Genomic DNA, 144,179 nt, shown 5'->3' with positions numbered 1-144,179 from the left:
CCGTTTTGAGTTTTATGTGCCCGATGGAGATGTGGGGGGGCTGGTAGTCATGGTGGGGAGCTGGCTGATGGAGGACCTCAGTTTTCTTCAGGCTGACTTTCAGGCCAAACATTTTGGTAGTTTCCGCAAAACAGGATGTCAAGCGCTGAAGAGCTGGCTCTGAACGGGCAACTAAAGCGGCATCATCTGCAAAGAGTAGTTCACGGACAAGTTGCTCTTGTGTCTTGGTGTGAGCTTGCAGGCGCCTCAGATTGAAGAGACTGCCATCCGTGCGGTACCGGATGTAAACAGCGTCTTCATTGTTGAGGTCTTTCATGGCTTGTTTCAGTATCATGCTGAAGAAGATTGAAAAGAGGGTTGGTGCGAGAACGCAGCCTTGCTTCACGCCATTATTAATGGAGAAGGGTTCAGAGAGCTCATTGCTGTATCTGACCCGACCTTGTTGGTTTTCGTGCAGTTGGATTACCATTTTGAGGAACTTTGGGGGGCATCCGAGGCGCTCTAGTATTTGCCAAAGCCCTTTCCTACTCATGGTGTCGAAGGCTTTGGTGAGGTCAACAAAGGTGATGTAGAGTCCTTTGTTTTGATCTCTGCACTTTTCTTGGAGCTGTCTGAGGGCAAAGACCATGTCAGTAGTTCCTCAGTTTGTGCGAAAGCCACACTGTGATTCTGGGAGAACATTTTCGGCGACACTAGGTATTATTCTATTTAGGAGAATCCTAGCAAAGATTTTGCTTGCAATGGAGAGCAGCGTGATTCCCCTGTAGTTTGAGCAGTCTGATTTCTCGCCTTTGTTTTTGTACAGGGTGATGATGATGGCATCACGAAGGTCCTGAGGCAGCTTTCCTTGGTCCCAGCAGAGCTTGAAAAACTCATTCAGTTTGGCATGCAGAGTTTTGCCACTAGCCTTCCAGGCGTCTGGGGGGGGATTCCATCCATACCTGCTGCTTTGCCACTTTTCAGTTGTTCAATTGCTTTATATGTCTCTTCCCGGGTGAGGACCTCATCCAGCTCTAGCCTTAAGGGCTGTTGAGGGAGCTGGAGCAGGGCGGATTCTTGGACTGAGCGGTTGGCACTGAAAAGAGATTGGAAGTGTTCTGACCATCGATTGAGGATGGAGATCTTGTCGCTGAGGAGGACTTTGCCGTCTGAGCTGTGCAGCGGGCTTTGGACTTGGGGTGACTACTGAAAATCTATTTGACTGTCAAGAGAGAAATATACATGTTTTACCCACATATATTTCCACGTAAATTCTAATTGCTGGATTTATTGTCATTTGGAAACTTCACTGAATATGCAGCACATTTTGGTACTTGCTCTTGTGTGGGTGTCAAGCAAGCATTGGTATCGAAGAAAACAACACATAATTAAAGTGCTCCCTGGCCTACTTTCAGAGCTGTCACGACTCACGGCCCCAGTCAGAATTACTAAAATAAAAAGGCTAAATCATGTTAAAGTTGCTCATCTAAAAAAAAACATGTATTTACCCAACATCTACTTTGTTTTATGAAATTAGAAAGCATAATTTATCTCTTTATGCATTAGAATTTTTTTTAGTTATCTCTGCAGAAGATCTGAATTGAAAATGAGCATTAATAAATGTAACATTTCTGACTCATGGTATTTTTGTTCTGTTTACATCTTCTGGGAAATTCCACTGACTCACAGGAATCCCAAGACAGAAGAAATGATTTCAATAACCAGTCATTTCTGGAGCTCCTAATATGATTGTGAAAAAGTGAATGCCTTAAAATTTCAATGTGCTACCATGGGGGCAAGAAAACATCAAGACATTAACCTGCTTTTTCATTATGGGCAGGTCTGGCTGTATTAAATATTTCAGAAGAGGCATCTCCTTCATTCTGGGAATAAAATGGCTGTGGTTCCTTACTGTTACATGTATGGGCCTAGTAGGTCCAAGCAATCCTATTATAATTGCTAAACACTGCATCACGATTGAATGGAATGTTGAAAACAGGCACTAAATAGGTGCAGTGTTATGAAGATAATTCTGAGCAAAAACACATTTTCCAAACACATAATTTTGGTTCTAATTACTGGGAGAAAGTCAATCTAAAGGCCAAATAAAACATCTTTCTGAAGGAAGCACTATCAAATAATTGCTCATATTGCTAAGTTCTACATGCCAAAGCTTTCTCATGCCCGCTTCGAGCACTCCTAAGACCATTTTTCTGGCTACCATATAATTTTCACGAGCCCTTCCTGTTCCCTGCTCCCTAAATCTAAGGTATACTTCCTACTTCATCTTAACTAGCATTTTTGATGGCATACAAGAGCCAGTTTTTCCCCAAAAAAATTGACTCAAGAATATCCCCCGGGTCTTATATGCGAAGTTCAAATTAGAGTGATAATGGTGAGTAACACCGACAGTGATCATCGTCACAGAATGGCTTAGTATCAGGGAAGGAGGGATCCCCTGCTGTCCACCCCGTATTACCGCCTGTCTCCGGTATCAGTGAGAGAGTGATCCCCACTGTCTGCCCGGATTTGCCGCCTGGCCCCGGTATCAGGGAGAGAGAGAGAGAGAGAGATCCCCCGTTATTTACTTGGCATTGCCGCGATGGCCACTGAGGAGATCACCGGCTACTCACCCAGCTTCAAGAAGCCCGCGGCTGTGGTGCAGCTGTCCATGTTCCCTCGGGTGGCCTGTGCTTTCAGGAGCCTCTATTGCTGTTCACTTCCCCTGGTGTGGAGGCCGACCACGGCAGCCCCTGCCAGCAGCAGCTGCCACCATCAGCTGCCACCATGGGACATCTCTACAAACCACGGGTTGCCGGTGGGGACTCCAGGCCCTGAAGTTTGGAGGCTTGCCAAGGAGAAGCTGCTTAGCAAAGTGAGTGAGAACTGAATTAAAAACATTCTTTTTCTTTTTCAATATTTTAATTGAAATTGTTGCACATTGAAAAATACAGAGTACATAAGAATTCATATTAAAAGTAAAAAAAAATACATTACCTTAGATCATACCAGTTCATCTAAAGTATCCCACATTCTCAATGAAATAGATTGTTACTGTAATATTTTATTATAAAAATAAAATCTAAACCCATTATCAAAAATGAAGCTGTTTGGCAAAGAGAAAAAAAAATCCTAGCCAATACTTCTGCATTCACATTGAATCAAAAATTCTGAAAATAATTCATAAATGGTCCCCAGTGTTTGAAAATTTAAATTAATATCAGAAATTGAACATATAATCTTCTCTAAATGTAAACATGACATGACATCACGTAGCTATTGAGCAGGAGTAGGTGGAGCAATGCCCTTCCATCTGAGCAACACTGCCCCCTAGCCGTAAGAGAATTAAAAGCTAATACATGCAAATCAGATGCTGTTAGAGTTATGCCACTCTCTCCAACAATATCAAACAAGGCAGGTAAAGGATTAGGCTTAAAATTAACTTTAAAAAGTACAGAAAAAGTTTTAAAATATTTCATTCCCATATTTCTCAAGGCTCTGGCAAGTCCAAAACATATGAATTAATGAAACATCTCCATTGTCAAATCTATCACATCACACATCCACATAAAAACGAGATAATTTGAGTTTGGACATGCGAGCTCTCTGACTACTTTAAATTATAGGAGGGAGTAACAGGCACATAAAGATGAGTTTTTAACAAATTTGAAAATTGCATTCTAGGTTTCTTCAGAGATGAAAAGTTGTAGGTCCTATTTCCAGGGTTTTTTAATTTTATCTAAAGGAACCTCTTTTATTCCCAACAACATGTCATAAATGTTAGATACTGAACCATTATAAAAAGATTGTAAATTAAAAATTACATCTATTAAATTCTTATCAGTGTTTATAGGGAACGTATGTAATTGAGATCGTAAAAAAATCTCTATAAATAACAAAAAAAATGAGTATTTGGTAATCTATATTTTAAAAAAAACCATTCTGCTTACCCTACACTAAATACACTAAAAAAATTATTACTATTCCCTGTTGAAATGGGGGTTCTTATATGCTCGTGGGTCTTATATGCCATCAAATAAAGTAGCTTTCTCATCTGTTTTTGTCAATCACAGTTATCTTTTCCTACCATATTTTGCCTCTTTCAGTGGGTCAGACCTATCCTGAACCCAGCACAAGTGGTTCCTAAACATCCTCACGTTACTTCTGTGTTTTGTCCCATAAACATCTGTTCCCAATTTATTCTCCCTAGTTTCTGCTCTTCCCATTGTAATTAGCCCTTCTCCAATTGAACATTTTCCCATTGGGACAGTTCCACCATCCCAGAAATCAGTTTGGTTAACATTTGCTGTCATCTATCCCTTTTTTTCGGAGAGTAGACCAAAACTGCACACAATACTCCAAATGTGTACTCTGTCTGATTGCACCAAAATACCCCTATTCCTGTACTTAATTCCTCTTGCTCTGTTATCATTTGCTTTCTAAACTACTTGCTTTACCAACATATTTACTTTCAGTGACAGCTGTATAATCCAATTTTTTTTAGTCAACATTCCATGTCTGCCATTATTTAAATAATGTGCTGTCTGTTTTTCTTACCTACAAGAGTAACTACTTATTTATCCATGTTGGGCTGCTTCTCCCAGGTTCTATCCCACTCACTCAATCTATCCAAAACACACTGATGTTTATTTTTATATCTTCCTCAGAATTCATAATGCTTTCCAGTTTAGTGTCATTGGCAAACTAAGAAATATTACTTTTGGTTCCCTCATCAACACATTGATTTGTTTTATTTTAGATAGTTGAGGCCTAAGCAGTAATATCTGTATTAGCTACACTTATTTTTCTATTTGCCAACTAACTTTCAATCCATAACAATACATTAACTACCCTTTCCCCCATTCCCATATCAAGTGCTTTAATTCTGAACACTAAACATTTATGTGAGACTTTGTCAAAAATATTCTAATACACAGATTACAGGAGCACTGTATAGAAACTAAATCATCTTCTCTCAGAATTGCTCCAGTTCAGTTTTTAAATGTGTTCTTTATACAATAATGTATGCAATTTAAACACATAATGCACTGTTCCCTGATTCGTTCATGTTTATGGATTTTAGACTGCAATGTTGGGAAAATTGCCGTTAAAAATTAACATAATTACTGCCCGTATGGTTATTCACACCGGGCGTCTTTTCAGACTGCAAGTACCTGAGAGCAACAGTCCTAGTGGTTGGACATGCAGTAGAGTGGATGACTGTCAATAAATTTTTCCCATACAAGAAGTTGTAGTGGTCCTGAGGATAAATTGCCATGTAGGAATTGACTCAAAATTCCTGCGCACTCCTTTTTAGACTCCCCGTGTAGTGGCAAAATTCTTTGATTGTGCAGTTACATATCTACAGTCTAAAAACCATAATTAAGTGCCTATTGTGAACTGATCTGTTTGCAATTGATCTTGCACTAACTAAGTAAGGTCTTGGCCACTAAAACATAATAATGCTTATTAAGCTTTGTCCTCAAGTGGTGACACAAATCCTCAGTATCGAGAACAGTTCTGGCCAAAATTCCTTCTGTAACTTCTCAAATTCCAAAAGTAATGTCCATCATGCAACACTCACATTCTTTCTGCAGCATTAATGCAACTCACAGGCCAAAGAAAAACAGACTCACTAACATGAACACATCACAACAGCCATCTGCATATTAAAGATCACTTTCCCTTTTCCAGGATAGGTTGACCATAAATCATCATTTATCACAGCAAGTAAAATACATCTCTTCTGTACTCAATTTGAAGTGATTCAATGACATGACCATTATCATGTCTCTACCATCAATGTCTTTTAATAATTATTGAAACTCATTTAGACTAGCTAATTTAATACTCTGGATGCAAGAATACATAAATAGCTCTATATCCTGCAGTGGGTGACATCTCTGGTCTTTTCACTATCTATAAGGGACATGTCAGAACCATAATGACAAGTGGAGACACTTGTCTAGTTTAGTGTAGATAAGCTACTTCAAGAAACATGATATGATATGATGTATCATCAATAATCACAAAAGGCTGGAGTTGTGAAACTATCAGGCTTTTATTAACTAAAGACTGAAACAACCATCAACCTCATTGACTGATCAAAACAAAGAGAAAGGTGAGCATGCAAGGGACTATGGGTAGGATCGGTCTTGGGAAGCGTGTCTAGCCAGCAGCAGCCAATCATGGCATAACAGTAGTTTACCACATGATACAAGACCTGTTACTTGCATCTATCCTCTTAACATTCTTTCTCTCCGCCATCAGTGCACATGGACTGCAGAGCACAGAGGCAAAGCACATCATAAGATGTAATGAAAGAAAAGTTTTAAAAAAAGAAAAGGAAGCATTTGGCCTTCAACAGAAAATCTAATGCTCAATATATAAAATATAGTGTTGGGGTAGGCAGTAGATGATTAAGGTGGACATGAATGAAGATGTCATAAACTTATTTGGAGATATTCCAGTTTAGCACTGAACTTGAAAGACAATTTTTCCCAGGAGTGAGTGGAGGCACTGAGTTGCTGTAGTCTAAGTTCCTTTCAAACCCTAACATCCCCTGCACCTCTTTCATGGAAATTGTACTAAATCTCCTGAAAGAATTTCCATCATCTACCTTCATTTTTTCCAAATCCATGCTGCCTACATTCTATTCTATATTTCATTCTCATTGAATTAAAATAATTCCCACTTTGACATTTATAGTTCAATCTCTATTAATGTAAAGGATATGCCATGATTGTGGTGAATGACAGATCAGGCTTAGAAGGCCAAATGGCTCTCACCATTTTTTAGTTTTTCAGGATTCATCTACATTTTCAAAATGTACAAATGTATATTTTATGTCTCACTGATCCAATAGTGTTTAGGACGCCATCATTAATTTCTAGTCAGGGACTAATATATCCATCATTTTCTTTGCAACTATATCCAGAGAATCGCATTGCATTTTTTAAAAAAGTGTTGATCTAATTATGTTAATTAGTTTTATATTAAAAATAATATTAAAGGGCAATGAAAGACTTTTAGGACTTTGGTTTAGAAGCAATTATTATTTACTTATTTATTAGAATATATCATTGAGTACAAATAATGTAGTAAATATCTGATAGTGTGATTTTTCTTTAGTTTGTAACCAATTAAAGCAGCAACTGTCAGATTTAAAGTAATATATTTTCTGAAGTCAATTTTAATTAAATCCCACAGACTGACCTCCATCATTATGAAATGCTTTGAGCGTCTGGTGATGGGACCCATCAAAGCACATCTCCCAGGGATGCTGGATCCATTTCAATGAACTTATCGAAGAAATCATTCCACAGATGATGGTATAGCCTTGTCGCTTCACTCGGTCCTGGCCCTCCTGTAGAATGGCGCCTCAGTGAACAACAGTTGTTGTTCATTGATTTCAGCTCAGTATAATATGATCATTCCCCAGAGGCTAGTAGAGAAGCTGTCCTCATTGGGACTCAACAACCCTCCCTGTAAATGGAACCTGGAATGACCACAGTCTGACAGGTCAGTAGCAGGATATCGAGCACCATCACACTGAGCACTGGCGGACCTCAGAGTTGTGTACTCAGCCCACTCCTGTTCACGCTACTGACTCACAACAGCATTGTCAGTTCCAGGCCCAACAGTGTCATCAAGTTTGCAGATGACACAACGGTAGTTGGCCACATCAGCAATAACGAGTTGCACTGCAGAGAAGAGGTGAAAAATCTCATGAAATGGTGCAAGAGTGACAACCTGAATCTCAACATGGACAAGATGAAGAAGATAATCGTGGACTTCAGGAGGAACAGGAATGACACTCTCCACTACACATCAACAACACTGTAGTGGAGAGAGTGGAGAGCACAAAGTTCCTTGGAGTTCACTTAAATAGAGACCTATTGTGGGCACTCAACATCTCCTGATTTGTCAGGAAGGTGCAACAATGATTGCACTTCCTGAGAAGACTGAAGCGGACAAAGCTACTGGCCACCATTATGTCAACCGTCTATAGGAGCTCTATCGAGAGCATCCTGGCCGGCTGCATCACAGTGTGCTCTGGTTGCTGCAGTGAAATGGATCGGAGGTAAATCCACACTACCGTAATAATGGCAGAGAGGATCACTGGAGTCTCACTCCTCCCATTAATGTGATCTACCAGGATCATTGTCTGAAGAGGGCACACAAAATCATTGAGGTCCATTTCCACCCTGCACACAGCATCTTTCAGTTGCTTCCATCAGGAAAGAGATACAGGAGTATCGGAGCCAGCACAACCAGTGCAAGGAACAGCTTCTTCCCACAGGCAGAGAGAATGCTGAACAATCAAAGGAACTGCTCACTCTAATGATCTAAGACTCTCATATTCACAAAACAATATTTGTTTATTTATTTTTTATAGATGTAATACTTGTCCTGCATATGTATTATTTGTCTGTATGTGTGTTGTGTCTGGTTGTGTGTCTGCATGTTTTGCACCAAGGAGCGGAGAACACTGTTTCATCGAGTTGTACTTGTACAATCAGATGACAATAAATTTGACTTGACTTGAAAAACTTGAAATTGAAGGCACACAAGAGGTGTTCATTTACTTTTTCTGTCACTTGATTTTATAAACTTCTGTCATATTCATGACTCAATTCCCTGCCAGAAACTTGCCATAGTATGAGAGGTAGAAACAGAATACGGTTTTTATGATTGTAGCCATCCATGGTTACTCAACCGAGGAAGGAGAGCAGTGTTGTTAGTTTGGTAAGTGTAGTGCCTGTGGGGCATTCAAAGGTTTCATGCAAGATTTAAATACACTTCTTCTTCATTTGGTTCTCCAAGGGACTTGGCCCATACTTACGCCAAGTAGAACTGATTCAAGTTTAGGGATGGCCGCAAAAAACCAGAAGTCTGATGTAAGGAAAGAAATCTACTCTGGAGCATTTGTACCCATTATCCATCAATGATCCTGGGAACAAAATAGGGCTCAGAAACAACAAAGAGATCAATGAAGACAATTTTTGTTTCAGATGCACAAGCACAGTCAGCTTTAGTGGAATAAAAGGATGGACACTATTCATTTGGGATGGTAAAAACTTTCATCAACTTCAGCATATTATTAGCAGTATTGTGTTAAAATATTAATAAACACTGTTATGTTTTTATCTCTGTTAGAGCTAAAGAATAGAAATTTGGTGTTGAATCCCAAAGCTATGTACCCTCTCCACCTCCCCACCCACAACCCAAGAATGCCATAATTTGAAGAAGAGGTCCTATCACTACTGAGATCAGCTATTTGTGAACACTTCCTTGAACAATGGCTCCTTCAAATGAAACAGTGACAAAAATGCTAATACACCTCTTCACAACCAATCATCAAACAAATCTGTCAACTTGCATCATACTGAGCACCTCAATACCAACAGAAACTTAAGGCCATTTCATGCCAGGCCTCCACCTGGAGGCAAGCTATAGGTCCAGAGGGAAAACTTAAAAACTTACCTTTCATAGAGCAGCCCCAAAAGACTGCTCCAGTGTCTCATTCATATCAAGACATGCCCTCCAGATCCAATGGAGGTCGGGTGACTAGTGCCGTAGCACAACCTATCATAAATACGTGGCAGAGTAATGGCTGTCTTCCCTACCCATAATCCCCCACGTAGCTGGAACCACTCTCTTTCCCAGAACAGTTCCAGCTGCGTGGGGGATTATAGGTAAGGAAGACAGCCATTGCTCTGCTGCATTTTGAGAAAGAGTGGCCCTGAAGGCCGATGCGGCCCAGTGAGGTTGTCACAGCCTGCACCAGCCGCCCCCCCTGACATCTCCTGCCAGCCCCCACTGCCCTGACAGCCCCTGCTGCCTTGATGGCCCCTGCTGGCCCATGCTGCCCCAATGGTTCCCGCCAGCCCCCGCTGCCCTGATGGTCCCTGTCCGCCGCCCCTGCTTGGGGGGGGGGGTCATGGAGGGAGAGGGGTGAGTGGTAGATGGGTCATGGGCTGACAGCGTCATCAGCCCGCCCTTAACCAGCCGCTTGCAGCGACTGTATATTCAGGCCAGGCAGCCCACCGATTATCCTTCTCTGAGAAGGGTTGGATTCGGCGCCTTGGAGCCAGCCACAGCGCATTCAGAAAGCTACGTCTCTAGGAGTAAGAGTGGAGAACCTCTGCTTTTACAGACAGGTGTTTTCCTTGCTTGAAAGGGCCTTTGGTGACTTCGTTACAAGGGTACAAAGGGACTATTTTCCACAGATGATTTTATCCCTTATTTCTTCTGGCATAAATAAATTATTTGAATAAAAGATTCACAGTATTTATTCTGAATGTGCCCATGTTGGTAATTTTAGCATTCTAGCATCAGTCAGTGTGATTCATCTCAGAGATATGCTCCACCTCACAGAGCTTTGCGTAGAAGACCTATTTCAGGTCAAAGTCCAAGACCTGTTTTGGTTCGTTGCTTGAATTATTATGACAGAAAAATAATTTTACGAGTGGCTGTTAGAAATGCACAACAGAGAAAATCACCCTTGATGATTCAAAATAATCGAGTTTTCTTCTATGCGGATTTGAGTCAAGAGGTTATGTTCCAACGACGGGAATTCAACCCTGCTAAAGAGTTGTTGTGGAAAAAAACTTATAAGGCAACCTTTAGATATCCAGCTGTTTTGAAGGTTTTTCAAGATGGTTACCAACCAAAGTTCTTTGATTTTCCAAAGGAAGCTATAGCATTTGCTCGAGCTGCCAATCACTCAGTTTCAACAGAAATATAGTCCGCCGCGATCTCCAAGGAGACAAGAGATGGAAGAAAAGAGCCGTGTTCCAAGAAGGAATGGTCATAATGGTGACTCGGCAGTTGGAGCTGATTAAAAGAAGAGTTGTCTTTTTTTTCCTAATGTTTTTTTTCAAAAAAAAGGGATATTAAATATTGATGATGTTAGTTTAAGATGAAGTGAGAGTTGGGGGAGAGAACTGGATAGGCACTATTTTCTGAAAGTCATCTGCTATGTGTGAGTTATCTCACACCCATTTTTTTTGGGAGTTACCGCATTGTGCGGTTTAGACGGGAGGGGGTATTTTTAACCTCCTACCTGTTTTTTTTTCTTTTTTTTTGTATTATTAGATTAAAGAGTGAAGGGTTTTTTTTTGTTTAAATAATAAAAAAAATTTTTTCATTTTTTTTCTCTTCTTTCTTTTTTTTCTTTTTTTTGATCGTATTAAGAGAGGGTAAGGGGGTAAGAGTTGGGTTTTTTTTTCTAACTGTTGTAAGACATGTCGAAATTTAAATTTGCTTCTCTTAATGTTCAGGGTTTGAATAATCCTATAAAGCGTAAGAAAGTACTTGCTTATTTAAAAAAAATTAAAGTAGATGTGGCCTTTTTACAGGAAACTCATTTGACAGATAAAGAACATTTGAAACTTAAGCGGGACTGGGTTGGACAAGTCTTCTATTCTTCATTTAATTCAAAGGCAAAAGGAGTTGCGGTTTTGGTACATAAGAATTTACCGTTTCAATTGCAAGACGAGGAGACAAATGGAGGAAGACTACTTAAGTTGAATTCTATGATCTCTAATGAAGCCTGGACTTTGATTGATGTTTATGCTCCAAATGTTGAAGACACTGCTTTTATTACAGAAATATCTTTATTATTGGGACAAGCTAATTCCAATGTGATGATTGGGGGGGATTTAAATATGGTATTAGAACCGTTATTGGATAAGTATCCAAAGGTAATTAAGAAATCTAAGATGGCGATACATATGGCTAATATGATGAAAGATTTGAATTTAGTTGATATTTGGCGTAGATTTAATCCTACACAGAAAGACTTTTCTTTTTATTCTTCTCAACATAATTCTTTTTCAAGACTTGATTATTTTTTAATTTCGGCACATTTACAGGATAAGGTTATATCTGTGGATTATAAGGCAAGGTTAGTCTCTGACCATTCATTGTTATTACTGGAATGTCAAAGTTCTCAAGTTACACAACATACTTTAAGATGGAGATTTAATACTATGTTACTACAAACGCCAGAATTTATTGTTTATTTGAGAAAACAAATTGAGGATTTCATTGCTAATAATGTTCACTCTGTTTCTGATCAGTTTGTTTTGTGGGACGCAATGAAAGCTTTTTTACGAGGTCAAATTATCAGTTATGCATCCAAACTGAAGAAAGAGAGAGTTAGAGAAACTGAGGATTTGGAGAAGAAAATAACAATCTGTGAAAAAGAATTTCAAAAGAAAGCTACTGAATTCCAAAAGATCCAATTAACTAATTTAAAGTTGAAGTATAATAAGTTACAGTCACATCGATTTGAATGTTTGTTGAATCGTTCAAAAAATAAATTTTATGAATGGGGTGAGAAAGCTCATAAAGTATTAGCTTGGCAATTAAAAAAAGAACAGTTATCTAGGATTATATCAGCTATTAGAAATAAATCGGGTATTACTTTTAGTCAAAAAGAAATTAACGATGAATTTTGTAATTTTTACAAAAAACTTTATTTGACTGAATGTAAAGAGATAAAAGAAGATGCAATAGACTCTTTTTTGAAAAATATTAATTTACCACAGTTATCTCAAGAAGACAGACAAGAGTTAGATAAACCTTTTACGGATAGTGAAATTGAAATGGCTATAAAAGATATGCCAAATGGAAAAGCGCCTGGTGGAGATGGTTTTTCTATTGAGTTTTACAAGACTTTTTATGTTGATATATCTTCCTTATTTAAGAATGTAATACAACAACTTTATGATACTTTTCAATTACCTGAATCCTGTTCTAATGCTATAATTACAGTTATACCAAAAAAAGATAAAGATCCCTTACAGGTAGCTTCTTACCGTCCTATATCTTTGTTAAATGTAGACTATAAAATAGTAGCTAAAGTTATGGCTAATAGGTTGGCTCAGTATTTACCAAAGATAATACATCATGATCAAACAGGTTTTATAAAAAATAGGTATGCTTTGGATAATATTCTACGATTAATTACTTTGATAAATAGATCTAAATCTCAGAAGAATTATCCAATGGTGGTTTCATTGGATGCAGAAAAGGCATTCGATAGAGTAGAGTACTTGAAAAGTTTTTGTTTGGTCTCTCATTTATTGGTATGATTAGGGCTCTGTATAATGATCCGAAAGCTAGAGTTGTTACTAATGGTTTGCTTTCAGAATCCTTTAATTTAACAAGATCTACTAGACAAGGATGTCCATTATCACCCGCCTTGTTTGCTTTAGTTATTGAACCTCTAGCACAATTAATACGTCAGAATGATAGTATCAAAGGTATGAGAGTCTTGAATGAAGATTATAAAATAAATTTATTTGCGGATGACATTTTGCTGTATTTGGTGGATCCTGATGTTTCTCTGCCAGCACTTCAAGATTTCTTAGAGATTTATGGTCAATTATCTGGTTATAAGGTTAATTGGACTAAAAGTGAAATTTTATCAATTAGTAAAGATGATTATTCAATGTTTAGAAATATTACGAATTTGAAGTGGACGAAACAAATTAAATATTTGGGAATTAATGTTAATACTGACTACCAAAATTTATATTCACTTAATTATCTTCCTTTAATGAAGAAGATTAAAGCAGATTTAGTTAAATGGAAAGATTTACCTTTGGGTTTATTAGGAAGAATTAGTACTAGAAAAATGAATATTTTTCCTTGTATACAATATTTATTTCAATCAATTCCTTGTTGTTTACAAAAAAGATTTTTTAAAGATTTATATAAAGTAATTAGGGATTTTTTGTGGAAAGAAAAATTTCCTAGGGTGGCGTTGAAAAAATTGATGTGGGATTTTCAATTTGGAGGGTTACGGCTACCTAACTTTCAATTTTATTATGAAGCAGCTCAATTTAGATTTCTTAGCGCATTAATGGCCACACAAGATACGCCTAGTTGGGCACAGATAGAATTGGCAGTTATTTCTGAAAAATTTTCGAACAAATTTTTATTTCAATGGAATAAAAATTTGTTACGAACTTATGATGTACCAATATTGAAACATTTAATGAATTTATGGACAAGTAAATTACATAAAATAAGTGGTCAGGAAGATTACCATTATATAATAATCAACTTGTTCCTTTCACGGTATCTAATACTATTTTGAAACAATGGGAGGAGAAAGGAATACATAATTTATCTGACTGTTTTTTAGAAGGTCATTTTTGTTCTTTTGTAGAATTGCAAAAGAGATTTGATATAAGTGGTTATTCTATATTTGTGTATTATCAGTTAAGATCTTTTGTAAAACAGGTATGCGGTCGTCAAATGAATTTACTGTCTGAAACTGATTTTGAGAAATATGTGCTCTCATTTCCAAAAAACGGTTATATATCAGGTTTGTATCGTATTTTGTTGGAAAGTGAAAGTAAAATAGATTGGGATAAAGATAAAATGAAATGGGAAAAAGATTTAAGTTTAACAATAACTGAAGAAGATTGGTCTGAAATCTGCCGTAATAGTGTTCAAAAATTGATTAATGCTAGATTGGCGATGATTAATTATAGTTTTATACATCAATTATATTTAACACCCGAAAAATTTAAAAAATTTGGTTTTAGTAAGTCAGATCTTTGTTTTCATTGTGATCAGGTTTCTGGTACTTTTTTACATGCTGTTTGGTTGTGTGATCGGTTACAACAATTTTGGAAAGGTATTCAATCTGTATTTAATAATCTATATAATCTTCATATTGTATTAGACCCTGATATATTTTTATTAGGGAATATGCAACCGTTGATTGATTTAGAATTAGATAATTACCAGATCTCTTTTATTTACTTAACGCTGGCAGTGGCCAAGAAATGTATAGCGATTACTTGGAAGAATAGAAATGTATTGTCTTTAGATAGGTTGTATTCAGAGATGAAGTTTTGTTTGGTTATGGAAAGAATATCTTTTTCTATACAAGATAAGATGTCTTTTTATGAGTTAAAGTGGACCCCATTTATTGATTATATACAATTTAAATAAGTTTGAATTAATCATTTCTTTTTCTTTAAAAAAACTTTTTTTATTATATATTTTTTCTTTCTTTTTTTCTTTTTTTTTTAGTTTTTTTTAATTAGTTGGTTTTTTTCATTTAAGTTCTTTTTGTTTTTGTTTTTTCATATATATTCTTATATAATAAAATTTTTTTGGATTAATAATTAATACTTAATTAATATTTTTTTTGTTTTTTTATATATATCGATCTTTTTTTTAAGATATATATTTTTTATTTTTTAAAATTATACTAATGGCATTAATTCTTCACTCTTTATCGTGGAGGTGGGGAGGGGGGTTTAGGGGTTAAAAATAGTTTTTTTTAGTCTTAGTTTTTAGTTGTTAGGGGGAGATGCCAAGATTGGTATTACTTTGTACTTGTATTACTTTATTTTGTATTTTTTCTGTACGTGAATTACTTACTTTCTTCATATGTTAAAATTAATAAATAAAGTTTCGAAAAAAAAAGAGATATGCTCCATTATCAAAGAACTAACTATTTGTTGCTGACTCACTTGACAACAAGGGAAAAGTCATTGGAGCTGTACTTGGAATTTTCGCCACACAGTATCCTTTAAAATGTCTCAGCAGTTTAAGATAGTGGAAGGTATTGTGATAGACAGCTTCACTGGCATTATTAGGTGGGTGTGGGGGGGGGGGGGGTGGGTGCAAACCGCACCAGGTGACACCATCGGGGATGGGGGGGGTGACACCAAAATGACAGTCTATAAATTTTTTATGCAGAGTTGTAGCAGAAATTTATTATTTTTTCTAAAAATATAAAAATATCCCAGCTTACGTGTATCAATATACATACAAGGATAAAACTCTATGCTAATATACTTCTTGAACCTTCTAATGCACTCCGGTCAGAGGTGTCATCATTACCCAATTACAATGATGCTTCAAATCAGGTGATTTCATCTGCATGTGCTAAAAGTGCCAAAAGTACCGGAGCACCACGGGGCTGTGTTCTTAGCCCACTGCTCTACTCACTTTACACCTACAACTGTGTGGCTCAGTACGACAATAACACCAGGTACAGATTTATCAACTATACCAAGGTAGTAAGTTGTAAAAAGGAAAGAGATAAGTCAGCGTACAGGAGGGAGATTGAAAACTTGGCTGAATGGTGCACCAGCAACAACCTTGTACTCAATGTCACCAAAACTAAGGGGCTGATTGTTGACTTCAGGAAAGGAAAGCCAGAGGTTTACAATCCAGTGATTTGGGGATCAGCGGTGGAGAAGGTGAACAAATTTAAGTGCTTGGGAGTCACTATCTCGGAAGATCTTTCCTAGACCCAACACACCAATGATATCATGAAGAAAGTACGTTAGCACCCCTACTTCCTCAGGAGTTTGTCGAAGTTTGGTATGACATCAGAAACCTTGGCAAATTTTCAACAGAGGTGTGAAGGAAAGTGTGCTGACCAGCTGCATCATGGTCTGGTATAGAAATACCAATACCCCTGAGTATAAAACCCTCCAAAGCATAGTGGACACAGCCAAGGACATCACAGGCTAAACTCTCCTCACTACTGAGTACATCTACAGGGAACACTGCTCACGGAGAGCAGTAGCAATCATCAAAGACCCACACCACCCAGAACACACTCTGTTCTCGCTGCTGGCATCAGAAAAGAGGAATAGGTGCCAAAGGACTTGCACCTCCAGTTCAAGAACAGCTGCTACCCCTCCACCATCAGACTCCACAATGACAAACTCAATCAGAGACTCATTTAAGGACTCTTACTTATACAATTTATTGATTTTCTTTTTGTTCTCTCTGTGGTACACAGTTAGTTTGCTTACATTTGTTATCTGTTTACAATTATTTGTTTGTTTACATGTTTTATGCTGAGTACAGTTTATTTTTTACACTACCAATTAATGGTTATTCTGCTGCATGCATAGGATAAAGGAATCTCAAGGTTGTATGTATGCACTCTGACAGTGTGGTGATATGTAATTACACCACTAGGTCACCTGGGATCATCCCGGTGACCTTGTATATAAAGCAGTCCAGAGCTACAGTCTAGCCTTCCAGGTTAATCTTGCAGAGAGACAAGATCTCTTAGTGTACATATTAGTTTATTAAAGCTATCTTATACTTGCACTGCTGGTGTGGTTATTGTCAGCACAATTTAATAAACTAATATGATAGCTACTAGGATGGAAGCTGCTTCTGCTCCAACATGCATTCCCGACCACCTGGAGACTCTTCCTGACGAATGGAATCCGGGGATGACCAGCACACATGTGCATCCAAGAACAGAGACAGTGAGGGACTGCTGTACTGGAATCATGGTAGAATGCGGGGAAGACCACAGAAGTACAATAGGGCAGGTAAGAAATGGCCAAGAGCCCTGCCTGCCCATGGGTTCGCTGGTACAGGTGCCGCCAACCCTAAACCCTGGTCCAATCAGAAAGGCTCACTACAAGCGCAGGTGGAAGGATCTCCACAAGTCGTAGTCCCGATCGCCACATATGTGTAGAATTCCTGACCATTCCAGAGCCAGGGAAAGCAGACACCACTACCGTCACTCCCCCAGCAGCAGTTTCCCCAGTACCACGGAAACCTGACGCTACCGCTGGGATCCCCCGTAAGCCCATTGCAAACGTCCCAAAGCCAGAGACTCAGCCAACAGCCCCAAGCACCCAGGTTACTCCTCCAGCAGACACAAGCCCCACAGAGGCCCTACCAGCAGCTCTCAGTACCCCAGGGTCCGCCCTTGCTACACCTAAGGGACCAGAGACTGCGGCTTAGCCATGTGCTGCGACCAGACAGGCTGGAGCTCAACCCCAGAAATCCTGGAGCCGGCACGCACTTTGGCCGCTGGCAGAGATGCTTTCTGAATTACGTGGAGGGTGCTGAGGCATCGGATAAAGAGCTATTAATGCTGCTGTTAGCACAGCTGGGAGACCACCCTTATACAGGATGCCAGGTCCTATCAAGAGGCAATGAGCATTTTACAGAGGCATTACAGTGAGGAGCATAGCGAACTCCACTCCTGGTACAGGCTCATGACCAGGTCACAACAAGTAGGGGAGTCCGCCAGAGATTTTATACTCTCTCTGAAAGACCTGGCGAGAGGCTGCAACTTTCAAGCAGTATCAGCTCAGGTGTATGCGGAGGACCTTATTAGGGACAGAATTGTTGCAGCATACGGTCCACTGAGACGAGACATCGATTGCTGGAGAAAGGAATGGTGGGGCTAGATGAGGCAGAGACTATTGCAGAAGCTTTAGAAAGCATCAGGAAAGAATTGGAGGAGTACTCACAGGACCCTGGGGCTGGGAAAGACGTCACACTTATGGACTCTCTAGTCCCACGAAAAGAAAAGTATGCTGCCTCACAGGAATTCACAGAGGCAGCAACACACCTTGAGGGTCCAAAGTGCTTTTTCTGTGGACAAAGAAAGCACCCGAGAGCCCTCTGCCCTGCCAGAGAAAATGTCTGTTCCAACTGTAGAAAATGTGGGTATTATGCAAAAGTCTGCAGAAGTCCCAAGGCCACAGCCAAGGCCCATTCTCATGCTAATGAGAGGCAGGAAAGCTCTTCTTTCTCCACAGACAAACAGAAGAAGAAGAATGCCATGTGCAGCCGGCCATCTTGGACAAATGCTACAGAGCAGAGGACACCGTCTTCAGGAGATAAACATGTTGGCGAGTACTATCGGATGGAAGGACACGAAGGACACACCAGACTTGCTTCCCTACGCATGAATCAGGCGAGTCCATACAATTTATCTGATGCCACTGTGTGCATCAAAATTCATGATGTGAGGGTAAATTGCTTAATAGATAGTGGAAGCACTGAAAATTTTATTGACCAGGGGTTAGTCAACAGCCTTGCCCTCCCCACACGCCCGAATGAGCACCGGAACCTGTTAGCAGCCAGCAGTCTTGTGGCTGAGGTAAAACAGTTTTGCAGGGTTACTCAAGAAATCCAGGGCACAAAATACGAACGGTTCAAATTACTAGTACTCCCTCACCTCTGTGCGCCGGTACTATTGGGGTTAGATTTTCAGTGCCAGTTAGAAAGCATTAAAATAGTGCACAACAGGCCTCACCCCACACTATGCCTTACAAAGAAATAACACTGCAGTCTGTCTGTCCTAAACATAGAGCCCCCTCTGCTGTTCATACACCTGACCCCAGAATGCACACCAATAGCCACAAAGAGCAGGAGGTACAGCCTGAGGGACAGCCTTCATTAGGACAGAGGACGGCAGGCTACTACAGGAGGGCATCATAGAGCAGAGCACCAGCACCTGGAGAGCCCAGGGGGTTGTAGTAAAGTCAGGAGAAAAACTGCGCATGGTAGTGGATTACAGCCAGACAATCAACAAATTTACACAACTAGATGCCTATCCCCTGCCACGCATGCAGACATGGTCAACAACGTTGAGCAGTATAAGGTGTTCTCCATCACAGACCTGAAGGCAGCATACAACCAACTGCCCATTAGAAACAGCGATTGCATTTACACGGCATTTGAGGCCGACGGCAGACTGTATCAATTTCTGCGACTCCTCTTCGGTGTCATCAGTGGAGTGTGTCTGTTTCAGAGAGAAATGGATCGAATAGTAGATGAGTTCCAACTGAAAGTGGTGCTCCCCTATTTAGACAATATGACAATCTGTGGCCACACTCAGGAGGATCATGACAGGAATTTAAAACGCTTCTTCCAGACAGCCAAAGAAAGGAACCTAACATACAACAGGGACAAATGTGTCTTTAGCACCAGGAAGTTGCCAATCCTGGGCTACATAGTGCAGAATGGGGAAATCAGCCCAGACCCAGCCCGTATGTGCCTTCTCCTAGACCTCCCAGTGTCACACACGCTGAAAGCACTAAAAAGGTGTTTGGGACTGTTTGCTTACTACGCCCAATGGGTCCCCAACTATGTCGACAGGGCCCGCCCACTTATGAAAGGCTCAGTTTTCACACTGAGCCCAGCAGCCACTAGAGCATTCAGGGACATTAGGGACCATACCGCTAAAGCTACCACGCGGTCCATAGATGAGTCGATCCCGATTCAAGTAGAAATGGATGCATCCAATGTGGCTCTGGCAGCCACCCTAAACCAAGATGGACGACTGGTGGCCTTTTTCTCGTGAACCCTACAGGGGTCAGAGGTAAGACACTCAGCCGTAGAGAAGGAGGCCCTAGCCATTGTGGAAGCAGTAAGGCACTGGCGACATTATCTGGCGTGCAAACACTTCACCTTCATCACGGACCAACGGTCTGTGGCTTTTATGTTCGATAACCAGAACAGGGGGAGAATTAAGAATGATAAAATCCTGCGCTGGCGGATAGAATTGTCTATATTTAACTACAACATTCTATACCACCCCAGGAGACTCAACAAGCCCCCGGATGCGCTTTCCAGAGGCACTTGTGCCATCCTTAACCACATGTCCCAGTTGCAGATCTTGCACAATGAGCTGGGCCACCCGGGGGTCGCTAGACTGTTTTACTTCATTAAAACCCAAAACCTCCCATTTTCGGTAGAGGAAGTGAGGTCAGTGATCAAGATCTGCCCCATCTGGCGGAAAGTAAACCTCAATTTTACCGGCCAGAGAAAGCCACCCTGATAAAAGCTACCAAACCTTTTGAGCGCCTCAGCCTCAATTTTAAAGGCCTGCTCCCGTCCAATAATAGAAATGTCTATTTTCTAAACGTAATAGATGAATATTCCCATTTCCCCTTCGCAATCCCGTGTTCTGATGTATCAGCAGCCACTGTTATAAAATGCCTCCAACCCATCTTCAGCATATTTGGGTACCCGAACTACATACACACAGACAGGGAAGCTGCATTCATGAGCGCAGAAGTATAGCAGTACCTGCACGAGAGAGGGATTGCTACCAGCCGCACTACAAGTTACAATCCCAGGGGGAATGTACAAGTCGAAAGGGAAAATGCCACTACCTGGAAAACGGTTCTCTTGACTTTAAAAGCAAAAGACCTGCCTGTTACTAGATGGCAAGAAGTGTTGCCAGAGGCCCTACACTCTATACCTTCTTTGTTGTGTACTGCCACTAACATGACCCCACATGACCGTATCTTTTCTTTCACAAGGAAAGCCACGACGGGCACAGTGCTGCCTAAATGGATGATGACACCGGGACCTGTTCTCCTCCGGAAGCACTGCAGACCCCATAAAGCTGACCCGCTGGTGGATCAAGTGGAGTTGAGGCACTCGAACCCTCAGTACGCCTTCGTCACATTCCCAGATGGAAGAGAAGACTTGGTGGCCACCAGGGATCTCGCGCCGGCCAGATGTGTGAACAATGCGGAGGAAACACAGATGTCTACGGATCACAAGGAGCGCAGCAGCAGTCACTAGAATCGTTGTCCATCGAGTCACCCCAGAGGACTATACCACCCACCCCGGAAATCAGGACCCTGGGTACGCCTGCCCCACAAAATATCACCACCCTAGATTTGATGGCAGGACCTAATCCTATACAAGAGGATCCCCAGCCCACACGGCCTCATGGCCATCTAGTACTTCCCACTCCCACAGCTCCACCAAGAAAGGCTGAAAGGCAGACTGTACTCCCTACCCCTAGACCACTACCGAGGAGGTACAGAAAAAAAATTTTGGATTTATGAACTTACAAACAAGGGAAGGAGGATGAGGTGGGGGAGGGCGGGGGAGGGATAACAATTTTTTTAAGGGGGGGTGAATGTGGTGATATGTAATTACACCACTAGGTCACCAGGGGTCATCCCGGTGACCTTGTATATGAAGCAGTCCAGAGCTACAGTCTAGCCTTCCAGGTTCTTCTTGCAGAGAGACAAGACCTCTAAGTGTACATATTAGTTTATTAAAGCTGTCTTATACTCGCTCTGCTGGTGTGGTTATTGTCAGTACAGACAGTAAATCTGAAATCTGGTGTTTTTAGTTGCTGCTTTGTCAAATGTTGTGATATTTTAGTTACAATATTGTGGTAATTAGTATTTGTGAACCTACAGTATATCACTATTGTTTTAGAATGAAATTGTATGATCCTGTCATTTAAAGGTGTAATTATAATTTTGCTAGTTGTTTATCTCACTACTATTGCCGTTACATTCAGTGATATATAGAAATTACAATTTACGAGTAACATTACTACAAACAATACAAAGGATTCTGAATCATCTGGTACAGGAGGAGGTCCATTGGGTGGGGTGACATCATGAATTACCGTAGTGGGTGACACCAACCCTAATGATCCCACTGTACAGCTTTTCTGAATAAAATATCAGTGCAACATTTCCATTTTGGAGGAAGCAAAATCTGCCTCAATTCCAATGTCTGCACTATTGTTTTCTAGACAATAGTCTACTGAAGGATCAAATAAAAGAGTGTAAAATGGATGAAGGATGAAGTTTTAATTTCAATCGGATTTGGAAGACAAGAGAGTTGTGACAGGCTCAGATTAAATGTTGAATGAAATTTTTTTCAAACTTTGGATTTATAGTGCAAGTCAGTGCCATTTTACAATTGCTTAAATTGAATACTAGCAAGAAAATATGAATGTCTTCTGAACAAAAATAATACACAAAATATATTATAGTATCTGCACGTCATAAACTTGTCAGAAAGACCAAAATTTAACTGTTAAAATTCAATTAAGATGAATGATACTTTCATTGAATACAGTATGTAATGAGCTTTACCCAAATATTGTAGCAGATCCAAAATGGGAAAGTCAATGGGAGACAGAAGCAGCGTGAATTGAGGATTTCAAAGTCAATGCTACACAGAGGTCAACATTCAGCAAAATGATCATTTATCTCTATTTGGTCTCCCTTGTGTGGGAGAGAAACTGTGAGCCATTGAAACAAGGTGCAGGTGTTATAGGTCATAGACACATGGAGCCAGGCTCTTTAGTTCAGTGGGTCCATGCTGAACATCAAGCATCCATTTACAATAACCTCATTTTATTCTACCATATTCCCATCAACTGCCCCCAGATTCTGTCACTTACCTACATAATTGGGACAATTTACAATGGTTATTTGATCTACCAACCCAATGCCTTGGGCTGTGGGGGAAATAGCTGTATGCAGATGAAACCAATGGGTTAGAGAGAGAACATGCAAATTCCAAACAGATTGCACCAGACCAAGTTTGAACCTTACGATAAATTGCATTTGATGCCATGCTAAAATGTTGGAAAATATCAAATTCGATGTGCGGTTAGAGCTGGATTCAGGGTTGGGAATGCCAGGAAACAAGAATTTGATTAGGTATGGGCCAGAATCAGGATTACATGTCTGTTTCAACTTACTCGAGCTAAAACTTTAAAAGTTGCTTTATGTGTAATCTTAATGTTGCTGGCTCCTTCATGATATCTGCATTTTTTGTCATCCGTGGTCAGTCCATGCCCTTATTTCTTGTAAACAACTCCTTGTTTGATTGAAAGTTATAATTCACCATCTGTAACTGAATCTCTGACATTAATTAAAATATGTGCACACCTTGATGGTGATATCACACACAGAAAGAGCAATTGAGAAATGAATTCTTTGTTATGGTGAATTGTGAGAAAAAATTCATGTTTAAATTTTTTGATAAATGGGGCTTCAATAGGAAAGGGCCCAGTATTATTTTAATGAATAATAAAAAGACATTCACAGGAATCGATGGAGGAGTGCAGTGGATAGAGGGGAACAGATGAATTTTACATACTGTCCAGAAGGCATTATATAGAGGCCATATAAAACATAACCCTAAGTTAAGGATCCTTGGAGTTGGGATTTGGATCGAGGATTAGTAAATCTACTAATTAGTAGAGAGATGGGATACATGGGTGGCAACCAACAAAATATTTCTTTGGTGGGCTTCAATGCCAAGTGAGTGTCATTGGGGATGATGTAGTTCTGTAACTGTTCCATAAAATACATTAATGATTAAAAGAGGAGACTCTCAAGCTCAACAATGACAGCATCTTTTATTATGCACATTCCAAGTGCAGCTTTTGTAATGGACCTTTTGCTTCTCTCTTTTTAATTGCATCTTGAGATGTGGTAATAATGTCTCTCAGCACCCTCAGGGAATTGAAGTTACAGGTTGTAGCAGCGGCTGAGTGAAGCACAGTTCTCAGCCAGGTCTGGGCTGGGAGTGTAAGTGCAGCCCAGCAACCTGCAATAAACTAGTCTGCTCACTGAGCTCAACCCGTCTGGTTGTGTGTGTTATTGCAGGAGCAGTGTAGCCGCTAAAAGGTCACTGCTGCAGACGTCGCTTGGAAAGGTTGTGGGTAAGGTGCACATTGCACTGAAGCTGAACTGTGGTATTGCTATAGATCAATACTGGCAGTGGAGCCACTGCTCTCAATTGATCAGGGATCCAAGAGTGTTCCCTGCAGGAACAGTGGCACCAGATCCACCTCTCAACTGATCAGGGGTTTGAGAGCATGTGTATACCCGTCTGGGTATAGTGGTGCCAGATCCACCTCCCCTTATTTAGTGGTCCGGGAGGGTGTGTATAACCCATGCTTATAGGGTGAGAATGACTGCATCACCTGTGTGAATTAACAATTGTGTATCATCTAACGTTCTTCCCTGTTTGTTTCCCGTTATGATCTGTTCCCATGCTCCCTTATAAATTCTCTCTCTTATTAACTGTTGAATTAATAAAATTACATTTGATTGCAAACCCTTGTGTCCAGACTTTTCTCTCTTTGAACCCATTGAACCTGACACTTTCTCAACAAAACAATTGGTGCGAGCAGGGTTTAAGAAGTTATGACTGGACACGTGAAGTTTTAATCATGTTAGAGTGGGAGACTGATTTGACTGTGTGAAAGATTGTATTGATTACTGTGTGTGTGGCTGTCCTGTCGGGTGCATGGTTTACTGTATACCTGCTCACTAACAAGGGTAGTGGCAGGTGACTCATAAATAGGAAAGGGACACCCGGGGTCGGAGTATCCCCGGGTGGACTGATGATCATCAGGGATTCAGCAGTTTGACAGCGTGGCTAGCAAACCATGCCAAACCAGTAGATTGCGACGACAGGTTGGACGCCATCTGGAGTTTCTTGGGTTTCCTGAGGCCAGGGAGAGTTGTGGGACAGGTCTATGGTTACTAATATCCTTACTGAGGCACCAGTGGGATATCATATCAGAATTAAGCCAGCAGTGAATCAGCACACTGAACAGTTAGAATCCATCACCATCGAGTGCGGTTCCATGCTGGATGCACTGGTCACTGCTAGGGTGTGAAAAACTGCATGGAAGCGAAATACATCGAAGCTGATCAAAGTCTGGCAGCTTCAGGCAGCCCATCGATGTGGCTGGCAGGTTGACCCAGTTAAGGTCAGGTTGATCATTATGTGCAGGGAGGTGAGCGATGCATGGTCGGGGGAAGGGGATGTATGGTTGGACAATAATTCTTCGCAGAAGCTGAGTCTGATTGCGCACTTCCACACCAGCCCCCCACCCCCACATCCCAGAGACCGGCCGGTGACCACATGGTCACAGCACCATATTAAGGCTCAGCGAAATGTAGAGAGTGGAGAGTGCCAGGAACAGTTAAGGTATTGTTACAAGCCCAGGGGACCCATAAACCCAGCAGCAATTGATATTCACCAAGACAAATAGTTACTTAAACAAAAGTTGCTTTTAATTATCTTTAAACATGAAAATAGAATCAAACTTTAAATTATCTCTACTGACTTACTTAACCTAACTTAACCCCCTTCTAATTATAAGCGCGTGTGTATGTAATGTGTGTGTAAGTTCAGAAAAGATCTTTGGTTCACAGTCCAATCTCACTTCTCATTCTTCAAGTTCACTGGTTGCAGGCAATTCTTGTACTGTGCACAGAATTTAACATTATAAAGTTCACCAGGCTTTGGTGCTTGAAAGGTATATGATTACCGCTCAGGAAGGTTCTTGTTGGTTTTCAAAGAGATATTTGTTGTTCCTTTTTAATCAGCCCCTTCAGGGTTTTTCAAATGATAACCTCTTTCTTTCAGGTCACCACAAAGTTCCTTTTTGTTTCACTTATTCCAAGAGAAACATTAGACAGCTAGTCCTCTCCTCTTGCATGAACCACAAGGGATTTGACCAGGCCATCTTCCAAATGGGCTTGCCAGCTTCTCCTGTTCCAGTCACTGCTACTTCTGCTGGCTGTAACACTGTACAAGTGATCTCTGTCTGTCTGTCTGTCTCTCTTTCTCTCTGTCTGACTCTCTTTGCTTGCAAAACCACATGACCCTCTCAGAACAGCAAGTTCTCTTCCAGACAGTAGCGGCACCAACATGCTCTTCCATCTGTTGCCTTTTGCAAAGAACATTCCATTAGTGAAGTCTCTTGAGCACTCTTCAAAACTCTTGCAAAAGCTCTGGAGCCGATATATCTACCATGGTGCAGAGCTCTAGAATTTCAAACAAGATCTGTTTTAAAGTGGTTATATGTAACCTACTCTAACAAACCTTTCCCAATTTATCTCCCAAAAACATATCTATATATTCTATATACTCTGTGTACTCTGTTACAGTATGAGCAAACAGAAGAGGGGCAGGTGAGAAGCTATAGAGAGAGAGTACTCCTCTAAGGAATTGGCTGCGCTGGCAGACAGATACCACCAGCAGTCAGGTGAGCATCTGGCTACCTGGCTACTCTCCTTGTGAGACAAGGGGGGCCCTCATGTCCGCCTTTCCCACCTAGAGGCTTGCGCTTTGGGTAGCCTGTCCACACAGCACTCCGTCAATAACTCCCTGTGGGAGCATCCTGAAGGGATCGTGGAGGAAAACTTGCTGTGGGATCAGGTAGTAGCTGAGGTGCAGGCCAGGTTTCCCACCTTGTTGGAATGGGGCCTGATGTGCCAAATGCAGTGGCATACTATAAGTGAGGGCATGAGTTTCATCAGGGAATGGACCCTTATCACCAACTTCTAAACCAGGGCTCCCAGGTGCAACATCCCTGCGGACATCAGGTTAACCCTTGCCTTGGTAAGGCACCTAGTCATCGCCATCCGTCTCAACCTCAGAAGGGTAGTCTTACCTTTGATGGGAACAGGAAGCAGCAGGACAGTTCATGAAACCAGTGCCCTGCTCAAAGGGCTAGGGTACTTATAATGGGGAGCACCCACAAAGGGGGTCCCCACACAAGTTCGCCGGACGGAGAAAGAATATGGGGAAAATAGGAATAGTGAGATCCATAAGGATTTATACCATGGCCTTGTACATGCGGGAGTGGATCGTGCCCATCTTTATAACATTCACACTGCCATCACATTCGCTATGTGGCAGGAATACTATGAATATAACCCATGAAAACCCACACTGCCCTCTGTGCCCTCCACCATGCAGCCTTCTGCTCCTCCCCCACCTAAGATGGCCTTTTTCAGCCTCAGAAAAAAGATAATCTCCCTGCTACAAGAGGAGCTGGCCAACAAAGGCACCCCGTCGCACCAGACCACCCTCTTGTCTGAAACACTGCGGACTCTGCTCCCATTGTTGGAGACCTGGGACCCCAGCAGATCCATTCCATGGTCCTGCCCCACCCGGGTGAGCAGAGGCTATTTATTCCAGTGGCCGTCCACTAGGAAAAGGGAAATATCTAGCGCTGGATGGCACGGATTGACACATGGTGGGGGCGTGTGCCTGAGCCTTTACCAGCCTGACCAATGACCACGTGGTCCCATGTCTGTTACGAGAGTACCCTGCCGACCCTCTAAAATGGGGAGGTAGCCCCCATTGACCAGCAGGGAGAGGGGATTGACACATGGTGGGGGTGTGTACCTGAGCCTTTCGCTCGGAGCCCCAGGACAACTCGGGTAAGGGGCTAACTGGGCGAGGGGACCAATGCCACCTGCGGCCAGATGAACACTTAGCCATGCCGCTGCTTCAGCTGGGAGGAGGCTCCCAATTCTCTTCTCCCTCATTGGGAAGCGAACTCCCTGTCTGACCAGAAGATGATTGCCAATGCCTTGCGGGTGCCTCAAAAATGGGTTGATGATAGCACCACCCTGTGAGAATGGGTGGTGATTGAAGTCCAGGCCAAGTTCCCTGCCCTCCTAGAATGGGGCTGACATGGCTGGTCGCAGTGGGACACTGCTGGCATTGGGACACGGATGGTTAGGGAGTGGGCACTGATCTTAAATACCTATGGGGGTGTCCATGAGCACCACCTCCCAGGAAGCACGAAGTTGACTGGTACCTTGCTGGGCTATTCGGTCACTGCCACCCACCTCGACCTTAGAGGGGTGGATGCCCCTCATGGGACTGGTGACCGGGAGGGTGGTCTGGGAGACTATTGCCTTCCTGGAAGGATCAGATGGCATAGAGCAGTAGAGAGATGAAGACATGTGTACTCTCTGGGGAAAGCATTATGGTGGTGAGCCCCGTAGGGTGTGGGGCTTCCCTTGCACTGCCCCCTGACCTGGACCATCCTCCCCTCTGTCCTTCCCAACCAGAGGCAGCCCCTAACTAATCTATCTTTTGAGCTCTCTTCCACCTCCACCCCCACTCTGTCCACAGGAGAAGACTACCCATCAAGTCATTGATCTGAGAGTCCATCAGCTACTGCTGCTTTCAAATCACTGATTTCAGCTACCATCACAACTGATGGCTGTGGCCACCACACCAGCTTATTTAGATAGCAGCATTGGACATTTGATTGACCAGCTCGTTTGGGCAACAACACTGGACAGTTGATTGCATCTTAAGTGGACTTTATTTGACCTTTTTTTGTTTATTTCAGACATTACAGCATAGAAACAGACCAACTTGGACCTTCTAGTCCATGCCAAATACTTTCTCCCACCTAACCCGACTGATCTACCGCATCCCTTTCCCATCCATATACATACCCAACTTCTCCTTAAATGCTAATATCAACCCTGCCTCCACCATTTCGTCTGGAAGCTTGTTCCACAGACCCACCATTCTCTGAATAAAGAAGACTCACCTCATGTTTCCTCTAAACTTTTGCCCCCTAACTCGCAACTCATGTCTTCTCCGTAGCACAATTGAAGACCAAAAGCAGAATTGAACTGAGTGATTAAAGGCTTTAATAACCTGAAACTTCAGGCACATATTTACATGCTTCTGGCCCAGACCAAAGGATGGTATAGAGGGAGGAGACTAGGGCTACTAGCCTTTATTGGGAATCTTATGGGGAGGAGTTACATGGTCGGAGGTGGGCTAGCCTGTACAGTGTGGTGAGGTCATCTCCTGCACAACTGTGTTCCACCACACTTATTTGAACCTCCTGTTTTTTTAAAGGAGAAAGCCTCTCCATGTCAACTTTATCTATACCCATAATCATTTTAAATACCTCAATCAAATCCCCTCTCAACCTTCTACACTCCAAAGAATAAAAACTTAACTTATTTAACCTTTCCCTATAACTTAGACCCTGTATCCCTTGAGAGCACGGCAGCGATCATCTGGGCTGTGCTTTGGGAGTGTCCAAGTGTGGGGCCGGGGGCAGGATGTGCAAGCCAAATGTGGGATCTGGCACGTCATGGATGACCGCATGCTCTATTATGTTGGTGGCAGGTGTGCTCACATTTGCCAGCCAATCCAGAGAAGCCAGGCATATAAGTTGGTGACCAGAGAAATTCATTTTTTTTGCCTTCCCCTCAGACACTGGGAAGCAGCTCCTGCAGCACCCTGCTCCATCATTAACACAGCAACCATATTTGGTTGGGAGTGGGAGAGGGGCTGGTGAGTTGCTGTCATTAGATTTGTTTATGTGCTTTGTCCAGCATAAGGAGTGCATTTGTGTATATATTAACATTGTTGATTTTTTAGTTATAATATGTACATAACATTATTATGATTCCAGAGTGATGTGGCTTCCAAGGGGTGGAACTTGACACTTCCTCAACAAAACACTCCTGATTCCTCCAGGACTCCCACATGGTGCCCTACCTTCTCTCTGTGAGGGTCCAGTCTGTAATTCAGTTGACCAGCATGGCATTGCTTACCAGCTGCGCTGCTGATTGGCTGAACCCCTGATGGTCGTCAGTCCACCCGAGAATTTAATATTCCAAACCCTAGTTGTGGGTTGCCTCCTGCTGCTCTTGTTGGTAAGCAGGTACATAATAACATAAGTACCTGACAGGATAACCCCACACACACTCATTAGTACAATCTCCCACATGGTTAGTACTCCACATGTGTCTAGCCAAAGCTCTTTGAACCATGTTTGCAGAGCCAATTGTGTTTGGAAGAGTATCAAGTTCGGTGGGTTCACCGAGAGACGAGTCTGAAGACAAGTGTTACAATCATAGGTAACTTTAATGAACACACAGGAGACAAACAGGGGAGAATGTCAAATGATACTCAATTACTATATTATTAAACAACCATATAGAGATTAACATTGGACCCAGGTTGGTCTCTGATACCAGTGGCTGCCTATACTCTACAGACAGAGACTTTCACACACACTCATGGTTCCCTATACCAATCGGATTGTGGCTCTCTGCAAGCACTGATCGATCGCAGTACTACGGCTCAGCTTAAGTGTAGGGCACACCTTATCTGCAACATTTCAAGCGATATCCACAGTAGCGACCTGTTGAGGAGCAATGTCTGGGGCTTGGCCCATGAGGCAGAGAGAAAGAATGTGCTATGTGTTGATGATATATACAGATATGATCTGGGCACCTAGCCAATAATGACTGTAGGTAATTTAAATGAGCCAACGGCAAGGTGTGAACTAATGGGTGGCTGGAGTCAAACCTTGATTGACAGGTGATGTGACTTCCAAATAAGTTTCAGACAGGGGGGAACAAGTGACCACCGGTAATCCACAATATTCCAAACAGGCAAGGAGGCCACGTATTTCTCCATAAATCCACATATACAGTCCACGGTTGGCATAGCAGTTAACACAATGCATTTACAGCGACAGTGATTGGGACTGTGCCAGGGTTCGAATCCCGTGCTGTTTGTAAGGAGTTTGTACGTTCTCCCCGTGTCTGCATGGGTTATCTCCGGGGCCTCCAGTTTCCTCCCACTGTTCAAAACATACCGGGGTTGTAGGTGTAAATTGGACAGCACAGAATCTTGGGCCGAAATGGCCTGTTACTGTGCTGTATGTCTAAATTTTTAACAAAATTGAAATTTATAATTATAACAAGGTCATTCACTTTAGATCACACATGTCAAACTCTGGCCCGCGGGCCATATTTGGCCCGCGATATAATTATATTTGGCCCGCAAGATCATTTAAAAAATGTATTAGAGGTGGCCCGCTGGCCGCCGCGCCAGTATAGCGCATGCACAGTAATACAACAAATCCCAGAATGCATTGGCGTCAGCCTGCTAATCGCCCCCACCTCCTCTGTTTACATTGCAGGGTCTCACCGTGGACTCTGGTTTTGGGGCCTGGCCGGTGTCAGGGGAAGCCAAGGCCGCTTCCCAGCGCCCGGAACCGGAGGCCTCGGGCCTGACCTCGCCAGGACCGTTGCCCACTCCCCCTCCCTGCCACAGGCCGATCCGCGACTCACGGTGACGGGGCCACTGATCCGCTGAGATGCCGCCCTGCAGCGAGAGCCGATGCCCCCGCACTGTCGTTGTCCAACCCGATCGCCCGCAAACCCCGCCCTCCCGCACACAGGCCTGAGTAAGGATTATGAACTTTAATCTCAGGATAAAACGATCTTCCAATAGTTTCATGTCACAGTGATAAATATATTCCTGGTTAAAAATGGTCCTGCACCTGGATACAAGCTCATTAGGCATAAAACCTGAAAAGTGTGTAAATCAAAGGATATCTGTACCAATGGAAAAAGGGCATGGCAAATAACCCTGCTAGAGTTCATGCCCACAATCAGTCACCCATTTGATTGTTTCAGGAATCATGTTATTCTCCCACATTCTCAATAGCCCTCAGATTTTACTATTCGACAGCACACTAGCAACATTTGACAAATCCTCTATAGAGAAATATTATTTATTGAATATTTTATTTCTCATTTGTTAATGCTTCTGGAAAGAGTTTATCCAAAACTATTATTAAACATTTATTTTAATAAGAAAAAGTTTAGCATTACATATGTTGAAAGAAGAGAAAACATGCAGATGTTGTTGAAAATTTTCAATAAATATTTAGTTCGGCCCTCGACTTAGTCCAAGTTTTTAATTTTGGCCCTCTGTGAATTTGAGTTTGACACCCCTGCTTTAGATGGTCATCCACTTTGATAAGAAAAATAGTATATCTGATTATTATTTAAATAGTGCAAGTTTGCAGCATGCTGTTTTGCAGGAAAACTTGGGAATGCTCGTGAATGAGTCACAAAAGGTTGTTTTGTAGGTGTCACAGGTAATCAAGAAGACAAATATTGCCCTTCATTGTTGGAATAAATGAATTTAAGAGCAGGGGCATTCTGCTCTTCTACAACTGTACAGGGTAGTGGTGAGGCTGCTCATTGAGTACTGTGTGCAACTCTCATCTCCTTTCTTGAGGAAGAATATACTAGTTTTGGAGGCAATGCAGAGGAGGCATACAGATTAATTCCAGAGATGGGTTTAGCTGGATGAGAAGAGATTAAGTCGAGTGGGACAATATTTGCTGGTGTTCAGAACAATGAGATGGAATCTTATGGAAACATAAAATTATGAAAGGGATAGATAAGACTAACAGGTGAGATTAGAACTAGGGATCATAGGCTCACAATTTGGGGAGTAGATTTAAGATGAAGATGAGGAAGAACTGTTTTTCCAGAGAGAAGTGCATCACTGAAACTTTCCGCCCAAGGAAGCAGAAGAGGCTGTCTCTTTAAATATATTTAAGACATAGATTTTTGTATAGTAGGAAAATAAAGGTTATGGGGAAAAGGCAGGTAGGTGGAGGCGAATCCATGGCCATATCAGCCATGATCCTATTCAATAGTAGATCAGGTTCGACAAGCTAAAAGGCCTCCTCCTAATCTTGCTCCTATTCCTTCAGTGCCATTGAGTCAATTTAAGACTTACAGTAGCTGAATATTTAAAAAAAACAAAGCTGTATTTTGGATGAGTCTGGACTTATTGTTTGACTCTGTATCTAGAGACTGCTGCTCAGACAGGTGTTTACTCATTTGCCTTTTAACATCAACTCAAGATCTCCAATTTTGTTATCAAGGGACTAATTACCACAGTAAATTGAAGCACAGCGATTACACTGAGAAATAACAGTCTTTCAGAGACTAGATGAATTTGGAAGTCATATGTTTGAAAGAAAAGCTCTGAAGTATTCCAATTTCATTTCATACCCCATTAATTTAGAGGAGGTTTGACATAATTCACATTTAGTGTAACAACTTCATATGCATTTGGTTACCCTAATGTCAGTATATATGTTAAAAATATATTAATAAATTTTGTATAATGTTATTTAGAAGTGATGCATTGGAAGACTTCCATTCTTCATAAATAGTACATTCACTTATTAGGTTGGTAAAAACGATTTTAGATGCTAAAGTGTTTAATTTACAGATCAGTATGTTTACAGAGTTTCAGAATATGCCATGCTTCCTTTATGATTAAAATGGTAATTGCACAAAGGAGCATGCTACCATGGCAGGAAAATCCCAGTTTTATCTTTCATTTATGATGTTAGTTAAGTCATGAATTTCAAAATATAATTTTGTGAGATTTGACACTGGCAAGGCCTATCCAATCCTCAATTGCCTTTAAGATGACTGCGGAGAACCACCTTAAACCATTATATAGTCCAATTGGTGAAGGCACTCTGTGCTGGATATGAATAAAAATGGATTTTGGCTCAGTGACGATAAAGGAACAAACATTTTTTAAATTTCAAACTGTGTGGCTTGGAAAGTAATTTGGAGATAACATTATTCCTATACATTTATACCAGGTCTTTCTTGATGGTAGATGTTTCAGATTTAGGAAGTTCTGTCAAAGAAACTTTAGTTAAGTTCATAAACTGCATATTGAAGATAGTACATATTGCAGGCAAATTATTTTTTGGTGGAGATAATTAATGACTTGGGTGTCAATTATGCACCTGTTTTCTAATGTGATTTTAAGTTCTTGTGTATTTGTGGAGATGCATTATTTAGTAAAGTGAAAACTATTCCATTATAGGCCTGATCTGTGCCTAGTAGATCATGAAAATTGTTTGTTGAGACAGAAGTTGAAGCACTCACCAAATATCCAGCCTCTGACCTGCTCCTTTAGCCACACTTTTTTTTGTGGCCAACCTCGTTAAGTTTCTGATCGATGACGATCCCCAGGATGCTCATGTGAGAGACTCTGTAATGATAATGCAATGAAGATCAAGGATATTAACTGTCTCATCTTTATTGAATTGTTCATTGTCACATGTATGGATATACAGTGAAAAGCTTAGTTTTGTATGCCATTCAGGCAGCTTGCAAAAAGTTGACATGCACCTCCACCATCCACAAAAAAGTTAACAGGAAACAGTAACAAGATGAATCATTATAATGTAACATTTAACTTTAACAAATGAATTAACACAACAGGCATATCAAATTTTAAATTTAAATAAAATATAAAAGTTTCCTGATGGGAATCCAGCATGATCATCACTCCAATCAATGCCTCTTAACTGTCTTGGCTCCAATCTAATCCCTGTCATCAGGTTCTCCCTATTTGCACTGGCTTCTGCCAACCAAAGCTGCTCCTCTCGCTCTGGACAACCATCGCCACCTCATCCACACTTCACCAGTGTAGTCCCCTGAATGAACTCTTTTGCCCTCCCCTGGAGTTCACTTCGCATTATGTCCTTTGTTGAAGACAAACATTGTCTGGTACTTTTGTTAAAAAGCCAGAAATGCTGGAGGAAATTAGCAGATCTCACAGCGTCCATCAGAGGTAAAGATAGATGACCAACATTTCAGGCCTGAGCCACTCTTAAATGCAGCTTGCCTCCTCAGCCCCTGGCTGAATGAGGGTCTTACTCCATGTGGGCATGGAATACTGTGTACATTCCAATAAATTGAAAGAAAAATTTCTGAATGATTTTTTTTTCAACAGATTATAGTAATGCAGTTACAGCTTATTGGCCTATAGAGGAGACAATTTCTTGTGAGTTAAGCCAGGGTAGACTGAGTTGGCAAGTCTTCATGGGATTCGCTCATTATTGTGAGTAATCCAGGATTTGGAGGCCTTGGCCTGGATACCTACAGGAGGAATAAACATGGGCTGAAATATCCTCTGTTCTACCTGTCACGTTTGACAGGGATCCTGACAGGGCGAGGTGTGGGACCCAGACTCTGCCATAGCCCGAGTAGGCAAGTAGGAGTAAAACACGAAAGGCTGCAGACACGGTGATTGAAGTCTAAACACAATGTTGGAGAAACTCAGCAGGTCGAGCAGTGTACTTCAAGTAGCAAAGATAAAGATACGTAAGCAACGTTTCGGGCTTGAGCCTTTCATCAAAGTCTTGAGCAGGTAAGTACTCTTAGAACGCTCCTTCCACCAGTTATCATTCTGAAGAATAGACTGGAGATTTCCAAAGGAATTCCTGATGTGCTCTCTCCATTTTGAGCGATCATGTCGGAAAGAGAGACTGCAATCGTCTCCACTGGGTTGTCAGGTTGGTGTTTGGGCCGTCAGACCCCAACGATGACGGCCTGGAACCCTGCCTCAGTCCAAAGGAGCAGCTCCACTCTGCCAGAGCAGCTTCACCTGGTCCAAAACCAGTGCGAATTATAGGGGGCGCTCTCGGCGCCTCCCCTCCCAATCGTCGTTCCATCCCCGGGAGTCCTCCGGAGGAATTCTCAGCTATCCCGGCGGCCCCAGCCAACGGGACGGTGGGCGGCGTTGCGTTGGGAATGACGCGAGAGGTTGGCGGCGGTGTTGAGCTGTGGCTGGAAAGTGGTGAGAGGGAAGAAGAGTGAGAGTGAAGACGGAGACGGCGCAGGAAGTGTCGGAAACGGCCAGCGAGCGTCCCCTGAAAGCAGGGCAGTAAAGGTAGCTTTATATTTTTCAATGATCCTGGGTTAATCGTGTGTTGAAGCGGTTGGATTGGTAACCTCGGGGAGCGCGTCTCCCTGGGAGTCGGAGCAGAGGCTGGGGGTGGAGCAGACAGCGCCTCACTCATAACTTCCTAAATAACTTCGTCCTTTTACTGAAGATGACGCTTAAGCTCAATTAAAATAAGAATGGGATAAATGACTGCTGATGGGTCAATTCTTGGTGTAGTAAACACATCGAAATGTTGGAGGAACTCAGCCTGTCTTTTCACCAGAGGGGGCAAACCTATATTGCCGAGGTTTCGGGCCTGAGCCCTTCCACAGGGAAAAATCAGAAAAGGTAGAAGCAGGATATTAACAGAATTCAAACAATGGGGGAGGAATCCAGACCAACAAAAGGTGTTGATTGGATATGATAAGAGACTACGTGAGAATTTATCATGTCTGTGCAAAAGGAGATAGGGAAAGGAGAGATGATGAAGAAGGGGATGGGTTTAACAAAAGCCAGAGAGGTCGATATTAATGCCATCTGGTTGGAGGGTGCCAGTCGGAAGATGAGGTGGTGTTCCGCCAATTTACAGATGGTCTCAGTCTGGCAGTGCATGAGACCATGGACAGACATGTGGACAAGACAAGGGATGGGATGGAGAATTGAAATGGGAGATCCACGCTATTGTAACAGAGAGAGCCAAGGTGGTCAACGAAGCAATCTCCTAGTCTGCGTCCAGTCTCTCTGATGTGGCAGAGACCGCAGCGGGAGCACGAGATGCTGTAGATGACCCCTGCAGATTCAAAAGTGAAATGTTGCTTCACTTGGAAGGACTGTTTGGGGCCCCAAATGGTGCTGAGGGAGGAGGTGTGGGCACAAGTGGAGCATCTCCAGTAACAGGGGTAGGTCCCAAAGAGGCGATTGATAGGGAGGGAGGAGTGGGTAAGGGAGTCATGGAGGGAGTAGTCCCTGCAGGGGGGTGGGGGGGGGGTGAAGAGAGAGGAATATGTGTTAGTGGGATCAAGTAGAAGGTGGTGGAAATGGCAGAGAAAGATGTGTTGGTGGAGTGATAGGTAAGGACAAGGGGAATCCTGTCCTTGTTGCATGTGGGGGCAGAGGGGAACAGGGCAAATGTGCGGGTAATGAAGGATAGCCAGGGGAGTGCCGAGTTGATGATGGTGGAGGGAAAGCCACATTGTTTGAAGGAGGACATCTCTGATGATCTGTTAGTTACCCATTTTGTCTGTAAATATTTGTAATTCAAATTTCACCATGTGATTACAAGAAGTACATGGCATTAAGTGCATTGCCCGACAATTCCCATTAGTGCTGTTGGTTTCTTTTCAGATAAACTCTCTGTTTTGTGTTCAATATATCAGATCTGGTTTACTATAAATTGCATTTGGAGAGAATCATTCAGATTTTTTTTTACAGGCCTGTTGGTCTCCAAACTGTCTTAACTGTACACTGTAAATTAATATCTAATCTAATTCTCCAGGGTGATTATTTATTTAAAAAAAAAAGATATTTTGCTATGGTTTTGTTAATTGTTTTCAAATGCAATTGTTTGATAAACGCAAGGCATGAAATATATTTTGATTGTGATTTCTGTGTAACAGCTTGCTCATTCAATTTTGGGTGCATGATTTTTTTTGTTGATCAGACCTTGTGAAACAATATTTTATAAAAAATGTGTGTTTGTGTACATGTTATAATTTGCATTTTAGCACAAGTAGTATTCATTTAAACATTTATTTGATCTGCTTGGGCTATTTTCACTTCTGCAACCCATTGTGTTGTAATAATACATTATAATTACACAAGTGGTATAAATATGTTCAACATTAATATAATTTAAATTTTGATTATACACTTGCAAAAGAATTAAAATGAGTTTTGACCTTTTCATTCCTCTATTACCTAAGCCTATATATAGCTTGCCTTTGAGCTTTTTTATTTTTCTATTTTTCTTTTAAATAGTATTTTAACTAATTTATTTTGTACATTTCTAAAATAGTTAAAGAATTTTATTTTAGTCCTATCTTGTCATCAGAGATAAATGTTTAAACAAAGTAAATGGAAAGAGCAGAAATAAAAATATCTCAACTTGGTATTTTCATCTTTTTAAGGTCATCTGGAATCTAATGAATATTACTGTAGAGAGTCATGACATGTTGGAACAATGAGTAATGAATTGTGAATCATGACAGATGTTTAAATATTTATTAAAATTAGCAAGTTTGTTTAAAAAAGAACATTTTTAAAAAGGCACAAGAATTAGGTGTTGCAGTGATTTGATAAGTTGTAGTCCTGACTTCCAACCTTTACTTTTTCAAGCATTAGAAAAACAGGAAATGAATACTTCCCAGAGGAAATCCATACTTTCAAGTAAATCTCCAGCAAGATTCAGCAAATGTGATTTTTAAATTGTCAGATAATGCTGTCTGTTTTTAGTGATGTAGATGACTACCATCTGAAAATTTGTAGAATTGCTAACCAGTGAGATCCTTCACATTTGCAATATTTTTTCCATTGCCAACAATTATACAGTATCCAGAGACAGGAAGTGGCTAAAGATGGAGGTTTTGGGGAGTTTTAAATGATGTGTGCTTCAATCCTCCATTCTGGAGGGCTTATCTTGGTGTTGAATAATTGCAGGACTACAATTTCTTCTGTTATTGAGTGCAGTTTGAATAATGAAGGCTTTTGGTCCACTTGGATCACTATTCCTTTGCCCAAAAAAAGGAAGTTTTTCTTCAAGAAAACCCAGCTTATACAATGTAACCTTTAATAGATAAGAATTAAGGTTCTTAAATGTGATTCTGGGCCTGGACCATGATCTTTTAAAAAAAAATATCTTGCCACTAAACATCATGTTTATGTTGTATTTGGCAATATGAAGAGTATTCAGTTTATCATATCATGAACTGGCATTTTTCTGGCTTGGTGCACTTCAATGCCACTACAAACCTTTGTCTTTTCATTCATTTCCTCCCTTAACATGTTTAGGTTTGGTTATAGAGATTATTTTAGATAAATTAGTTCCAGTTATTTCTTTGTGTGTGTGTGTGTGTGGTGTGTGTGTGTGGTGTGTGTGTGTGTGGTGTGTGTGTGTGGTGTGTGTGTGTGGTGTGTGTGTGTGGTGTGTGTGTGGTGTGTGTGTGTGGGTGGTGGATGGTGGATGGTGGATGGTGGGTGGTGGGTGGTGGGTGGTGGGTGGTGGGTGGTGGGTGGTGGGTGGTGGATGGTGGGTGTGGGTGGTGGGTGTGGGTGGTGGGTGTGGGTGGTGGGTGTGGGTGGTGGGTGTGGGTGGTGGGTGTGGGTGGTGGGTGTGGGTGGTGGGTGTGGGTGGTGGGTGTGGGTGGTGGGTGTGTGTGTGGTGTGTGTGTTGGGGGGGGAGATGGGAAGAGAAATGGTGTAATCGTGCCAAGTGATGGTGTAAAATGCCTGCAACAATAGTTTTGAAAGTACTTGTAATAAAATATAACCTTTTTTCACCAAATGAGAGGGCAATTTTATTCACTTGTTCAAACTAAATTCCAAGCAGCATCCCGATTCAGGATCTTGGGAGTGTTTGTGCTTTTAGCCTCTTCAAGAAAATTGGACCGAATATCTGTTAAAATTTCTTTTTGGATCCTGAGCTGAGGGGCTATTCCAAATAATGTCTACCATCTTGGACCAGAGACCCTGAAGACAATGTGGTTAACGTATGTGTCAAATAAGGAAAAAGAATGTAAGTGATGACATGTATGTACTCTGACAAAAAAAAATCTAAATCTGAATAAATTTTCTTTTTCTATAGACTTGAGCAAATGACTTTTTAATAATTTTTTAAAACTGAGATCCTATTTAAACTTAAAAAAAAATTTTTTTGTTGTTCTGGAACCTCATCTCACTTTTGATACCCCTAGACTGGAGTATTTTTAGTTATCCTCCATCTTCTAATCTTCAATCCAATAAGTGGACACCTCAATGGGTGCAGTCACCAGCTTGTTTAGCTACATTGATGAGGGATGGATAGGATATTGGGAATATCTGCAAAAGGGAAATGCTGGGTGCAGGAAAAGTCACCCTCGCCGTGACATCACTGGGTTGTGTGGGTTAACTCTTTTGGTCAAATGGGTTGATGGAAACAGTGGTGATTATTCTTCGTCTATGTTAGTTGCTGATAGCTGGGCTGAGAGACCTGGCCAGCAGATCAGACTGCACTAATGGAAAAGGAAAAGGTGAGCCAATGCCGACAGTAGAAATGGCCATTTCTGGTGCAGACAGATTAAGCAAATTACCAAAAGATGGAGCATTCTATATTGAGTGTATAACACTGCAGTGTGCTCAAATGGAAAATGAAGTATTGTTCCTTTATCTTGGGATGGGCCAAGTGCAGAAGGCTATAGATAGACATGCCAGTATGTGAGTGGGTTGGAGAATTGGAGTGACGTGCGGCAGGAAGCTTGGGGTTGTCCCTGTGAACTGAATACAGGTGCTCCACAAAGCATTTACCCAGAACTGCAAGTATCTGGTAATTTTACTTGAATTATAATCATCCAGCAAAATTCCTCACTTTTCCAGGATCGTCCTGGAATGCAAAGGTAATCACCACTCTCCCCCCCACCCCACCCCTCCTCTTGCCTTCTTGTTTCTTCCACCATTTTCTTGAAAAATTAATATGTGGAGTTCCTTTTCACAAAGATTAAGACATTTGATTGGCTGCCTCTGCTATTTCTGTCTCTTACAGAGGCAAGTGGGCAAATGTGACCTTCCTCTGACATCATCTCTGAATTTGCATATGCCTTTAATTTTCATCCTTTCCTGTCCTCTGTGTGCTCCTTTTGCCTCCATCTGTGTCAGCTCTGTTTCCACTTAATTGCCCTTTCTTGCTCTTTTGTCAGTAGCCTGTTTCACACTTGCATCCCACTAGATTGGCTGTTCAGTGTCCCGGGATAGGAATGGAGGTTTGGCTCTTCACACTTGACCACTCTTAACTGGGACACTGAATGCTTTCACACTTGGAAGGAGCCATCCCCCGGGTTAGGACTGTTCTACCTTCTACCGGTGATGTTATGACACATCGAGTGATGATGGACCTGCCCTAAATCTTGATCAATGTATTATGATCTTGTATTTGAACAAAATTAATCATGCCTAATTATAACATATCAAAATTAATCATGCCTAATTATAACATATGTACAGTACAGTATGAGCCCTTCATCCCCTGTTGTTGTGCCGACCTATATAAACTTTTATAAGGGACCGTGGGAAAATGATAGCAATAAATAGTAATAGCGAACAATTTTTAAACAGGGTTTGGAAGTTGGTAACACTTAGTGCTCAATTTATACAGTGTGGGTAAGTTTGTAGTGCTATAGTGCACAATTTATGTGGGGTGGGAAAGTTGGTAGCACTTCCGCGTTCAATTTATAAATTCTGTGCAACAAAGAAAAGTGTAAATGCCCGGATGCATGCATGGACCATTCATAGAGGGGTTTCTCTGCGGCACAATATTCTGAGAAGACAGGTCCACCATTGCTTTTTCCCCATGGTTTTTATAAATTGTGCACTCTAGTGCAACATATTTTCCCACGCTGTTTAAAAATTGTCCACTATTGTTATTTATTATTATTTATTTCCTCTCGCACTCTCTCTCCCCACTGTGACTTTCCCAAGGCAAAGTTTATACCTTCATTTTTATCTTCCTTCACATTCCTGCACTCACACAAAAACTTGGATCATTTCAATCCCACTATGCAATTACCCGTTTCACACTTGCCTGATTGCAATGTCGGCATCTGCAACACCGGGGATTGTAATAGGGGTTGAGGCCGTCAATCCCTGGTGTGAGATGACATCATCTGACGCCGGCATTGAGCTTATTTTGCCTTCACACTAGGCACATTAAAAGCCGATTGGCGGTTAATTCCCAGGATCACATGCAAGTGTGAAAGGGGCTTGTTATTGATTTCGTTCTCTTCCTCCAAATGCACTAAGTTCTGGAATTTCCTCTCTGAATTAGACCCTACCTCTGAAGTTTTGGTCATCTTTCATAATGTTGCCATTTATCTGGTATAATTTTTTTTTGATAATGTTGATGTGAAATGCTTTGTGATAATTTTAAAGGCATTTAAATTAGTTATTAGATTGGTGGATAGAAGCTAACTAGATACTTTGCTTGTGTGTCTATGAAGGCAGAAGGGCAGTGTTATTGAAGAGTATAAAATTAAGAAGGTCATGGTTGAAGTTGATATTTAGAAGCATTTTCCCATAACATTGGTGTCCAGAACCAGAGGGGATAATCTGAGGAAGACTTTTTTACCCAGAGGGTGATTGGAATCTTTAACACACCCACATAGAACTGGCAAGTTGTGGATCCGCTACATCATCTAATAGTCAGAGGATCTTGGGAAAGTGAGGATATTGCCAGAGGTAGGGATTACTGATTTGAAGTAATCCTTCAGGATTAAAAAGAAAATTGACATTTCTATTTACAAAACTGTTGGATGACTTAACAACCCACCTCTCCTGTTGCAGTGGCTGGGAAATGTATATTTTGGGGTCTTTCAATGATGTTCTCATTTTTATATTGCTTCAGTTTTTTTCCCCCAATTCTTCTCAAAGCTGGATAGGAGTTTGGGACCAAATCAGACCTGCAGAATTGCAGTACAGCAGAGTGGACAGATGCGACACAAGGGACAGGAGACAGACCTGGGAACCACTGGCACTGCACTGCAGGGGACAGCTTGGGTGGATGATGTAATGAATGTTATGACTGATTAACTGCACTGCAAAGCTGAATAATACATATATTAGTGAGGACAATAAATCTCACAGTTTCTATGCTTTGACCTAACACAGTAGTTATAATATTTTTGTTTCAATCACTGTGTATGAAGAATCTTTTCTCCAGATAACTCTACAATGTCCTGCTGCCCAACAAACATCAGATCTCAGCCTTATTTCAATAATGACTTTTTGCATGTTCTCAAATATTTTAATCGCCTTTTGCAGTTGTTTCTTCATGTACTATATATAGATATTTTACTATCTTCTTCAACTGCATGATGCTGAAACAAGCCATGAAAGACCTCAACAATGAAGATGCTGTTTACATCCGGTACCCCACGGATGGCAGTCTCTTCAATCTGAGGCGCCTGCAAGCTCACACCAAGACACAAGAGCAAGTTGTCCGTGAACTACTCTTTGCAGATGATGCCGCTTTAGTTGCCCATTCAGAGCCAGCTCTCCAGCGCATGACGTCCTGTTTTGCGGAAACTGCCAAAATGTTTGGCCTGGAAGTCAGCCTGAAGAAAACTGAGGTCCTCCATCAGCCAGCTCCCCACCATGACTACCAGCCCCCCCACATCTCCATCAGGCACACAGAACTCAAAACGGTCAACCAGTTTACCTACCTCAGCTGCACCATTTCATCTGATGCAAGGATCGACAAAGAGATAGACAACAGACTCGCCAAGGCAAATAGCGCCTTTGGAAGACTACACAAAAGAGTCTGGAAAAACAACCACCTGAAGAAACACACAAAGATCAGCGTGTACAGAGCCGTTGTCATACTCACGCTCCTGTTCGGCTCCGAATCATGGGTCCTCTACCGGCATCACCTACGGCTCCTAGAATGCTTCCATCAGCGCTGTCTCCGCTCCATCCTCAACATTCATTGGAATGACTTCATCACCAACATTGAAGTACTCGAGCTGGCAGAGTCTGTAAGCATCGAATCCACGCTGCTGAAGACCCAACTGCGCTGGGTGGGTCACGTCTCCAGAATGGAGGACCATCGCCTTCCCAAGATCGTGTTATATGGTGAGCTCTCCACTGGCCACCGAGACAGAGGTGCACCAAAGAAGAGGTACAAGGACTACTTAAAGAAATCTCTTGGTGCCTGCCACATTGACCACCGCCAGTGGGCTGATATCGCCTCCAACCGTGCATCTTGGCGCCTCACAGTTCGGCGGGCAGCAACCTCCTTTGAAGAAGACCGCAGAGCCCACCTCACTGACAAAAGGCAAAGGAGGAAAAACCCAACACCCAACCCCAACCAACCAATTTTCCCTTGCAACCGCTGCAACCGTGCCTGCCTGTCCCGCATCGGACTTGTCAGTCACCAACGAGCCTGCAACAGACGTGGACATACCCCTCTATAAATCTTCGTCCGCGAAGCCAAGCCAAAGAAAAAGATATATAGATATGAACTATGGCATTTTCTCCATACACATCACTTTTTCTACATCTTTCCTTTATAAGCTACTCCATGTTGCATATCTCTTTTGTCATCTGGCCAATATGTGGCAATGGTGCTCTGACAGGAACCAGGTGCAAACCACAGCCTTCCTGGCCACTGTGTCTTGTTGTGCGCAGAACCTGGTTGAGGGCTCAGCCTGCTACTGGCACTCGCTCAGCAATGAAAAGTGATCTTACCAATGTGCAGCTCAGTGTATAGCAGGCCACTGGGCAAAGCATAAGAGCTGTCTGTGAAAGCTGGTGTTGGACAGGCAGGGATGAGTGGTGCAGTTGTTCAGCATTGAGATTATGGGTTCTGTACTGCAACAGAGCTGGTATGTTGTATGCAGGTCATTGCTAGGAATTAACAGTGGCTCAACAGCCATTTCTGCAGCAGGAGTTAATGATTGAGATGGTAAAATCCAACAATCTTTCAATACTTGAAACAGCCACTGCTGGACTCCAGCAAGAGCCTGCACTCCTGGTGCTAGCCAAGAGGCAGCCATGAGCCCCAAATCCAACTGGTGTACTACTACTCACCCCAACTAGCTTGACAATGTCGTACAGACAGACAGCCTCGGTTGTTCACTCTTTATGAAAGCCATAAAGCAATGAAAGCTAAGCAGCATGCACCCTGAGCTGATCTCTTTTTGAGAGGGGTGGTGCAAAGGAGTTGGTTAGCTACCTGTGTTTGACTTTTTGAATAAATGCTATAAAGAATCAGTAGACTTTAGCATTAAGCGGGATACAGCACATGTTGAAACATTGTTGGATAATTCAAACAATTAAGTGTTACTCAACCAATCATATCTTAATGTCTTGTAACATAAATAGATTTTATTATATTTAAACAGATCTCTAGCATTTGTAGTCAACACTGCTGTGTTTACCTTCTATCATAAGATACATATACATCATGTTAAAAGGATAATGCTTTAAAAGTTGCAGCATGTAGCCAACTATCTTAGTAAAACCAGTTTTGTCTGTGCAATTTTGTGCACACAAAAGTGTACATCTGTTTCTCTTGAAAGACCAAAATGCTTTATTTTACCAGTTTTTACCTTGGATTATGCATTTGGAGGCTTTTTACAAGAGCCCTTTGAGTGTTATTACCAATAGTTTTTGCTTGATGTTTAATTAAAAGCTGCATCTTTTCTTCACGTGGTCCATAATCATTTGAAATATAATCTTGCAACAAATCTAATCTGGATGGTTCTACAAATTACCATGAAATTGAAATAACTTCTAATTTAAAGCATTATATTTTCTGCCAGTTACAGCCTAGCTTCAAATGTTTTGGAGAAACTCTTGGACCAATTTGCATCCCATAGCTTTGTTCTGAAGCACCTAATTCTTTTTCATGTTGGACAGCAATAGAAGCCAGCAACTTAAAAAGGTCTATGCCCATCTCCATCCATTAAGTCTTTTTGGCTGTTTTCTCTGTCATTCATTACAATACCTCGTATATTTATTGACATCAAAAAACATAGAAAGATATCCTGTGGAAGTAATACTGTCATCAATTACAGTACATTGTCATGGACCTCTGCTCACCTGCATTGATTTAACAGGCCACACCAATGGTGAACCCATAACCTTTTCTGGTTAGGATGAGATGTCTGTGCAGTCAACCAGCACCAGTAAGGTTCATGATAAATCTGCCTTCTGTTGTGGTGCAGGCAAATCTATAAGCATGACCTCCCACTGACTAAATTATTTGCTTGGTTCAGTGAATTACATTTGTCACAAATAACACTGTGGTATGGTGTAGAATGCATATCAACACAAAACAACAAATCACACCTACAAAACATTTAATGTAATGATGCATTTTCATTGCAAATCCACTGATATTTTCATTTTGGATAGTTGCCAATAAATAGGTTTTTGTGGTATTCATATTTGTCAAAAGTGAATTTTAGACATCAATCAATCAATCGCTTCTTGAGATCAACACACTACCCATCGAAGATAGTTTTTTGGAATATTTGTCTATTGTGCCTATTGATATGAAAACTCCACATTATGGATAGACTTAGATAAAGAAGTGAAATACATAAAAAAAAAGAACAAGGGTAGGTCATCTGGCCTGTCAAGTTGATCCATTATTCATAAGTTCATCTTTCTATACACTGAGCTCCACTTACCTTCCACCCCTGATCCTTCTAAACATAGTTTACTACTATTCAAATATCTGTGTGTTTTCAATACATTTAATGACATTGCCTCGATTTCTTCACGAAGCAGAGAATTCTACAGTTTTACAACTCTCTGGGAGAAGTTCCTAGTTTCTGTTTTACTCACCTCAAATCTTGAAACCATGACCCCCTCCCCCCCCCCCCCCCCCCCCCCTAGTTTTGGCCTTTCCCAATGGTAGAAGCAACCTCTCTGCTTCTTTCTTACTTATTCCTTTCATAATCTTGTTTCTAAGATTTGCCCCCCCCCCCCCCCCCCCGCATCCTTTGAAATTCCAGTGAATATAGTGGTAGACTACTCAATCTTTTTATAAACTAACACCCACCCCCCACTCATTTCTTGCATCGATCTGGTAAACCTCCACCAAACTACATCCAAAACAAATACAGTATATCCTTAAGTTCAGAACTGCTCAGTTCTAATCTACTTGGTTTGTCATCACCACTACTCTGTACAGTTGAAGAAAAAAACCCTGCTCTTAAATTTAATCCCTCTATCAATGGTCAATGTCCCATTAGCCTCCTTGATTACCTGCTCGACCAACATTGTACTACATCTGCCCACACAGTTAACCTCTCTGCAGACTCTAAGTTCACTTTTCCACTCACTTTTGTGTCATCAGCAAATTTAGATATGGTGCACATGGTTTCTCATCCAAATCATTTATGTATGTTGTGAATGATTATGGGCCCAACACAATCCCTGCAGCACTCCACTAATTGGCAACTAATCGCCTAGTTATCTAAACTTTCTGCCTTCTGTTGGTTAACCAATCCTTTAGCCATGATAATGCATTCCCCCAACTTTGCATCTTTATCCAATGTGTGTCTTTTATTTAGTATCTTATTAAACACTTTCTGGAAATTCAAATATACCACATACATCTGTTTCCCTTTGTTATCTATACACTCATTATATTCTCAAAGATTTCCTTTAAGTTAGTTAAACATGACCTGCCCTTCCTGAATCTCTTTGCTTAATGGGAAAAATTCTATCCCGTTGTAATGATATTAAGCAAACTGGTCTACAGTTATGCCTTTTGTCTACTAGTTCAAAATGGTGGAGTTACATTTTCTGTGACCTGCTTAGAATTTTAAATTTATTACATTTTAAATTTAAATTTGTTTAAATGTAGACATACAGCACGGTAGCAGGCCATTTCGGCCTACAGTTCTGTGCCACCCAATTTACACCTACAACTCCGGTATGCTTTGAACGGTGGGAGGAAACTGGAGCCCCCAATAAAACTCATGCAGATATGAGGAGAATATACAAACTCTGTTGGATTCAGACCCTGGTCCCAATTGCTGGCACTGTAAAGGCATTGCGTTAACCCCTACTCCAAACATAGTCCAGAGAATTTTGGCAAATGACAACAAATATATCTGCTATAACTTTTGTCAATTCTTTCAGTGCCCTGAGATGCATTCTATCAGGACCAGGGTACTTGTCCATCTTTGAGTCCATTAGTTTGCCCACCACTATCTCTTTAGTGATTGTATTGGTTCTCACCTCCTTAACATTACTCTTTGGCATGTTGCCTATGTTTTCCACTGTGAAGGCTGACACAAAATAATTGTTCAAGGCTTTGTTGTTGAGCCTTTTGTTAAAATTAAATATTGTCAATAACGTCTTTGTGTGCCATTTTTCACTTTATAGAACCCATTAAATTATTCAGTCTACTATATTTTGATGTTTATTCTTTCATTAGCTTTGCATCCAGAAAATTGGGTATATTAACCATTCTTTCTATTTGATTTCCAAACAAAAGAAAATTCTTAAGTATTCTGTGTGCAAGTCCACATTTCAGATCGGAAGGAAAAATAATTTGCTTGCAAGAGTGCTTTCTAACATTAGGTGGAGGAAAAATATCTAATCAAGCTTAAAAATTATACTTCTAAGCATGGCCTAACTGATTAAGGTGAACATGAGGTAATGCTTTGATTTCATTAGTTGATGCCTAGATTTATTTTATTTTTCCATTCTTTTGCTGTGTAACAGCAAAATCCTCAAAGCTCTAAACTAGTGGTAAGAATTTCCTCAAGCCAAATAATTGAAGAATAGGAATTCTGAATCTCCACGTTGACCTTAATACTCTCAAGTTTGTTGTCTCACCCCCCCCCCCCTTAATCTCTGCCTCCATAACCATACTTATTCATGTTTAACCCTCTATCTTCTAAATTTCATTGTTATAATTCAAAATTTTGCCTCTTTCCAGTGTACTAGTAAAAACTGCCAGTTTTCCTCTGGATGCTACAACAAGATGTAAATCATGTGTATGAAGTTGGACTATTTTAAAAAAAAAAGCAAGCTCATAACTTGAATTTACTGACCTGATAGAAAGAATGTAGCTTTTGAATTCAGTACAGGGGTTTTGTTGGATGTGAATTGGTATCATCCAGCTGATTCTTGACATTTGCACACAGTTCACTTATGTGCAATTTAGTCACTTGCACAGTACTGTTGAAATTTAAAGGAAATGGCTGAATTTCTTTACTAGGTTGAGACATATAAACTTCTACAGTTCAGAGTTCTGGATTGCTACAGGATTCAGTAGCTATCTAGTGTAAGTATTGCAGATACTGTCTTGATGCTATCAATACACTGAAGCCCTGTTTATTTATTGCAGTTGTTAATGAGGAAAAATTACATCAATTACACTTTAAATGTGGACATTTTATGATTTGTTGACCAATGCTATTTTGCAGTGGTGAATTGGCATTCAATGTTTTGTTTATACCAAAAATATCCAATTTTCAATTGTATTTGCATTACTCAAACCTGAGAATGTGTATTTAAAAAAAAACACAATTTCAGATGGTGTTCTGGATAAGTTCTGTCCATTTATGGTGGCCTAATGGATTGATAATCCTCAAACTATTTGCTCACCTGGAGAGTTGTCCAAATGACATTGGGGTAGAAAAACATAAAAACTTGAACTCCTACTTTGCATTTGGAAATGCGCAACCTTAGTTGCATCATTCTTTCGCTGCATTGTTGACTCAATTTTGATGGCACTAAATAGGGTGTGTGAACCACAGACACATCCTCAAACTAAATGAAGTAATTGGTACTGGTTGTGAAACCTTAAAGCACTTGGATCTTTCTCAATTCAACAGTATTTAGCGTTTGTCCTGGGTAAACTTGTACCTCTCACTTTGTTCATTTTAGATTGGTCACAGTGTTTGAGCTTCCGAAAGAAAACAGAGACACACGCCGAGAGCACTTCAGTTTATACAAATCTTTATTACAAAATCTTAAGCTGATTTCAAACTACAATATGCAAGCCCTTCCCAATTATACTTATCAATGCCTGGACTGGTCCCAACTGCTGAAGCGAGCCAATGACCGCACACTTGTACTAGGTTGTCGGGGCACCGATAGCAGCTTCTCCACCTCCCCCGACCGGGACGTTGGTTGGACTCTAGAAGTTCTTCTTGCTGAGAGACGTTTCCACCCCTCAGAGAGTCTGCCACTTCAGCAGTGGGACCATGCCTTATATTACCCAAAAATTGCTTACCTAAACACTTATTCCCTGCGCAAAAAAAAAAGATAACCGAGCACGCCTAGGCTTCTATGAAATACCACAACTTTCTAGCTTATCACTTTGAATACAATGATTTACTTAGCTTCAAGGTCTCGCCTGACAGTCTGCGACCAACAATCCCTTCAATCTCAAACAGCAACCGGCTAACAAGCAGGAAGATTAACCGTTCTTGGTACCAGAAGTCTTTTTGTCAGACAACGGCATCTCTGGACCCTATGGTGGAATTTAGTTTATGCCTGCTGATTCCTACATTATTCTCAAAGTAGGTTACTGATACTCAGCCTTGCATAAGCAAAAGCAGGGTCTAAATTCCATTACAGTGTTACATCCTGTTCATGTGCAAAGCAATACTTGTTGACAGTTATCTTTATTCCAATCCCCCAGAGTGAAAAATCAATATTTTAAATGTTTAAAAAAATTCTATTTAAAAATTGTAAGATATAATAATCAAATATTGATACCAAGTCCATTATACATGATACAAGTCCATTAAAATCCCAACCTCCCCAACACCCTCCCCTTAATAAAACCCCAGAAAGAAAGGAAGAGAGAAAGAAATAAGAAAAAAAACATAGAAAAAGAAAATGGTAAGAAAAACAAAACAAAAGTAAGAAAAATAAAGTTCCCAGAGGACACTCCTCACCACCTGTCTGTCTATTTGTATCTTTTAATACCTTCAAGAAGGTTAACAAGATTTCAAAGTTTCGGGAAAATATCTATAAATTAATACCCGCAATTTGTAAATACGAGTGCCAAATTTTCAAAATTGCATCTTATTTCTTTCTCAGATAATCTTCTCAAGAGGAATAAAGCTATGTATTTCTGCATTCCATCGCTCCATGCCTAAATGGGTGTCCAATTTCTATGTTACTGCTATATATTTTCTTGCTACTGCCAAAGTAATCTTTACAAATTCTTTTTGATAAAGAAAATTTCAATTTTGTTCTTATCCCTTTAATATTACCCAATAAAAATAACATTGTGTTTTGTGGGAATTAGATTCCTGTAACCTGTTCATAAAAAGTTGCCAAAATTATCCAAGAGTCTCACTTTATGGCAGGACCATGTAGAATGTAAAAAAAATGCCAATCTCCTGGCCACATTTTAGTCTGGTAAGTCTGGTAATCTATTTAACTCATGTGACATGAGATATAATTGATGTAAAAATTATATTGAACGAATCTGTATCTCGTAGTTGTGCTAGCCACACAGTGAGTGGAAAAATAACACTAGTTGAAATAAAAATAAAGTGAGTTGAACCAACTGCTTTACTGATTCAAAAACAGTGGGCTTAAGAACCCTCTTCTAGGAGCCTCTGTGACCTGTGAGGCAGAAATTATGTCAGCCACTAGGCTGTGAGCTTGTCCCGCACCCAGAGATCTCCGTCAGGTCTGTCGTAGCCTTGCCAGAGACTGTGAGCCAGTTCGCCTGTTACATGGGTGAGCCACCACATGATTTCCCCCCCCCACCCCCCCAGAACCAGTGTTAGGAGGTGTGGAGTCCACCAACACCTCTTTAGTCTGTTTGGGTGGCTGCCCTTGTCAGTGTGGGGGTGGCACAGTCACAGGGTGTTCCAGATCTAGGTGCGCTGGCTTGAGGCAGTCAATGGTGAAGGTTTCCTCATGGCTGCTCATGTTGAGGATGCACGTGGGTCTTTTCTGTTCTGACGCACCACCTTGTATTTGGCCCTCGTACGGTTGCTGTTGTTAAAGACATAGTCACAGTCACGGAGGTCCTTGGGAACAAAGGAAAGTGTTGGGCTGTTGCATGCGGTTAGGACCCAAACTAGTGTTCCTATCTTCCCTCAGAGAGTTCTGAGCACTGATGCAGGTTCTCCTCTGTGCCATGGACCGCTGGTCCAAACTTGCCTGGAACCTCAGTAGGGTGCCGTATACAAACTACCGAAGATATGGCTAAGTCTTTGAGAGCTGTGCAGATGCCAAGAAGCACCCAAGGGAGCTCATTCACCCAATCCGGGCCTCAGGTGCGCCATGAGGACAAACCAGGTGCCGGTGGAAACACTCTACCAGGCGTTGAACTGCAGATGGTGCAGCTGGGTCCCAAGTAACTGTGCCAACACCAACCATAGGCTGGATGTGAATTATGACCACCACCCCACCCCCCCCACCCCCCCCCCAACCAGTCTGAGGTGATGTTGGCAGATAGACTGAAACATGCAACCTAGCATGTTTCCGTGGACATGTTGGTGAGCATTACAGCTTCTGGGCACCTGGTGAACCTGTCAACCATGGTGAACCTGTCAACCATGGTGAACCTGTCAACCATGGTGAACCTGTCAACCATGGTGAACCTGTCAACCATGGTGAACCTGTCAACCATGGTGAACCTGTCAACCATGGTGAACCTGTCAACCATGGTGAACCTTGCCCCATGGGGGACCAACAGCAGACCGATGATGTTCACATGGACGTGCTCAAACCTCCTGAGCTTCAGCTGGAAGGGTTGAAAGGGGGGCCTTCACGTGCTTTTGGACTTTGGAGGTCTGCCAGTATATGCATATCCTAGCCCAGTGCTTGTGTAGGCTGAGCCAAGCAAATCTGCCACCAATTAATTGGTTCCCTGAATGGACAGGTGGGCCAAACCATGTAGTGTGTTGAAAACGTGACGCCTCCAAGTGGCTGGAATGATGGGCCAGGGTTGGCCAGTGGACATGTCACAGAGGAGCTTGCTGCCTGTTAGGCCAATGGGGATGTCCTCAAGTTGCAGGCCTGAGACTGTGGTGCAGTAGGTCGACATTTCTTCATCCAGCTGCTGTGCCTCGGCAAGCACCATATAGACCAACCCTTAGTAGATGAAGACGCAATCCAAGCTATGCCCCACCAAGTCCATGAGCCACTGGAACAACTGTGCCAAGTTCTTGAGGCCAAAAGGCATCTGCAAGAAATCGAATAGTCTGAACAGGATGATGAGGGCTGTCTTGGAGACATTGCTGGGGCAGACAGGAATCTGGTGATAACCGCGGATCAGGTCGACCTTGGAGAAGATGCATGCCCTATGAAAATTGGCCAGAAAGTCTTGAATGTGGGGCACTGGGTAGCAGTCATCTGTGGAGCCTTCTGTAGTCGCCGCATGGCTACCACCGATTTGGGAATTATGTGCAGCGAAGAGGCCCACGAAGTGTCTGACCATCGGACAATCCCCATCTCCTCTATTTTCCTGAACTCCTCCTTGGCGAGGTGGAGTTTTTCGGGTGGGAGCCTGCGAGCCCAGGCATATAGTGGTGGTCCTTGAGTGGGAATGTGGTGTTGCATAGCATGCTTATGGATGGATGCCTGTGGAGAACTGTGGTGTAGTAATGGTTGGGAACTCCACTAGTACTCTGGCAAATTCGTTGCCTGACAAAGTCAGAGTCCAGGTGTGGGGCCGGTAACTTGGCTTCGCTGAGCAAGAAGGTCTTGAAGGTCTTGGCATTCACTAGGCACCATCCCTTGAGGTCCACTAGGAGGCAGTGCACCCAGAGGAAATCTGCACCCAGTAAAGGCTGCGTCACTACTGCCAGTGTAAATAACCAGGTGAAACAGCTGGAACCGAACTTCATTGGGATGGTTCGTGTGCCGCATGTATGAATACTGCTGTTGTTGGCAGCAGTGTGCACTGGTACTGACTTCTTGACGTGGGTGTTGTGGCTTGAGGGAGAAAAGACACTAACCTCTTCCCCTGTGTCTAGAAGGAACTTTTGCCTGGAGTGTCGGTCCCTTGAGTAAAGGAGGATATCACGGTGGTTAGCTGCCATAGCTATTGGTGTGGTCGGCCCTGGCATTTCCTGGAAAAGAACAGGGTGGGCTCCTGAAGACCACTTTTAGTTTAAAAACACTAATGGTTCGAACTGGGGTCGCTCCCTGCTGCGGGCATCACTGGCTTTGTTCGTGGCGTGGGGAAGGTCCGAGGCTCAGGTTGCATTGAGCAACCTGCTCGGTGTGTCACAGGATATCTTTGTGGGCCGCCTCTTTGCGTGGGTCACAAAAAACGTCGTCATTGATGAGGCAGATATCTTCTGGCATCTGCTTGAAAAATCTTGTTCGAAGAGTAAAGATGGTTTATGACCATCTGCTAGCGCCAGCATCTCGTTCATTAAGGCCAATGGCACGCAGTCGCCTAGGCCATCCATGTGGGGCAACCACACTGCTTGCTCACGGCAGGAGAGACCAAAAGTACGCACGAGGAGTGCCTTGATTGTTTCAAACCTGTCTATAATCGGTGGCTGGTATAGGAAGTTGACGATGCAGCCTGCTGTTTATCCTGGTCGAGTGAACCAACCACATAGTAGTACTTTGTGGCATCTGAGACAATTTGCCTGACCAGACCAGTGGCTGCGAGGTCGCATTTTTTGTGTTTGGGTTGGTCATAGTTACAAATTTAAGTCTAAAATTTGGGTATACGGGTGCCAAATTTGCAAACATAGAGTATTTATTTCTCAAATACTTATGTAATTTTTTTCCAAAGGAATACAACTCTGAATTTCTACATGCCATCTTGGTATGCTTAACGATGTCCGATTTCCAAGTAATTGCAATAGATTTCCTCGCCACTGCTAATGCTACTTTAACAAATTTCAATTGATATATTGATAGTTTTAATTTGAAGTCACCAAGGATGACAACCTTGCCAGCTGTAGGGGTGCGTTGGATGAGGTTGCGCAGATCAGTGTAGAACTTGTCATTTTCTGCTGGTTCCGCCTGAAGGGTTGGAGCATAGACACTGATGAGAGTGATGCGTCACTTGTTTTGAAGTGGGAGTCGCATGGACGTGATCCGGTCAGAGTGGCCTGTCGGGAGGTTTTCGAGTTTGGAGGCAATGGAGTTCTTGACCATGAAGCCAAAACCAGATAGGAGTCGTTCAGCCTGAGGCTTGCCAGACCAGTAGAGTGCGTAGCCCGCGCTGTGTTCTTGGAGGCTGCCTACATCTGCAAGGTGGATTTCGCTGAGAGCGGCTATGTCGATGTCGAGTCTGAGGAGTTCATGTGCGATGAGGGCAGACCAACGTTCAGGTTGGTGGCTGTCAGCCTTGTCTAGCGTGGTTCTGATGTTCCAGTATGCTAGCTTGAGTTTGTGTGCATCTTTTGAGGGGGAGGACGTGGACCTGTCCTCGGGCCTGCGCAAAGGAGCTTTTAGGTGGAGTGCAGTGTGCGCAGTACACTGTCGGCAAGGACTCAGAAACCTGGCCAGGAATCCTTGGCAAGCATGGTGTTGGCAAGTGCAATGACAACGGGTGCCTCCTGTTGGAACTCTGCGCAGAACAGCGGCTTGTCATTACTAACACCCTTTTCCAGCAGAGAGACAGCCTGAAGACTACCTGGATGCATCTCCGATCCAAACACTGGCACCTCCTGGACTACGTTCTGGTGTGAGGAAGAGACAAACGAGATGTGCTCCACACCAAGGTCATGCCCAGCGTGGAATGCCACACTGACCACCAGCTTGTTCGGTGCAAGCTCATCCTTCACTTCAAGCCAAAGTTCAAGAACAGTGGAGCCCCCAGAAAGAGGTTCAATGTTGGAAACTTGCAGTCAGACGTAGTGAGAAGAAACTTCCAGGCAAACCTCCAAGCAAAGGTCGAGGATGCAAACTGCCTCATGGACACGTCTCCTGAAACCGTCTGGGATCAGCTGAAAACGGCCATACTGCAATCCACTGAAGAGGTACTGGGCTTCTCCTCCAGGAAAAACAAGGACTGGTTTGATGAAAACAACCAGGAAATCCAGGAGCTGCTGGCAAAGAAGCGATCTGCCCACCAGGCTCACCTTGCAAAGCCTTCCTGGCATGAGAAAAAACGAGCCTTCAGTCTCGCATGAAGCCATCTTCAGCGCAAACTCCGGGAGATCCAAAATGAGAGGTGGACTAGCCTCGCCAAACGAACCCAGCTTAGCACCGACATTGGCGACTTCAGGGGTTTTTATGAGACACTAATGGTTCGAACTGGGATCACTCCCTGCTGCGGGCATCACTGGCTTCGTTGGTGGCGTGGGAAAGGCCCGAGGCTCAGATTGCATAGAGCAACCTGCTCGATGGAGGCCCTGCCATGCTGCTCGGTGTGTCACAGGATATCTGTGTGGGCCCCAAGTCCAAAGCCCTCTGCGCAGCTCAGATGGCGAAGTCCTCCTCAGCGACAAGATCTCCATCCTTAATCGATGGTCAGAACACTTCCAATCCCTTTTCAGTGCCAACCGCTCAGTCAAAGAATCTGCCCTGCTCCAGCTCCCTCAACAACCCTTCAGTCTAGAGCTGGATGAGGTCCTTACCCGGGAAGAGACATATAAGGCAATTGTACAACTGAAAAGTGACAAAGCAGCAGATATGGATGAAATCCCCCCCCCCCCCCCCCCCCCCCCCAGAGGTCTGGAAGGCTGGCGGCAAAGCTCTGCATACCAAACTTCATGAGTTTTTCATGCTCTGCTGGGACCAAGGAAAGCTGCCTCAGGACCTTCGTGATGCCATCATCATTACCCTGTACAAAAAGAAAGGCGAGAAATCAGACTGCTCAAACTACAGGGGAATCACTCTGCTCTCCATTGCAGGCAAAATCTTCGCTAGGATTCTCCTTAATAGACTAATACCTAGTGTCGCCGAAAATGTCCTCCCAGAATCACAGTGTGGCTTTCACGCAAACAGAGGAACTACTGACATGGTCTTTGCCCTCAGACAGCTCCAAGAAAAGTGCAGATTACAAAACAAAGGACTCTACATCACCTTTGTTGACCTCACCAAAGCCTTTGACACCGTGAGCAGGAAAGGACTTTGGCAAATACTAGAGCGCCTCGGATGCCCCCACAAGTTCCTCAAAATGGTTATCCAACTGCACAAAAACCAACAAGGTCGGGTCAGATACAGCAATGAGCTCTCTGAACCCTTCTCCATTGACAACGGCGTGAAGCAAGGCTGTGTTCTCGCACCAACCCTCTTTACTATGATGCTGAAACAAGCCATGAAAGACCTCAACAATGAAGACGCTGTTTACATCCGGTACCCCATGGATGGCAATCTCTTCAATCTGAGGCGCCTGCAAGCTCACACAAGAGCAACTTGTCAATGAACTACTCTTTGCAGATGATGCCACTTTAGTTGCCCATTCAGAGCCAGCTCTCCAGCGCTTGACGTCCTGTTTTGTGGAAACTGCCAAAATGTTTGGCCTGGAAGTCAGCCTGAAGAAAACTGAGGTCTTCCATCAGCCAGCTCCCTACCATAACTACCAGCGTCCATCGGTCACACAGAACTCAAAACGGTCAACCAGTTTACCTACCTCAGCTGCACCATTTCATCTGATGCAAGGATCGACAAAGAGATAGACACAGACTCACCAAGGCAAATAGCACCTTTGGAAGACTACACAAAAGCGTCTGGAAAAACAATCACCTGAAGAAACACACATAGATCAGCGTGTACAGAGCCGTTGTCATACTTACGCTCCTGTTCGGCTTCGTATCATGGGTCCTCTACCGGCATCACCTACGGCTCCTAGAATGCTTCCATCAGCGCTGTCTCCGCTCCATCCTCAACATTCATTGGAATGACTTCATCACCAACATTGAAGTACTCGAGCTGGCAGAGTCTGTAAGCATCGAATCCATGTTGCTGAAGACCCAACTGCGCTGGGTGGGTCACGTCTCCAGAATGGAGGACCATCTCCTTCCCAAGATCGTGTTATATGGCGAGCTCTCCACTGGCCACCTTAAAGAAATCTCTTGGTGCCTGCCACATTGACCACTGCCAGTGGGCTGATATCGCCTCCAAACATGCATCTTGGCGCCTCACAGTTCGGCGGGCTGCAACCTCCTTTGAAGAAGACTACAGAGCCCACCTCACTGACAAAGACAAAGGAGGAAAGACCCAATACCCAACCCCAACCAACCAATTTTCCCTTTCATCCGCTGCAACCGTGCCTGCCTGTCCTGCATCGGACTTGTCAGTCACCAACGAACCTGCAGCAGACGTGGACACACCCCTCCATAAATCTTCGTCCGCGAAGCCAAGCCAAAGAAAATAAGTTTTAATTTAGACCTTGTCCCTTCAATATTTTCTAATAAAAATAAGATTGGATTTTTCATAAAAACAACTCTTGTAACTTGTTCCAAAAAATTATGTAAGCCTACCCAAAAAGATCTTGCATTAGGACAAAGCCAAGTTGAGTGCAAGAAAGTTTCTACTTGTTCACCACACCTAAAACATTGATCCAATAGATCTGATTTAATTTTATTCAATTTCTGTAATGTAAGCTATAAGTGATGTAAAAATTATATTGAACTAATCTATATCTTACATTGATTGTATTGGTCATAGAATTCCTTCATAAATCTGCTCATATTTTCTAATCAGTTACAATATTCAGATCTAGTTCTCACCTTTGTCTTATGAACTCATAACAATCTTTAACATTTATAATTCCCTTACAAAACCAACTATCCAAAAATTGATTATTGTTTGAAAAATATACGAGCATTTTGAATCCAAGACATTTTAGGTGATATACCTCTTCTTACACCAATTTCATCATTTATTTTATTCCATACATTAATCAAATATTTCAATAATGGTGTATCCTTATCAGCAACCATTAATTTTGATTCCCATTTGTATATAAATTCTTCTGCCTTTCTATCTCATATTTTATTCAATTCTATTTTAAGCTATACCAATTTTTCCCTTTCAAAGAAAGAAGCGAGAACATTTGAGTCACTCGATAATAATTTTTAAAATTAGGAAGTTGTAGACCTCCCAATTCATATTTCCTTGTTAACTTCTCTAAAGAAACTCTTGACATTTTACTTTTACAGAAAATTTCCTTACATATTTATTCAATTCTTGAAAATAGATAATGCTTGGAAAAGATATTGTATTCTTGGAAATGTTTATCTTATACAATTAACCATTCCTATCAAAGTTGTAGGTAAATTTATCATTTTTAAAAATCTTTCTGAATCTAATAATGAATAATTCAATTTATATAGATTTTTCAAATTATTATCTGTATGGATAGCTAAATATTTAATATCCTCTTTTGGCCATTTAAACTGAATATCCCTTTGACATTGAGGTAATGCCATAATGCCATAATTTCACTTTTATTCCAATTTGTTTTATAACCTGAAACTTTCCCATATTCTTCCAGTTGAACATATAATTTTTGTAAAGATGGTCTCAGATTCAGTCAAATATATTAAAACATCATCTGCAAATAAACTCATTTTATGTTGTTCTTGACCTACCCATAATCCTTTAATTTCCAAATCACTTTGAATTGCTGACCAGGAGGTTCTATTGCTAAAATAAACAAACCTGGGGATAGAGGGCTTCCATGTCTACTTGATCCAGCTAATTGAAATGGTGTGCATATTTGTCCATTAGTCAGTACTTTAGATTTAGGATTATTATATAATGGACTAATCCAATTTACAAAATTCAATCCAAATTCAAATTTTTCCAACACCTTAAACAAAAAATCTCATTCCAATCTATCAAATGCTCTTTCTGCATCTAAAGCCACTGCAACACTCAAATCAGCTCTTTTTTGGGGCTTAATAAATTATATAGCTACTGACTTTTTCACAAAACCTGTTTGATCCATATTTATAATTTAGACAGGAATTTAGTCAATGTATTTGCCAAAATTTTCACAACTATTTTATAATGTGCATTTAATAATGAAATAGGTGAGGGTTTTAAAGGATTTCTATCCTTTTTAGAAATAACTGTAATTATTGCCATCAAAACTGATTCTGGTAGAGTATGGGTTTCCATAGCCTAAGCTAATAACTTGCATAAATATCAGAATTAATAAATCTTTAAATTCTTTATAGAATTCAGGAGGAAATCCATCTTCTCCCATAAATTTATTACTCTGTAATGAACCCATAGCTTCCCTCACCTCTAAAAGGAACATTCAACTCAGTCTGCTCTTCCAAACTTAAATTAGGCAACATTATCTGTGATAAATAACTATTTTTTTTTGGATTTTTAAAGATTCCAAACTATATAATTTCAAATAAAATTTTTAAAGTTATTCATTTATTTCTTGAGGCTTGCAAGTAACTACCATTATGAGCCCAAAGGACCCCAAGACCCAGCAGCAATAGATATTCAATACAAGTAGTTATTTAAACAAAAGTTGTTTTTAATTATCTTTAAACATAAAAACAGAATCAAACATTAACTTATCACTATTAACTAACCCAACTTAACCCCCTTCTAATTCTAAGCGCATGTGTATGTAATGTGTGAGTAAATTTAAGGAAAGTCCTTTGGTTCACAGTTTAAGCTCACTTCTCATTCTTCCAAGTTCATTGGTTGCAGGCAATTCTTGTACTGTGCACAGAATTTAGCATGTATAAAGATCACCAGGCTTTGGTGCTCGAAAGGTAAATGTTTACCGCTCAGGAAGGTTCTTGTAGGTTTGCAGAGAGAGATTTGTTGTTCCAGGATTTCCACAACTGAGGTACCACCATTAGTCACCTCAATGTCTTGCTGATGATACGTGCCCCATCAGGGTTCTCCAGATGATAACCTCTTTCTTTCAGGCTACCACAGAGTTCTTTCTGTTTCACTTATTCCAAGAGAAACATCAGACAGATAGCACTTGCAGTCATCCGCCACTCTGGAGCTTCTGTTTCAGTTCCAACAAACTTCTCCTGGCTTGTAACTGCTTTCTATGTCACACACACAGTCCAAGACTCCCTTCTGACTCTCTCTCTGTCTGAGATTCATACTGTCAGCAGCATGTCCTTCTCTCTCTCACTTGCAAAACCCCCCCACCTTCTCCAGCAAACAATAGGAGTTAGTCTTCTGCTCCCATCTGCTGTTTTAGGTAAACAAACCTCTCAATGACTTCTGAGTGAGCACTTTGAAGAGAGGTCAAAAGCCTTGCAAAAAGGTCCAAAACAGACAACCTGGCTCCGGTTGTTCTTCCAAGACAATAGTCTATTCATTTCATGCCATCATTTCATTTCTGTAAAGTCACTGAATATGAATTCTTCAGTATTTCAAATAAGATCTGTTTTAAAGTGTGTATGTATGTAACCTACTCTAATTTTACAATTTCTCTTCCAAAGACATTCTGAAATATTCCATCACACTGTTGTTATAGTTTTTAATTGGATTAATTATTCTCAAGGTCTGTTATGCCTTTAATTGCCAAGCTAATACCTTGTGATCTCTCACCTAATTCGTAATATCTTTATTTTGTTCCTATAATTGCTTTCTCAGTTTTGTAAGCTTGCAATGTATAATACTGAAGTTTTTGTTAATTAATTGTCTATCTTTATCTTCATAACTCTGCTTTTGAAGATCCTATTCCCAAACTGTTATCTCTCATTCTAATTGATCAATGTCTCTCATGTAATCCTTTTTAATTTTAGAAGTAAAAATTATGGTTTGGTCTCTTAAATATGCTTTTAAAGCATCCTATATAACAAACTTATTATTAACCGAGTTTAAATTTGTATCACAAAATGTCCGAATTTGTGTTTGAACAAACTCACAAAAAATGTTTCTTTTAATAAAAAAATCAAATCTTCATTTATAAATTGTCTTTTTTTCAGACATTTCCACTGTTGTTAAAAAGGAGAATTATCAGATAAAATCCTCGCTTTATAATCAGCTTCAAAAATCCTACCTTGCATTTGTGCCGAAATCAAAAACAAAATCGTACCTACTCAAATAAAATGAGTGATCTTTCTCTCTTGGATGAATTATCCTCTATATATCTAATAAATTCAAATCTTTAGCTGCTTTTGTTCTTGTCATTACTCTAGTAGTTCTATCTAACAATGGATCTAAACAAAATATTGAGGTCTCCTCCTATTAAAATATTCTCATGTGCCTTTGCTAGATTAAGAAATGTTTCTTGTATAAACTTATTATTCATCAGTATTTGGAGCATACAGATTTTAAGAAGTTAATAATTCAGAAAATATTTGGCAGTGTACCATTACATATCTCCCTGCTGGATCTAGCATGATATTTTGAATTTTAATTGGAAGATTTTTTAATCAAAATTTCCACACCTCTTGCCTTAGAATTAAATGAAGAAGACACTACATGTTCAACCCAATCCCTTTTTAATTTCAAATGTTCTTTTCCAGTTAATTGTGTTTCTTGAAGAAAGACCACATAAATCCCATTTTCTTAATATATGTTAAACCCTTTCTTTTTATTGTATTATTTAACCCATTAACATTAAAATTTATAAATTTCATTACTTTGCTCATCTTGATAAAACATATTCAATCCCCCTCATCCCACCCTGCAAGTCTGCTCTAATCCAGTAAATAATATTTCATGTGCCAGTACACATCTCCTCCAGCAATCCAGATAAAGAAAAAATACTAGTAAAAATACAAAGAATATATACTCCCATATTTAAAACTATATTGATATAGATGAAAACTCTCCTAATAAGTGTTGTTTGAAAATACAATACTACCTCCCTCCATTTTACGGGTTGTGTCCAAAGTCACAAAAACACACATAATCCTGCAGTGATCTAGTAAACTGAAACGGTGTTCTAACCTGCCCATTTGTTACAACTTTAGTTTTAGGTTCATCAAATAAAACTCTAACCCAATTTGCAAATACCTGGCCCATCCTGAATCTTTTGAACACCTTAAACAAAATGTCCCATTCTAATCTTTCAAACACTTTTTCTGCATCTAAAGCCACTGCTACACTTAGCCTTACTTTGACAAAACATCATCTATCTGCAATTTCGATTTATAAAGCTTAGAATAAAATTGCACTTGACTCCAACTTAATTGCATTAATCATTCTTGAAACTTATTCTGCTTTCAACTGGCAAAGGCCCTCTTCTCTAACTCATAATATCTCTGCTTAGTTCTTATTATTACTTTCTCTGTTCTATATATTTGTAATGTATTATACTGGCATTTCTTATTAATAAGTCTTCTATGTTTTCCTCAGAAGTCTGTCTTTGCAGGTCCTTTTTTCTAAACATGTTATCTCTTTCTCTCATTGGTCTAACTTCTTCATATAATCCTTCTTAAATTTAGAAATATAACATAATTTGTCCTCTTAAAATATGCTTTCATCACATCTCAATAAATAACCTAATTAGAATTAGTTTCTAGAATAATTTGAATTTGCCTTCTGACAAAATCACATAAATCTGGCCTTACTAATAATATTGAATCATATCTCCATCTATAAATTGATTCTTTTTATCTAACATTGTAACTGTCATTAATAAAGGTGAATGATCAGTTAAAATTCTTGATTTTATAATCAACTTGATTAATTCTAGCTTGGAGATGTGCTGATATTAAAAATAAATCTATCCTTGAATAAGAATCACGTCTATTTGAATAATAAGAATAATATCTCTCATGGGTGGATCTTTCTCCATATGGCTATTAAATTCAAGTCTTTCATTAATGTCAGTGGCTTTTTCTCCCTTTGCCCTTGTTATTAGTCACGTCGATCCATCTAAAACTGGGTCTAAACAAAAATTAAAATCCCCTGATGTTAAAATATTCTGATGTGCTCATGCCAAATTAAAAAATGTTTCTTGTATAAAATTTTCATCAAATATATTCATAAGAGTTCAGACATGAAAAATTTGACCATGTACCATAATATATCTTTCTGCAGGATCAATCACTACATTTTGCATCTCAACTGGAAGGTTATTCTTTATCAGGATTCCCACTCCCCTTGCTTTTGAATTAAATGAAAACGCTGTGACATATTCCACCCAGTCTCTCTTTAATTTCTGATGTTCTGCTTCAATTAAACGAGTCTCTTGTTTAAAAAAAGATGTCTACTCTCATTTATTAATATGTTAGTTTTTTAAAAGGTCAGTTTAACTCATTAACATTAAAATTTAAAAAGCTCAGTATTTTATTCATTGATATTTAACTTAGTCCAAATCCAGCAATATTTCCCTTCACCTCTCTCCTCGCACTTCCTTGATAATTCAGGTATTTGTTGTCTACCATGTTAAGGGATGTCCTCTTTGGCAATCCAGGAAAGAAAAAGAATTATACATAGTAACTTTATATTTATAACAATTATAATATTCAAAAAGGGCAAAACTAAAATAACAACCCCCCCCCCCTTAATGTTGTTTAAATAATACACACAGGTTGTGGCATCTTCCACAAATACACACGAGTCGACAGTAGTCAGTCCATTTCACCTCTAACCCCCCCCCCCCCACTGATGTTGACCATATAGCAATCTTGCATTTACAGAAAATTAAAAATCACTTTTTATTCATCAAAGAATTTTCAAACTCCCTCTTGCTGATTACCTAGCACTATTCCCACAAATTCTTCTGCATGGACATGATCTGTAAAGAACTTGTTCTATCCTCACAAGAAAATCTTCAAAGTGGCAGGATGACACAAAACAAATCTGTCGTCTTTTTACCATAAGGCGTGTTTCACCGTATTAAATTCTTTTCTTCTCTTCAACAATTCCGAATGTATCAGGATAGAAAAATATCTTGGTTCCTTGAAATTCCAGTGCACTTTGTCTGTCTTTAGCTCCTTGTGCTGCTAGAACCAATGTGAAGACATTTTATCAATATAGACCTTGGTTTCTGATCTGGTGGAGGCCAGGGTCTCAAAGTTCTGTGCCCGTTCAATTTCAATATTTTCAAATTTCTCTGGTCCCAGGATGTCTGGAATCCATCGTTGAAAAAAATCTTATCGGATCGTTACCTTCTTTATCTTCTTTAAGATCAACAATTTTAATATTATTTCTTCTACCAAAGTTTTCTAATAAATCAACTTTACCCCCAAAGTATCAGTCTCATTTTCCATTCTCACCATTCTGTCCTGTACCACTTCCATACCAGCCTTGTCCAATTTGTTTTGCATTTTATGCATCATAGCAAAATATTTCTTCATCATTTTATCTGTATTTTTCATGTTTGCTCTCATCTCTCTGTTCTTTTAATTGCTCAGCATTTGTTCAGTCTTCTTCCTGTAACATTTTAAGTTATCTTCATTCCAGTCCCCAGAGTGAAAATCAATATTTCAATTGTTGAAGATTTTAAAAAATGCAGATGCTGGAAATATGAAATTAAAAAACAAATTGTTGGAAGCACAAATCTGATGCAGGGACTTTGACCTGAAATGTTAACTCGCTTTCTCTTTACACAGGTGTTGCTTCTCCAACTAAATGACAACACAATTTTTCTGGTTTTTAAAACATTTTAAATAGGTTGTTTGGTTACACTTGTACTTGCACACAAAATTTGATGCAACCCCTCATCTCATAAGATGAAGAAAATAGTTTAATTAATGGATGAATTACTTCCTCAGATTGTGATAATTTTAACTACAGTGGAACCCCAATTTAACATGAACCTGGATATGAGGTGATCAGCCAGTGGACCTGCAAAGACAGACTTCTGAGGAAAACATAGAAGACTTATTAATAAGAAATGCCAGTATAATACATTACAAATATATAGAACAGAGAAAGTAATAATAAGAACTAAGCAGATAAACAGGTTCACAAATAAACAGGTTCACAAAATTAGCTAAGTGACTCGATACAGAATATATCTTATCTTCAAGATCCTTAACAGACATGTCAACAGAAGTTGATTCAGGCATAATGGGGTCTTGCTGTTCCTTAGAGACCACGGGATCTTCTGTCCCTTCCCTTAATTTAGTATCTTTTCTAGCAGTTTGACTTCGTATAAAAATCCCTCTCAAAGTCCCCCCAGCAATGCCAGGAGACTGAAGATCAGAGTTATCTTTAAGCCAAATCTCTTTAATCATCTTCACTGAATCGATGTCTGGAAAAACCGTTGTAATTGAAGATGCATTTTGCAGTGCCACCACTGTAGCAGTCGAATGACAGCTCTTTAACTCTCCAGCTGGTGGCGCCCCAGCTGATTCAACTGTCAAAGTCTGAGTAACAGCACTCACAGTGGCCGTTGTGTGAAATACTGGCACCCGTCCAGCTCTTTGGTCTGAAAGCTGTTGAATGCGACCTTCAAAGAGCCTCACCGGCTTAAAACGGAGTTTCAATGCCGAACTCTGTACTTCTTCCTCTGGATCCATTCTACGCTGAGTCCTGGCTTCTTGTAAACAAGTAGGCTCAGACAATTTCGGAAAATGTTTTTTAACAGTCTGTTGATGTTTTCTTTTACCCTTTTTTTTTGCATATAAACCATTAGGCACTAATCCAACACCTCTTATTATTTATAAACTTTTAAAAGAACTTTAACGGGCACTTAAAGACAAAACAATAAATCAGAGTCAGGAGAGGTCTGGAAGGCGCGTCTGTTCCCTACGCCATCTTGCCATGCCCCCAGGTTGTTACTGTTCGAGTACAGGCATAGCAGCAATGCTTGGATGACTAGTGTCATCTTTGAGGATTTGTTTTTCATAACCTTTGTCCCTGCTGTCCGCACTCATTTGTGTAAGCAAAAGCGAGAACTCAAAGCTCTTTTTGCTTTACAACTGTCCTGCCCAACTGCCAGCTGCCAACCTATTAAGCAGCGATAGAAAGATCAGAGTTTCTTGCCTCCTAAAGAACACTACATTTAAGATCCAGCCACTAGATCAGCGGATCATCTTCGGTTTCAAGTAGAATTACAGGCGTGAATTAATTTGTAGAATTGTAGATGAATCAACAACACTGGAAAACTATCTGAAAAGCATGAATGTTAAAGAAGTTTGCCATTTAAGTGAGAAGGGCTGGGTAGCAGTCAGCTCCTCATGTGGGGAAAAATGCTGGGAAAGGGTCTTCACAAAAATCCATCAAAGAAGATTAAGATGATGAACAAGAATTCTACAGCTTCACAGATGTAATGGTAGGTGAGGCACAGAGGGTCTTTCAAATTAGCAAAGAGGATTTTCACCAGTGGTTCTTTGCTGATTACGAATCCTCAACATATGAGCATCTGACAGACTCCAAGATCATCTGTAACATTACTATAGCACTGGTTTCTGAACCACAGGAGGATGGCAGTAAGGAGCCTCCACCTTCACCCTCACCCCCCGTAAGTGTCTGAAGCCATTTTATTTTTGAAAATTTTATTTATTAATCATGATAAACCATACAATAAAAAATACAGCTTAAGAAAAAAAACAATACATACATGATATTTTTAAATAGGTAATACCTCCTACAACCCCCCGCCCCCTCTAAACTACCTCCAAAAAAGAAAAGAAAGAGGAGATCACATAACTCATCAATCAGTTGCCATGGTTCAGAACAACACCATTAATGTGTGAAAAGGAGATTAATGATTCAATCCTATATAATCCAAATACGGGCTCCAAATTTTAACAAAAAAAACATTATTATTATGTAAATTATATGAAATCTTTTCCATTGGAATATAAAATCTCATTTTCAAATGCCATCACTGAATACTCAAATTAGTCTAATTTTTTCCAAGTAATTGCCAAACATTTTCAATCTCAAAAAAGCAATTTGAAATATATTTAGTTTTAACTCCAAACTCAATCTCTTAAAATAACCCAACAAGAATACTAAAGGATCAAGTGGAACCTTCAATTTAAAAATAATTTCTAAAAGTTCCTTAAATCTATTCCAAAAAGGTTTCACCATCTCACATAGCCAAGTAAAATGTAAAAAGGAGCCAACTTCCTTATGACATCTAAAACATAAATCCGAGGAAATAAACTTGAATTTCCTTAATTTCTCTGGTGTTAAATATAATTGATGAAGAAAATTATAATGAACCAATCGATACCTTACATTTACAATTATAGTCATACTATCCTCACATAAATTTGTCCTGAGAAATAGATACAGCCAAATCTTCTTCCCATTTTAATCTAGTTTTATGAACATCCATTTTATTCTGTAAGAAAGCATACATCTCCGATATAAATCCTTTCTAAATTTCAAATTTGGGCAATGTATGCCTAAAATTATCCAACAATAAGGCTTTTATTTGATAATAAGAAAAAAATAGCATTCGAAGATGTTTCATATTTCTCTTTCATTCTTTGAAATGAAATAAAGAATATTTTATAACAATCTTCTACCAATTTAATACCTTTTTGATTCTACAACTTCAAAAGTTGATTATTAAGTATAAAAGGAAAACGCTTATTTTGAAACAAAGGGGTTTGACCTGGAATTTTACCTTGAGTACCTATAGCTTCATTTTTTTAATACCATAAATCCATTAAATGTTTCAACACAGGTGAATTATAGTTACTTAATAATTGAGGATTCCATCTATAAATAAACTGATCCATCTTCTTCTCACCCAATCTGAGATAACTCAATATTAGCCCATATCAAAGGTTTATCCACTTCAAACATCCTGTCAATAAATTTCAACTGTTCTGATTCATAATAATTATGAAAATTAGGACGTTGCAAACCTCCTCGTGCATCCTTCCAAGTTAATTTCTGTAATGACACCCTTATCATTTTATTATTCCATTAAAAACTTCACCAAAGCATTTAAATATTAAAAAAAAAATTTGAGGAATCTTACAAGGAATAGATTGAAAAAGATATTGTGTTTGAAGCCATTGAGTACCTCTAGGCTAGCCTATGTTGGCTGGAGACCCAGGATGTGGATGACGTAAAAATCCTCCAGCAACATGCTGCATTCAGGCAATAAACACTCGATTGCTTTTTTTTAAGAAATTAAATGATGATTGTAAGAAATAAAAAAAAGATGATTGTAAATGCAGGTATTGTACATGTGTTCTTTATTTTTTTGAAAATGCTATTTTTCATGACTCCGATTTCATACGACCCCGCTCTTTTGCAATTTTTTTTCTCCTCGTCTTTCATTAAAATCAACAATGTACATTGTAAAACCTGAAATCCAGAAGCAAATCTTTGGAGATAATTTTATTTTGTTCAACCTCCTTCCAACCAAATACTAAACCATGCCACAAGATTATTTTAATTAAATTTTTACTTTTAATCTCTTGTACTGAATTCCATTTGTCAGTCTTCTAGTTGGTTTCTCACTGTTAACCAGAAGTCATCTCATTACTAGTGTCCAATATGAATTTGCACTTCATGCATTTAGATAACTGTAGATACAAAAATACAGAGAAATTACTATCCACGGGCTCATACTGAGTGTGGTCTACCACCTCCAGTAGCTTGATCCGTATGTTTACGACTCTTTGTGCAAAAAAAATTACCCTCATGTCCCAATTAACCTCGTCAACCCTTTAAACCTCTGCCAGTTTTAGTTAGGTTTTGTCCTAGTAGCTATGTTAGAAGCAAAATAGTGACAATGTTAACAACACTATCAGTGAACGCTTGCTCACCTGTGTGCTGATGTTCAATTGAATTTTAAGTGAACTACTCAATGTCAGGTTTAATTTCAATTTTGGCTTAATTGTGAATGAAAGAGCTAAATGTCAGCATTTAACTGAACAAGTAAAAAAAAATGTAGCCTTGTGTAACTTTGTAAAATTGATGCCAATGGGAATTGAGTAGAAACACTCTCAATTATTTGGAGTTGTAAAGAAAGATGGCTATTTGAGATCAGTCATCTCTGCTCAATGATGTTACTTCTTGGGATTTTATTCTTTTTGTCAAGAGTTTAATGGAATGTTCTCAGTCTGGGCATACACAGGTCTAATTTTCAAAGTTTGACACTAAAACTGCACATTTGGTCTGCATTCCATCAACCACCCTCAATATTTATTCCCACAACCACCACCATTTTGAGATTCAGTGGCTATCTCATGTACTATTTATAAGATGTATTACAGTTTATTTCCTTGACTATGTTGCACTGAACACTGAAGTGGCTGGTATTGTAGATAGTAAGGATGTTTGCCAAAAATAGCAGCAGAATCTTGATCACTTGGGGAAAGCAATGGTTGCTGGAATTTAATAAGAGAAATGTGAGGTGTTGCATTTTGGGAAGTCTAATGTACCTAGGACCTACACAGTAAATGGTAGGGATCTGGGGAATGTTGTAGAGCAGAGTTATATAGAAATACAGATACATGATACCTTGAAAGTAACATCACAATTAGATAGGGTGGTCAGAAAGGCTTTTAGCACATTGGCCTATAACAGTCAAAAGATTGAGTACAGAAGTTTGGAAGTCGTGTTGCAGTTGTACAAGATATTGTTGATGCTAGCACATTTGAAGTTTTTTCAGTTTTAATCACTGTTCAAGGAAAAATGTTATCAAGCTTGAGATGGTGCAAAGAAGATTTATGATGATGTCAGGACTCATGGAGATGAGGTCTGGGGAGAGGTTGAAGAGGGAACTTTATTCCTTGGAGTGCATGCATGTAAGAGGTGATCTCATAGTCAGGTACAATATTATGAGATGAATGGATGGGGTGAATGCACAGTCTTTTGCTCAGAGTAGGGGAACCAACCATCAGATATGGTTTTAAGATGAGTGGGGAGATATTTAATTGGGACATGAGGGTAATTTTTTTCCACAAAGAGTAGTAAACATATGGATCAAGCAACTGGAGGTTGCTCAGTAAGAATGGAAACAGTGTCTCTTTTCTGACTATCAACACAGGTTTGCCTCAAGGTTGCGTGCTTAGCCCACTACTCTACTCACAGTACACTGTGAGGCCAGGCACAATTCCAATACTATCTACAAATTTGCCGATGACATCACAGTTGTTGAGCAGAATCATAAAGAACAATGAGGAAGCTTACAAGAGGGATATAGATCGGCTTTTTGAGTGGTGTCACACCAGCAACCTTGCACTAATATTAACAAAACCAAGGAGATGATTGTTGACTTCAGGAAGAAGTCAGGAGGACACAATTCAATCCTCTTTGAGGGCTCTGTAGTGGAAAGGGTCAAGAACTTCAAATTCCTGGGTGTCGACATCTCTATGTTAATGGAGCCTCTATGTTAATGCAATCATGAAGTCTTGCCAGCATCAATACTTTGAGAGGTGTTTGAGGAGATAATGGTATGTAATTGAAGACTCTCAAACTTCTACGGGTGTACTGTGGAGAACATTCTGGCTGGTTGCATCACAATCTGGTACAGAGGTGCCAAAGTTCAGGACAACAAAAAGCTCCAGAGGGTTGTTAATTCGGCCTGCGACATCACAGGTACCAGTCTTTACTCCACTGAGGACATCTTAAGAAAGCAGCTTCTATCCTCCAGGATGCCTTACTTTGACTTTTTGTGTGTTATTTTAATTTTTATAGTTTATGTGAATGTTTTCACTGTGCTTCTGCTGCAAAACAATGAATTTGGTGACTTGTTCATGACAATTTCTGATTGAGTTAAGTCATGTACTTTTGCAATATTTATGAAAAACTTAGATACACAAGTTTAGAAGGATATGAAAATGCAAGCAGGTGGAACTAGTGTGGGTGTGGCATTTTAGTCAATGTGGACAAGTTAAGACGAAGGACTTGTTTGCACGCTGTATGACTCCATGCCTCCAAATGTACATTCTTTATCACCAGAAGGACAGGAGAATAGGTACATGAGAATATTAGTATAAATTAGAAATTCTGATTTGGAAATGTGTTACCATCTTTTCGTTGTTGCTCATTGTATATCTTGGAATTCTCGATCCAACCTTCAGAAGGACTACATGGGGTGGTTTATCACCATTTCAGAATTGTGAATGAATTCTGAAATTATCAGTGAAACAGTCATGCTTAATATCAAGTCCTTGTATAATGATTTCAGTATTTGTTTATACAGCTGTTGATTTGTATAAGAATTCTGTAATAATTACCAAGTATATTCTATTGTATACAGTATTATTAAAATGAGATCAAGTTCAGATTAATGAAATTTGTAACTTTCAAACATGCTGAATTGTTACCGCTAATTTGACACATGATTTAAAAAAAAAAAATGTCATCTCATAATGCTCCTCATGCCAAGCTTTTGAAGACATGGAGCATTTTTTCCTGGTAAGTGCTGTATGAACACAGCCTGTATGGCATTTTTAAGGCATCAGTAAGAGTATTACCTAATATACTATTGTTTAATTCACATTTTTCAGATTGCTTGAGAGTTTTCATAGGACGGAAGCCAGCTTTAAACAGTGTTCTTGAAATACCCCTGGAGCAGGTTAGTGATTATATTATTTATTCTCTTTTAAAGACCAGCTAATGCAAATGCAATTATTATAATGCCAGTTATTAAGTTTGTACACTTATGGCTTCTTAACTTTCTCATTGCATTCCATAAAAATCTATTATTTTACAACTTTTTGACATAGTTTTAATCTGCTCAACAGAATATATGTGTGCAAGATTGGTCATTGAGGGTGCTGCACCATCAATTAAAATCTTGGCTGATCCAAGCCAACATTCTCACTTCTACCCAGTGAAGTATTCTGATGCTCATTGAATTCAGTTTACAGAAGGTTATGATGCCATACCTGATCAAATACTGCTTGGCCCGGTCAAGGGTAGACTTTATTCATACTTAAGCCATGACTTGAGCTGAGTGGTCCTGGTAAAATCCAAATATGCACCAGTTTCCACTTAATAGAATGGAAAGCAACTTTGCTGATTGAGAGAAGACTCACTGGATTGGATTTGTTGTGGTTTTTGTAAACAAGACAGCTCAAGCAAACTGCTCCAGACTTCAAGTCATCCAAAGGTTGCCTTGCTTTTCTCCTTGGAGCAGAGCCTCTTTTAATCTACTTCTTGGTTCTAAAAGGATAATCAGATGAAAATCTTCTGGTCATGTTATGATTTAGCAAATAGGCCTGGATGACAGCACTACTCTTAAAGGATTATGATTTTGTTTTTTTTTTGTCAAACAATATTGTGTATTGCCTTGATCTTTGAGAGCAATGTTTCTAGGTATCCAATAAATGTAGAGGACGTGGTCGACAATGTCTAGGTTTTGCTAAAAAAAAAACCAGACCAGTCGAACACTACTTCATTGTTACAACCTTGCTGTAACAACTATGAATTTATGTACATGAAAAATTCTTTCAATAATTATTGTAGGTAAATGGGTTTGACTTTGAAGTAGACCAGAATGATGTAGACATATTACTGGAATCACTTGAAGAACTTGCAAAAGAACAACAGAGTTCATGAAAAGACCAAGAAGCCAGTAGCACATCACATCACTATCTCCATCAGAAAAAAAAACTCCTTTTCACATGGCCATACTTCAAAGACGACAACTCTAAAATGGAGTGCAGCCTTAAATAGTTCCACATAATGTAAAATGCTATGCTTTGCCACAGTGAGCTTGATCAATTTGGTGAAAGCTGAGTTGCCCAGATGTCCAGTGGTACTATTCTTGACTCTCATTCATCAGCCAGGAGCAGTCACAAAAGGAAGATTGCTTTCAATATTGCACATATCATAAAGTTCAGAGTTACAGGTATCACTGATATCTGAACATCAATGACAACTCATCTTCTTGCCTCCATGATTCTTAACGAATTAAGAGCAAAAATAGACCACACAGTCCTTTGTATTTGCTCTGTCATTCAATAAAATCATGGCTGATATGAATGCACTTCATCTCTGCAATTGGCAGCTACTCACCCTCTTATCAAGCATCTGTCTTGAAGATTATGCTTCTGCTAATTGTTACAGTACAGGCCCTGCAGCCCATAATGTCTTTGCAAACCGCAACAGTTTAATCCTTCCCATAACCCTCTATTTTCCTTGCATCCACATGTCTAAGTCAGTCTTTTGAAAGTCTCTACCAGCCTCCACCAACACCCCGGCAATACACTCTGTTGGGGGGTGCATAACTCGCCTCTGATATCTCCCCTAAAATTGCCCTCACTCAACTTAACAGATGTCTGGTAGTTGCTATTATTGCCCTGGGGAAAAAAATGCTGGCCGTCCATCCTATCCATGGCCTTTGTAATCTTGTTGACCTCCATTAAGTAAGCTCTCATCCTTTGTTACTCCAAAGAGAAAGTCGTAGCTATGTCAATCTTGCTTCACAAGACATGTTCTCTAATTTAGGCAACATCCTGGTAAATGTCTTCTGCACCTTCTCTAAAGCATGTACATCCTTCCTATAATAGGGTGACCAGAACCCAATGTAATACTCCAAGTGTGGTCTAACCAGAGTTTTAAGCCTTTTTCACTTTTTCAAGTGATCCAGGAATTAACGGCCAATCGGCCTTTAAAGTGTCTTAGTGTGAAAGGAAAATCTTATCCAGGATGATGTCATCTCCCACCGGGGATTTACTGCCTCAACCCCTAGAACAATGCAGTCACTGGCGTTGCAATCAGGAAATTGTATCGTGGGATTGAAATGACCCAAGTTTTTGCATAAGTGCAGAAACATGAAGGAAGAAAAGATTGAAATGAAGGTATAAACTTTGCTGTGGGAAAGTCATAGCAGGGGAGAGAGAAAGAGGAAATAAATAGCAATAACAAACAATTTTTAAACAGCGTAGGAAAGTTGGTAGCTATAGTACACAATTTATAAAGACCATAGGAAAAAGCGATGGTGGACCTGACTTCCCAGAATGGCATGCGACAGAGAAACCCCTTCATGACTGCTCCCTGCATGCAGCCGTACACACAGCCCTTTCTCTGCCGCACAAAATTCCGAGAGGGCAAGTCCGCCATCGCTTTTTCCCATGCTATTTATAAATTGTATGAGATAGCACTACCAACTTTCACACGCTGTATAAATTGTGCGGTATAGCACTACCAACTTTCCTACATGTATAAAAATATTGTCTGCTATAGCTATTTATTGTCTGCACTTTCCCATGGTCCCTTATAAATGTTTATTTAGGTCAGCACAACAATGGGCTGAAGGGCTCATACTGTGTTGTATATAAAGCTAATTATGGTATAATTAGACATGATTAATTTTGTTCAAATATAAGATCATAAAACATTGATCAGGATTTAGGGCAGGTCCACCATCGCTCAATGTGTCATGATGTACCAGTAGAGGGTAGAACAGTCCTAACCCCGGGGATGGCTCCTTGCAAGAGTGAAAACATTCAGTATCCAAGTTAGGAGAGATCAAGCGTGAAAAGCCAAACCTCCATTCCTATCCTAGGACATCGAACGGCCGATTTTGTGGGATGCAAGTATGAAAGGGGCATTATAGAGATGCAACATTTCTTCATGACTCTAGAACTCAATCCCCCGACTAATGAAGGACAGCACATCAAACATCTTACTGGCTTTCCTATCAACCTTCTTGGCAACCTTGAGCAATCTATGGACCTGGTCGCCAAGATCTTTCTGTTCCTCCACACTGTTAAGAAACCTGCCATCACATACTCTTCCTTCAGGTTTGACCTGCCAAAGCACATCACTCCTCACTTATGTGGATGAAACTCCATCTGGCACTTCTCTGTCCATTTCTGGATCCTGTCTATATCTTGCTGTAACCTTTGACAACCTTGTATACTATCCATACCTCTTGTCATCTGCAAATTTACTGCCCCTTTCTTCGTTCAAGTCATTAAAAAAAAAATCACAGAGCAGAGGTCCCAGCACAGATCCATGTGGAACACCACTAGTCACTAACCTCTAAGCAGAATATGTTCTATCAGCTACCTCCCTCTGGTTTCTGCAGGCAAGCCAATTCCAAATTCAAGTAGCCAAGGTTCATTGGATCCCTTGTCATCTGATTTTCTGCATGAACCTACAGTGGGGGACCTTGTCATATGCCTGACTAAAATCCATATGCACCACATCCACTGACTTACCTTTATCAATTTATTTTTTACCTCCTCGAAAAACTCAATTAGGCTTGTGAGGTACAACTTGCCCCATGACAAACCCATGCTAACTGTCCCTGAGAAGACCATGCTTCTCTTAATGGACATGAATCCTGTCCCTAAGAAACCTCCCCATAGTTTTCGCATCACTGAAGTAAAACTAACAGGTTGATAATTCCCAGGATTCTTCTCCTTTCTAAAACATTTGCCTTTCTCCAATCCTCTGGTACCTTTCCTGTGATCAGGGAGGATGCAAAGATTATTGCCAATGACACAACAATCTTTCCTTGCTTCCTGTAGTAACCTGGGGTATATCCCATTCAATCCTGGAGACTTGCCTATCTGAATATTTTTAATAAGATCCAGCACTTCCTCTTTGTCAACCTTGACATGCTCCAGCACATTAGCCTGTTCTACACTGACCTCACATTGATCAAGGTCCCTCTCCCAAGTGAACACTGAAGTAAAGTTTTAATTTAGGACCTCCCCTAACTCCTCTGCCTTCAGGCACATGTTGCCCGGTCTTAGCATCACTCTTTGGATCTTTATGTTTAGAGTGCCTTAGGGGGTTCTTTAATTATACTTGCCACGGCCTTCTTATGCCCTCTTCTAGCTGTTATAACTTTCTGGCTACCATATAAATATTTTTAAAAATTATTTTATATACACACACACACACACACACACCCCTTGATATATCTGATCTCTTTCTGGCACCAGATGTCCAGCATCTCATTACCCATCGTCAAAGGTTTTAAATTATTTTGGGTCAAAGGTGTTTTTGGAGTTATCCCAATTTTTAATACAATACATTGATTTATTTTTTTCCAAATTTGCAATATTTGTTTTAATATAGGGTTATTTGATTTCTTTGAAATTAATTTAGTTTTCCATTTGTTAATAAATTCCTCTGCTATCTTTTCATCTATCAAAAATAGCCCAATTTGTGCCCAGGACGGGATAGACTCTCCATCAAAAAAATGATTCAATGAACTACCTGGACTGCCCAAAAATATTTTTTAAAATCAGGTAATTTTAGACCCCCTAAGTTATAATCTTACATTAATTTCTCCATGGAGATTCTAGCCATAGGAATCTCTTGACACCTTAGTTAAGTGCCTTAAAAAAGCTCTGGGTAATGAAATGGGCAACGATTAACTACCATATAATTATTTTGAGTCTTTCCTGACTTTTGCTTCCTAAACCTTGTGTATGCTTCCTTCTTCCTCTTGAATACCTGTCCCATGTCTCTTATCAACTCTTCTTTGGCTTGGCTTCGCGGACGAAGATTTATGGAGGGGTAATGTCCACATCAGCTGCAGGCTCGTTTGTGGTTGACAAGTCCGATGCGGGACAGGCAGACACGGTTGCAGCGGTTGCAGGGGAAAATTGGTTGGTTGGGGTTGGGTGTTGGGTTTTTCTTCCTTTGTCTTTTGTCAGTGAGGTGGGCTCTGCGGTCTTCTTCAAAGGAGGTTGCTGCCCGCCGAACTGTGAGGTGCCAAGATTCACGGTTTGAGGTGATATCAGCCCTCTGGCGGTGGTCAATGTGGCAGGCACCAAGAGATTTCTTTAGGCAGTCCTTGTACCTCTTCTTTGGTGCACCTCTGTCACGGTGGCCAGTGGAGAGCTCGCCATATAACACGATCTTGGGAAGGCGATGGTCCTCCATTCTGTAGACGTGACCTACCCAGCGCAGTTGGATCTTCAGCATCTTACCATCTTTTCCCCGTCTCACCAGGACAAATCTATTTAGGACCCTATCCATGTGGTCCCCAAACATACTCCACATTTCTGCTGTGCATTTGGCTGAAAATATTTGATCCCAATGTATTCTCCCAAGTTCCTGCCTAATTCCATGGTAATTAAAAATTTACCAGTTTGTGTGCCCCTGTCCTTGTCCATAGCTATCCTAAAGTTCAGGAAGTTGTTACTGCCTCCGAAATGCTCACCCACCAAGTGAAGCAGGTTCATTATCCAGCATTAGATCCAGAATGGCACCTCTAGTTCTGGATGGATCTGAGGGAGAAGAAATTCCCTTCATCTCAGTTTTGCAAGGGCAAGATCTTAGCTTGAGATTTGAGCCCTTGTTCTAGATCCTCTCACAACATGAGTCCACCTTATCTTGATCCCTCAAGATCTTGTATAATTTGAGTACTGTGAAAAGACATTTTTATCTTTACTATATCAGAATTAGATTTGATTGTTAATAAAATATTATTTTGGATATTTGTGCTTGTGTATCTTTCAGGTTTTAGGTGTTTTCCACTGATGTTTTTGACCTCTGGAAAGCACCCAGAAATTTTGCTTTGAAACTAGTGGGAAACACCTTCGTTATTGTAATGGGCCATTAGGAGTGTAACTTCTTTATTAATCAAAGGATCCTTTTATATTAGAAATTGACATGTTTTGAAAGATGTTGCTGGGAGAGACTGGGCAGATGAACAAAAGAAGAGCCCAAAGGGAGATTCTTGGGTAGGAAATAACAACTGGATGGATAAAAATGGTTGCAAGAAAACACAGATGCATCCATGTGAATCATGTTGGAGTTGGATGATGCTGTTAGTGAAATAATGAAATTGATGAGGGCCTAGATGTATCAAGGGATATGCAGCTCAAAAACATCACTGTTTTTATTGAACTATTGCAAAACTCTTGATAAACTCAAAATTGAAGAGGTGACTTTTAAGGTTTTCCGTCTGTCACTTGTCTAATTAAGCTATTTTTCCATTTCTTGTCTCTGTTAATGATACAAGTGGGTGCTTCTTAACTGGGCGTTTTCTATGTAATATTGCTTTTTAGGATGAAGTTATTCATAATAGAGCACGCAATAGTTCTTGAAACTCTAATTAGACTCTACATTGTTTTGGCATGTGAAATACTGCATCATCAAATTTATGTTTATTTCTCTGGATGCTATATCGCATTACGCAAATGCATACCTAGTAACTGGGACATTGCACGAATGTTATGAGGCATAACAACATAGGGCATTTGTGTTTATCCAGGAAATGCTCTCAAACAGTGAGATTGGCCATTTACCTTAAAAAAAATAAGTTTGTCAAGAAAACACTGAACTGTGTAATTTAGAGTTGTCTCTTGTATCTATTTTCAATCCAGTACTGGAATACATTGATTAAAATCCATATCTTCCAAGACCTTCAGTCATATCTTAGAAACAGACGATTGCATTGCCTGCTCATCTTTCTGCTTGTTGGTTTTGGGTATTAACTGAAAATCTTTGCTCATCAGTGGAAGTTCACACAACTACAAATGTTAATTTTTGGCATTGTGCATGTCTACAGTTGGTAACTGAAATGATTTCAAAGCAAAAAGATTTCTAGATTCTGTAATCTTATTAGCTCTGCAGGTGAGGGTTGGGTATGTTTTTGATTCCTACACAAGTCAATGCCTCTTTACATGCTGCAGTTCTGACAAATTAAGATGTGTACCTGCAAACCTCCCATGCCTTCAATATGAGAGGCTGTTTCATAATCCCTGAGTATAATGCAAAGCGCTAAGGGAGCTGGAGAGAAAGACTGTTTCACGCCAGTGGTAAGTAAAACATGAAAGTCTGCAGACACCGTGGTTGAAGTAAAAACACAATGCTGGAGAAACTCAGCAGGTCAAAAAGTGTACATTACAAGGCAAAGCTAAAGATACATAGCCAATGTTTCAGGTTTGAGCCCTTCATCAAGGCATGACAATATATAGGCAAGCGCCCAAACAAGCAGGGGGAGGGGGATGGAGGGCTGGAGGAAAGAAGACAAAATTTTGTTCAGGTGTCTGCCTACATTTTGTCATGTTTTAAAGGGCTCAAGCTTGAAACATTGGTTTTGCATCTTTATCTATGCTGCATAAGTACATTGGCCTGCTGAGTTTCTCCAGTATTGTATTTTTACTTCATGCCAGTGATGTTTGCAAATGAAAATAAACAAAAATGCAAATGCAATGTTTGGAAAATGCTTAACCGGTCAGGTAACATTTGTCAAAAGAAAAACAGTTAATGTTTCATGTTGTAGATCATTAGAACTGGAGAATGGAGTGAACAGGTTTGTTTCAAGTTGCAGGGGGAATGGAGAATTGAGTGAATGAGTTTGTTTTAAGTTGCAGGGAGAATGGGGGAGGGATGAATAAAACAAAACAAATATTCCTGATAGGGTGAGGCCAGGGTTTCCAAGGCGATTCAATTTTTATGGAACTGCCTGGTTAATAGATGGGAAGGCCATTTGAGAGAAAGCATATGGACATGTCAAAACTGTGAAATGCAGATCATAGCTATTGTAGAGATAAAATCCAAAGGAAAAGGTTTAAATATACAGTGAATTTGGCAAAATCTGTAAAAGGAAAAAAAGGATTTAATGCAGATAATCTTGCTGCAATTCCAAGAAACAAGGGTGAGTTTCCAAAAATTATGGAGTTTGATCTTGAGTCCAAGAGATTGAAAATCTGGTTGGGAGGTGGGGGTTGGCTTTGTTGGAGTTTGGGTGGGGGGGGGTTGGTGGTGTGGGGAGAAGGGTAGCATAGATATTGTTAGAGGCTATAAATCAAAGACTCAGAATATGAGGAAAAACAGAAGCTTGGGGCCAGCCAACAAACTGAATGGAATCACTCTGCAAGTTGGTTGCCTAATCTGTTGTTAGGCCTTTGGCAACTGATTGTATGGCATTAACTGGAAATTAATTCTGTTTTTCTTTCACATAAATGATGCTTAACCTGCTGAGTATTTTCAGAGTTTTCTGATCAGACAAATTCTCCAAAAATTAGGTGTAAAGGCTGCCCTTATATGGGATGTTTTCAGCTGTGGGTGGATAGAGTGACACTGCACCATATAAATTATTGCAATGCTTTATCTAAACATTCATAATAAGAGGAACAGACACCGTGTGAAATCTATTAATTGGATTTTATTATTTGTTAGATTTGTATGAGCAACAAGACTACTCAAGTTGCATGAGAAAATTGTTGAAGTATCACTTACATTTTGTAATGAAGTCACTAGTAGGCACTTTCAAATTGCAGCACCCAGGTAGTCTTCCTAGGACCCAGTGAGTTTACTGAGTAGTGTATGCCGCCTGCACCTTTCAAACAGCAGCCTAACCTACCTGTTAAATCGCCAACGTGGCAAGTTAAGGGGTAGATACCACCTCTGTGATGACATGGTGAATGACGTGTCACGCAGCCACACGGAATCCCCGTTTTCCTGTGTTCTTTCTGTTCCCTTTCTGTTTAAAGTTCTAAAATAACCAGGTAAGTCATTTCCCCTTTCAAATAGGTGGAGGAGGACACCCGGTTAAGTTTTACTGGGTTCCCTGACCACCTCTGAGGTAGGTCTGGGACCCAGGTAGATTTTGACTGGGTTTGCCCGGTTCGCCCCTTTCAAATAGCCCTGTACCTGAGTTCAATCTAGTAAATTTCCTGGTTAACCCCATTTTACAAGGAAATTTGAAAGGGCCTATCTCAATATCAACTCCATTCCTCCTCACCCGACTAATGTATACTCCTGGCTAATCTAACATGCTAGATTATCAATGTTTGTGCATTTGGATTTCAGCAAGGCCTTTGAGAGAGTCTTGCATGATAGGTTGGTCTGGAAGGTCAGATCCATGGGATCTCGAGTAAACTGGTCAATTGGGTGCAAAATTGGGTTGATGGAAGGAGACAGAGGGAGAAACAAGAGGGTTGTGCTGGGCCCACTGTTATTTGTCATCTCTATTAACAACTTGGATGGCAATATATTTAGCATGGTTATTAAGTTTGTGGATAACACCAAAATTGGTAGTATAATATGTAATTAAAAACATTGCCCAGTTCATCTCAATCCTGTTGTAATAATGGGTAAAGGAGTGGCATATAGAACTCAATTCGGACAAGTGTGGCATGTTGCACTTGATAGTATTGCAGACTTCAGGGGTTTTATTTGAAGGCTGCACCTGGCAATTGGAGTCAGGTGATTTGGACATTTGGATTTGATAATCTCAGATCAACAGGAAGCTGATGGGGCAATGGAGATCAAGTGACACAGGGTGGTATTAATTCACTTCAACTCAGCAGTCCAGGGAGATGTTACTATTGAGTAATGCAGCAGTAGGTAGGAAATTTACAACTAATTAGTTTTTATTGTACAAAGGCAGGACTTGCACAGTAAATGATCAGGTCTTGGGAAATCTTTTTAAACGAAGAGACCTGGAGAACAGGCATATAGTTCCATGAAAGTATCAATGCAGTTGTGAAGAAGGCATTTGGCATGCTTGCTTTCATTGGTCAGGCATCGAATACGGAAGCAAGGAGGTCATGATACAAGAGTTCAGGATGTTGAGGCAACACACAGCATTTTGTGTGGTTTAGCTCACCAATAGGAAGGATGTCACTAAACTCAAAAGGGTGCAGAAAAGATTTGCAAGAATATTGATGGGACTGGAGGCTTAAAATTGTAAGGAGAGGATGCATAGGCTGGAATTTTACCCCCTGCAGCATTGGAGGCTAAGGGGAACCGAACAGAGGCTTGTATAAGGTGCTTAAATAAGGTAAATAGTCATAGCCTTTTTTCCAGAGTAGGTGAATCTAAAGCTTGATGGCACAGATTTAATGTGAGTGGGGAAAGTTTTAAAAGGGATCCAAGAGTCAGCTTTTTCACACAAAAGGTAGTGGGTATATGAAACAAGCTGCTAGAGAAAGTGGTAGAAATGTGGATAATGAGTATACTTAAAAAAGACATTTAAGCATGGAAAGTAAAAGTTTAGAGGAACTTTAAGCCGAATGCAGGCAAATGGGACCAGCTTGGTTGGTATGGACAAGATGGGCCAACATGGTTGTTTCAAAGCTGTCGAACTAAATAACTGTGATGTATCTAAAATCCTGTTATTGAGAGGGGAAATGATTTCTGGTTGTCATGTCTAAATAGTTAGATGTCCTGAAATTTACCCGGTATAGTGATTACAGAAGGTCATTTCCAGAGCTAGATTGCAGAAGTTATTTTCTTGAAATGGAATTAATATTAACTTGTGAATAACTTGCTGTCATGCTATACTTTCCATGCAGAATTGAAATGTAATGAACTAAAATCTGATAATCTAGAACAGTGGTTCCCAACCTTTTACTTTCCACTCACATCCCACTTTCAGTATTCCCTATGCCATAAATGTTCTGTGATTAGTAAGGGATTGCTTAAGGTGGTATGTGCGTGGAAAGAAAATGTTTGAAAACCACTGTTTTAGTCATTCCAAATTGATTCGTTATGTGCACAGTTTCATAGCTCCAAAGGAAATGGGCCAATAACAATTTTTCTCATGCAAAATATTTCAGTAACAATTGGGTCAAGAGCAGTGATTCTCAACCTTCCCTTCCTACTCACATACCACCTTAAGCGATCACTTACTAATCACAGAACACTTATGGCATAGGGAATACTTAAAGTGGTATGTGAGTGGAAAGTAAAAGGTTGGGAACGACTGATCTAGAATAAATATTAGTGAATATTTGTACTGAGTTTACTCATGGTTATCTGAGTGTGTTAAGCCTGTAGGTGGTGCTATCAACATACTGTACAATTCTGCTGGTGTAGTTTGCAGCCAGAGCTTCAAAGGAAAATAAATAATTTTTTTCCCTCCATATTACATCGCAGTTTTCAGTTAAGGAAAAAACTGAACATTATGTCAGAACTCTGTCTCCTATTCACTAGTTAAGTAAGAAAACCTGTTGATGCTGGATTTGAGTGCAGTGCACAAAAATATTGGAGAAATTTAGCAGGTCACACAGCATCCATAGAAAGTAAAAGGTAATCAATGTTTCAGGCCTGAGCCCTTCATCAGGAATCTGGAAAAACAAGTGGATGGCTGAATAAAAATGTGGGGTTAAGAGCAAGGAGCACAGCTAGCAGGTGAGGATAGAGGTTGGAGGGTAGAAGGGAAAGAAGTTGAGAAGTGATGGGCGGAGGGCTGAGAAGGGTAGCTTTATGATAGAAGGAAGAGGTTGAGGAGCTGCAGAAAAGGAGACAGAGGGCTATGGTAAGAGATTGGGGGAGGTGTTGAAAGAAATAGGTTAAAATTAATGCCATCTGGTTGTAGACTGCCAAGATGGAATGTAAGGTGTTATTCATCCAATTTGCAGTTGACTTGATTTGGCAGTACATGGATAGACATGTCAGTGTGGCAGTAATGTATGGAATTATAATGTTTGGCAACCGGGAGCTCCATGCTCAACAAAACGATCTCCCAGTCTGCATCCAGTCTCTCTGATGTAGAAGAGGCCACATCAGGGGAACTGTATGCAGTAAATGACCCCTGCAGATTCACAAATTACTTGGTTGGGGACCCAAATAGTGGTGAGGGAGGAGGTGTAAGTATAGCACTTCATGCAGTCATGGGGTTAGTTACCATGGGGTGGGAAAGGATGAATAGATGAGGGAATCACGGATGGAGGGGAGGGAAAGATGTGTCTAGTGGTGGGATCCTGTTGTAGGCTAGAAATTGCAGAGAATAACAAGTTCCATGCTGGGGGTGGTAGGTGAAGGCAAAGAGAACCCTGTTCATATTGCATCTTTTTTTGGGGGGGGAGAGCGTTGGAGAGAAAGAGGGCAGGGCAGAAAATAGAGATGCAGGTGAGAGCTGAGGGGAATCCATGTTTTCCGAAGAAGGAAGACATCATAGATGTCCTGGGAGCAGATTTGAGAGAAAGGAATAAAATTCCCTATTCACTAGTATTTGATAACAAAAATTAAATTAAACTTCCAACCCTCTGCATATCCCCAACAAAGAAGAAATTTACCTGCACTTAGTGGCACGGTTAGCATAGTTTTACCGCAATGCTGTTACAGCACCAGAGACCCTGGTTAGAATCCAGCACTGTCCATAAGGAACTTCTACATTCTCCTCATGTCTGAGCATGGGATTGCTCTGAGTGTTCCAATTTTCTCCCGCCCTTAAATAACATACGGGGGTTGTCGGTTAATTGGGTGTAATTGGGTAGCACAGACTTGTGGGCTGGAAGGGGCTGTTACTGTTCTGTATGTATGTCTATATTCCTAGAGAGAATAAATTCATTGCCAACATCATCTTAATGTCTCCCTCCTTCTTCCCATTCTGCCTCTGCCCACATATTCCTTGCACCGTCATTCCTTTCTATCTTCTCAAGCTCAAATGCAGTCTAATTCAATTTTCTCTTGTAAGCCCCAGCATCTGAATGCCCTCTTCCTTTTTATTTAAGTCTCTGTCCCTTCATTCTGATCCAAGTTGAAGATATTGGCATATACTGTATAGGGTAGTGATTGGACTGGACAAGCAACCACAATCCTAGCACATTAAACCAGTGGTTTGAGTTTTAATCCCACTGTGGTAGCCAGAAATCCTTGATTCAAGTAATTAAATATATCTTGAAATGTATTTAATAAAAATAGTACCTTTCACAGAAGGAAATCTGCCATCCCTGCTCTGACTGGCCTATATATGACTCTAAATTCATCCATATTGTTAACTCTTTGCTACGGCCACCAATAAAAAGCAGTTAAAGATGGATAATAAATGCAACCATTGCTGGAAAGGTCCATATCCTATGAATAAAATTTATGGGGTGGTCATTATTAACAATATTGCAGAGCTTTCCTTTCTCTCATGAAGTGAGCCCACTGGTCCCTTTGCTCCTGGGTAGTTCCTTAACTCTCGTTCCCCCTTTTCCTGCGCACTCCCTACAATAATTTCAATTAAACCTTAATTCCATTTTTATTTAACCTTGACCTTAATTTAAAATGGACCCCAGTTCCACATGTGCAGAACCTCAGATCAATTTGTAATTTTTAAATTATGCTGAAAATATGCATGCAGTCAACTACTCAAAGAACAATAGATTATTATTGTTGGTGCCTCTGTTACGAGCTCAAAGGACCCCAAAACCCAGCAGCAATAGATATTCACCATGACAAATGGTTACTTAAACAAAAATGTTTTTAATTACCTTTAAACATGAAAACAGAATCAAACTTTAACTTATCTCTATTAACTCAACTAACCCAAATTAACTCCCTTCTAATTCTAAGTGCACTTGTATGATGTGTGTGTGTAAATTTAAGAAAAGTTCTTTGGTTCACAGTTCAATCTCACTTCTCATTCTTCCAAGTTCACTGGTTGCTGGGAATTCTTATACTGTGCACAGAATTCAACATGTATAAAGTTCAACAGGCTTTGGTGCTTGAAAGGTAAATGTTTACCGCTCAGGAAGGTTCTTGTAGGGTTGCAGAGAGAGAGATTTGTTGTTCCAGGATTTCCACAACTGAGGTACCACCATTAGTCACCTCAATGTCTTGCTGATGAAATGTGCCCCATCAGGGTTCTCCAGATGATAACCTCTTTCTTTCAGGCTACCACAAAGTTCCTTTCTGTTTCACTTATTCCAAGAGAAACATCAGACAGATAGCACTTCCAGCCATCTGCCACTTAGAGCTTTCTGTTTCAATTCCAAGAAGCTTCCTGCTTGCTTCAGCTGTGACTGTTCCTCTCTTCATCTTCCAACTGCTAGAAAGCCCATGTGAGTCTCTCACTTGCAAACCCCCCCATCTTCTCCAGCATTCAATAGAAGTCAGTCTCTTGCTCCCATCTGTTGTCTTAGGTAAACAAACTTCTCTGGAATGACCTTTCTGTGCACTTTGCAGAAAGGTCAGAAGCCTTGTAAAAATGTTCAACACAGACAACCTGACTCCAGTCGATTCATTTGATGACATAATTTCAATTAGCAGCTACTTTTGAAATGTGCATATCTCCATAGTTTCTGTAAAGTTCACTGAATATGAATTCTTCAGTATTTCAAATAAGATCTGTTTAAAATGTGTGTATGTATGTAACCTATTCTAATTTTACCAAAGTCTCCCAATATTTATGTACATTACATCTCCCTCCAAATATCTACAGCAAATTAATATAGTAAAGAAAATGTCCTAAAATCCAGACCCCTCGAGGATTGGGTTGGTTTATATTTTTGCGCTGTACTTTTAAAATTCAAATTTAAGGAGAATAAGCAGGTAAATGTTGATAGTTCATTCACAGACATTTTTAAAATATAAAATACAAAGTACAAAAAATATTTTTTCTTACATTTCTGCATGGTTGCTCTTACAGCTCTACATCTGTAACGCATGCACGCAAAAGCTAAGACTTTGAAAAGTCTGGATTCTCAGGTGGTCTAGATTTCTGGCATCAACATTTTTGGACTTGTACAAGTTGAACAAGCATACTGTTGAGAGACTTATAAAATAGTTCACTTTCTGCAGTGATTTGTTCTTGATCCTTCAGTGCAAATTATCCTGATCATAATTTAAAAAAATTATTGCAGAAAGTTTTTTTTTTGGGGGGGGGAAGAGAGAGAGAGAAGGGGGAATACAATCAGCCATGATCATATATCAGAGCAGTAACTCTTTCTATGTGATTCTATTTATTTGAAGTGCAGAAAGCTTTGTGTCACACACTAAAGTATGAAATCTGTATTGAGTTTTAAAACAAAATAATAAAATTTTGAGATATGTGCTGTGGGAGCTGAAGGTCTCACAAGGCAAATGAAAATTGTAAAGCTCTAAGAATAAACAGAAAATTAATTAAACTTTGAAAATGTACAAAAATTATTTTTAATTTATAAAAGTGCTGCTTTATGGGGTAAGAAATTCATCTATTACATTTTAAGTACTGTAAAGTAAAGCAGAACAAAGTTATTTTGTGGAGGAGAAACAATGTTGGATAAAAGTAGATGACCCTTAAAATTCATGAGACTTGTATCTGCATTCATTTATGGCACTTTTATCTGATGGTGTTTATACCTTTTAAATTTTTTTTATTTCCGTTTGCGTCACAACGTATACAGTATTTATCCATAACAAAAATGATAAAAACTCTGACACAAAAATAGTTTTTATATATTTTATCCCCCACCCCCTCCCTCCCCAAAAAATGTAGAGAAAAAGAAAGAAAAGAAAAAGCCTGCCTAATAAACCTATACCTTAATTAATTAATTAATTACCATTTACATTACAATCTTAAACCATAACTAATTAGGGTGGGTTGGATGGGGGTGTGGTGGATGCCTCAGGTAAAGTTGTAGCAATAAAATCCATGTAAGATTTACAAATCCAATCAAATTTTTCTGGTTGATCTTGTAAATTGTACATTATTCTCTCATGGTATACAATTAAATAGTTCCATTCACCATCTATTTTGAAAAATATTATTGGTACAAAAATTGGTAAAGATTGAAAAAGGTATTGTATTCTAGGAAAGATATTCATCTTCACACAATTAATCCTTCCTATTAAAGAAATTGGCAAATCTTTCCATCTTAATAAATCTTCCTTAATGTTCCTCAATAAAATTATGTAGTTTAATTTAAATAAATGATTTAAATTCTTATCAACATTAATTCCTAAATATTCAATTCCACCAATCTGCCATTTAATTTTTGTCCTTTTCTTAAACTTGAACATAGTTGTTTTGATCATTGGCATCACTTCACTTTTATCACTATTTACTTTGTAACCTGATAATAACCCATACTCCGCCAATCGATCATTGACTTTTTGTAATGAGCTTTCAGGGTTTGTAAGATACAGTATTACATCATCTGCAAAAAGATTAACTTTATTTTCTTTATCATGTATCTTAAAGCCCTTAATCTCATTATCACTTCTAATCACCTCAGCTAATGGTTCTGTTGCTAAACAAATAAAAAAGGAGATGATGGACATCCTTGTCTAGATGATCTTTCTAACAAAAATGATTTAAAAATTTGTCTGAATTCCAAAATCCTTCTAAGTAAATAATCCCATTCTAGTCTATCAAATGCCTTTTCTGCATCTAAAGTTAATGCCATTAATGGTATTTTTCTTTTCTGAACTATATCTATTAAACTTAAAAATCTAACAATATTATCCGCTGATCTTCTATTTTTAATAAAACCTGTTTGGTCCATATTAATCAAGTTAGGTAAACATTTATCTAATTTATTAGCTATTAGTGTGGACAAAATGTTGTAACAAGTTTATTACATGTTGTAATAGTGAAATTTGTCTATATGAAGATGGAAGCATTGGCTCCTTCCCTTTTTTTGGAATAACTTATTAATGCAGTTTTAAATGACTCAGCTAAGTCCCAAAGATCTTCCATTTAATCTAACAACCCCATAAATATCAGAATTAATAATTATTTAAATTCTTTATAAAACTCTTCCCCTGGAGCCCTATTGTTTGGTAAAATTCTGTCTTCTCTTCTATGCTTAACTGTGATAAAGTAATTTTGGACAAATATTCAACTATTTTATCCCCATCCTTCAAAGATTCCGATTTATATGATTTTTATAGAATTTATTAACCACATCATTAATACCTTGTGTTTTGTAAGTAAGATGACCTGAATCTTCTTTTATAGCCATTATTCTTCTCGATACTCAGTCTTCAATTCCCATGCTAAAACTTAATGTGCTCTATCTCCCAATTTGTAATATTTTTGTCAGGTTCGTCATATATCCCTCTCTACTCTATATGTTTGTATTGTATTAAGGTTTAATTTCTTTAAATCCAATATTTTTCTTTGTTCATCCTTCCCTCGATTTTGCAATTCTTTTTTCTGTCTTTATTATTTGTTTTTCCAAAAAAATTAGCTTCAGACATTTTTTTTTAACCTTAGCTGTATAACTTATTTTTTGTCCTCTTAAGTAAGCCTTCAAAGAATCCGATACCACGAACATATTAGTTACAGAATGTTCATTCAAGTCCATAAAAAGTTTTATCTGTTGCCTTATAAAGTCACAAAAATCTTTCCTTTTCAACAATGCTGCATTAAACCTCTATCTATAACCTATATTTTGCTCCTCCTCCAGTAAAACTGACATAACTAAAGGTGAATGGTCAGACAATATCTTCGCTTGATATCCAATACTACGAACTCTTGTCTGGAGTTGAGAGGCTATTGAAAACATCTATATGGGAACATGTCTTATGTCTATGAATAAAATAAATAATCTCTAATATCAGGATGCATCTTCAACAAGTTTCATTTCATTCATAAAATTTTTCACATCCTTTGTCACCTTATTTTTAACCATAATTCCTCCTGATCAATCCAACTTGGAATCAAAGGTAAAATTAAAGTTTCCTCCCATAATTATTATCCCTTTTGCATTAGCTAACTACATAAAAACATCTTGTATAAATTTTCCATCATCTACATTTAGTGTATATATATTAATCAAGGTCCAATATTCAGAATATATTTTGCAATATATCATCACATACCTCCCCACTTTATCAGTCAATACATCCAATATTTCAGTTGGTAAACATTTATTTATTAATATCACTGCTCCTCTAGCTTTAGAATTAAATGAAGAGAATACCCCTCCTACCCAATCTCTCTTTAGTTTCATATGTTCTATTTCTGTTAAATTATTTTCTTGTATAAAATCCACATCCACTTTAGTTTTTTTTCATATAATTCAATAACCTTTTTCTCTTTATCAGATTCTGAATTTCATTTATATTAATACTAAATGACAATTTCCCTGCCATTAGACATCAAAATTAAAACCTATATCCCTCCAGCATCTCCCCATCCAACTCCATACAATAAACAGTCCAGGTTAAGAACCAAAAAAAAAGAAAGGAAGAAGAAAGATAAGGAAAAGGCCCAGAGGCGCGTAATGTTAAAGCGACTCTATCACTCTGATCTGTACGGGATGCAAAACTGGTCACATTAGTGCCCATGGTAGCGTAGTAGTCAGCATCACATAACCCACTAACTCACTTGAAACATCATACCATCCCTTATTATAAGTTTATCTATAGACCTTTTAATTCGTTAATCTTATCCAGTATATTAGGTCACGCACAATATAACCTTCCTCCCCTTTTAAACTCTCTTGAAACTCGATGTATTTTCAGTAACTGCAAAACCTCTCAGTTATATAATGAATTCAAGTGTCTACAACCATCTGCATGATCTTTTAACAGACAATACCTTTGCTTCATTAGTCTCAGTAAAAAGATCTATTCCTCCCTCCTGGGCCAAATACTTTCAAAACAGCTAGATATCTCAAAACAAAGGCATTGCCTTTTTTCCATAATACATCTTTAACAAGATTAAACTCCTTTTTCTTTTTGAACAACTCAAAACATATTTGGATTTTTTAAAATCTTATTAAATCAAGGGTTATTGTCTTTCTTTAGCTTGTTTTGCTGCCAGCTCCAATATCTTCTCTCTTACTTCATAGCGAAGGAATCTAACAAGTATTGGATGGGACCTTTGGTCAGGCTGAGGTTTAGGTCTCAATGCCCTCTGGGCTCGTTCTAGCTCCAAATCATATTGAAATGCAGCCTGTCCCAAAGATTTCCACCATTGCAGAAATTTTTTCAAGTCCAACAATCTTGATATTATTCCATCTACTAAAATTTTCTGCTTGTGCTTTCTTCATTTGATTTTTAAGATTTTGAATCTTGAATTCATTCTCTTTAATTTTTCTGTGTTGACACCTTTTTTTGTGTGTGCATTTACAATGCTTGGTGAATTGCTGATGCATGTGTGATGAAATCAAAAATTGCACAAAAGAACCTGTTTTCTGAGGACCATTAGCATGCAGAATAGCATGTTGGAAATTTGAACTAAAAGGGAAAATAGTTGCCAATACATTGAGTTAATTTCAGATTATTTGTGATATTTCATGAGAATTGATTCTCCAAATTTCTTGCACTGGGGTCTTTAGGCATTTATAATTTGTATTTCTGTGGACCTTAAAGCAATATGAAAATATTTGGTTATAATTTATTGCATGATAAATCTTTAGAATCCATTAATATCATTTCCGTTTTGGAGAAGCATAAAGCATAATGAGAGCAGTTTTATGTCCATTTTGTGAGCAGCATTATCTTTAAATACTGATTTATTTAGTTGGGCCAGCAAATAATTAATTATGATGTGGTCTGCATTTCCTGTTATAATTGTGAAGGGAAGTATGGGAGAGGGGTGATTTCATAGTTGTGAATTAATATGCAAGTTTGCTAAGTAAGGGAGTGTCCATTAACAGGGTAAATAAAGGTAGATCCAAGAAGTAAACCATCTTTCAATGGGTCAAGGACCATTGGTTGTGAGTAAAGTAGGCTTGAGCTTCAATTGTGTTTATTTCATGATATTCTGGTAATGTCTGCAGAGTTTAAGCTTACACAGCTTATTTTATGTGTATTTGAAAATGCTTTTTCCTTTTGAGTGATTTCCTTTAAAAGCTTAAGTTGGTGTGTACTTTAGGTGAAGTGGGTTTTAAATTAACCAGATTAGATTGATGGGCATGATTGAGGCATTTCAAAGAAAGTTGATTTGAAGAATGCATAATTCTAATGTGGAAATTTGGAGTCTTAAATAAAATGTTCTGTTCCTCTTGAAACCGATCAACAAGGTTGAAGGTCTGTTTGTGCTGGTTGATATAATCCAGTGGTTCTCAACCTTTCTCTTTCCATTCACATACCACTTTTAAGTATTCTCAATACCATAGGTTCTCTGTGATGAGTAAGGGATTGCTTAAGGTGGTATGTGGATGGAAAGATAAAGTTTGAAAACCACTGTTTTAATCATACCTAATTGACTCATTACGTGCATGGTTTCAGAACTCCAAAGAAAATGGGCCAATTACCATTTTTCTCGAGCATAATGTTTCACTAACAATAGGTCTAGAGCAGTGATTCTCAACCTTCCCATCCCACTCACATACAATTATTAACAGGAAATGCAGACCACACCATAATTAATTATTTGCTGGCCCAACTAAATAAATCAGTATTCAAAGATAATGCTGCTCACAAAGGAATGGACATAAAACTGCTCTCATTATGCTTTGTGCTTCTCCAAAACTGAAGTGATAGGGATTACTTAAAGTGGTATGTGAGTGGAAAGAAAAAGGTTGAGAACCACTGCTATAATCTGATCAAGCTTCCACTGCTTATTTAGGTCCACCTAACTTGGTCTTTTTAAACAAGCTTGCATTTAATATGTTTACATTTTGTATATTCTTAAGTGTAATCCCGTCATCATAAATTCTTGTAAATTCTTTTGCAACTGTTAACATCACTATATAATCTAGTCAAATACAAATATGCTAATAGAGTGAAAGAGTCCTTGCTTTTGATGCAAAGGTAGGTTGTGGCCTTTCAACGGGCATTTGTGTGCTCACTCAAGTAATGTATTATCATTATCACATTTTAAAACAAGTTTATTCATTCTGTTTGTGTTTAATTTTTAAGATAGTTTCCCTATATCAGCAGATTCTGAAGCTGCTTTCACACTTGTGTCCCACTAAATCAGCTGTTCAGTCCTGGGTAGGAATGTGAGAAAGTTTGAAGCGCTATAGCTATAGCGCACAATTTATATGGCGTGGGAAATTTGGTAGCACAATCACGTACAATTTAAACAGCGTGGAAAAGTTGGTAGCACTTACGCATCCAATTTATAAATACTGGGGGGGGGGGGGGGTTGGGGGGGAAGCAATGGTGGACCTGCCAACCTACATAAATCTTTATAAGGGATTGTGGGAAAGTGCTAGCAATAAATAGCAATAACGGGCAAGTTTTAAACAATGTGGGAAAGTTGGTAGCGCTATCATGCATAATATAGAAATACTGAGGGAAAAAACGATGGCGGACCTGCCCTCCCAGAACACGGAGGAGAAAGGGCTGTATGCATGGCTGCATGCATGGTGCACTCATGAAGGGGTTTCTCGACTGTTTAAAAATTCTCTTCTTTATTGTTTTTTTTTCTCTCTCTTCCTCTGCGAATTTCCCATGGCAAAGTTTATACCTTCATTTTAATCTTTTCTTCCTTCATGTTCCAGCACTTGTGCAAAAACTTGGGTCATTTCAATCCCACAATGCAATTACCCATTTCACACTTGCCTGATTACACTAGGGGTCAAGGCAATCCGTCCCCGGCGTGAGATGACATCATCTGATGCCGATGTTGAGCTGATTTTCCTTTCACACTAGACACTTTAAAGGCCGATTTGCTGTTATTTCCTGTTCCTGGGACCATTTGCAAATGTGAAAGGAGCTTGAGTGTCAATTTTTTGTATAGTTTCATTTGGGAGCTTGCAATATACAATGAAATTTGAGTGCAGTACTGGGTTTACTGCAATGGCAGAGTTGCTTTTTTGGAACAATGTTAAAACCATCATCTTCTTTTGAAATGAAAAGATCCCATGACATTAATTTGAATAAGTGTGAGAATTTTTCTGGAAAGTTTTTTCCTTAACCAATGACAGTAAAGCAGGTTGTCTGATGATTATTGTTTTGCATTTGTGATTTTTTTTTTTGTATGTGTCCAAAATTGAGATGAGCATTTACTTATTTAGACCTTGAATATTTTCATTTTTTTGGTTAAGCTTAAATCTTTTCGTTTTGATTAGTGTTTATCAAAATTAGGTTTTTTCAGTTATTAAAATCATTAACATAATTTCAGTCTCTGAAATATAACTCAATTGGTAGTAATAAAGCTCACACATTATTGCAATTGATTTTGGTATAAGTTGTAGAAGGAACAGAATCTTGGCAACCAACGTAGACCTACATCAGTTGTTTAATAAAATCGAGACATCAAAGTTCTAAATCCAGAGAGTAAGAATGTGATGTGGAGAAAAACTTCTCTCTTGCTTCAAATATTGTGTTGAGACATTGAGGTAGGCTGATCATCAATTATTTTCCTCAACCAAGACACCAAAGCTGAAAAATTACCATATATTTCAGTAGAAGTCGAATCTTGAAACTCTCAAAAAGCACTTAAAAATCGACCTTAAAAAAAAAAACTACTCGATGTAGATTCAGCATATAAGATGACCCGAAGCACCTCCCTACACCATAACCCACCCAGATGTTCTACAATTATAGACCCTGAGGGTGCTGCTCCTGGCCTGGAGCTGACATGTAGCCGTGGTTCCTACACTGAGCAAACTTGGGCAGCAAGGTAACTTCTTTGATGCAGATGGCACTGCACCCGATGTTGAGAATGGAGTCACCATTGCCAACTCCAGCTGGAGCCGATGCTGAAGACTTGGACCCACCTCCATTTGGCATCTTCCCAGCCAGAAGGAAAGGTTTTTTTACTGTGTTTTTAAATTGCTTGCTTAATTTACAGATTTGTTACTTGGCAATTGGGCTGTTGTAACAAAGTTTGGGTTGTTTCTGGGATGCCCAGACACCAGTCTCCAGCATGTTCCTTGCAGAAAATTGGGGGGTGGACTTGTATGTCGGATATATGATAAAACCATGAAATTGAGGATGAAAATGGGGGATCAACTTCTGAAGGTCAACTTATACGCCGAAATATATGGTATATGCCAAGTAGATAAAAAGATCAAACCTGTTTGCAATTGTAAAATTAAAATGTCACTAATGAATGTCTTAAAATTTCTCAATTTTACCTGCAGATGATCTTGTGAGTGATTTACAAAAGGTTGGTTTGCAGGTGCAACAGGAAATAAAGAAGACAAATGAAATGTTGGTCATCTTTGCTAGAGAGATTGAATTTGAGAGTAGGAAGATTCTTCTGCAATTATACAAGGCAGTTGTGAAGATGCAGCTGGGGTATTGTGTGAAGTTCTGGGATCTTTATGGGAGGTAAGGAATACTGGCTTTGAACGATGCAGAACTTGATTCTGGAGATCAAGGGGTTAGCATAATGGGGGACATTGAGCTGCCTGGGGCTTTACATGGTGGAATTCAGAAGAATGAGAGGGTATCTTGTCGAACCATTTAAAAATTATGAAATGGACCAATAAAATAGAAGTAGAAAAGTAAGATCAGAACTTGGGGACATAATATCAAGATTTGGGATGGAGATGAGAAGGAACTGCTTTTCCCAGACAGCAGTGAATTGGAGGTACTCTCTGCCCAAGGAAGCAGTAGTGGCTGCCTCATTCATTGTATTTAAGACAAGAAAGAGTTGGATATAGTTTTGCAAATTAGGGGAATTAATGTTTATGGGGAAAAGGCTGGTAGGTGGAGCTGAATCCACAGTCAGATCAACCATGATCTTATTGAATCCTAGGTGGCCCACTCCTCCTACTATTTCCTTTGTTTTTATGTTCAGTTGAATTCAACAATTTATTTAATAATTTGCATATGCCTGTCCCCTTGTACATTTGTGAAGGACATTTCATGAACATTATCATGCCCTCAACAATTCTGCCATAATATTCAGTTCTGTAAAAGCTGAAATTTCCTCCATTTAGTTAAGACCAAGGCTATTTATTTATACTGTATTTAGTCATAGACTTTTCAAGAATCTTTTTGTCATGTAATAAAGCTGAAAACCTAATATAACATGAAATTTCCTTTAGTCTGCCATAAGGCAAAGAGTTGCCATTAGTATTGCCCAGTGCCACTTACAGTAAGAGAAAGAAAAGCAAAAGAGAGTCCCTTCAGAGACACTGAATGTTCGTGGATTCGACTCCAAGCATTCCCACAGCCTTTGCAACCACCCACTTCCCTGTTCTATCCGTTGGCAACCCAAGCTCCATAACGAAATTGTCAATACAATCTGGAAGCTTTCAGTGCCCGAGGCCCTTCAGAAACCCTTCTGGCCCTCAGCATCATCTCTAATCCCTATTCCAATACCTGGTACCCATGAGCAGTCTCCAACAGTCCATAGGTTGCATGGGTCCTTTGTCTGCAAGTCACCACCAACCCACAGCCTTTGTGGGTCCTTCAGCTGCTGTCCCCCTCACTGGTCGACTACCGTGGTTAACATCCTGTAGAGTCATCTCCTTTGCTGCTTTTCCTCAATGAGGGGTGTTTCTCCCTGTTTATTGTACCCTGCCCTGGTCTGCTGCTCCCCTGGAGCCTGCAACCCCCTCACGGTCTCTGCTAGCACAGGCGCCGCCATCTTGGGTGCAGACTCTGCATTACACAATTTTAATGGAAGCATGCCCCTTCAACCCAATTGGGCTGTCCATGCTGATCAAGACAGTCCAAGTTGGCTCTGTTTGGCCGATATTCCTTTGAACATTTCCTATTTATCTAAATGTCTTAAACTTTACAAGTGTCTATGGTTCTACCATTCCTCTGTTCAGTATGCCTATGTTTTTCCACATGACAATACTTAGTGTAAAGAAGTGCCCCTCAGATCCCTTATAAATATTTCTGTCATGTTAAATCTATGGCTTCTGGTTTTAGATTCTCCTAACCTAGGAAAAAGACTGACTACCTTGTCTCTGAACCTATATGGTTGCCTTTAACTTCCCACACTGTGGGACATATTTCTCAGTCAACCCAATGTCTCCTTATACTTCAAGCCCCCCAATTCTGGCAACAGTCTCGTAAATTTTTGAGCACATTTTCCAACTTAATGATATCTTGCCCATAACTGAGTGACCAGTCTATGTACAATACTCCAGGTATCCCTGGATCAACTCATTCTTGACCAGGAAACCAGTCTGTTAACAATTTCACCATTGTATGTGACCTTGAACTGAGATAATCCTATTACAAAAATTGCCCCATCCATCTTTGGTAATCTTGTATGTCCATTTTAGTTTTCCAATTTCTCAAATGCTAATCCATTCATTGCCAACCTCCAGTCTTTGCTAGTCCATCTCTGGTCTGCCTTCAAGTTTCCACCTGTCAACTTGACCTTATTGAAAAGTTTCTTTTTTGAATTTCTATGCCAAAAGCTGTTTACCCATCACTTCACTTACCTTGCTATAATGTCTATCAATGCATCAATCTACCTTTTGTGTTCAGATTTTCAAAGCCATTTCACTTTTCTGTCTCCATGGCCTTTAAACAATTCTTCATCGATGTGCAGACTCTTATTTTCTTTTACCTGCTGTTACTCCTGTGCTTTCAGCCAACTCAATAACCTTAGCTTTGGAATTCCTTTGCTGGACTTCTGCCTCTCCCATTTGATGGTGCTAAAATTTTGTACCATTGACCAGGTCTTGATGTTTGGAAATTTATGCCTGCTTACGGTCAACTTAGCATTTTGGGAAACTTTGTTATCTTTAAGGTGTTTTATAAATACAGGTTGTTGTTACGTAACAAACAAGAGTTGTGGGTGGAAAACCTGGTGCAGATTAGGGGCAGATTCAATTTGGAAAGTGGAAGTGCTACTTTACCACCAATCTGCCAATTTGAAGAAGATTCAATTCATAAATTTCATTTGCACTCAAGAAACATGTGCTAAAACAACGATGTGTCAGATTTAATTGCACTGATTTTTGTTCAGAATGCAAGTAATACTGTGCTTTTGGAACTGGAGCAAAATGACACTTTACCCTTTTGCAGGCCAATCAATTTATGCTGAGAGAGAGTTCCCCACAGGTTCGGGAGAAGAGATTAAAAATGATTGTTCGTGGGGCTAGGTGCTTTAGGGGACAAATCAAATTATGATTAATTGGTAAGAACAGATAAAAGTGATGCAGGCACAAAGTGGAGTGGCCCAGTGTGGGAGTGGGAATTTGAGGCTTTGATCGAGAGCCTTCGGTGACCAAAGGCAAGGTAAGGGCAAGTTTTAGTAACTATTTAGGAATGGCAGCCAGGGCAGAGACATGCTCCTCTTGCAGAATATGGATAGTCGGGGAAAACTGACAGTATCCCTGATGACTTCATCTGTGAGAAGTGTGTCTAACTGTAGCTCCTTACTGTGTAGGGGAATTGGAGCTGGAGTAGGATGAACTCTGGAACATGTGGGATGCGTGGATGGGGAGGAGGTGACCTAGACCGGAGTTATAGGGATGCAATCACATCTAGGTGGCAGGTTGAAGGCAGCCACGTGATAGTCAAGAGAGGGAAATGGAACAGGCAGTGCAGGGTACTCCTGGAGCCATTTCCCTCAGCAATTGCTGAGGGAAATGGCCACATACTGGTGAGAGGAATGACGTATTTGGGCAAAATAGGAGCCAGACCAATAGCTCTGAGCCTCAGAAAGGAAGAGTGAAATCAGGTGGCGCGATGGTCTTGGGGGACTTGATAACTTGGAGAACAGATAAGAAATTTTTCAGCTGCAAAAGATACTCCAGGATAGTGTTTTGCCTCTCAGGTGCTTGGGTCCAGGATGTCTGTGTGGGTGCAGAATATTCTTAAGAGGGAGGGGGTGGTGAACAGCCAAGGTCATTGTGCATGGGCAGGAATGGGATAGAGGTCCTGCAAAGTAAGTTTAAGGAGTTTGGAAAGAGCAGGACCTCCAAGGTGGTAATATCTGGATTATTTTGGAGCCATGAGCTAAGAAAGACAAAAAAGGAAGATCGTGCAGATAAATGTGTGGTTGAAGAAATAGTACAGGGGTCAAGGTTTCAAGTTCTTGGGTCATTGGAGCCTTTTCTGGGGAAGGGGTGATCGTTACAAGTAGGTCCTGGCAAGGAGATTTGCTAATGCTGTTGTGACAGGGGGTGATTAAACTAGATTTGCAAGGAGGTGAGAACAAAGTGAAGAGACAGTCGGTGCACAAGTGGGGATAGCTGATGGGGAGTTTGTGTGGAAGAACAGGCAGATAGGGAAAAATTACATGCAGTGGAATGAGTTGTAATGCAACAAGGACACAGTCAAATGGAACAAATAAAGGGCTAAATGTTTTCTATTTAAAGCATGCACCACAAGAAATAAAGAGGATGACCTTGTAGTACAGGTACGCATTGGCAGGTATGATGTTGTGGCCATCTCAGTCGTGGCTAAAGGATGAGTATCATTTGAAGCTTAATGTCCAAGGATACACAGTGTATCGAAAGGATTAACAGGTAAGCAGAGGAGTGACTATTGGTAAGGAACAGCATTAAATCATTAGAAAAAGGTGACATAGGATCAGAAGTTATAGAATCATTGTGGGATGAGTTAAGATGCTGTTGATACTTGTATGCAGAGCTCCAAGCAGTAGCCGGGATGTGGACAACACCAAATAGAAAAGGTGTGTCAGAAGGGCAAATTAAAATATTACAGCACAGACCTGTATAGACCTACCCAAAAAAACACTAAACACTCTCAACCTCATAACGTTTTAGTATTCTTTCATCCATGTGCCTTCTTCTTCTTCTTTGGCTTGGCTTCGCGGACGAAGATTTATGGAGGGGGTAAAAAGTCCACGTCAGCTGCAGGCTCGTTTGTGGCTGACCAGTCCGATGCGGGACAGGCAGACACGATTGCAGCGGTTGCAAGGGAAAATTGGTTGGTTGGGGTTGGGTGTTGGGTTTTTCCTCCTTTGCCTTTTGTCAGTGAGGTGGGCTCTGCGGTCTTCTTCAAAGGAGGCTGCTGCCCGCCAAACTGTGAGGCGCCAAGATGCACGGTTTGAGGCGTTATCAGCCCACTGGCGGTGGTCAATGTGGCAGGCACCAAGAGATTTCTTTAGGCAGTCCTTGTACCTTTTCTTTGGTGCACCTCTGTCACGGTGGCCAGTGGAGAGCTCGCCATATAATACGATCTTGGGAAGGCGATGGTCCTCCATTCTGGAGACGTGACCCATCCAGCGCAGCTGGATCTTCAGCAGCGTGGACTCGATGCTGTCGACCTCTGCCATCTCGAGTACCTCGACGTTAGGGGTGTGAGCGCTCCAATGGATGTTGAGGATGGAGCGGAGACAACGCTGGTGGAAGCGTTCTAGGAGCCGTAGGTGGTGCCGGTAGAGGACCCATGATTCGGAGCCGAACAGGAGTGTGGGTATGACAACGGCTCTGTATACGCTTATCTTTGTGAGGTTTTTCAGTTGGTTGTTTTTCCAGACTCTTTTGTGTAGTCTTCCAAAGGCGCTATTTGCCTTGGCGAGTCTGTTGTCTATCTCATTGTCGATCCTTGCATCTGATGAAATGGTGCAGCCGAGATAGGTAAACTGGTTGACCGTTTTGAGTTTTGTGTGCCCGATGGAGATGTGGGGGGGCTGGTAGTCATGGTGGGGAGCTGGCTGATGGAGGACCTCAGTTTTCTTCAGGCTGACTTCCAGGCCAAACATTTTGGCAGTTTCCGCAAAGCAGGACGTCAAGCGCTGAAGAGCTGGCTCTGAATGGGCAACTAAAGCGGCATCATCTGCAAAGAGTAGTTCACGGACAAGTTTCTCTTGTGTCTTGGTGTGAGCTTGCAGGCGCCTCAGATTGAAGAGACTGCCATCCGTGCGGTACCGGATGTAAACAGCGTCTTCATTGTTGGGGTCTTTCATGGCTTGGTTCAGCATCATGCTGAAGAAGATTGAAAAGAGGGTTGGTGCGAGAACACAGCCTTGCTTCACGCCATTGTTAATGGAGAAGGGTTCAGAGAGCTCATTGCTGTATCTGACCCGACCTTGTTGGTTTTCGTGCAGTTGGATAATCATGTTGAGGAACTTTGGGGGACATCCGATGCGCTCTAGTATTTGCCAAAGCCCTTTCCTGCTCACGGTGTCGAAGGCTTTGGTGAGGTCAACAAAGGTGATGTAGAGTCCTTTGTTTTGTTCTCTGCACTTTTCTTGGAGCTGTCTGAGGGCAAAGACCATGTCAGTGGTTCCTCTGTTTGCGCGAAAGCCGCACTGTGATTCTGGGAGAATATTCTCAGCGACACTAGGTATTATTCTATTTAGTAGAATCCTAGCGAAGATTTTGCCTGCAATGGAGAGCAACGTGATTCCCCTGTAGTTTGAGCAGTCTGATTTCTCGCCTTTGTTTTTGCATTTAAGAGTCTCTTAAATGCACCTATTATTCTAGCCTCCACCACCCCTGGCAGTGCATTCCAGGTACCCAAAACTCTGTTTAAAAATAAAATTTACCCTAATGTCTCCCCTAAACTTTCCTCCCTTCATTTTTTACAGATGTCCTCTGGTGTTTGCTACTGTCCTAGGAAAAAGGTGCTGGTTGTTTCCTTTATCTATGCCTCTCATACGAATTCTTGTTGCTTTTTTAAAAACTCCAGAGGAAAGAAATGGGATTAATACTAAACTTCAACATAATTCAATTGCTATGCAGACAATTTTTCCATTGAAGAGTGGGTTTACTAGTTTCTGAGAATTGCTCATCTCTGCATTGTTGCACAGCTGAATTAATGGACACATGTATAGTGTGATTGCGGAAGCAGCCTCCATTAATGATTGTCACTCTTGTTTTGAAAAGTGTATGACTGCTTGTCTCTTGATGTTTAAGGTATATATTGTAGACCAGTTGTACAGAATATGTTCATTTCACCCATGAGTTTATACTTGCAACATTTTTCAGATTTTATTTTATTTCTAATTATTAATTTTCATGTTTGTCAAAATGAGTTATTTAAATTAGAATCAAGGGAGATGTATTTGTGGAAAGTATATAAATAGATGATGTATATATGCAAAAACTGCATTATGTATCAGATATCAAACTTTTAATTCTTTTGTCCACTTGACAATATTGGTACATTTCAGCAGTTGTTTTCCTTTGAGCCATGTCAAAGTCATTCAGAACCTCCATGCCTTTATGCCCTTTTCTCCACAAGCTGAGATTCCAATCATAGCCTAAATTATTAACTTCATAGTTGGAACCTGGCCATAGTTGTAGCACAAGTTGTTCTCAATAGAGTACTTAGCAGTATTCTTGGAAATCTTTTAATTTTTGGTGGAGTGGGGGTTATGGAATGTGTGCAAAAGTCTTCACATTATGCAATGTATGTGTAGATAACTATTTTAACAAGAGAAGGAAGGAAAGTCTTGGCTATTAAAAGTTGCTTTATTACCATGGATGGCTGCAAAGATGACAATTTTTTTCACTGTTAATTCTTTCTACTTGAAAATTATAATCAAGTTGACCTTTTCTTTGGTACTTGGTCCATTTTTCCACTTCTATTTCCATTTCTAACCTGTTTCCTCCACTTTTCAGTTTTGAAAGCTAACAATTAAAATTATTTTGAATGTACTGGCTCACCCGCATGGCAAGCGAACCAGCGCCAGCAGCCGCGGGTAAGTCCACAACCAGCGTCATCCGTGGAGACGCTCAGCTTGGGGCAAAGGTGTGGCCCAGAAGTTGTCTCACTTCCGCCCTGCTATGGTGCTAAGGACTCTGGGACTGAGCAGCCTCTTTAAGCCTGTGGTTTCAAACCAGTAAAGAGTTACTCCAGAACTCTGCAAAGCTCAGCATGTTCCTTTCGGTTTACTGGCTTGCAGTCACATTGGTGACCTTGATGGTTCAATGGCATTTGGACCCAATGCAAACAACTCCAGCAGCATGGATAAGGCAAACTACTCCATTTTTAAAAATGCAGTTTCGCTGAAACTACTGACTTTCTGGATTGCTTAGCCCCTCGTCTGGTTCCATCAGGCAGAGGCCCTGTCTCAGATGAGACTCAATATTACTATGTGGTGGCTGTGCTAGACCAGGAAATGGCAGGCTGCGTAATGGACCTTCTGCAAACCCTCTGGAGACTGGCAGGTATGAGGCTCTCAAGTTCCTGTTATTGGGCTGCACGGTTGCTATGGATGGACGGCCTAGGCAACTGGGTGCGTCAGCCCTAATGAGTGACATGCTGGCACTAGCAGATGACCATAAACCATGTCTACTCTTTGAACAGCTCTTTTTAGAGCAGATTTGCAGAACATCCGCCTCCTACTAGCAAACGAGGATTTCTTCGACCCGCAAAAAGTGGCCGCTCACCCCATCAGCTAAACCTGCGGCCCCCGGAAGTCAAGTACAGCACTATTTGACAGAGAGCTACTAGCCCTGTACCTGGTCTTTCGGCACTTCAGGTATTTTCTAGAAGGGAGAGAGGTCACAATCTTCACAGATCACAAGCTTCTTACCTTCGTGTTTGCCAAAGTGCCTGATCCTTGGTCAGCTCGCCAAAAGCGCCGCCTGTCCTACGTGTCCAAATTCACCACCACGATCAAACATGTCTTGGGGATGAACAAAGCTGTCAAGAACATCCATCCAGTTGGTGCAAGCCCTGGCTTCAGGAGTGGATTATGCAGAACTAGCAAAAGCACAATAGGAGCACAGAGAAATACTGCATACCAAACTGCACACACTGGCATCCGCCTCGAAGACATACCCCTCAGGCCCAGAGGTCACAAACTCCTCTGTGGCACCTCCATTGGGTAACTTCGGCCCATTGTTCTGGCTGCCTGGAGGTGCTGAGTGTTCAATGCCTTTCATGGGTTGGCCCACCTTTCCATCCAGGTGACCACCCAGCTAATTGTGGAGCGGTTTCTGTGGCATGACCTATGCAAACAGGTCAGACACTGGGTCAGGATGTGCATACACTGCCAATCCTCCAATGTCCAGAGACATGTGACGGCACTGCTGCAACCCTTCCAGTCAGCGCACAGGAGGTTTGAACATGTGGACATCGTTGTCCCACTACCTGTTTCAAGAGAGGTGAGGTACCTATTTACAGTGGTGGACAGATTCATGAGGTGGCCTTAAGCTGTTCCAATCAGTGGCACGACAACAGAGACATGTGCCAGGACCCTGATCACAACCTGGTTGGCGAGGTTTTGCCTCCCCTCCCACATAATTTCAGAAAGAGGCATGCAATTCACCTCAACCCTGTGGTCTGTGATGGTGCAGCTCCCGGGAACCCATGCATACCACCTCCAACTGTAGAGCATTTCCACAGGCACCTAAAATCGGCCCTGATAGCATGAATCTGAGTACCAGGCTGGGTAGACAAGCTCTCGTGGGCGCTGCTGGGGATCCACACAGTACCCAAAGAAGACCTATCAGTGCCATTGGCTGAGTTAGTTTACAGACCACCACTCACACTGCCTGGCGAGTTCATACCTGCACCCTGTGGCCAAGGAGACCCACTGCCAGAGGTGCTGACCAAGCTCCGGGGGAGACGAGGGACACAGGCTCCAGTTCCATTATCCTATCACGTAGCAACACCCTCCTTTGTACCCGACAACCTGCAGCAGAGTGGGTACTTGTTCATTCTCAGAGGAGCAGACAGACCACCCCTGCAAAGGCCATATGAAGAACCCTTCAGGGTAGCGCGACACAATGGGACAATCTGTGTTGTGGACATTGAGGGTAGGAAGGAGACATTTACCATTGTCTCATACCTGGACATTGAACAACCAGTCATTTCACCATCTGCTAGGAGATGAGGCTGACCATGCAAAACGGACAGTGCAGAGGTTACGGTTCCCACACCTGCCTTTGCGGTTCTGGTGTAGGGGTGGGGGGGGTTGGGGGGTGGGGGGGGGGGGAAGAAGGCGTCATGTAGCAGCTCACCCGCACAACAAGAAACCAGCATCAGCGGCTGCGGTAAGTTCGCAGCCAGTGGTATCTACGGAGATGCTCAGCGCAGGGCAAAGCCGCAACCCAGAAGTCCCGTTGGGACGCTAAGGATTCTGGGACCAGGTAGGCCTCTTTAAGCACACTGGTTTCAAACTAGTAAAGCAGTTACTCCAGAACTGTACAAGACTCAGCACATTCCTTTTGGTTTAATGGATTAGCAGCCACATGAACATGATTTACATTGGGTGAAATGTTTAAATATCAGGTTTCTCTAAAATATTGACTGTATGACAAGTCCACTATAAATAAATATTCACTGAAGTAAACTGAAACAAATTTTGGCCTCTTCAGAACAGTTATGGCAGAGGTGGAGAAATTGAAAAAAGGATGGTATCCTTTCACAAGGCTGGGGGGGGAGGTGATATAGTTGAGATGGTCTCGAAGGAGGATGGATGATAGAAGATGTTTGTGGCAAGTCTGGAAAAGGAATAAAAATGCCAGAGGTGGTCAATGGGAATTTAAGGGCAAGGTTTGAAGTTGGTGACTGTGATGAAAATGATGAGTTCTGAAGGAATGCTGGAGGCAGCATTAATGCAGTCGTTGATGTAGCAGAAAAAGTATAGAGGTTGGATGAGGCTTGAAACAAAGTGTTCCTCTGTCAACAAAAAGAAAGGTGTGTTTGTGTCTGTAACCATCCATTGGTTCTGTAGAAAGTGGGAGGAATCAAAGGAGAAGTTTTTCAGGGCAAAGACAACCTCTGCCAAGTCAATCAGAGTGCTAATTGAAGATAACTGGTTGGGTCTTGTTCAAAAATGAAATGGAGGGCTCAAACACTTGCCACTTATGGATGGAGACTGGATGTCCCTGATGAAGATGAGCAGATTGGGACCAGGGAATTGGAAGTTAGCAAAATGGTGAAAGGTATGAGAGATATCTCAGATGTAAAGAAGTAAATGAGAAGTAACTGTACAAGATGAGACTGGATATAGTCCAAGTATGAAAAATAATTCAGTGGCCAAGAGCAGGTGAAAACAGCTCACGAGAGCAGTCATGTTTATGGATTGTGAGTAATGGAAGCGAGTACTGCAGAATTGGAGGATGAGAAGGGGAGATCTCCAAATGTGCTTAGATATTTAATCATCTAGGATATATTAGGAGATGACAGAAAGCTCCACCTACCTGTCTTTTCCCCAACACCCATAATTCCTCTGCTATGCAAAAATATTTTTGTTTCAAATATATTTAGTGAAGCGCTCATCAGATTCCATGGGTAGAGAATTCCACAGCTTCAACACACTCTGGGCACACTAGTTCCCCATCCAAATCTATTCCCCTCCCCTGAATCTTGAAGCTATGTCCCCCTAGTTGTTGTCTCACCTACCAGTGGCAACCTGCCTCTTATCTAGCCCATTCATAATTTTGTTTGTTTCTCTCATACCTTTCACCATTTTGCTAACTTCCAATTCCCTGGTCCCAATCTGCTCATCTTCACCAGGGACATCCAGTCTCCATCCATAAGTGGCAAGTGTTTGAGCCCTCCATTTCATTCTTGAACAAGACCCAACCAGTTATCTTCGACCTGATTCTTCTGAATTCCAGTGAGTCTAGTACCAGGCGATTCAATATCTCCTCGTTTGCGAACCCCTTCATCTCTGGAATCAAATTGGTGAACTGCCTCTAAAGCCAGAAAAAATACAGTATCCTGCACCTATGGTGATTGGTAGATGCCGGATATGTGCATTTTCCAGCTCCTTGCAACTCACTCTTACAATGCCTAACTAATACATCTGCATTAAGAATAAACAATTTAAAAGACAAAAACACTAAACTGTGCTTTCGCTGAACAAACTTCACTTGCATGAATATGTGAACCTTAAAAAAAAAATTTTCTTTATTTTCAGTCACACTCTTTGAAAACATTTAACAGTCGCTGCATCTCCATGGAGCCAGCCAAATGTGACGAACAATAATATTTTTAGTAATTAACCCCCCCTCCTAAATTTTACAGAAAAGCCTTATAAATATACTTAAAGATATACTAATAAAGATGAAAACTCTTACTAAGAAGGGAGCAAGCTTCTTACTAAGTAAGCAGGCAGCCGACAGCAAGTGGCATTGGCAATGCCAAAATGTGATCTTCCTTTCCTGAATCCTTGTAGAATCTGTCTGAAGGAACAATTTCTATCTAGATATCTCCCTATTTCTTAATGATAGCTTCTCGCATTTTTACAACTCTAATTCTCTAGCCTCTAATTATCTGTCGATTGCACTTTGTCCCACTTCTTGTCCATCTATCTATTTTGCCAGTAATTTCCTTGTAGAATTTGTTTCAAATATATTTTATTCTGGTATGATTGCAGGCATCTTTTCTCTATCTTCACGAATTTTCATTGTGTAAGGTAGATTGGGTGTAATTTTTGTGGCAGGAGAGTAAAATGAAATTCTCACTGCACTAGGATTTCTTTGTATCTCAGTAATAACAGCACATTCAACTCTAAATTTCTATTTATTGGTTGTTGATGCAAAACATTCAGATTGCATCCCATCAGCGAAGATAAACTTGCTCTTTAAAACTATTTGCAATTAATCAAATAGGAGTTTAATCTTCTTTTGTAGGCTACTTTTTTTTACTTCATAAATATACATTTAAGAAAAAGTTATGGAAAATTTTTATAAAACAATTTTTATAATGCATCCATCAGCAGAGGTATCAACAAATCTTTAAATTGTCCATAGATCTCAGGAGGGAACCCATCTTCACAAAACTCCTTGCTCTTTAATAATGTAGCATTAAGGTGCCATCTACACATACTTTCTTGCTCTTCCATTATCGTAATAGTTAACATTAATGGTGAATGGTCTGAAAAGTCTTCCCAACTATTCCCATTTTCACTTCTCTACTTTGTTGCTGGGCAGACATTAAAAATAAATCAATCCTTGTATGTGAATCATGTACCCTTGAATAGAGCAAATAGACTCCATATATCAATTAAATTTAAATCCATCATAAATGACAGTTGCTTTTGCCCTTGCCGATTTGTCCAATTGGATCTAAACAAAAATGGAAATTTCCTCCAATCAATATATATCCCCCTGAGATTTTTAAAAAAAATCCTTCCTAACGACTTCCTTCATAATTTTGAGTGTAAATATTCATAAATGACCATGATTCTGCATAAATTTTGCAGTGTGCTATTTCAAATCTTCCAGCTTGATTGTATTATTATTGGTATATTTTTATTAATTAAAATCACTCCACCTCTTGCTTTTGATCCAAATGAAGACTATATTCCTTGCCCCACCCATCTTTTTAATTTTGCGTGCTCCAATTAGGTAAGAAGTGTTTCTTGTAAAAAGATTGTATCTGCCTTTAATTTTCTTGGGTATGCCAAGACCCATTTTCTCTTCACTCGCCTGTTAATTCCATTAACATTAAAACTAGTAAATTTTAATGTTGTTACTGGTTATATTATTTTATGCATAAATATGTTTTGAAAAGCAATAGATTGTGTTGAATTAGAGGATGTCCCACCAAAGACCTATAGATGGAGACTAAACCCTACACTGTTAAAAATACAAGATTTCAAAGAATATATTGAACAGCAAATTAAAATATACTTCGAGATAAATATGGAATCAGTAAAAGATAAATTAATTTTATGGGACGCAATGAAGGCCTTCATTAGAGGACGAATAATTAGCTATACAACTAAAAATTAAAAAGGAATATAATCGAGAAGTAGAACAGTTGGAAAAAGAGATAACAATCATAGAAAAGGAATTAGCAGAAAGAAAAGATGCAGAGAAAAGGAGAGAACTAGCAGAGAAAAAATTAAAATATGAAAAACTACACACATATAAAGTAGAGAAAATTATAATGAAAACAAATTAAAATATTATGTACTGGGAGACAAAACACACAAAATAATGGCCTGGCAACTTACAACAAGCTAAAAGAACCATTCTAGCGACAAGAAAAGATAATAAGCAGATCACATATAATTCATTGGAGATTAATGAAAATTTTAAAAGATTTTAGAAGAACAAAATAAATTGACAGAACCTTTTAAGACTGAAGAAATACAAGATATATTAATGAAACTACCAAACAATAAAACACCAGGTGAAGATGGATTCCCTATAGAGTTTTATAAAGTTTTAAAAAATCTATTAATTCCTCTCCTCCTAGAAGTAATGAATCAAGTAGAAGAGACCCAAAACTTAGCAGAATCATGTAAAACAGCAATAATCACAGTAATTCCGAAAGAGGGAAAATATCCACTATTGCCAACATCATACAGACCAATATCATTTTTGAATACAGATTATAAATTAATAGCAAAATTACTAGCAAACAGACTGAATGACTGCGTACCGAAACTAGTAAGGCAAGACCAAAGTGGATTTGTTTAAAAAAAAAGACGAGCAGCTGATAATGTTTGTAAACTTATCAATTTAATTCATGCAGCACAAATAAATAAAACGCCAACGGTAGCTGTCACATTAGACGCAGAGAAAGCTTTTGACAGGGTAGAGTGGAATTATTTGTTTAAAGTGTTACAGAAATTTAAACTACCAGAAAAATTTATTAACTGGATTAGAGCATTATATAATGGACCATTAGCAAAGGTAGTAATAAATGGATATGTATCAGATGCCTGAAATTCTTACTTTCTGCAGCCAAACAGAAACTTATAAATAAAAACTAATGGAATAAAGCTAAAAGAGATTTAAACAATATATAAGATAGATAATAAATATTCACAGTAATCTTAATACAAAACATTTACATGCAATAGTGCATGCAGCCAGTCCATGTTTAGTATACTGTTACATTGCGAAGCGAGAGGAAACTTCCAGGCAAACCTCAAAGCAAAGCTCGACGTTGCAACCCGCCTCACGGACCCGTCTCCTGAAACCCTCTGGGATCAGTTGAAAACTACCATACTGCAATCCACTGAAGAGGTACTGGGCTTCGCCCTCCAGGAAAAACAAGGACTGGTTTGACGAAAACAGCCAGGAAATCCAGGAGCTGCTGGCAAAGAAGCGAGCTGCCCACCAGGCTCACCTTACAAAGCCGTCCTGTCCAGAGAAGAAACAAGCCTTCCGTCGCGCATGCAGCCATCTTCAGCGCAAACTCCGGGAGATCCAAAATGAGTGGTGGACTAGCCTCGCCAAACGAACACAGCTCAGCGCGGACACTGGTGACTTCAGGGGTTTCTGCGAGGCTCTAAAGGCTGTGTACGGCCCCTCACCCCAAGTCCAAAGCCCGCTGCGCAGCTCAGACGGCAAAGTCCTCCTCAGCGACAAGATCTCCATCCTCAACCAATGGTCAGAACACTTCCAATCTCTTTTCAGTGCCAACCGCTCAGTCCAAGATTCCGCCCTGCTCCAGCTCCCTCAACAGCCCCTAAGGCTAGAGCTGGATGAGGCCCTCACCCAGGATGAGACATATAAGGCAATCGAACAACTGAAAAGTGGCAAAGCAGCAGGTATGGATGGAATCCCCCCAGAGGTCTGGAAGGCTGGCGGCAAAACTCTGCATGCCAAACTGCATGAGTTTTTCAAGCTTTGTTGGGACCAAGGTAAACTGCCTCAGGATCTTCGTGATGCCACCATCATCACCCTGTACAAAAACAAAGGCGAGAAATCAGACTGCTCAAACTACAGGGGAATCACGTTTCTCTCCATTGCAGGCAAAATCTTCGCTAGGATTCTACTAAATAGAATAATACCTAGTGTCGCCGAGAATATTCTCCCAGAATCACAGTGCGGCTTTCGCGCAAACAGAGGAACCACTGACATGGTCTTTGCCCTCAGACAGCTCCAAGAAAAGTGCAGAGAACAAAACAAAGGACTCTACATCACCTTTGTTGACCTCACCAAAGCCTTCGACACCGTGAGCAGGAAAGGGCTTTGGCAAATACTAGAGCGCATCGGATGTCCCCCAAAGTTCCTCAACATGATTATCCAACTGCACGAAAACCAACAAGGTCGGGTCAGATACAGCAATGAGCTCTCTGAACCCTTCTCCATTAACAATGGCGTGAAGCAAGGCTGTGTTCTGGCACCAACCCTCTTTTCAATCTTCTTCAGCATGATGCTGAACCAAGCCATGAAAGACCCCAACAATGAAGACGCTGTTTACATCCGGTACCGCACGGATGGCAGTCTCTTCAATCTGAGGCGCCTGCAAGCTCACACCAAGACACAAGAGAAACTTGTCCGTGAACTACTCTTTGCAGATGATGCCGCTTTAGTTGCCCATTCAGAGCCAGCTCTTCAGCGCTTGACGTCCTGCTTTGCGGAAACTGCCAAAATGTTTGGCCTGGAAGTCAGCCTGAAGAAAACTGAGGTCCTCCATCAGCCAGCTCCCCACCATGACTACCAGCCCCCCCACATCTCCATCGGGCACACAAAACTCAAAACGGTCAACCAGTTTACCTATCTCGGCTGCACCATTTCATCAGATGCAAGGATCGACAATGAGATAGACAACAGACTCGCCAAGGCAAATAGCGCCTTTGGAAGACTACACAAAAGAGTCTGGAAAAACAACCAACTGAAAAACCTCACAAAGATAAGCGTATACAGAGCCGTTGTCATACCCACACTCCTGTTCGGCTCCGAATCATGGGTCCTCTACCGGCACCACCTACGGCTCCTAGAACGCTTCCACCAGCGTTGTCTCCGCTCCATCCTCAACATCCATTGGAGCGCTTACACCCCTAACGTCGAAGTACTCGAGATGGCAGAGGTCGACAGCATCGAGTCCACGCTTATGAAGATCCAGCTGCGCTGGATGGGTCACGTCTCCAGAATGGAGGACCATCGCCTTCCCAAGATCGTATTATATGGCGAGCTCTCCACTGGCCACCTTGACAGAGGTGCACCAAAGAAAAGGTACAAGGACTGCCTAAAGAAATCTCTTGGTGCCTGCCACATTGACCACCGCCAGTGGGCTGATAACGCCTCAAACCGTGCATCTTGGCGCCTCACAGTTTGGCGGGCAGCAACCTCCTTTGAAGAAGACCGCAGAGCCCACCTCACTGACAAAAGGCAAAGGAGGAAAAACCCAACACCCAACCCCAACCAACCAATTTTCCCTTGTAACCGCTGCAATCGTGTCTGCCTGTCCCGCATCGGACTTGTCAGCCACAAACGAGCCTGCAGCTGACGTGGACTTTTTACCCCCTCCATAAATCTTCGTCCGCGAAGCCAAGCCAAAGAGAATATATCAATTGAGCTTTGTGAAGCTTCTGTTCCCATCACATGTGCTTAAATACACTTCCAAACCTGTTCTCTGCTCCAGTAAAAAGTCACATGCACTTGTTAAGGTTCCTGTATGCTTAAAGACTGAGTCAAAATATAAAAATATAGACTGTAAAACATTAATTCAACTGCCAAAAGCTCATTGATCAACGGAGAACAATTTCTAAACATAAGCATCTTGCTCATGAATTCAGGGAACACTTGATTCATAGATTGGCACTGGGAGAGTTGGACAAATTAAATAATAATTTTCAATGAGCTAGCATGAATACATTGGGCCACATCGTTTATGTTATGCAGTTTTTAGGAAGATACTTCCCACCTCTTCCCCCCCCCACCCCCCCCCCCCACGGAGGAAAAAGGCACCATGAATTTAGTAGAGTAAATTGCCTGTCTGAATTGGTCTGCTTTACGTTGTTTTAATGTGCAAAATATTAGCTACGGTACACGTTAGTTTTAACTTGGTACCCAAACCGAGTCTCCTCCTTACTCTCCAACTTCAGTGATCTTTGGTGCTGAAGTTAACTATGTTCCATTTTTATTCTATATCAGATAAACTAACTAACTGTGCATCATGGGAAAATAGTGTTTGGGTTTTGAACATGAAAGTTTTACTTCCTCATTGCATGAATGAAGTGTTATGTTCTTGAATATTCTCTATGCTTTGGTATCTTTGTGACAATAGGAAATGTAGTGTACTTGCTGTGAATATTACCAACATATCTAAGCAATTGAGACTTGTGAATTGCTTAACAACATGAGTATCAGGATTTGGATACAAATTGCAGATTAAATAAATTAAATTGTGTGAATTCAAGTCACAAAACTTCCCTGCATTCTTCAGATTTTACTTACAATTTTGATGAAAAATCATACCTATACAAGCTGTGAATAAAGTGTGAGGAAAAGGTCATAGAACAATTCAGTGCAATCAAAATAATTATCAGATGATGCATGACAGGCAAAGAAAGCTCTTGCAGTCTTGGTAGCAGGAAATTTTTTTTGCCATCAAAATATATATGTCTGTCTTAAAATAGGTATTATCAGAGCTTTAGCTCATTTGTAGAAAATTCCAGAAATGATGGGGAATGTAAAAACCATTAAAAAAGCTTTAGAATTTTCATGGTTCCTTTTATTATCCTAATATCCATTTAAAAAGTTGCATGTATGATATACTTCAACTTTTGCCTGCCGTAAGACAAAGATTCTCCATTTGTATTGCCCAGTGCTGCTTACAGTATGAGAGAAAGAGAAGCAAAAGAGTCCCTTCAGAATCACTGTCTGTGGATTCTCCATAGCATTCCTGCAACCTCTCCAAACCTCCGATATCACAAGACAAAGGAACAGAACCAGGCCACTAGGCCCATCAATTCTGTTCTGTAAATCTACACTAAGCAACTCTACACTAGTTCCAATTTCCCCATATCCCTTAATACCCTCACTAATGAGATAATTGTCTATTTCTTGTTAAATACTCCCAGTGATCTGGCTTCCACTGCTGTGTGTGGCAGTGAATTCCACAGATCCACAACCCTCTGGCTAAAGAAGTTCTTCCTAATCTCTGATTTATATGGATAACCTCTAATTTTCAGACTATGACTCCTTGTCCTCGATTCACCCACCAAGGTAAATATTTTACCCGCATCCACCCTATGTAAGCCTTTCAAAATACGAAATTCCTCTATGAGATCTCCTCTCATTCTCTTATACTCCAATGAATGCAACCCAAGAGCTGCCAAACGCTCCTCATACATTAGCCCTTGCATTCCGGGAATCATCCAGAGAAGGAGCAGTGTTAGATATACTGTTGGCAAATGGGATGGGTCAAGTGACGGAGGTTAGTGTTGGCGAGCACTTCGGGTCCAGTGATCATAATGCCATCAGCTTCAATGTCATTATGGAAAGAGAGAAATCAGGGCCAAGGATTGAGGTTTTTGATTGGGGAAAAGCTAGATTTGAGGAGATGCGAAAGGACTTGCAGGGTGTGCATTGGGACAATTTGTTTTATGGGCAGGATGTAGTAGAGAGATGGAAGTCTTTTAAAGATCAGCTTTTGAGAGTGCAAAAGCTTTATGTTCCTGTTAGGTTAAAAGGAGGGGCAAAAGGTTTGAGAGAGCCGTGGTTTTCAAGGAATATTGGAAACTTGGTTCGAAGAAAAAGGGAGGCGTACATTAGATATAAGAAGCATGGAGTTAAGGAGATGTTTGAAAGATACATTGAATGTAAGAGGAATCTTAAGAGAGGAATTAGGAAAGCTAAAAGAAGGTACGAGGAAACTATGGCAAGCAGGGTGAAAACTAATCCAAAAGAGTTCTACAAATATGTTAATGGTAAGAGGAAAGCTAGAGACAAAATTGGTCCCTTAGAAAATCAGAGCGGAAAACTGTGTGTGGAGCCTAGAGAAATGGGGAAGATATTGAACAGTTTCTTTTCTTCGGTATTCACTAAGGAGAAGGATATTGGGAGATGTGAGATAAAAAAAAGCAAATTGGGTAAATATGGGGAATATAGAGATTACAAAAGGTGTAGTTTTAAGGCTTTTGAAGAATATAAAGGTGGATAAGTCTCCGGGACCAGACGGGATCTTCCCCAGGACATTGAGAGAAGTGAGGGAGGAAATAGCAGAGGCTCTGGCGGTAATTTTCCAAATGTCATTAGATATGGGGATAGTGCCAGAGGATTGGCGCATTGCGCATGTGGTTCCGTTATTTAAAAAGGGTTCAAGGAGGAAGCCTGGCAACTATCGGCCTGTAAGTTTGACGTCTGTGGTAGGTAAATTAATGGAGAAAATTCTTAGAGATAGTACTTATAAACATCTGGATAGACAGGGTCTGATCAGGAGCACTCAACATGGATTTATGGGAGGAAGGTCATGTTTGACCAATCTGATTGAATTTTTTGAAGAGGTGACTAGGAATGTGGATGAGGGTAGCGCAGTGGATGTTGTCTATATGGACTTCAGTAAGGCCTTCGATAAGGTACCACATGGAAGGTTAGTTAGGAAGGTGCAGTCTTTAGGTATAAATTTTAAGATAGTCAAATGGATTGAACATTGGCTTAAAGGGAGAGGCCAGGGAGTGGTAGTGGATAATTGTCTGTCAGGTTGGAGGCCGGTGACCAGTGGTGTGCCTCAAGGATCTGTATTGGGCCCATTGTTGTTCGTTATATACATTAATGATCTAGATGATGGGGTGGTGAATTGGATTAGTAAATATGCAGACGATACTAAGATAGGTGGAATAGTGGATAATGAAGAAGGTTTTCAAGGATTGCAGAGGGATTTGGGCTGCTTAGAAAAGTGGGCTGAATAATGGCAGATGGAATTTAATGCTGATAAGTGTGAGGTGCTTCATTTTGGTAAGAAGAATCAGAATAGGACATACGTGGTAAATGGGAGAGCATTGAGGAATACAGAAGAGCAGAAAGATTTAGGAGTAACGGTACATCGTTCCCTGAAGGTAGAAACTCACGTGAATAGGGTGGTGAAGAAGGCTTTTAGTATGCTGGCCTTTATCAATCATTGCATGGAATATAGGAGTTGGGAGGTGATGTTGAGATTGTATAAGACGTTGGTGCGGCCTAATTTGGAGTTCTGTGTGCAGTTCTGGTCGCCTAATTATAGGAAGGATATAAACAGAGTGGAGAGAGTGCAGAGAAGGTTTACCAGAATGTTACCTGGGTTTAAGCATCTAGAGTATAGGGAGAGATTGGACAGATTAGGTCTTTATTCTTTGGAGCATAGAAGGTTGAGAGGGGATATGATAGAAGTATTTAAGATTATGAAAGGGATAGACAGAGTGGATGTGGATAGACTATTTCCGTTAAGAGGAGGAAAGATTAAAACAAGAGGACATGAGTTAAGAATTAAGGGGCGAGGTTTAGAGGTAACATGAGGGGGAACTTCTTTACTCAGAGAGTGGTAGCCGTGTGGAATGATCTTCCGGGAGAAATAGTGGCGGCGGAGTCAATTGTATTATTTAAGAAAAGGTTGGACAGGTATATGGATGAGAAGATGGAGGGTTATGGGCATTGTGCAGGGAGGTGGGACTAGAAAGGGGTGTTTGGTTCGGTGCGGACTAGAAGGTCCTAATGGCCTGTTTCCGTGCTGTAATTGTTATGTTATGTTAGATCTCCTTTGCATCCTCTCCAACAACATCACATCCTTTTTAAGATAGGGGGCCCAAAACTGCAAACATTACTCCAAATGAGGTCTCACAAGTGTCCCATAGAGCCTTATCAACACCTTTTTACTCTTGTACACCATTCCTCTTGAAATTAATGCCCACATAGCATTCACTTTCTTCACTACCAATTTCACCTGGTCATTAATTTTTAGGTTTCCCTGCATGAGGTCACCCAGGCCCATTTGCACATCCGAGGTTTGAATTTTCACCCCATCCAAATAGTATTCTGCCTGTTTATTTCCACTGCCAAAATGTACAACTGTTCATTTCTCTGATAAATTTCATCTCCCATAATTATGCCCACTCTCCTAAGCTGTCTAGAAACTTTACGGTTTCCACTACATTTCTTACTATGCCACCTATCTTGGCGTCATCTGCATATTTGGCCACAAAACCATTTATACCACAATCAAATCATTAATATAAATTGTAAATAGCGGCAGCCCCAATACCCCTGTGGAACACCATTAGTTACAGGCAGCCATCCAGAACAGGAACCTTTAATTTCAACCCTTTGCTTCTTGCCTATCAGCCACTTTTCTATCCAGTTTAATAACTTCCCTGTAATTCCATGGGCCCTCATCGTATTTAGAAGCCTAATATGCGGCACCTTAACGAAAGCCTTTTGAACATCTAAATAGATAACATTCACAGCCTCTCCTTTGTCTATTCTACGAGATTTCTTCAAAACACTCTAATAGACTTGGACCTAACCTGTCAAGCATCTCTTGGTATTTCATCACCTCATCCTTGAGGATCGACTCTAATATCTTCCCAATCACCAACGTCAGACTAATCAGCCTATAGTTTCCTTTTTTCTATCTCCCACCTTTCTTAAACAGCAGAACCACATTGATCTTCCAATCCTCTGGAATCTCTCCAGAGTCTATCGATTTCTGGAAGATCATCGCCAATGGATCTACAATCTCTAAAGCCACTTCTTTCAAAACCTGTTGATGCACCTCATCCAGCCCGGGAGATTTATTAGGAAGCTTCAATGCCGAGGCCCTTCGGGAGCCCTTCTTGCTCTCAGCACCCTCTTGAATCCCATCTCTGATACCTGGTTCTCATGAGCCAGTCTCCAGCAGCCTGCTGTTGATAGTTGTTGATAGGGAATTGGTTTAACAGCAGTGGGAATCCACAATAGTAGGTGTAGATTTGAAATGTTGTACTTTAGTATGAAATAATCACTTATTACACAGGAAAATAAAATAGTAGCCCTTTTAACACCCACATGCTCAGATCCTGGAATTCTGAGGGGTTCAAGCTCTGGCTTAAATACTACAGATAATTTGAGTCAACCTAGAAATATTATGTCATCTACTATTAACTAATATATCAATCTTTTAAAATATATAAAAAATAAACTTTTAAGAAAACTTTGCTTAATTTCCACATTCTTATCCAATTTATTGCTTCAATTTTGTGCATGTTCCAGGACTGCTTTTAAATTGCAATGATTCCTCAAATATCAACCACAGACACAGTCAATACTAACTCGAAAAATCTCACTAATACTGAAATGTCAAGGATTGTAACACCTAGTCCTATATATCAACCTAAATACCTGGAATAAATCAGTGACTGCTGTGAAAGGGCAACTGACAACCAGAGAAAGACAGTCGGGAGAGACTGCTGACAGGAGGGAATAGACCCCAAGCTAGCAGGAGTCATTGCTATATAGCAAAAGTGTCAAAACGAAGAATACCCCTGGAGTCAACAAGAATAGGGGTGCAAGGTGACTCAATGGTGGTCCACCTAGCCAAAGACCTAAGAACGGAAATGACCACGAGTTAGACGATCAGTATTGGACCTGATAGATCAGTCACTCTGGAAGGACAGAAATTCCAGAGTTGCATCTGTGGTTGGACAAAGGTAGTAACCTTGGAACCTTGGAAAGGGGATCCATCAAGGCAAGAAAAAATACTAGAGTGAACTTAATGAGGGATGTCACATTGACCATTTCTTTTTTAAGAAGTAAGTCAAATCAGTCTAATGAAGCCCAGTGGCAGGAGAACTCCCCCCACCCCCCACTGCCCACAGGCGAAACTCAAAAATTGCAGACCCAACAACAGTTATGGAGTGGAGAGATTTGGAGTGAGGGAAAAGAGAAAGAGGAAACAGAAGGAACCAAGTTGGCTCAAATCAAGAAGGCAACAGGAAATCGAAAGGCTCATAAGAGGAAGACGGCAACTGAAGAAACAATCGAAGGCTTCATTAGAGAAAAAGGGAGGAATCCGTGTGTTAGAGGAAGAGATAATCTTGCCACTCTGCGAAGAACAGAATGCCTGAGAAGGCAGTATGAAAAGAAAGATCAGGCAAGAGTGAATTTTTGCAAAGATCATTCAGCACCTGGAACTAAGCATAATGGCATTTTGCACCATCTCTGCTTGCTTTTGTGAAATATGATTGAAGATGATTGAACACGCACCATTCTGTGAAAAGGGATGGAATGCAAAGAATGTAGATGAGAGCTTGAAAACGGACAATACTAGCTAGTAGGCCTCTTATCAAGAGCCCCAAAGATGCAAGGATCTGGTTCAGGCTGGTACAGTGACCTAAGGTAGTCTATAGCTAGTACTGCACTTGCTTAATAGAGACATGAATATTAACTTAGATGCCCCTAAGGAGGGAATAAACTAATTAACATAACATGCGATGTATGAAGAGGGAGGAACTGAATGATACCTGTACTGATGGAAGGGAAAAGGAGAATGTTGTAATGTATTGGGATTCTGATTGGAAGAAGGTTGTACAAAAGAGTGATGATTCTGTACCTTCTAATCAAACCTGCCCTCGAAACAAAGTTACTATTTTTCCTTCAAACAACATTTTTGGAAAAATCATTGGATCACTGTTGCTAGTGCTCTCTATAGGAACATGTGTGCAATTTGCTGGCCATATTTCCTTCATTTCAATAGGAACTGCCTTTAGTGGTATTCCATTGACTTGGTTTGTGAAATTCTGAATTAATGAAAGGCTCTTTATAATCTTTTTGATTTTGGTCATATCATCATTTCTTTCCCACTGAGCATGCAAACTCAATCAGCTATCCTAATTCTTCACCTTGAAAGTCCCATGATATAAAATTGATTATGACAACACTTGCAGAAAATGACAATATTCATTCTATTTTTTTTAAAATTTGAACAATATAATTGTATCAATGAAACGTTTAACATTCTGCTTTTGGAGCTATAGAAAAAATATCAATACACTGATACACAAAGAAAATGTACAGATGAGTATAAATAACATAGGTTTAATTTTGATTCTCCATATTCATTGATGCCCAAATTGTTTATTTTTGCAGAATTTAATTCCAACACGACTGAAATCAGCAATTTCTTCAAAGAATCAAGATAGGTACATTTTCAAATGTAATGTTTTATCTGTAAAATAAATTCTATTATGCTCTACTTTTTCATATAATGCCCTCTATCTTTTTGATGTAGGTATTAACATTAAAAATATCATCAAGGATGGCCAGCACAAACAACATAGCACAAGCAACAAGGGCAGTTCAGCAACTTAAAAAAGAGTCCAATATTGAAAGGATAAAGGTAAGGAATTTGAACATAATGGTAACAGAACACAATGTCATATTACCATTTCTGAAAATGCACCTTTTTTTAGTATTTTTCAAACAAATGAAACACATGATAAATTTTACCATTCCAATTTCAGAGTAGGTGAGATGTTTAAGCGCACATCCCAAAAGCTTTGTTTTAATAGCAAATTTATTTAGGTTGCAGGTTTCACAAAATACAGATCAAGACAAGTGATCTAATAATTTTATTTCTAATGCACACTGCAATTTACCTAAATAACTGTAATTTTTTTTGTTTGAAATACTACTGAACATCTCGTCAAACTTTAGCATTTCCACTGACCTCAACATTACACAGTCACTTCAACCAAACTAGCCATTCCTTGTGTTAATTTGGACACTGAGGACAATAAAATTGGTTTGCTTTGGATTAAACCCAGCTCTCACTGCTTTGTTCCCCAGAATAGAGGCAATGAACCATCTACTGTATTAGTCATGATTGGCTAATAATACAAACTGGATATAAGAATTTGTGGATTTCAGAGCTTATGGTTAGTTTGAAATTATTAAGAAAATGCATTTGATTTTTTTCCCATCTGCATCTTTGCTGGGAAAATTGAAAATGATAAAAATCAGCCACAATAAAATTAACCTCTTGTATTTATCAGAGGAATTGTTGCTCCAGCAGTTAATAACTTGCAAATATATAACAACGCTGGTGCTAAACAGTGCTGTGGGCGTAATAATTAATTACAGGCCTGAAATTTGCTCTTTATTTTGTGCCAAATTTAGTGTATTGAAGTGATTTATAACCAAGAAAACATAGCTGTAATTTCCACTATTAGTGCACGAAAAAATCACTTGACACCAGTTCCCTTTGCAGCAGTTCTGCATCAGTCTTGTCCTTACACCCAATTTGATTCACCCAATTGGGAATTAATCCATTAGTTGATATCAGTGCCCCTAAGGAGGATGAGAATTTGAATTTCAAACACCTCTAATGTAATAATTTCTTTTGCATATTCTTGCTAAAATCATTGTTTATTGTTTAACAGTATGATTAAAACTATGCTGAATGCACTATTAATTGAAAAAATAATTAAGCTTTTTTAAAATTGATCAACAGCTTTTCTGACAACTATGTCTCCATTTCATAAATTCTTAATTTTGTGAGTCCATTATTTAGCATATTATGCCTTAATTGCAGGTTCTTTTAGAAAAATGTGGTTGTTTTCAGAGCCATGTTTATCTTCAACTACTTCTAATATTTCAATTATTTACCAATTTAAGATTGTTTTAAGTTACTGCATAATTTAGATCATTTTAGATTTCCTGAAATTATTCATTTTTTAAAGAAAGTAAAAAAACATACTGAACTGCAAGTTGATGTTATAACTTTGGATAATATTTATTTTATAATCCTAGTTTATTGCCACATGTAAGAAGGTATAGTGAGAAAGTTTATTCTGCATACAAAAATAAAAACCTAGCACAGAGTTCAGAGTTAAAGAGAGATCAGTGGGAACAAAGCAATGGCATCAGTATTTTACTGTGATTTTTGTTCAGATTTAACAACAGCAGGAAAGAAACTATGTCATTTCACATCGTTAATTCTCCTGGTGGGAGGAGGGAGACATGTTGCCAGGGTATAGGTTTAGCCTTTTAATATATTGGCTGTTTTCCAAGGCAGCAGGGAAATTAAATGGAATCAATGGAAGAAATTGGTTTTGTGTGATGGTATGAGTTGAGTTCACAACTCTGCATTTCCTGTGGGTAAAGCAATTATAGTGATGCATCCTGACAGGATACTTCTGGTGCATATTTAGAAGTTGTTGAGAGTCATAGATGACATGCCAAATTTCCTCAAGCTTCTTAGGACGTAGAATTGCAGATGTCCTAGAATGAAAAGCCATACTCTGGCAGCAGATACAGCAGAGAAGGAGGCTTTCTTGGCCATCACATCATTGGAAGTGAAAAAGATAACAGACCTAGCCAGTCCTCCTCCATCAATGTAACCCTGTTCTGCCTGGAAGAACTTTTATGCCTTCAATAACTTACTCGGATTTTGCCAGTTTCTTCAAATCAAAGATCTACCTGTGGGTACTCTCATGGGTTCCAGCCTATCTTTTCATTGGGTATGTTGAGCAATTGCTGCTGCCAACCTACAGAGGCAAGGCTCCTCAAATTTTTGTTACATTGACAACTACATTGGCACTGCCTTCTGCACCCATGATGAGCTGGTCAACTTTATCCACTTTGCTGCCAGCTTCCGCAGTGGCCTCAAATTCACTTGATATCTCTGGGAACTCTATCCCATTTCTCAATCTCCATGTCTCCACTTTGAGAGAAAAAATATCTACAGACATCTTTTATAAATCCACTAACTAAAGGATTCTATTCTTTCTTTCAATTCCTCCTTCTCTGCTGCATCTGCTCCCAGGTTAAAGCCTTCTATTCCAGAACATCTGAGATATCCTTTTTCTTTAGAAAACATGGCTTCCTCTCTACTGCCATTAGCTTGGCCTTCAGCCGTATCTCACACATCTGCATTAATAGCTTCCTTACCCCATCCCCAGGTGCAACAAGGACAGGGTTCCCCTCATCCTTATCCACCATTCCATCAACTTATACATCCAATTACTTCTCCACAATTTCCAATGTGTACCACAGAATTCCACCACCAGGCACATCTTTCCCTCTCATCTCCACTTTCCATCTCCCTCCATGACTCCCTCGTCCACGTAGCTTCCCACAATTCATCCCCTTAGTAGTTACCCCTGTGACTGCCAGAAGTGTTGTACTATATTTGCACTTTCATTTCCTTCCTTATCACTGTTCGGTATGTCAAACAGTCCTTCCAAGTAAAGCAACACTTCATCACAAGTGAATCTATTGGGGTTATTTACTGCATCCAGTGCTCATCCTGCAACCTCCATGGGGAGACATGACGCAGACTGGGAAATCGCTTTGTTGAACACTTTCACTCAGTCCACTGCAATAGCAAGGACCTCCCAGTGGCCAACCACTTCCAATTCCAAATCCATTGCCACACTGACATGTCTGTCCATGGCATTGTCCTGCCAAGTTGATGCTGCCTGCAAATTGGAGGAACAACACCTTGCATTCTGTCTCAGCAATCTCCAACTAGAACATTGATATCGACTTTTCCAATTTCTGTTACTCCGTCCCTAGTCTCTGTCTCCCTTCCTCCAGCTCTCTACCCCCTTTCCTTTATTCTCTTTTCAAAGCTATCTTTCTTAGCCCTCTGCCCTTCCCCTGTCACATTTCAGCTTCTTTATTTTCCCCACTCCCACCTATAATCATCTATTACCTCCTAGCTGTTAGCCTGTGCACCTCCCCAACCTTTTTATTACGTGTCTACCTGATTTTTTGCACTCCTGAATAAGGGCTCAGGCCCAAAAGATCTACTGCCTATTAATTTTTATGGTTGCTGCTTGACCTGCTGAGTTTCTTCAGCACTTCTGTACAGTGGGCAGGTCACTGAAGAACTTAAAGCAGTCTACTATCTCCACCTCAGTGCTGTTGGTGCAGCAAGTGCATGAGCTCTATCCCAGTTCTAGAATGATTAGCTCCTTTTGACTTGCTAATATTGCAGGAGAAGTTGTTGTTGTGGCACCAAGCCACTAATCCATCAAATTCCCTTCTATATTCCAACTCATAATTTGACATCTGGCCTATGACGTTGGTGTCATCTGTAAATTTATAGATCGAGTTGGACTATATAGGAACCAATGGCATGGGTAGGAGGTCCTGCAAGGAAAGTTCAGGGAGTGAGGCACTAGTTTGAAGGACAGGATCTCCAGGGTAGTGCTCTCAAGATTGCTAACTGTGCCGCGTGCTAGTGAGGTTTGAAATACGAGGATAATGCAGCTTAACACATGGCTAAAGACATGGTGCAGGGGGGAGGGCTTCAGGTTTCTGGATCAGTGGGCTCCCTTTCAGGGAAGGTGGGAGCTGTTCCAATGGGACTGTTTGCATCTGAACTGGAGTGGGACTAATATCCTTGCAGGAAGGTTTGCTAGTGCTGCTCTGGTGGGTTTAAACTAAATTTGTAGAGAGAGGGGAACCAGCGTGCCAGAGCAGATAGAGAAGTGGAGGATGTAAAAAATAATTGAAAATTGCATGCACCATTAAAAATTAATGGGTTGAAAATGGTGGAAATGTTCTCGGGTGCATCTATTTCAATGCAAGAAGTATTGCAGGAAAGATAGACAAGTTCAGAGCATGGATTGACACGTGGAATTATGACATTGTGGCCATTGGTTGCAGGAGGGGCAGGACTGTCAGCTCAATGTTTTGGGCTTCTGTTGCTTTAGACACGATAGAACAGGGACAAAAGGGGGAGGAGTGGCATTACTTATCGGGTAAAATATCACAGGTGTGCTCCAGCAGGACAGACCAGAGGGATCGTCTACTGAAGCTATATGGGTATAGCTGAGGAACGGGAAAGGTACAATCATACTCATGGGGTTGTATTGAAGACTGCCCAATAGTCAACAAGAATTAGAGGAGAAAATCTGTAGAGAGATAGCAATAGCTGCAGGAAACGTAAGGTTGTGATAGTTGTAGATTTTAACTTTCCACATATTGACTGGGACTCCCGTACTGTAAAAGGGCTGGATGGCTTGGAATTTGTCAAATGTGTTCAGGAAAGTTTTCTCAATCAATCTACAGAGGCATCAACTATAGAGAATGCAATACTAAATCTCCTATTGGGGAATAAGACAGGACAGGTGACAGAAGTATGTGTAGGGGAACATTTTGGGTCCAGTGATCATAATACCATTAGTTTCAAGTTAATAGTGGAGAAGAATAGGTCTTGGGTTGAGATTCTCAATTGGATAAAGGCTAATTTTGAGGAAATGCGTGGATTGGGCTGTTCTTTTCGGGCAAGGATGTGCGAGGTAAGTGGAGGAACTTCAAAAGTAAAATTTTGAGGGTACAGAGTATGTATGTTCCTATCAGGAATAAAGGCAAAGTTAGCAGGCTTAGGGAACCTTGGTTTTTGAGGGATATTGGGGATCTGGTTCAGAAGAAGAGAGAGGTGTATAGTAGATAAGTTCCTTGAGGAGTACAATAAATGCAAGAAAAACCCCAAGAAAGAAATCAGGAGGCTAAAAGAAGACATAAGGTTGTTTTGGCCGATAATATGAAGGAAAATCCTCAGGGTTCCTACAATTATATTAAGAGCAAAAGGATAGATAGTAAGGGACAAAATTGGTCCCCTTGAAGATCAAATGATTGGCTTTGTATGGCGTTAAAGGAGATGGGGGAGATCTTAAATGCTTTTTTCCTCAGTATTCACACAAGAAACAGACACAAAGTCATGGGAAGTAAGGAAAATTAGCAGAGGTCATGGAATATATACAGATTAAAGAGGAGGAAGTGCTTGCTGTCTTAAAGCAAATAAGGGTGGGCAAATACCCTGGATCTGACAAGATATTCCTTTGGTCCTTGTAGAAATTGCAGGGGCTGTGGCAGAAATATTTAAAATGTCCTTAGTTATGGGTGTGGTGCTGAAAGATTCGAGGGTAGCTCGCATTGTTCTATTGTTTAAAAAAGGCTCCAAAAGTAACCCTGGAAATTATAGGCCGGTGAGCCTGACGTAAGTAGTAGGTAAATTATTTGGAAGATGTTCTAAGAAATCGGATATATAATTTGGATAGCCACATGGCTTTGTGCATGATTGGTCAAGTTTAACCTATCTTAGAGTTTTTTGAGGAAGTTGCCAGGAAAGTGGACAAAGGAAAGGCTGTCTACATGAACTTACAGGGAGGTTAGTCAAGAAGATTCAGACACTAGGTATTCATGGTGAAGTAGTGAACTGGATTTGACAATGGCTGGACAGGAGAAGCCAGAGAATAGTCGTGGATGATTGCTTCTCAGAGTGGAGGTCTGTGGCTAGTTGTCAGGGATGAGTGCTGGGACTATGGTTGTTTGTCATCTGTATCAATAATGTGGATGATAATATGGTAAATTGGATCAGTAAGTTTGTAGATGACATTAAGATTAGAGGTGTTGTGGACAGCAAAGGAAGTTTTCAAAGCTTACAGAGGGATCTGGACCAGCTGGAAAAATGGCAGATGGAATTTAATGTGACGTGTTGCAATTGGAAGGACAAACCAAGAAAGAACATAATCAGTAAATGGTAGGGCACTGAGGAGTGTTGTAGAACAGAAGGATCTGGGAATACAGATAAATAGTTCCCTGAAAGTGGTGTTACAGGTGTAAAGAGAGCTTTTAGCACTTCATAATTCATTTATTGAGTATAGGAGCTGGGATGTTATTGTTGTGTAATATATTGGTGAGGCCAAATTTGGAATATTGTGTGCAGTTTTTCGCACCTAACTAGGAAAGATATCAATAAGGTAGAAATGGTACTGAGAAGATTTTCTGGGATGTTGCCTGGATGTCAGGAGATGAGTTACAGGGAAAGGTTAAACAAGTTTGGATTTTATGAACTGAAGCATAGAAAAATAGGTGGCGATTTGAAGGGTGTAGCCAACCGCTACAAAGAAACACACACACACAGTGTGGCAGGTTAAGCTCACTCATTTATTAGGGCTGGAAAGGCTGCTTTTATACTGTTCAAATTCCTGCTGTTTTTTGCTGATTAACTGAGTCATCCATATGAATAACAATCGCAGGCAGGAACGACCATGCATGTAAATGCTCTTCTTCCCCAGCCTATTTCTGCTAAGTTAGCTGGGCAGCTTGACCAATGCCATTTTAGGGCTAGGAACATAGGAAGTAGGAACAGGAGTAGGCCAAAAATGGCCCATTGAGCCTGCTCCGCCGTTCAATACGATCATGGCTGATCTAATTTATGACCTGCCTTCTCCCCATATCCCCTAATTCCTCTATCATGTAAAAATTTATCTAACCGAATTTTAAATATGTTGGTCTGATGCTGGCCCAGCTTCTATCCCTGCCGGTTTGTTGTCCTGGGAGTCGCTTTAGCGATTTCTGTCCACGTCTGCTGCTGCGCAATGTGCCAGCCCAGTCTTCGCAATTGCGGGCCGCCACATGACACCCCCCCCCCCACCCCGTCCCAAAACCAGCGTTACAGTCTATAGTGTCCATAGGTATAGTCCCCAAAGTCTTTTGTGGTCTGCCTCTGCGTCAAGGTGTTGGTGTCTCCACGGGTTCTGCTGGGACTGTGTGGGCAGGCTTGAGTCTATCCGTAGTGAAGACCTTTGGATTACCACCGATGTCCAGCTCAAAGGTGGCTCCGTTGTTCCGGATGACTTGAAAGGGACCTTCGTATGACTTATGCAGTGGTGAATGGTGGGGTCCTCTGCATACAAACATGTACTCACAGTCCTTGAGTTCTTTGGGGATGTTAGACTTGGCTTGTCCATATCTGGAGGGTGGGATTGGAGCCAGGTTATCAACCATTTTGCGCAGCCTGTCCAGGAAGGTGGTTGTCTCCTGCTGTCTTCTGGCCTGTGGAACAAAATCCCCGGGAACCGTGAGTGGGGCTCTGTAGACAAGTTCAGCGGAGGATGCGTGGAGGTCTTCTTTCGGCGCTGTTCGGATGCCCAGTAGGGCCTTTGATAGCTCATCCACCCAGTTGGGGCCATTGAGTCTGCCCATGAGGGCAGTCTTGAGGTGCCTGTGGAAACGCTCTACCATGCCGTTGGCTTGTGGGTGATATGCTGTTGTATGGTGTAGCTGAGCGTTCCACAGATTGGCAATGTCAGTCCACAAACTGGAGGTGAACTGTGCGCCTCAGTCAGAAGTGATGTGCTGTGACAGTCCGAATCTTGCAATCCAGGATGAGAGAAGTGCTTTGGCACAGGGCCTGGTGGATGTGTCGTCCAGGGGTATTGCTTCCGGCCACCGGGTGAAGCGGTCGACCACTGTGAACAAGTAGTGGAAACCCTGAGAGACTGGCAAGGGTCCCAGTATGACCATGTGAATGTGGTCAAACTTGTGTTCCATTGGCTCGAATGGCTGTGGGGGGACCTTGGTGGGTCACTGCACTTTAGCTGTTTGGCACTGTGTACATGCCTTGGCCCACCCCCGGACTTGTTTCTGCAATCCATACCACACGTACTTGCTGGTCACTAGCCGGACCATAGTCCTGATGGATAGGTGCGCCAGCCCATGGATGGAGTCAAAAACTCGTCTCCTCCAAGCTGTTGGGACAATAGGTCGAACCTGCCCGGTGGCCACGTCACACAGGAGGGTGGTAGTACCTGTCCAGACTGGAACGTCCTGTACTGCGGGATCTCGTCGTCCTGCTGCTGTTCCTCTGCCAGTGCTGCAAAGTCCAGACCTTGACCAGGGAGAGGATGCTTTGTCTTGACAAGGTGTCTGCGACCACGTTGCTTTTGCCTGAGATGTGCTTGATGTCGGTGGTGTACTCAGAGATGTAAGACAAGTGTCCCTGTTAGTGGGCTGACCAGGGATCGGAGATTTTAGCCAGGGCCAAAGTCAGTGGTTTGTGGTCCGTGAAAGCCCTTCCCTCAAGAAAGTACCAGAAGTGGTGGATGACTAAGTACAGCGCCAGCAGCTCCCTATCAAAAACACTGTACTTTAGTTCAGGAGGTCGCAGATGTTTGCTGAAGAAAGCTAGTGGGTACCAACTCCCTTCTATCTGCTGCTCCAGGACTCCACCAATCGCAATTCCTGAGACATCGACTGTGAGGAGCCGTGGGTGCATCTGGGCTGGGGTGGGTCAGGAGTGAAGCTTTGGCCAGGGCTTCTTTGGTTTCCACAAACACACATGGGGATTCTTTGTCCCAGGTCAAGTCCTTCTCCTTGCCGGCCATTAGGATGAACAGAGGCCACATCACTCGGGCACTGCTGGGATAAACCTGCGATAAAAGTTTATCATGCTCACAAACTCCTGCAGACCTTTGTTTGTACTGGGCTTTGGGAAGCTGCGGATGACCTCTACTTTGTCGGGCTGTGGTGTGGCCCCGTCCTTTGTAATCCTGTGGCCCAGGAAGTCAATGGTGTTCAGGCCAAACTGGCATTTGGCCAGGTTGATGGTGAAGCCAAATTCCTGCAGACAACTACAGAGATTTCGGAGGTGCTGAAGGTGTTCTTGTCGGGTTCTACTTGCCATGAGGATATCGTTGAGGTAGACAAAAGTGCCCTCCTGGTCTTGGCCCACTGCATCCATCAGTCACTGGAATGCCTGTGCCGCATTTTTGAGCCTAAATGGCATCCTCAGGAACTTGAACAGCCAAAATGGAGTGATGATGGCCGTCTTAGGGATGTCATCAGGATGCACCACGATCTAATTATATCCTCACACGAGGACCACTTTTGGGAATATTGTTGCCCCGTGCAGGTTTGCCACAAAATGCCGGATGTGTGGCACGGGGTAACAGTCCGGGGTGGTGGCCTTGTTTAGCCGGCGATAATCGCCACATGGTCTCTAGCCCCCAGTTGCTTTATGCACCATGTGCAGGGGCGAGGCCCATGGGCTGTCTGACCGTTGAACAACACCCAACTCCTCGAGCTTGCGGAACTCCTCCTTCACCAGTCAGAGCTGCTCCGGGAGAAGTCGTCTTGCCCTTCCATGGAGAGATGAGACCTTGGTCAGGATGTGATGTCTGACGCCATGTCGATGCATCTCCGCTGTGAACTGAGGGGAAAGGATTGCCGGGAATCCCGCTAGCAGCTTGGAGAACTCATCCTCCAAGCTGTGGACGGAGTCCAGGTGCATTGCCGGAAATGTAGCGCCCCTCAGTGCAATGGTCTGGTAGGTCTCGGTGTGGACGAGTCGCTTACCCTTAAAGTCCACTAGGAGGCTGTAGGCTTGCAGAAATTCCGCTCCAAGGAGTGGCTGTTCCACTGCAGCCAGCGTAAACTCCCACGAGAAGTGACTTCCTCCGAACTGCAGCTTGGCCCTACGAGTGCCATAGGTCATTATACTGCTGTTGCTGGCAGCCCTCAACGTGGGTCCCGCTAGCCTGCCCCTAGTGTCCAACCCTGTGGGGTATCACGCTGACTTCTGCTCCTGTATCCACAAGGAAGCATCTGCTGGACAGGCGGTCCCAGTGGTACAGGAGGCTTTCTTGGTGGCCAGCTGTCATGACCATCAGTGACAGCTGGCCTTGTCGTTTCTGGAACTCGCAGGGGGATTGGCATCTGTGGGCCTCGATGCCTCTTCTCCGGTGGTAGAAGCACCATCTGTCACTGGACTCGCTCCTGCCTCTCATTTGCTGTTCCTTGCTTGGGACTGCTCTGGTCTGATTGTGGGAATTCTTTACGAGCCCCACAGTAGCCAGGCACTTCTGTTTCTGTCTCCACAGAATGTCTGCCCATGCTGCGACTTTCCAGGGTTGGTGAAATCCGCATCCGCCCAGAGCAGTTGGATGTCTTCAGGCATCTGTTCCAGGAATGCCTCCTCGAACATGATGCCAGGCTGCTCATCTCCCAGGAGGGCCAGCATCTCGTTGATGAGAGCCAATGGAGATCTGTCTCCAAGCCCATCCAGGTGGAGCAAACATGCTCCTTTCTCTAGCTGCAAGAGTCCAAATGTCTCAGTTAATAGCTCTTTGAAGGCAGTGTAAGTGCCTTTCGATAGTGGCCTGTGGATAAAGTTGGGCACTCTGTCTGTGGTCTGCGGATCCAGGGCGTTGACTACATGGTAGTACCGGGAGGTCTCTGCTGTGATGCCCCAAATCTGGAACTGAGCCTCCACCTGGTCGAACCACATGGCGGGTCGAACTGTCTAGACGGACGGGAGCTTCAGACTGACTGCACTGACTGCTGCATCATTCTCCATCGCTAGATTTAGATTCCTTCTAAATCGTCAAGGTCACCAATAGTAGCCAACCGCTACAAAGAAATACACACACACACACACACACACACACACACACACACACACACACACACACACACACACACACACACACACACACAGATGCTGCCCCAGCTTCTTCCCCCGCTGGTTCATTGTTCTGGGAGTCGCTTTAGCTATCTCTGTCTGTGTCTGCTGCCATGTGATGTGCCGGCCAAATTTCCGCAATTGTGGGCCACCACAAGGGGATATACAGAGTAAATGTAGGTAGGGTTTTTTCACTGAGGATAGGTGAGATACACACCAGAGGACATGGGTTAAGAATGAAAGGGGAAAGGTTTAGGGGGAACTTCTTCACACAGAGAGTGGTGGGAGTGTGGCATGAGCTGCCAGCTGAACTGGTGAATGAGGGCTCAATTTTAGCATTTAAGAAGAATTTGGACAGGTACATGGATGCGTGAGGTATGGCAAGCTATGGATTGGGTGCAGGTCAGTGAGATTAGGCAAAATAAATGGTTTGGCACAGACTAGAAGGGCCAAAGGGGCCTGTTTCTGTGCTGCAATGTTCTATGGAGTGGCATTTGGCCACACCTTCATGAGGGTACAGGGGGTCTTGTAGAGCACTGAGTACACAGGGCACTACTGTTGAGGGTAATTGGGGAGGTTTGGTCACCAATCCTCACCAATTGTGGTTCTAAAGACAGGAAGTCATGTGTCCATTTGTGGTGACAACAAGGAGGGGTGCTGAGGCCAGGGTCTTTGAGTTGGGAGATGAGGTTATTTGGGACTATGGATCTGAATGCAGAGCTGCATTCAATATTAATACTATGAAATAGGTATCGTTATTATCTGGAATGCTTCAAGGATGAGTGTGGGGCTAAGAGAGCTAACATCTGCCATGGACATTTTATGGTGGCGACAAATTGAAGTAGCTCAAGGCTGTGTGGGAGACTGGAGTTAATAAGGGCCATGACAGGCCTCACAAAGTGCTTTGTGATGGTAGATATCAGAGCCATCAGGTGATAAACATTTGGGGAAGTTATCAAGTTTTTCTTTGTCACTGGGGTAATAATGACCTCCTTAAAGCAGGTGGATATCTCTGTCTGTTGCAGGGACACATTAAAAATGTCTGTTAATATCACAACCTGCAAGGTATAGGCTACCAAAGGATCAAATTTAAAAAAAAATATTTTGCACAGGAACCTTTATGGACCACACATTTCACCCAAAATAAATTTTATTGCAGCATCACCTGGTTAATTGTTCACAATTATTGTTATTCTCAATATATTAAAAATATTATGTTTGAATATAAGGTTTTATGAGACAAACAGGAATAATTAAAGCTAACTGAATTGTAAAATAAAATCCTTGCATGTACTTCTCAGCTTTTCTTTGTTGCAGGTCTCAAAAGCTTCAGCAGATCTTGTGCGCTACTGTGAAGAGCATGCCAAAAACGATCCTCTGCTCATGGGCATCCCAACCTCAGAAAACCCCTTCAAAGACAAGAAGCCCTGCATTATATTATAGTTGCAATTTGTGCTTTCTATCTTTTTTAAACAAAACTGACCAATAATACAAGAGATATTGATGATATTCTCTAATGTGATTTAAATATTTTCCTTGTTGAATTTTTCACCTTCTCTCCTTACCCATTCCACAAATTAGTATAGGGAACAACTTGTGAATCCAAATCAAAAGGACAAGTTTAAAAAAATTTGTGCCACAAAAGAGTAATGAACATTGAATGTTACAAATAAGATGCCTTCATTTCCACACATTAATAATACAAAAGTATCCATTTTTTAAGCATAGATGTATTTGAATATACTTATGTAACACCAATATCGTAATTGTTAATTTTAAATATTTTTCCAATTCATTATGTGCAAAACTCTGTCTAAAGTGCCATATTGTATCATCACTAGTTCTAATTTGCACACCTCTGCTGACCTGGCCTTGCCTTTCACCTTGCCATGCGTGGCAGAGCCTTCACTTGCTTCAGCTTGATTCTTTGAAGCTTCCGATATAAATCCTCCTCCAATAATATCTGCTTGAAACCCATGCTTCTATAATCTCTAAATTTTCACATCACAGCTCAATTTCACCAGATTTTTCTTGTGTGGGGGATTTATTCAAATCTATCAACACAAACACTGATTAAGATTTCCAAAATTTGAATAACATAGCCCAAGAGTGCATTTTTCATACCAAGCACGGTATTCATAGGATTTATGTTGTTCATCTGTGTTCAGTAACTCTCATATAGGTTAATTTTATTTGGAATTATTTTGTTGAAAGCAAGAACAATAAAAAGTGAATATTTGGCCTCCTGCCTGTCCAGTGCAACAAGTAAGATTTTCATTTTAATAATTGAGCATTGCAGAAAACATTCAGTAGTGTATTTACTATCCCATTTGAAATTGATAAGAGTAGGCTTTTAAGTAATTGGATTAATTTATATAAGGAAAAGTATTTGCAAACATCTTAATGTGTCCTTTACACCAATATTTATTGAAGTTGGATCTTTGTTCTTCATTGGTTGCATTCTCTTCTGTGGTCATTTTGCATCTTTTGCATCTGAAATTGGAAACTTAAGAGCATGATTTTAATTTCTAATGTTCAAAGAATTTTGAATATGCAGTATTAACCATGACATTGGGTTAGTTCAATATAAAGGCAGAGTGTTGCTTTAAAAAAATGCCAAAATGAATATTATCATATAAAGTTAATCTTTACCAGTTGAAAGATGTTAACATATTAACATATGATTATGTAATATTTAATTATGATGTGCTGTCAATTAATTTTATTGGGACAAATATCCTATCCATTCCACAAAGTTCACATACATTGACTTGTGCAAAACATAGAATGACTAGAAAGTGCTCTCAGGCTTTGGTTGTTTTGAATTTCAGAAGAAGCTAGTCCCCAATATTTTCTTGATTAATTCCATTTGTAGTAACCCTGAAGATTCACTTTAACTTAGTTTTACAAATCTGTCAGCAACATTTTAAAATGGTAGATTTTAACAGCATTAATGCCAAAGGAGCCTCATTGAACATGCCATTTTATGACCTACAGTCCTTATAAATGAAATCAATTTTTAATGCAACCATTTGAGTTTGTGTGAACAGATACAAATGAAAAGTCAGATTTTTCATTTCATTTATGCATCTTGGAAAGTAACAAAATGATTCATTTAGAATGTCTCGGATCTATTTGCAGATATGTTAATTGTAGTATTGCTTTAGAGATTTGTTTTCTATGAAGCTTGCATGTACTTATTAAAATCATCTTTTTTCACTTGCTAAAATGTGATCCTTAAATTATGTTTTCAGTTTAATCCTACACATTTGTTTTTGAGGGTTTTTTCCCTGATTGCCCTTAATGTAGTTTATTATAGTCTTTGAGACCCAGATATCTAAATACATTTTGTTGACTTCCTAAATTTAGCTTGATAAGGCTCCCAATCCAAGTATTTTCTAACCTAAATGCTTAAATTTCTAATTAGAAATTTCCTGATGGAATCTTTCATGATTACTCTCAAGAATTTGATTGCCATGAAATGTCAATTTTATTTTTAATGAAAATCTGATTCTTGAGAGATATCTTGAAACAATGGTGCTGTCTACTGGAAGCCAGGCATGGTGAACCGTCATACATAGTCATTGTGACAATGCCAATAATTGTAGCTATTTCCTTAAACGCCTTTAATTAACCTGCATGATTTTTAAGATTAAACAATACATTTTATGTTTAATTATACTTTATATAGACTTCCAGCGCTAGCAATGAAAACTGATCATATGAATTCTCTCCAAGTTGGCTCCCACTGGCTCATTCAAACCAAAAAGGTGTGAAATTTATTTTGGCTTACGAAAAGTATATTTTTTTCTTTATCACATTTTGTACCTTTCGTCACCTAAGGGACTTTCACTTCAAATACTACTTGCCTGCAAGTTATCTTTTTTCTCGTAATATATTGTTAAGGTTTTATCTTCCCCATGAAGAACAATTCATAACTCTCGTCCCTTCAGAATTTTCTGGAAGAATTCATTATTTTTCACAATAAAATCACAAGATATAGGAGCAGAACTAGGCTCATTAGCCCATCGAATCTGCTCCACCATTTTAATCATGAGCTGATCCATCCACCTACTCAGCCCCACTCCCTGGCTTTCTCCCCGTAACCTTTGATGCCCTGACTAATCAAACATCTGTCAATCTGCCTTAAATACACCCAATGACCTACAGCCACCTGTGGCAACAAGTTCCACAGAATCATGATCCTCTGACTAAGAAACTTTTATGCATCTGAAATTATGCTGTCTTCTAGAATCCCCTACCATGGGAAACATTCTTACCACATCTACTCTGTCCAGGCCTTTCAGCATTCAAAATACCCCTGTGAGGTCTCCTCTTATCCTTCTGTACTCCACAGTCCAAGAACTGACAATCTTTCCTCATATAATAACCCTTTCATTTTCATTCTCAGTATCATTCTCGTAAATCTTCTCTGAACCCTCTTCAACGCCAGCACGTCTTTTCTCAAATAAGGTGCCTAAAACTGTACGCAGTAGTCCAAGTGAAGTCTCACCAGTGCTTTATAGAGTTTCAGCATTACATCCCTGCTCTTGTATGCTATCCCTCTAGAAATGAACGCAAACATTGCATTTGCCTTCTTCACCACTGACTCAACCTGGAGGTCAACCTTTTGAGTATCTTGCATGATGACACCCAAGACCATTTGCACCTTAGAAATCTTAATTTTCTCCCCATCTAAATAATAGTCTGCCCATCTATTTCTTCTACCAAAGTGAATGATATTTCATCTGCCACCTCTGCCCATTCTATCCAAATCTCTGTAGCCTTTCGGTTTCCTCAGCACCAACTCCCCTACCACCTATGTTGTCTCATCTGAAAATTTAGACACAAAGCCATCTATTCCATAATCCAAGTAATTTGTATACAACATAAAAAGAAGCGGCCCCAACACCAACCCCTGCAGAACATCACTGGTAACCATTAGCCAACCAGAATAAGATACCTTTATTACTATTCTTTGTTTCCTGCTGACCAGCCAATCCTCTAGCCATGCTGATATCCTTACTGTAATTCCATAGGCTCATCTTGTTTAATAGCCTTGTGTGTGACACCTTGTCAAAAATCCATTGCATCTCTTCAAAAAATTGCAATAGAATTGTCAGGCATGATTTTCCTTTAAGGAAACCATGCTTACTTGGACTGATCTTTTCATTCATCTCCAGGTATTCCATAATCTCATCCTTGGCAGTTTACCCCCAACAGCTTCCCAACCACCCATCTCAGAGCTAATAGGTCTATTCTTTCTGCTGTCTCCCTCCCTTCTTAAACAGCAGAGTGATATTTGTGATCCTCCAGTCCACTGAAAACCAGCCAGACTCCATTGATTCCTTGAAGATTATTACCAATTCCTCCACAATCACTACTGCTACCTCCTTCATAACCCAAGGGTGCATTCTATCTGGTATGGGAGACTTATCTACCCTTTGACCATTTAACTTCCCAATTACCTTCTCTCTCATGATCTTGATTGCACTCACTTCTTTTCTGAGAGAGCTACTAATGTCTTTCAAAATATTGTGATCCAAAATATTCATTCAGTTCCTCTGCTATCTCCTTGTCTCCATTACAATTTCTCCAGTGACATTTTCTATTGGTCCTATATTGACTTTTGTCACTCTTTCAATCTATATATGTAAAAATGTTTTTAGTATCCTCTTTGATATTACTGTACTTGCTAACCTCCTTTCATAATTTATATTTTCCTTATTTGTCTTCTCCAAGTTTTTAAGTTTCCCACTTTTTTTTGCTTCCATGTCTGCCTTTTCTTTTGCTTTTACTTTGGCTTTAACTTCCCTTGTCGACCACAATTGTCTCATTTTTCCATTCACAATTTTCTTTCATTTTGGTATGTGCCAGTCCTCCACTTTCCTCATTTCATGCATTTGCTCGAGCAATTGCTGAGCTGCTGTCTTCCCCATTAGTGTTTTTTTTCCAATCGACTTTGGCCAGTTCTTCTCTCAGGCAACTCTAATTTCCTTCACTCCACTGAAATACGTACACATCAGACTCTAACCTCCCCTTTTCAAATTTCAAAGTGAACTCAAACATATTGTGATCACTGTTTCCCAAGGGTTCCTAATCACCTCTGGTTCATTCATCATTCCGGTGCCTTGCCATTCAGAGTGGGCGATCATATCTCTCCATCCGTCATGATTTCTGACCCTTGAATTGTAGTTGTTGCCTCCCCTGTTCTCCTTCAGTGAAGGCTCCATCTTTGAGCTGAGACGTAGTCAATGTTGATCTCATGATTATACAAGAGGAAAAGTACTGAAGTAGTTTCCCTTCTTCAGTTGCAGTGTCCATACTGGATGGGTAACCCTGGCCATTGAGCAGCAGATTCATCTGCCCAAAGTTTTTAGATTTAAAACCATAAATTCCAATATGACTAATCTACTTGTAAAAACTATCCACCATCTGTAATCTATGGTTTCACATGTCACTGTTAGGGAGGCTAAACAGGTACTACACCTTGCCCCAGAGGGAACTGTAGGCTATCAGATGGAAGGAGTGCCTTACATCTCCTTTTGCTGAGGAAATACGCAGCCCTGACACTCGCTCTGGTTCATTACATCGTAGCAAATCCAGAACAGTCGGTCCCCTGATAGGCTCATCAACAAGTTGCTCCAAAAAAGCCAATCCATTGGCATTCCACAAACTCTCCTGAGGTCCTATACCAACCTGACAGTTGTATTTGTAATCCACATCCTGGCTGCTGTTTGGGGTTTGTATTTCACGGCCATTAATGTTCTTTTGCCATCTTTACCATTCCTCAACTCCTCCCATAAGGACTCCACCTCCTCTGATCTTATGTCCTTTCTTTCCAACGATTTAATATTGTTGTTTACCAGCAGTACCTTGCTGCCCCCTCTACCTCCTCGCCTATCCTTGCAATGCACCATGTATCCTTGGATATTGAGCTCCCAATGTCATCCATCTTTTAGCCACAACTCAATAATGCCCACTGCATCGTACCCTCCAACCTGTAGCTGTACAGCAAGATTATCTACCTTGTTTCTAATGCAGTGTGCATAAGTATAATACCTTTCAACCAAGATGTGAATGTACTGTCTCTGTTATCCCTCTGGCTATTGTTTTGTCTCATCACCTCCCTGTCATCCTTGCTGCACACTATCTTCACTGCTATTTACCCCTTCTTTAGCCTTAGCATTCTGTTCCTATCCCTATGCCAAATTAGTTTAAACTCTTCTGAATAGCTATACTGTTTTAAACCTGCCTGCCAGGATATTGGTCCCCTCTGTGTTCAGGTGTAACCCATCTCTTTTGAATAGATCATGCCTTCCCCCAAAAAGATCCCAATGATCTAAGAATCAGAAGCTCTGCCCCCTGCACCAGTTTCTCAACCGCACATTTATCTGCCTGATCTTGCTATTTTTGCCTTCACTAGTGCATGGCACAGGCAGTAATCCTGAGATTACCCCCCCCTGGAGGACCTGCTTTTCAGCTTTCTCCCTAATTCTCTGTATTCCCTCTTCAGGACTTCCTGACTTATCTTACCTATGTGATATGTACCAAGACTTCTGGCTGTTCACCCTCTCCCCTCAGAATGTTCTGGAACCGATTTGAGACATCCTATTCCCTGGCACCAGGGAGAACACCCACTACCCAGGGTGTCTTTATCAGCATTACAGAATCTCCTCTCTCTTCACATTGGAACCTCGTATCATTATTGCATGCCTCTTTGCCCTCTCTGCTACAGTTCTAGAGACCTGATAAGACCAAGATGTTAGTCATCCATTTTGTTCTATTTGCAATTCTGGCACATTCGAGACTTTGGACTGGAACTGGAAGGTTTTACAGAATATTGCATAATACTATAAGTGCACCAGCATTTAATATATTTTTTAAGTGTTATACATTAGTGTAATAAATTTTCCAGTGAAATGTGAGTTTCAAGGGAGCTGAAGAAATGTGGTCCTGGTGAATTTAAAATGAATATAGGGAACAGCAAAAGGTGAGATGTGCCAAACCTTTAGGTTTTCCAAAGAAAATTAGAATTTTACAATAAGTCTTTTTCCATCGCCATGATTAGAAAATGCAGAATCATGATTCTATTAACCTAAACTTTCTCATGCCTTTAAAATGTATGAAGTGGTCCAAATCACCAAGATGCTTTTCAACTGTGAATCATTGTTTGTCCTCCATTATTTGTCCTCATTTCCTGGGGACTGCCTGTCTATTTATTCTGTTTGTCTACCTTCAAAGTGAATCATCTCTCAGATTCACTCAGAATGGAATACAAGGTTGCAAAGCAATATCTTATTTGTGGCTTGATGTCCATAATGCCGAGAGACTTTGTGCTCTCAAAGTCGAGTAAAGTTTATGCATTTTTGTTTTATTTTCCACCAACATTATTCTTGCATAAGATAATGCTGTCAATAATGATTTTCACAAGTAAAGATGAATGAGGAGAACAGGTATTCAGAGTTCATATCTGGGTGTTTTACTGAATAAATCCTAACATTAATGTTTGTGTTGAGTGAAAAGGTGATAGGTCAGAAGGAAAAAGTTATTTGACTTTTAACTTCAATGATAGTTTAATTTTAAATGATTTGGTGTGAAAAAATAGGAATTAAGATTATATGCAGACAATTTTAACTATTTCACGGATTCATTTTTTTCCTGTTGAATGAAAAGCCTAATGATCATAATAATTTGTCCTTTATCGTTGTCAGTTCTTCATCCATTTGATTTTGTACTAGAAGCCGTATGTTTTTCAAAACATTTGCCAGAAAATGAGGGGAGGTATGCATAGGGGTGCAGTGAGTTGGGTGTTTCTCCTTTCACACCTGAAATCTGAATTTGAATCCATCTGCATTGGAATATTTGTAGTCTGGCTCATGGTGGTCAAGATCTACAATTTAGTACTTATCTTGCCAAAAATATTCCAGATTTTAAAGTTAATTATAATTTTTTTTTTACATTGGTTCTGGTACATAGGCAAAGTTTTTTTTTGTCGTACCCAGTCTTGGGAATATTTTTGACTAGGATTCTGGGTTCCAATAAAATAGAACATACTATTTGCTAGTACTAATTGCCTCCTCTTACTGACACACGTGAATTCAAATGATTCAAAATGGTATGCATGAGTATATTACTTGAGTATAATTACGGTAATACATGAAGGCTGCTTGTCACTTGGAACCTCTTGCCACGACACACCATGCTTCGCATTGGTGTTGTTTATTTTATGCCTCAGAATTAATATCCATACCCATCTTTCAATAATATACACAACATAGTTTAAAAAAAATAAGATTTACTCTTTTTTTCTTAACTCTTGATTTAGTATTATGTGAACAAGGGAGCCTAAGTTATGTTGTGTATTCATTTATTCTGTAGTGGCCATTCGCATTAAACCTAATTTCTGTATGCTTGATTTAATCATTATTTTAAAATTGAATTCTTCTCTGGAATCATTCATTTTGAAGGAAAAAAATCAATACAACTTTTAATGTTTCTATTGATGCTATTTGCGAACACTACCAATGATTAGCTACAAATAATTGTGCGTGTATTTTGTCTTTTTTTCCCCAGTTCAAATGTAATTGTGAAAAAAAATGATGCTTGCATTATACTGTGTTGTGAATGTGTTCAGTATTGTGGATGCAATTATTCCATTTATTAATAAACGTAGCATTTTTATTCTACTTCTATTAAGCAAAAGAGTTTTTGCACATTTATAGCAATGTAGATGGGTAACTTCTGTACTATTTTTAAAAGTTGACAAGATGGGTAACCAGGGCAGCTAACAAAATGTACTGTTTTCTGCTCTGAACATTTAGCAGCACAGAGAGAAAGATTGAAAGTTAAGGTAAACCAATGGAAAACACCAATTTGAGCTCAGCTTGACTAATTTTCCACTTCTTCCAACCACATTTCAGGAATGACATAAATTATTTGTAGTGTGTATAGAAATTTATGTGAATGCTTTCAGGCTGGCATGGACAAGTTGGGCTGAAGAACCTGTTTCTGTGCTGTGGTACTCCTGACTCTAGGTGAGTTGGATTATAGATATAAGAATAGAGTGGAAAATCCTAGAGAGTATTTCTCGAGGCTAAAGGGACCATAACCAGGTGACAGATTTCATGCGGCAAATCAAACAGGAAAACTAAGGAAAGACAAGTGGTTAGGTCATGTAATGGACTTCATGAATGGGAGATGCAAATAGAATTCAAAAGGGAATTTGGTGCAAGTTGCAAGTGCATAAGGAAATAACTGGCAAGTGGCACCAGATTGATCATGTAAAGCAGAGGTGTCAAACTCAAATTCACGGAGGGCCAAAATTAAAAATTTGGACTAAGTCGAGGGCCGAACTAAATATTTATTGAAAATTTTCAACAACATTTGCATGTTTTCTCTTCTTTCAACATATGTAATGTTAAACTTTTTCTTATTAAAATAAATGTTTAATAATAGTTTTGGATAAACTCTTTCATTGTCATTGGCCCATTTCCTTTAGCGTCTGAAACCATGCACATGATGAGTCAATGAGGGATGATTAAAGCAGTGGTCTTCAAACTTTTTCTTTCCACCCATAGACCACCTTAAGCAATCCCTTACTAATCACAGAGCACCAATGGCACAGGGACACGAGTGGAAAGAAAAAGGTTGAGAACTGTTGTATTGTGGTAACTCCACATCCGATTAGGTTAATTGTTAGGCAAGTGGTCAGAGAAGGACCTCCCCCCCAACCCCAAGAAAGGCGTAAATCATAGGAACAAAATAAGCTTCCGTCTCACTGCTCCCAATCTTACACACAGTCCTGATGTGGAATGTGGAGTCGCAGCTCCACGTTCACCCGAGTTCAGGTGCTGTCTGTGTGGAGTTTGTACGCTCTCCCCTTGTCTTGGACCAACAGGTCGGTCGCCTGATGAAGGCACCCGAACCCCCCGTTGAAACGCCGGCGTCCGGGGCGGTGGAGGAATTGGCTGAGAAGAGCGCGTTGCTCTCACCCCCCTCCCATGGTTGAAGAGGGATTAAACTGCGATCTCACGGCGCCGGGCTCGTCTCCAACAAAAGGAGCGGGAAGCAGGGTCCGCCGCGCACGGAGCAAGGGGGAAGGCATCGCCAACGAGACGTTCGGTCCGGCGTCGCCGCTAAAGCGCAGACCCAGCGAGGATGGTCCCCAACTCCAGCCGCGTCTGTGTGTCCGGGAGCCGGGCGGGCTGAGTGCGGCGCTCCGATTCCCGGGATTCGGGACTCTGAGATCCCTCCACACCTCCGGCATCTTCATTTTCACCTTCAATGTACATGCGCTATACTGGCGCGGCGGCCAGCGGGCCAACTCTAATATATATATTTAATATGATCTTGCGGGCCAAATATAAAATTTGGCCCGCGGGCCAGAGTTTGACATGTGTGATGTAAAGCGTAACTGTAGATCAAAATAATCACCTCTTTGTACTATGTTTATCAATGTGCAGTCATCTAATTATTTACCACTGTGCCAATTTCCTGCACTAACTTAATTTCTTTTGATATACTTTATATCCAAAAGTCTCTTGTATGTAGCAGAGATGCAGTACACAAGCTGTAGATTATTTAGGATGAGAAAAAGATGCATTCAAACTGATTGCAGGGTCTCATGCTGTGTCAAGCCTCGTCATGGATTACAGTCATTCAGGCAAGTGGAAAATACCAAGATTGTACTGATTTGTTATATTGATAAATAGTGTCCCTCCCTGCCCCCACACACTCCCCCCCCCCCCACCCCCCAGCTTAATTCTTGGGAATTGGCTGATGGTGTTGTTTAAGGTAGAGGTTGGATTGTTGGTTGAACTCCCTCTTTTTTAATTTATTTTTTATTTTTCGCACTGTGAACCATATCAATCAAAATGCATACAAACATTTCCCTCTTAAATATACACAGTGGCATTTACTCCCCTTTTTTCCCCCCTATCTTCCCTCCCCCCCTTCCCACCCACTCCAAACCCATTAAACATTCAACATATACAATACAATTAAATGTTGAACATATACAATACAATAAAACCATTTTCACACAATGAAAATAAACAAGAAAAATGTGTCATCTACTTTAACACACTGAATCAAGTCATTTTGTCGTCTTATCATTTTAGGGCATGGAGGTCCGAGGCAAGCCCTCTCTGTTATGTTCCATCTACGGTTCCCAAATTTGTTCAAATAATGTGACTTTATTTTTTAAATTATATGTCATTTTTTCCAATGGAATACATTTATTCATTTCCATGTACTATTGCTGTACTCAGGCTCTCATCTGATTTACAAGTTGACATACATTTTTTTACTACAGCTAAGGCTATCATAATAAATCTTTTTTGCTCTTCATCCAGTTTGAGGCCTAATTCTTGACTTCTTATATTACTTAGAAGAAAGATCTCTGGATTTTTTGGTTTGGTGCTTTTTGTAATTTTATTTAATACCTGATTTAGATCTTCCCAAAACTTTTTCACTTTCTTACATGCCCAAATTGCATGCACTGTTGTTCCCGTTTCCTTCTTAGAGCGAAAACATCTATCTGATAATGTTGAATCCCAATTTTAAGGTTTGGGGCATGATATATAACCTGTGTTGCTGAAACAAGCCATGAAAGACCTCAACAATGAAGACGCTGTTTACATCCAGTACCGCATGGATGGCAGTCCCTTCAATCTGAGGCGCCTGCAAGCTCACACCAAGACACAAGAGCAACTTGTCCGTGAACTACTCTGCAGACGATGCCGCTTTAGTTGCCCATTCAGAGACAGCTCTTCAGCACTTGACGTCCTGTTTTGCGGAAACTGCCAAAATCTTTGACCTGAAAGTCAGCCTGAAGAAAAGTGAGGACCTCCATCAGCCAGCTCCCCACCATGACTGCCAGCCTCCCCACATCTCCATCGGGCACACAGAACTCAAAACGGTCAACCAGTTTACCTATCTCGGCTGCACCATTTCATTGGATGCAAGGATCGACAACAAGATAGACAACAGACTCGCCAAGGCAAATAGCGCCTTTGGAAGACTACACAAAAGAGTCTGGAAAAACAACCAACTGAAAAACCTCACAAAGATTAGTGTATACAGAGCCGTTGTCATACCCACACTCCTGTTCGGATCCGAATCATGGGTCCTCTACCGGCATCACCCACGACTCCTAGAATGCTTCCACCAGCATTGTCTCCACTCCATCCTCAACATCATTGGAGCGACTTCATCCCTAACATCGAAGTACTCGAGATGGCAGAGGCCGACAGCATCGAATCCACTCTGCTGAAGATCCAACTGCGCTGGGTAGGTCACGTCTCCAGAATGGAGGACCATCGCCTTCCCAAGATTGTGTTATATGGCGAGCTCTCCACTGGCCACCGTGACAGAGGTGCACCAAAGAAGAGGTACAAGGACTGCCTAAAGAAATCTCTTGGTGCCTGCCACATTGACCACCGCCAGTGGGCTGATATCGCCTCAAACCGTGCATCTTGGCGCTTCACAGTTCGGTGGGCAGCAACCTCCTTTGAAGAAGACCACAGAGCCCACCTCACTGACAAAAGACAAAGGAGTAAAAACCCAACACCCAACCCCAACCAACCAATTTTCTCCTGCAATCGCTGCAACCGTGTCTGCCTGTCCCACATCGGACTTGTCAGCCACAAACGAGCCTGCAGCTGACGTGG

The 144,179-nt window shown here is 40.6% G+C and overlaps 1 protein-coding gene and 1 long non-coding RNA gene across 6 annotated transcripts; one reads left to right on the top strand and one right to left on the bottom strand.

Annotated features, from left to right (window-relative positions):
• Positions 1-30,231: 30,231 nt before the first annotated feature.
• Positions 30,232-48,722, bottom strand: LOC138763736 (uncharacterized). Of its 2 annotated transcripts, none has more exons than XR_011357754.1 (3): positions 48,636-48,722; positions 34,092-34,197; positions 30,232-31,036 (listed from the first exon to the last, which is right to left on the bottom strand). It is a non-coding gene; the product is annotated as an uncharacterized lncRNA (long non-coding RNA). The 2 variants fall into 2 exon arrangements; XR_011357755.1 differs by lacking the exon at positions 48,636-48,722 and adding an exon at positions 35,095-35,916.
• Positions 35,687-140,195, top strand: LOC138763735 (guanine nucleotide-binding protein G(I)/G(S)/G(O) subunit gamma-12-like). 4 transcript variants are annotated; one of them, XM_069938413.1, is made up of 6 exons: positions 35,691-35,883; positions 71,802-71,869; positions 101,237-101,272; positions 119,397-119,449; positions 119,539-119,646; positions 131,824-140,195. In XM_069938413.1, exons 5-6 carry the CDS (start codon positions 119,566-119,568, stop codon positions 131,947-131,949), a joined length of 207 nt encoding a protein of 68 aa, XP_069794514.1. In that variant the 5' UTR covers positions 35,691-35,883; positions 71,802-71,869; positions 101,237-101,272; positions 119,397-119,449; positions 119,539-119,565; the 3' UTR covers positions 131,950-140,195. The 4 variants fall into 4 exon arrangements, with proteins under 4 accessions (XP_069794515.1, XP_069794514.1, XP_069794513.1 ...); XM_069938412.1 differs by lacking the exon at positions 101,237-101,272 and adding an exon at positions 94,902-95,091; XM_069938411.1 differs by lacking the exon at positions 101,237-101,272.
• Positions 140,196-144,179: the final 3,984 nt, after the last annotated feature.

The sequence above is a fragment of the Narcine bancroftii genome, chromosome 5 (assembly GCF_036971445.1).
Source record: "Narcine bancroftii isolate sNarBan1 chromosome 5, sNarBan1.hap1, whole genome shotgun sequence".
NCBI lineage: Eukaryota > Metazoa > Chordata > Chondrichthyes > Torpediniformes > Narcinidae > Narcine > Narcine bancroftii.
This window is presented reverse-complemented; position numbering and strand designations above follow the sequence as displayed.

Bases quoted from the DNA above. Each gene is read 5' to 3' on its own strand.
- LOC138763735 (XM_069938414.1), top strand. From the start codon at position 119,566: ATGGCCAGCACAAACAACATAGCACAAGCAACAAGGGCAGTTCAGCAA. The intron at 119,647-131,823 runs GTAAGGAATTTG...TCTTTGTTGCAG, and splicing joins CCAATATTGAAAGGATAAAG to GTCTCAAAAGCTTCAGCAGA.